This window comes from Peromyscus eremicus, chromosome 13, assembly GCF_949786415.1.
Source record: "Peromyscus eremicus chromosome 13, PerEre_H2_v1, whole genome shotgun sequence".
Lineage (NCBI taxonomy): Eukaryota > Metazoa > Chordata > Mammalia > Rodentia > Cricetidae > Peromyscus > Peromyscus eremicus.
In genome coordinates, this window is record NC_081429.1 from 20,186,497 (window position 1) to 20,309,490 (window position 122,994).

General features: G+C 39.8%; 1 pseudogene; it reads left to right on the top strand.

Annotated features, from left to right (window-relative positions):
* The first annotated feature begins 57,959 nt into the window (after positions 1-57,959).
* LOC131923630 (alpha-enolase-like) lies at positions 57,960-121,304 on the top strand (annotated as a pseudogene).
* Positions 121,305-122,994: the final 1,690 nt, after the last annotated feature.

Consider the following 122,994-nt stretch of genomic DNA (forward strand, 5'->3'; position numbering starts at 1 on the left):
CCTTGCTGCGGGAGTGTTTCTTCACCTCTAATATGGGCCTTTCCTCACTGGTTGATGCTATCTGGCCTGTCAGAGTTTTCCCTACCACTACCTGTTTTCTTCTAGGTTTTTCCTGCCTTTTAATTCTTTAACTGGTAGAGAAAACAACACCACCAGGAACCCATTCTGCCTCCTTGCATATGAATTTTTAGCCCCATTGAGCTTGTTTGTAATCATGTGACTGATCCAATACAATGAAAATGAAAGAGATATATTAGTTCTGAGCTCTATTCTTCAGCCCCTGTTCTGCACAAGAGAGGGTCGGTTGACTGCAGTTGGATAAAATAATGTGTCGCAATTGAGATGCCTAAGATCAAAGGAACCGGAAGTGTTGACCCAAGTCTAGAGGACAGGCTTTCACAGTTCAGCGTGAAGGGGTTGTGTGTGAGTTGGAGGCTGTTATCATAGCAAACCTAACCTGGTCACCCATACTACATCTTCAGTGGAGTAGGAGGGGCAGAACTACACATATTTACATGTTTATATTTTCCCATATCCATCTCCTTATTCAGTTGTCAAAACTTGACGTTGCTACTACCTTTATATTGTGATCTGTAGACAAAGATTGAATGTCTCTGAGAAATGAAATTGTACATGGGCACACAGTTCTTAACATGGCAGACTAGAGCATTGGCAGGGTTCAGAGTCTGAGTTCTTTGACTTTGTAGTCCATATTTCCCAGCAGTATTTCCTAGGAAAACGGTGGAAAGCCAGGTAATGGGTTCAGGCATTGAAATCTTTTGTTAACAGCACAATTGTCCTAATTTTCTCATAGACAATGAGAACCAATAGTGTTTGTTGTCTTGTCAGATAATTATATACTAAATTAAACATAGAAAGGACATTTTACTAATCTTTTGAAATTTAAAAATTTCTCCTATTGTAATAATGTGAGAAAATGCAACAAAAATCCAAATGATTGGCCAATGGTTAAGAATGCTGTGTTGTGCTCTTAAAAAAATATGTTGTTTTGCCATTTACACTATACTCTGGGATCATTCACAAGTAAAATACCCACATAGAAACCTTTAGCTCAGCCTTTCAGCAGAAATCAGGCAGGCTAAAACACATGGGTAGAATTCTTTAAAGCACAATGTTATATAAATAGAGTAAGAAATCAAAGAGTCAAACCTGTAGAACTATAATATCTGTTTAAATTTAAAGAATATACACTTCTTAAAAACACCTTTACATCTAGTATCCACTTATGAGTGAGTACATACCATGTTTGTCCTTCTGACTCTGGGTTAAAGCAACAGATAACCAGACTACAGCCCACAGCTCCAGAGAAGCTAGCTAACAAGGAGGACTCTAAGAGGGATGCATGGGTTGCCCTGGAAAGGGCAATAGAGGAGATCTCCATGAGTAAACTGGGGATGAGGAAGGAGCAACGGAGGGTGGGGGATGGGGGATGAGAACATGAGGGAACTGGATGGTCAAGCTGGAGCAGGGACGCAGTGGGGGGGGCAGTGAGGAAGATAACAGGATAGAAGGAGACATCATGAGGATGGGCAGAGGCCAGGTGCTGGGGAGGTTCCCAGGAATCCACAAGGATGACCCCAGCTTAGACTATTAGCAATAGTGGAGAGGGTGCCTGAAATGGCTTACCCCAGTAATCAGATCAGTGAATACCCTGTCATCATAGAGCCTTCATCCAGTAGCTGATGGAAGCAACCAAGCACCAGGCTGAGTTCTAGGAGACCAGTTGAAGAGAGAGAAGAAGGATTCTATGAGCAAGGGAAACCAAGATCATGATGTGGAAACCTACAGAGACAACCAAACCAAACTAGTGGGAACTCATGAACTTTAGATCAACAGCTATGGAGCCCACATGGGACTGGACTAGGCCCTTTGCATAAGGGAGACAGTTGTATAGCTTTATCTGCTTATGGAGCCCCTGGCAGTAGGATCAGAATCCATCCCTGGTGCATGAACTGGCTTTTTGGAGCCGTCTACCTATGATGGGACACCTCACACAGCCTTGATGCAGGGAAAGGGGCTTGGACCTCCCTCTACTGAATGTACCAGGCTCTGCTGACTCCCCATGGGAGGCCTTACCTTCTTGTAGGAGAGAATGGAGTGGGGGGGGTTGAGGGGGGAAGGAAGGAGAGGTGGGAAGAGGGAGGAGAGGGGGATCTGTGATTGGTATGTAAAATTAGTAAAAAAATTTCTTAATAAAAAAAAGAAAAAAACTCACCTTTAACAATGTTCTGAAAATCTCTCTCTCTCTCTCTCTCTCTCTCTCTCTCTCTCTCTCTCTCTCTCTCTCTCTCTCACACACACACACACACACACACACACACACACACACATGACTCGATACTCGATATCTTTATGGGGGATAAATTGAAGGAACTCGTAAGTGAACGGGAATCAAGTGATGATAACAAGTTGAGACCTGAAAAACTACTAAACTCAAAATAGAAAATAAGGTTAAGTATATAAGTCTTATGTTATAAATAAATGGTTTTTCTTCAAGAAAACAAAACAAAATTAAAATGAAAGCGATCGGCCTGTGGAGAAAATACTCATACACAAACATACACATGTTCTTAGCTCCACAGTAGATCTGTTCTGCCAAACATTGATGGTGGTTATTAAGCCTGTCTGTTGTGTATATTATGATTAGTTCCCAAATAGATTTTGAGGAGCCACACAACTTATGGTTTGAATACATCCTAATGGATACGTACAACTGATCTTGAAGGCAACATGAAATTGGTTCTTCCGGGAAAAAGCTCTCCTCAAATTCTGTTTCCCTCCCTCTGATCGATAAGGTGGACATTTTCAGGTTTCTTGGCCAAACTACTGCAATGATTCACTCTTCTCACCTCTTAGCTGCTTTTAGGAGTGATGAGTCTCCCTCCCCACTCCCCTGCCTTGTGGTACCCACACTTCACAAAGCTTTATGGAGCATCAGGTTCTCATCCCCGGAATGGAAGTCTCGCTACATTCATCCTGAGAGCCATCCACTTGCTCTGGGGAATTGAAACTTCCCATTTTCATCTATTCCACCAACTATCAGGTCACACAGAGGCCAAAGAAAAATCAACAGAAATAGTTGCAGCTCAACACTTCTGTGGCTGTCACTTTACCAAGTGAAAAGGAGGCACTTCCACACTATCAGGTATGTGTAATTTTCAATTTTACCTCTGCTTGCCATATTCACAGTGTTGTGATCCAAAAAAATAAACACAACTCACATGTTTATAATGAAAGCTGGCTCTAAACATTCTCACTGAACATTTTATCTTTTCTAAAGAGTACGAAATTCAGATGGAGATATGTCTGTGACCTCTGACCTCTTGATTTCCCTTTGATTAAAAAAATGGAAAAAAAATAGTGTAACTATTGGATATGATTGCAGTTCCTGATAAAGTCTAAGTCATTATCAGTTTGAATCAAGCTTTAAAAGACATCAGAAAAACCATCTAAAACTTACAAAAAATATTAATGTGCTGGATGTTCTTATAAAGATGTATTCACAGTGTATTGTTATTTTCCCTCTGAAGAGTCTCCTTCAGTTGTATATAAATTGTAATGGTTGCTGATAATTAAAACCTTCTAATTAGACACTTACTGGCTCTGAGACAGTGATTCTGAAATGACAAACAGTATGACTGGTACCAAAATCCAAGGCCAAGTGATTTGCATTATGCCCCCACATTGGCTTTTCTAACTGCTTTCCCATGGGATGTGGATTAATTCAGTACTTTGGTGTGTGTGTGTGTGTGTGTGTGTGTGTGTGTGTGTGTGTGTGTGTGTAGGGGTTGATTTCTAAATTTACCTAGTGCCACATCTTTGTTTGCCCATTCCACACATGAAAGGACTGAGAACTGTTCTAGAACACTGTGGTCATTATGAAAACTATATGTATTTTTTTTTCCAGCATAAGCCTTTCATTTACCCACTCTGCAGTTAATGCAATTTGTAGCATTTATATATTTCAATCTCAAAACACTACCAAAATTAATTGTGTTAAACCAAAGTAGATTTTTTCCTTGTTTGTTGCCGATCAAACCCAGGGCCTTGCATGTGCCAGGGAGCTGCTCTGCCACTGAGCAACATCCTTACCTAAATTTATTTATTTTAATTATGTTAGTAAGCTGTCACTACAAATCACTTTCTAGTTCTGCCTTTGACATAGATTGTGGTAGTCTTGGCCAGTGAAACTTGCTAAAGAACTTAGTTTTCAAAACTTAAAACTTTAAAACCTGTGTTTTAGTTTGCTTTCTATTCCTGGATAGAACACCATGACCAAAACCAACTCGGCAAAGAAAGGGTTTATTTTAGCTTGCTTACAGTCATAATCCATCATGAGGACAAGCCAGGACAGGAACTGATAGCAGGAACTTGGAGGCCAGGACTGAAGCAGAGACCATGGAGGAACTCTGCTTGTTGGCTTGCTTCCCATGGCATGCTCAGCCTGATTTCTTACACAATCCAGGACTATCTTCCTAGGAGTGGCCCCACCTCTGTGGACTGGCTCCTCCCACATTACTCGTTGATCAAGAAAATGCCCTGCAGACTGACCACAGACAATCTGATGGGGGAATTTTTTCAACTGAGGGGTCCTCTTCCCAGATAACTCTAGCTTGTATCAAGTTGACATTCCCAGAAATGCTTATAATGTACATTGTTCATATTCAACCCCTCCATCACTCTTATTTTTCCTCTTCTTCTTCCTTTTCTCCTACCTAGTGATTATCCAAACTATGGTGAAGATTGATTCCCATCACAGAAGTCTGAGAACAGAGAGAAACAACCAGCTTGAAACGGGATCATGTGGCTCCCCACTGACATCTTTTGATTTGATCGTGCTCAGCAATACCCCAATATCTGACAAGCCTTCTGGATCTTCACATTTATCAATATAACCAGGATTCACAGTAGGTGGCTTTGTTCTTGCTATGGATTGAAAAAGTATTTAGAAATAAACATGTGAAATAATAATACATGAAACACAAAATAACTGTTGGCTAGATTTTTGAACTCAGAATACAGAAATATTTACTTGCACAAAGTCCAAGTCTTTCAGAGACCTTTCATGGTTAGGCTGCAGGTCTCAATGTCAAACTCAATATTTTGAGCTTGGTGTACTATAACTAATGATGTTGGAGGATTGTGTCTGGGATTTTCAACCTCTGTGCTACTCACACTTTGGGCAGGATCATCCTTTGTTTTCCTGGGCTGCCTGTGCACCAGGATATGCTTAATAGCATCCCTGGTTTCTACCCAATAGCTACATGCAAATAGCTTGTATTGAAGTCACTGTTGCTGTGATGAAGCTACAGGAGCAAAAGCAAGTTGGGGAGGAGAGGTATTTGGCTTACACTTTCACTTTGTCATCCATCATTGAGGGAAGTCGGGACAGGAACTCAAACAGGGCAGGAATCTGGAGGCAGGAGCTGATGCCGAGACCATAGAGGGGTGCTGCTTACTGGCTTGCTCCCCATGGCTTGCTCAGCCTGCTTTCTTATAGAACCCAGATCCACCAGCCCAGGAATGGCACCACCCACAATGGGCCAAGCTCTTCCATGTCAATCACTAATTAAGAAAATGCCCTACAGGTTTCCCTGGAGCCTGATCTGATGGAGGCATTTTCTCAATTGAGTTTCACATCTCTCAAATGACTCTAGCGGGAGGGAGGATTGTAGGAACCATAGGGGTCAAGGACATCACAAGAAAACCCCACAGAAACAACTAACCTGGCTCCTAGGAACTCACAAAGTCTGAACCAACAACCAGGGAGTCTGCATGGGACCCACCTAGGCCCTCTAAATATATGTGACAGTTGTATAGCTTGGTCTACTTGTGGGTCTCCTAAGAATGGGAGCAGGGGCTGTCCCTAATGCTTTGGCTGGCTCTTGGGAACCTATTCCTCATATTTTTTGCCTTGCCCAGCCTAAATGGGCGGTGCTTAGTCTTACTGAAACTTGATATGCCATGTTTTCTTGGTATTCATGGGAAGCCTGCCCCTTTCTGAACAGAAACAGAGGAGGAGTAGATTGAGGGGAGTGCAGACAGGAAGTGAGGGGAGAGAATGGGAGGAGAGGAGGGAGGGGAAACTGCAGTCAGGATGTAAAATTTAAAAAGAAAAAAAATATCAAGTGCATCGTTCCCATTGGCTGTGAGAGCCCATAGTGTCTCCAGACATTTAATATGTATTCTGAAAGTAGTATTACTCCTGGTTGAAATTACTGGGGTTTAAGAAATTCACTCTTAGGAAAAGAATTTTTCCATGGGAGAAATTTCTCTATCTCAGAATTGACCTCTGTCTTCCCTCCCAATGTGGTTCTCAGGAATTATATTCGCCGTCTATTTAAGTGGGGAAAACAGTTTCTTTGAAATTGAACTTTGAATTCGTATCTTAGGAAATACAAATATATAAGTGGATATGTTAGTGTTTGTTGTTTTTAATAAAATATCTCACTATGTACCCCAGGTTGGCTTTAAACTCTTTTTAAAGTTGGGAGAAGAGGATGAATATGATGAAAACATGTCATAGATAAATTTAAAAGAACTAAAAACTAAACCAAAATTTTAAAATATTAAGAATTTATTTTTAATTATGTATATGTGTTTGTGTGTAGGGGGGTGTATACAGATCAGAAGAGGGTATAAGATCCCCTGGAGCTAGAGTTCAAGGTGGGTATGAGCTGCTCCGTATGGGTGCTGGGACACTAACTCTACAGGAGCAATGCACACTTTTAACCACTGAGCCATTTCTCCAGCCCCTTGACTTTGAACTCTTGATCCTCTTCTTTCTGTGTTCAGTCCTGTTTTTACCCAATTTTTAATGCATGTGCTTCTGTTTTATTTGTGTAGATGCCAAATAAGTGGCTTTTTATTGAAGAATTTAAAGAAAAAAACTTCATAAAATAGAAAATATAAAGCAAGACTTCACGGATAGAAGTATTCAAAACAAAACAAAAAAACCTTTGGTATCTTCTATCAGATGGGTATGTGTGACTGTAGTCTAGAGTAGATTCGGGTAACATGGAACCCAAATGCCCACTTACAAAGAGTCAAAGCTTAGAGATCATTGACGGGTTATATCTTTAGACTTAGATGTAGACAGAATGAAAATTAGAAACCAAAGTATCCCACTTGCCAGCTCAGCTCTTACCGTTCCACACTACTTTTTGAGGGTACCCTCTCTTATTATCTTCATGGTGCAGTATTTTCCCATAAACACATGCAGCAGTATTTTTAGACAGGACCCTATAGCATGTGGGTGTAACAGATTGCAAAGCTAGAGGAAGAGAAGAAGTAGGAAGAAATGATTATTTCAAGGAAATTTCACATCTGTGGGATCTAGCAGGAGTTATATGAACACATACATTATTTCCACTGTTTGGCTATATCTCTGTGTAAAACTACTCTGCTCCCCATCTCCCAATCCCAATACCCCTGACCGATAATTTGACACCACACTCGGGAATATGACTTACCAACTATTTAAGGAACAGGTAAATTTGGCCACAGAGGTATTCCTTGGGGAGATACTCTGCTCATAGTATGAATATATTTTTACTGTGTCCCCAGAGAAACTACGCCCAGGGCGTGAGACAAAAGGAGGTAACCCAAGATCCTGCATTTTAGTAATGGGGACAAAGGGGTCCCTTAAAGAAACGCCAGGCAAGCACCGTCTTCCCCAAGGCTATACTGACCCTGCCTTCTGTATTTCCCTCAAGCTGTTTTATCAACAATAGTAACCACACCATATATTGGATGCCAGAACTCACTCATTTTTTATCTGAAAGTGTTAGTATTTTAATGAATATTTCCATATTTATCCTGCACAATAGTACCTTCTAATTACCAAACTACCCTCTGTAAGTTGAATTCTCTGTATCCCATGTAGTAACAAAGACTTAGCATATTTGTCTGAATATCTGTGTCTAAGTTATTCCATTTTAGCAAAATGTCTTTTATGTGTATCTATGTTTTTAGAAATGAAGATTTTCTTTCTTGTCTTTTGACAAATAAAATAATATGTTTTTGTATGTGTGTGTGTGCTTCTGATTGGCTCTGATGAATAATGCTATAATAAGCATATGTGGGTAGATATTTTTTGAAATACTGACTTCATTTCCTTTGGATATAAATCTAGATGTGGTATTAGATAATATTGCAGTTTAAGCTTTGAATATCTATCAAAGACCTTCTATTCTATTTTCACAATGGCTGTAAATAATTTAGAATTTCACTACTTACATAAAAAATGTTTATAGATTTTTAACCAACATTATTCACCTTCTTTTTTAGAACACCAAGTGTATTTATTGGAGATGCACTCGAACAAAGATTATTTTAAAATGATAACCAGAGTTTTGCTTCATATCAATTAATCCTGTTTGCCCCCATACAAATACTAAATAGTTGATGTTTGGTTTTATACACTGGTAACTTTATTTTTTTATTTTTTTTTATTATTGAAGAGTTTCATACGTGTATAAAGGAGTTATCCCACCCATTCTCTCCCCTCTGGTTTTTTCTTTATCCTCCACTTATCACTTTTCTCTCCCAAATTTATATGCTGTTTTTCTACAACCCACTGAGATGATTTAGTGCAAGAAATATATGAGATAGCACTGGACACAGCTTTCTAGAGGCTATTTTGAAGAAAACAGACTCTCTCTCCCTGAGCAATCATAAGTTACTAATAGCTCTTCAGATAGGGGTGGTATCTCTGAGCTGTCATAAGTTGCTAATAGCTCTTCAGATAGGGGTGGTATCTCTGAGCTGTCATAAGTTGCTAATAGCTCTTCAGATAAGGGTGGTATCTCAGGAACCCCACCCCTGTCTGCAGTGATCTCTAAAGCCTTGGAGGATATGTATGATAGAGATGTCTCATTTAAATCTTAGCAACCCATGGTCCCTTATTCTTTGCATATTGCTCACTCGTGGGTATCTGTATTAACCATCATCCATTAAAAAGAGACACTTCTCTGGTGAGAGCTGAAGGGTGCACCAACCCGTGGGTGTGAAAATAGAATTTAGGGAAGGGAATGTTTATTACTAACTCCATTTATCAGTATAGTAGTATTAGGTCTCTCTTTATTCCCTATGACCTAGCTTTTGGGTCCATTAATGGTACCAACCATGAGTTCTGTTTTGTGGAGCAGGCTTTGAATCCAATCAGAAAGTTGTTGGTTGTTTCTGTAATACTTGTACCACTAATACACCAATGAGAATGTTAACTGTCTTTGTTGATAGGTGGGACTTACTTCATTTTGTTAATTATGTTCTGGTCACTTTGATTTTTTTTCCTGTTCTTTCTTTTTGTTGTCTTTCTTTTTTAAACGTTATGGCTTAATCCCTATCTCTTTATGTTAAATAGTGCTTGGAAGTGATAAGAAAATCAGTTTGAAAGAGTAATGTGTATAGACACTTAATATCATCTTATCTAAAGTAAGACATTGAGAAGGATGAATATTCCAAAAAAGTAAGAGCACAATCCATGCAGATCAGATACTCTGATTCATGTAAAGTAGCTATTCAACCAACAATTTAATTAACTGAGAAAATGTTTATTAAAATTTAAGGTACTGATTATTCTTAGGAATGAGGAAGGCATTACAAAGATTGTTCTCCCTCCTTGTTGAAAGAACAGAGTTTGGCCATTAATAGATGTTGGATAACGAGTTATGATCAAAGAAAAGCAGAATAATTCTGATATCTATGTGTATGGCAGACCAGCCACCACATTTATTTACCCCATTGACTCTTGAGGAATGAGGGATAAGAAACTTAGAAATAAAGAGGGGAGAGAAATAGAGAAACATAGGATAGACTCAAGTGGGCCTGAATCTGTAGCTGAAGTTTTCTTCGGTCCTGCCCAGCTCCATGGACCCTGCAGTCACTTATAAAATAATCACTCAGAAGCTTATATTAGTTAAACTGCTTGGCCATTAGCTCAAGCCTACCACTGACTAGCTCTTACATTTAAACTCAGCCCATTTCTGTTCATCTATATGTCGCCTTGTGTTCCGTGGCTTTACCTGTTGCCTTTACATGCTGCTCCCTGGACGGCAGGCTGGCATCTCCTCCTCAGCCTTCCTGTTCCCACAATTCTCTTCTCTGCTTGTTCTGCCTATACTTCCTGCTTGGCTACTGGCCAATCAGCATTTTATTTATACAGAGCGATATCCACAGCATGGATCCTTATTCACTGGCCCAGGACTTTATTCCGAAGGTCTATTTATAACAATACCAAGAGGTGGAGCAACCCCCCCCCCCCCTTACTAGTTACAGTCAAGTGTAGACCCTTACACCTGATAACTCAGGCCCATGGTCCAATCAACCTCGTATGCCCTCCTGCTGGGTACAGCCACTAGGAAACCTAGTGGGCTACAACATATGTAGAAGGCTTTTAGATTCCCATAAGCAAACAACGAGTCTATGGACTTAGAAGAAAGGGAAGGATAAGCACTCTTGGGCAGCCCTCGATGGGAAGGACTGATATAGTCTTTATCGCCTAACAGATATGGTCAAATTCACCAAAGAGTCTACCTACTAAGAGGCTTCATGATGAAGTCCCAGAGTAATAACAAGAGTGGATGCTGAGGTTTGGAGAAATTTATGATCCTTGCTGCCTCTCAATCCCATGCATGATGTATTTTTATGTAAAATGTTCAATCTACCAAACAGCATGTATGACACATACAAAATATATCAAAGCTGTGATGGGTATAATTTGAAACACTAGTGGTAGTAATCTCTGAATAGAGAAAATAAATAGCTTTTGTATTTTTTTCTTGAAGCTTTTCTTAATCTTCATTAGTATTTTTTTCAGTTATTAAAACAATCGTATACCCAATGGAACATATTTCAAATTCTGCAAGTTTATAGGTAAAAATCAAAATATTTAGCTCAAGTACATTAAGTACTTCTTGTCTATGAAAATAACACATTTTCCTTTTCTATTTGAATGCTTATTTAGATTAACATTCATCTGGGTATGATTTGAACAGATCTATATCCTTGGAACTGTTTTACCGTGCATGCCCCCTTGTTTAGAAAGAAGCTGCCCCACAGTGAACACTTGTTTACAGAGGTTGCTTGGTTCCTGCACAAGGACGAGATGAGCTGCTCACTGAGCAAAGATAAAGATCTATTTGCCTGGCTCAGCTCTCGGCGCCAATGATGCAGTAACTGGAAGCCAAGATGGCAGGAGAATCCATGCTTCTCCCAGTTTCTCACTCTGATAAAGCCAAACGAATCCTTTTCAGTCCGATTCAGAGGGCCTTGGCCACAGGAGGCAGTAGCCACATACAATGAGAGCAGATTAGGCTGGCCCATCAGGGTGACAGATAACAGTGCCTGCCTCACCTCCCTTAGAGCCTGGCAGCATTTGTAGCCAGATTCTTGGGGCGTATGGCTTTCCGTCTCTAAATTCCAGCCCAGTAATTCTCTACTTCTCTTCAGAAAGGGGTGTCAGTTTACTGGCCACTGTAATTCTGCACAAAATATTCTAACGCTCTAGTCCCCAAGTGAAAATCTCAAAGTGGAGAGCAAGAACAGAATGAAAAGAATTGAACCTCTTCAGATTTTATCCCTGAAAACTTCTGGTTTGTTCCCAGAAATGTCTGTCTAGTTCAGGCAGTGTCCTGCGTACTTTGAAACTGTCCTTTCTGATGCTGTAAAGTTCCCACATCCTAGTCTAGCCCCAGATCTGTGAGCATTTTGAGGTGTCTAGGGAAGATGAGGGTAATATGGGTATTGCTTTTAAACCAATGGTTCTCAAACTTCCTAGTGTTGTGACCCTTTAATACAGTTCCTCATGTTGTGGTGACCCCCAGCCATAATATTATTTTCATTGCCACTTCCTAACTGTAATTTTGCTACTGTTATGAATCATAATGTATCTGTTTTCCAATGGTCTTAGGCGACCCCTGTGGAATGGTCACTGTGCGTTGGATACCTTTATGGATCCAGTTCTCTCTTTCTCCCACTATGTGGGTTCTGGGGTTTGAAGTCACATTGTCGGGATTTCACTGCAAGCACCTTTCCCCTCTGAGCCACCTCTTTGGCCCTCAGACACTTTTAATGTGCCTAAATTACCATCAAAGTTATAGTCTTATAAGTACAGATCCTATGTTTTCATCACTTCTATTGTCTGAGTAAGTGACAATGATATGATTGATATGTTTTTTGTTTTGTTTTGTTTTGTTGTACTGGGAAACAGACCCTAACATAGGTTTTCTTGCAGAGCTCATGGGACAGTATTCCCAGGAATACCACCAGTGGTCCTTGGAACACTGCCAATAAGATATGGAAGGAAGTATAGTTGAGTAAAGAATGTGTGTATCATAACAAATAAATCAATAGTGTGTATCAAAGATGTCAGCCTGTTCCAGCGAGAGCTGTAGAGCTTGGCTGGTCCTTCCCAAATGACCCAGTTGGAGCAGGGAGACTGGGCCTTTGTACACTCGTATTAACCAGTGGTTGTTGAAGCCTGCTCCTGGGGAGGATAGATGAGCGTGCGGGATGCCAAGGCTGTCAGCTGAGGTCAATTTGCAATCTGTGAGCCCTTGGCTGACAACACTTCTGGCAGCCAGAGAAGGATTGTCTTGGGGGAACTGGGTGGCACCCAACAGCTCTCATTATAGTCTATGGAGAACCACTAGCTTCATGTAAAATTCTGTCTCATCCTATTGGGGAACAGCTCCAGTAGGACTGTGGCTGTTTTGACCTAGTGGGAAACAAAATGTTCAGCAGCACAGACTGCAGCCCTCTGGCATGGAAGTCCAACTCAGGTGCACTCTCGGGTCACGCTCTCTCTCCTCTATTACTCAGTTAAGATTTTCCATACCATCACTCAGAACCTCTGCTTGTCCCTGTGGAGTTTTTGATAAGGTGACTTTGTCGCCTCTAGCTACCAAGCCTTCTCCAGGCCATGTTTACCGTCCTAATCCACTGATTGACTCGGTTGGGGTTGTAGTCAGAGGTGCGCTGGGAACCACCCGGATTCCCTACCTCCACTGTGGAACAGCAGACCCTACCTCCTACTTGTGACATGGGCAGATTAGGCCTGGCAGGACATTATTTATTCATGCCTTGTTTGGGGGGGAAGGGGCACCAGAACATCAAGTGATACTAGGGTATCAGACGTCTTTGAAGTTTGACATTTAGTGGCTCTGTGTCCTCTGGGAAAACTATTTCTTCTTACCAACCCAGACTTAGCTGATGAAAGAAAAATAAAATAAAATCTCTAAGTGGATCTCTGGGAATGAAGGTAAGCAAGACCACTGCTTCTTTTTAAACTTTTTAATTAGCATATGTTTGTTGTACATGGTACTGCGTTCATTGGATGGCTCCCCCTAAGTATGTAACCTACTTTGAGCATATTCTCATGCCCCTGGACTCTCTCGTCTCCTCCTCCCCTCAGTCTTCTTTGATATCCAATGCCATGTTGCTTCTACTGTCATGTCATATCTTTGCATGATTTTATACATCTATGTAAAATCTAGGATCCACAAATGAGAGAAAACATAGTATTTGTTTTTCTGAGACTACTGTTATTAGCTAAGTATGAGCCCATCTCTTGGTTTCACATACTGTGGGTTTGGCACCTGGTAATAATTGTAGAATTATGGCAAGCACTGTTCTGGTGGATGGGTATCTCAAGTGTTATAACTACATTGATACCTCACATGTACAGTGTGCCTTCAATCGACTGCTTGATCTGTCTTAGAGCTATTACATTTGATAGAATTAAGGGCTATCATTTTTTTCTATTTTCTTTTCTTTTCCTCCTTCCTTTCTTCCTTTTTTTCCCTTCATTCCTTCTCTCGGTATCTCATCCTGGACAGCCTTGGACTTTATACGTATCCTAGGTGGACCTGAAATTGTTGATCCTCCCCGCTCAGCCTCTGAAGTACAGGACATACATTCTCACACCATCACACCCGTCTACACTTCTTTCTGATAGTTCTCCCTATAAAACAGTATGCTTAGATAGACACTGGATGATAGAAAGTCTCAATTCAACGAATCAGAAGTCTGAAACCTGTAAGCATGTATGTGGAGAATATGTATCGGTTTTTCTCCAGGTGGCATGCTGATCTCTCCAGTGAGTCCGCCATCATCGAAGCACTTGAGTTCAATGAACATACCAGTGTGGACCACTGACGCCCTCTGTGGGTTGGCACCAAGTCAAGGACTCGACATTCATTTTTCTTTCTGATAAGTTGGATGTTTGGCAGTGGGAGGAGAAATAGGAATTGTCCTTGTATCCCATTCAGATCCTCCACTCTTACCACCAAAATACCCATTAATGTGTGTTAATTTGGTGAAATCATTAAAGATACTGATGGTGGAGGAAACTAAAATGAACTGATTAAGACATTCTGTCGAGCTGAATGGTGGGTCTCCTCCACAGTTGATAAAGTCAGGGGCTTGTTAATAGGGTGGCGTGAAGATTATTGTCCTCTGTGCCTGTTTTCATAGGTACATTTGCATATCCCTTCAAAGCTTCCTTGTCATTAGCATTCAATCTTAATCTTTTTAATACTCAGATTAATTACTCAAGCCATTCACTAATATCAATGTATCAGTACAAACTTATCTTTCTTCAGAACGTGAATGACCAAACTCACTGTTTAAATTCTCATCAGGATGAATTCATTTAGCACCCTATAATGCAAACAATTCAATTTTAGATTGGACTACCATACTCAGCCAGATTTTCCACAGGCTTATGAGAACTGTTCATACATTGTACTGCCATGGATTTGAGGTGAGGAACTGAAATAGTGCATCCATGGTAGAACACTTAGAGATTAAAGATCCCTGCAGCTTCCTCTTACTGCCTTTTGACCATGGCATTACCAGGTTCCAAATGGACTTCTTCTACATTGTGACAAACTGGCATTGCATACAATCATTGGTGGGGCTGAGACAAACCAGCTCATATGAGTATTCTAGCATCAAGGTCATTTTTATATTATTATCAGGTGTTCTATCTTTCTCAGGGCCTAGTAGCATGCCAGGAGTCATTTTTAAAATGGCAAAACCACGACACAGCATTCTTCCTGCACAACTCCATGTTGAGATGTTATAATGCACAGCTCCATGTTGTAATTTTATAATGCACAGCTCCATGTTGTAATTTTATAATGCACAGCTCCATGTTGCAATGTTATAATGCACAGTTCCATGTTGTAATTTTATAATGCACAGTTCCATGTTGCAATGTTATAATGCACAGTTCCATGTTGCAATGTTATAATGCACAGTTCCATGTTGCAATGTTATAATGCTCTATTGAGCCCCATCACAGATGTCACACATCTCCCACTGTAGATATTTCTAATACCACTACAACAGGGTCTGTCTGCTCCTGTAAATCAAGCAATGGTTTTATATTAGCAAATTCTCTTAGTCTGGACCTGTCATTCATAAGTGGTCACAGGAATGTTTCAAAAGAAGCTAATTAAGCATTGTACTTCTTTATCAATTATTTGAAATGCAGTCATTTACCTTTTCCTTGAGGTGATATCCTGACACATCTCCCATCACTGAATCCTTAAAATGTTCACTGATATGAAATGACCCTGAGGCTTATTTCCCATCAACCAGCTCATGTGCGTCTCACTAAGGCTCCAACATTTTTGTCACTATTTCCTCATCCAGTTTGATTAATGTGACATTATAAGCAAATTGACCATTGTAATTTTCTCCAGGATGTCTTCTATAGCCCAAATGAGTCACCACAAATCCATGTGTTGGAACTTAATCTCCAGTGTGGCAGTGTTAGAGACAGGGCTGAAGACAGGCTTCAGGTCACCAGCGCCTCGCCTTGGGGAATGGATAAACAGCACTGCACAGGGATGGCAAGGATCGACCCTTTCTCTCCTAGTCTTCTGATGACTGGGGACAAAGTATTCACCACCTTCCCTGTGCTTCTGTTCTCTACCTGAGAACAGAAGAAAGGCGTCATTATAGACCAGCGTCTTGATCTTGGACTTCACAGCCTCTAGAACTGTGAGGGAATACATTTCTGTTCTTTATGAATGACTCAAACTGCGGTAGCCTATTATCCTTGCACAAAGTGAACTAAAGCAATGATCAGACAGAGTGGGTCCCTTAGAACCACATCATATGTAGAGAAAGTGAGTTAACGTGGACAAAGCTGAGACTGTCAGGGTCTAATGTAAATTTAAATGAATGCAAATTGCTTTTGGTCCTCCCTCCTGATTGAGACGAAAGCTATCCCATTTGCCATTTACGAGGTAACAAACCTAAAGCCATTGTAATCCACTTTGCTCAACATACCAGGGTCGGTAGAAGCAGCGGCATTTAAGAACATGAAGAACAAATTTGAGGTGATTCAATGTTATTTTCAAGCTTTCATTAAAAAAAAAAAAAAAAAGCCATCCTCGCATAGTAAGTGGATATACCATGAGGGACACCACTCAGGAAACTCTGGTTCCTTAATGTTGGCATTAAGCAGAGAAGGCACTTGGAACTGCCAGTTAGCTTTCCTCTGTCCTGACTCTCACCATCCAGGCTGAGAAATGAAAAGGAAGCTGTCCCCTGCCGGGTTTTTCATCATCTCATCAGCAACTTGGAAAATGAATACTGAGAAAGTCCATGGACGGGTCCGGTGTACTCAGTGCTAGCTATACCAGGCTCAATCTTCATTTCTTTTCCTTTGTCCTAGTTAGGGTTTCTATCACTGTGAAGAGACACCATGACCACAGCAACTCTTATAAAGGGAAACATTTAATTGGCTGGCTTACAGTTCAGAGGTTCAGTCCATTATCATCATGGTGTGACATGGTGGCCTGCAGGCAGACATGGTGCTGGAGAAGGAGCTGAGAGTCTTACATCTTGCAGGCAACAGGAAGTGGCCTGTCTCACTGGGCAAGTGGGAGGTCTCAAAGCTGGTGACACACTTCCTCCAACAAGGTCACACCTCCTAATAGTGTCATTCCCTTTAGGGGCCATTTTCTTTCTAACCACCACACCCAGTGTCATAAAACTCCACTGAAACATAGCTATGATGGTATTTGGTTTCCTAGATGAGAGGACTGAGCAGATGCCATAAAAGGCTGCTCAGTCTTTTCTCAGAGAACTAAGCCTCAGTCCCTGCTTTATGGAACCAAGCAGGCAGTTTCTGAGGAAGAGCCACAAACACAGGACAAAATCACTGGTGCCCCTGACAACAGGGACAAAGGAGATAGGACACACCAAGCCTGGGCCACTGAGCCAGCCCCCACAGTGAGTACGTGCTAGGCCAGCCAACCTCCACAGCAGCTCAAGGACAAAGCCAAGGACTTGTCCAGGCCTGCACAAAAATGAAAAACTGTACCCTGACCAGCCTCTAACAAGCCCTGGCCAATTAGAAAATACTGATATGATTGCCACTTGCTTGAGCCAATCACATCTAAAGTGACCTAACTGCCTTAGGACCTCCCCTTGGCTATGCTTAAAAAGAGCTCACAGGTCTCTCTCAGGGTCTTTGCCATCTTGCCTTTGTGTGGGATGGCAGGCCCCAGCATGCTGGAATAATAAATGCTCTTCTTGATTGCATATGTGGATGGTGGTCTTTTGTGGGACTTCTCCAGGACCCTAACAGTTATGTCCTAGCTCTCTACCTCCAAAAGGTTCATTTACAACCATTTGTAATACAAGAAAGACCCTTTGTTGGAAGACCTCCCAGGTTCCCTGTGCCTCTCCTCAGACAAATGTTGACCACTTCCTCAAATGAACTTCCAATTTCTATTCAAGATATTTTGATACAAAATTGTGTGAACTTAAATTTTGTTTATTTAATATTTCTGCAGGTGATGCTATGAGGTACAGGGCATGGATTATTTTGGATCATAGATGTGCCTGACACTTTCAATCTTTCATACTTAGTGATTTCCTGAGTTATTTGATGGTGATTTTCTTTTCACACAAAAGCATTCAAAATCGGAGGACTTCAGAGCAGTGATATTGGATGCTTCAGTTATCCGAAATGATTATTAAAAAGAAGCATTCCCAGCAGATAAAGAGTGGAACCAATGGACTCATTAAGGGGAACTAACGACAGGAGCTAAATGCAGAAAGTTAATAGCTAGGAGCAGAGAAAATCTTTGCCTATTTTAGGCAGTGTCAGTTAGTGTGAATGTATTTTACGAGTCATATATTAATAGTATAGAGCAGCTGAGAAGGAGTCGGTCAGGTCAAGAAATACTGTTAATTAAAGTTTATACTTTTAAAAGTGGAGCAGAGAGAACAGTGGTCTTCTAAAGATGCCCGTGTTTCAAGCTTCATCATCTCTAAATGTGTTGTCTTACCTGGAAAAGGGGATACTGCCCACGTCCTTAAGATAAATAGCCCTGAGAAAAGGAGGTTTTGGGCTATGGGTAGAAGCCCAATCTGATCACTCGACGAACTGAAAGCAGAGTCATTCAGAGGCTGTGACAGAGGAAGAAGGGTCAGAGACTGTGAAGCACTGGCATGCAAGAGAGATGCACCAACCTCCAGAGCTAATACACTGATGGTGTATAAACTTATATGTTTGCCATAAGGTGTTAAAATAGCAACTACAAACCGATGTACAGATTTGCAGTTTTCGCAAGTTTTATTCTAACTGAAATTGTTTGACATCCACAAGTGTTTCACTGTCATCAGTAGGTGAAGTACAAGAATTAGAGAAGAAAACTATGGAGAAGGTGTGTTCTCTTAGAAATAATTCATATACATATGTGATTAAAAAATAGAGGACATGAATCTGGGAGAACTCAAGGAGGGGTACATGGGAAGGATTAGGTAGAGGAAAGGAAAAAGAGGAAATTACTTAATTACATTTTAATTAAAAAATATAAAATATATTTTAAAAATAAACAAGTGTATATGTTTGGTCATATTTTTCAGACTCTGGTAATGATCTTTATTTAAGTTCTAAAATTCATATATAAATGTAAAATAAATATAGTTAAAACATTCATTTACTCAAAACCTCAGTGCTTTCAACCATTATTAACATGTTCTATAATTTCATCTTTCCTAAGTATGTGTACATGTATACACATGTGTTTATATGCACACAAACATATGCACACAAGGTAATTGGAATTTTATTGTGAGTACGGAACCACAGCCACAGAAAAAGAATTATTCAGAAGCTCTTCACTGTTCCAAGGACTCAAAATCCATTAATTACTGAACCTTCATTTTTTTGGCTGGCCCTTGATGTGTTTGTGATAGCATTTGCACAGAACTTGTGTGACTACCAATTCAGAACATTATCCATCAGGTATCTTCTTCTCCTTCATGTCTCAACTCCAGTTCGTAAATTTGATGACCTTAGGATGTTAATGTTGTCCCTTTTATACATCTCTATTAATGCCACGAGCCCCATCGGTGTCATTATCGAAGTCCACCTGGATTGCGTTGCTCTTCTCCTATGTTGTCTCACCTTGTGTCTCAAAGAAAAACTACACCAATATCCAGTGTTGGTCTTAATAAAAACCCAGAGCCAGATATCAAGGTGAAAGCTGAAAGATCAGAGAAAGCAGAGCAAGCCTCAGCCACCACCTTTTGCCTCACCAACTCCCCAGCCTGAAAGAGAGCGAGTTCCTGTCTCCTCCCGCCTTATATTCCTTTCTGTGCCCAACCATTTCACTTCCTGTCTCAACCTTCCTAGTGCTGGGATTAAAAGCGTGTGATCCCAAGTGCTGAAATTAAAGGTGTGTGCCACCACTGCCTTGCTCTGTTTCTCTTTTAGACTGGATTAATCTCATATAGCCCAGTGTGTGCTTGAACTCACAGAAATCCAGACGAATCCCTGCCTCTGCCTCCTGAGTGCTAGGATTAAAGGTGTGTGCCACCACTGCCTGGCCTCTATGGTTAACTCTGTGGCTATCTCTGTTCTCTGATCTTCAGGCAAGCTTTATTTCTTAGATTACAAACAATACATCACCACATTCCCAAAATAGATATCAGACACTGTTCTAGTAAAATAGTTCAATGACTTTCACTTCTTTAGAATAAGATCAAAATAACCTGAATTTCTCCCAACATTTTTTGTATTGTATAACCTCTTCCTACTTCTCCAGTATTTATTTCCTTGTAGGAACAATGATTTAGGGTAAATTTAAAGAGTTTGAGATCTTGCATTGAACAACATATATAGTCAGGGGATAATTTGAGAAATATTTGCTATGAGTTGATTTTAATGAGACTTTATCTAAAGATAGAAATACCATTGCTTTTTTTTCTTTTTACATAAATATTACTGGTATTTTTCTGATTTATTTTAAGTTTTTTGAGTACAGTAGAGCAAGGCATTACTTTAGAAGTTGGTATAGAATCCACACAGATAAATAGTCACGGAGGCTATAGATGTTTTCCAAACAAACCCCAGGATCCTGTAGATTCTGGAGTTCCTAGAAAGCATTTCATTTCCTGAATCTGTAGGGGTGCCTCCTCTAGTTGCTAAAACGAAGTGAAAGAAAATAAGGCATCGGGGACAATCATCTGAAGTACACAAGAAAACATGGCTGTAACCTGTGTTGTTTTGCATAACGGGAAGTTAGATGCGTGTTTCCCATTCCTAATAAGAGACAAAACCATAGAAATGTCAGGGAGTTCAGGAAGATCGCCAGAGCAAAGTTCCACAGCCCAAGAGAAGCCCCGTTTTTGTAGGAACAGGGAAAGCTAACAAGTGAGGAACTAGGAGCAAGTTGTTGAGGACACATTCATCACGGCATAAGGTCATTAGCATTTTATAGCTTTATCTGATTCATCTTAACTGGTTCCAGAGGAGCTTGAAGGTGTTTTACAAGGTATATGAAATGCAAGGAAAAAAATGTATTGGACGCAGATGAAAAGATAAAAGGAAAATACCAGCGATATAAATGGGAAGAGAATTAAAACAGGTAAAAATGAACTGTTCTAAACAGTTTTTGGATTCTAACCCCCAAGGTCCACCAGTGTAACACCTGTAGCCAGTGATGAGCTCAGCTCACACAGGGCTTGGTCCAGGAGACGAGGCCTTCATGTTGGAATGGCTCCCAGGTAGACAGATTCTTGTCCCCTTTGCTTCTCTGGCGTCTTGTAACAGTTCTTTTTAAAAGTTCATCAGATGGGCTGTCACTTCGATACTGCCTGTTTTGTTGTGTCTAACTTTACGCTCCTTAAAACCTTGGTCAGGAATGTTTATGATGTATTCTCTCACCAACTACAGACACATTTAGTGGTTATTCAATTTTTAAGTTGGTGAGTACTAGGTCAAGCCAGGTTGAAAAAAAACAAGGAAGAGACATAGAAGAGAGCTAAAATAGACTCAATAAAAGCTAGGAATGAAATTTCTCTCTCTGAAATAAAAATGCTGTTTTGTGGCCTCAGAAAATGCAACCGGAGGGTTGGTGCTGTGTTAAATTTAACAATTATTTGCTGTTGGCCTCCTCATTGATTTCCACTAGTACTGTGAGTAGTATATCCATTCACAAGTCTTTACCCCCATTATATCTAGACAGGATTTCTAAAATAAAATGTATTTTTAGTTATGTGCATGAGTGTTTTGCCTTCATGTGTGTCTGTGTGCCATTTGTGCGTGTGGTGCTCAAGGTGGCCAAAAGAGGGGAAATCCCCTGGAACTGGAATTACAGATGGTTGTCAGCCACCATGGGGGTACTGGGAATTGAACCTGAGTTTTCTGGAAGAGCAGCCAATGCTCTTCACCACTGAGCCATCGCCCCAGCCCCTTAAAATGAAATCCTTTTGTGGAAGGATATGAGCCACTGGATAAGAAGTATTGCTTCCTCTCCAAGGAGTAGCTGCCTTACCTCTCTGTTTACTCTCTCCCTTCTCCTGTATTATTCAGTCTCCATCTTCAGGGACAGTTTCAGTCTAGTGACTTTCCAGAAACAACCGTAAAATTTAAAAACTCTTGAGAGTCTGCGCAGACCCCCCCCCCCCCATGCTTGTATTTACCTGTGTGGAGATAGAGAACTCTCCTCCCAAACACTGCGTCCTAGCTCTCCGAATCCTCTGTTACACAGCCTGGTAAAATGAAATTAGGTTTCAGCTAGGATTAACCTTATCTCTCCAAGATCTACATCTCTAAAATACGTAGTTGACCCTCGATTACACAGGAGGAGCCACTGTAAGCACGACCATCTTTATAAGTGAAGGAGTTGGAAAAGTAAGAGTCACGGTGATGAACCGTGAGGGCTTCAATGCCCGTGGTTGCCGCCGGAAGTGGATGAGCGCCACAAGACAAGGAGGAGCAGGGGTCAAAAAGTAGGAAAACAAAGCAAAGCAAATCTCTTATCTCCCAGGGTTTCTAGAGTGAGCTAGACCTATCAAGACCTGGATTTTCAGTGGTACTCTGTTGAGTTTCTGACCTTCAGAACATAAAATAATAAACATGTTATTTTAAGCATCCAAGTTTGCTGTAGTTGGCTACAGAAGCCACCGGAACAGAGGGCGGTGCCTGTCCGCCTCCGAGGCCCCAGTTCTGCCGAGCTCACCCATGCCTTCCTTTTCTAGATGAAGAATGTTTTCACATTCTAACAGCAAGGGCTCAGCCAACTGTCCATGCCGCTTCACCTTCGGTTTTATAATTGTGTCTCTTAGGACAGGCGCTAAAAATAACCATAGAGGCAGGGCACCAGCAGGTCCAAGTTCAGAATTCCAATTTGGCATTTGCATTTGTTGACTCCTGATCAGAATTAACACTGATACTGACCAAGCCCGTCCTAGCTACAGTCTCGCTACTCTGCCTGGTGTCCAGAACTCTGCCCCCTTTGATAAATGTTAATTTGCACCTGCTATTGGAAGGAACGACACTAGAATAGCTTAGCCTGTAACCGGCGCATGCGCTTTCTCTCTCCCAGACTCTGAATGGAAAAATCCTCATATATATATTTGGTTTTTCGAGACAGGGAGGCAGAGCCAGGCGGATCTCTGTGAGTTCGAGGCCAGCCTGGACTACCAAGTGAGTCCCAGGAAAGGCGCAAAGCTACACAGAGAAACCCTGTCTCGAAAAACCTCATATATTTTTAAAAGCAAGCATCAGACTAGAGGAAGGCAGACGACCTTAATACAAGGTGATTGCTTAGCCAATGTTCATTACTACTGTCAATAAACCTCATGAGGAGATACATTTCTGTTTGCGTCTCCGTGGTCAATAGATTATTGCTTTATGGGACTCTCGTTGCAAATCCCTGTGAACCCTGGGTAGCCACGGAATGACAGGAAGTAAACAGAAAGTTTACTTCCTGCCGGTGGTGAGCACTCATAGTGTAATATCAAGCCACGCCCTTTCACATTATTTTGATCAATTCTTAACATTGTTCTCATTTTACAAGAAAGGAGCCATGTCTTATACAGGTCAAACACAATTCTTTGGAGCTCACATGAACTCGAAAGCGATGCTCGGAGCCACTGTTTGGCCTTGCAGTCTTTTAATGTGGATGCAGTGCTCTTTATACTGTACAGAGTCCCTACCTCACAGCACTCGGAGCAGAAGTGTGGGGAATATGAAAAATTGTATAGCCTATCCATACACTCTGGGAGAATTGGAGCTGGCAGCTACTGTGGACAGAGGTCAACCCTTGGCCCTGCGTTCCTTGAACCTTTAACAGCTGTCTCTACATGACGCTTTGTCCTACATTCCTTTCAGCTACAGGAGAGGGCAGCTGTGTCTAGATAGCCCTGGGCTTTCCCAAATACCTTGAACTAACACCAACTTGTAATCAAAAGTTGTAAATCTTGGAATGGGACATGACTCAAGGCCTGACCTCAAGACTGTGAAACCCCTTTGATCCACCACCTGGTGCTTGGTTTTCACTCTAAGAAGAGGCTGGAAACCTCCACTCATTGTCACGGCCCCAGAAGCCAGAACTCTGGCTGTGGCCCTGGCTAGCCAGAAGTTTTCTGCCTCGTGGTGTCTGGAATAAAGTTTGCTTCTGGTTAATAGACTTCGGTGGTCTGTTCCCCATTATTTGCACATCCCCAGGACCCAAAAAGGAACATAGGCATGAAGCCAGTTTCTCCCCACAACCCAGTCCAGTGGCCAGTCCCTTCATCTAAGTCCTCTTTCTGTTAACTGGACTCACTTTGGGGCTAACAGGTCAAGAGATCGTAGGTGCAAGCTAAGAAAAACACAGTAGCCTAGGAGCAGGGAGTATGTGAAGAAGGAGAAAGAATACAAAGTATTGCCAACTACAGTTTGAATCTTCAAATTCACCAATTTGTGGGAATTATACAAATATTTTAAAATTAATAACGGAGGCATTACTTAAATGAATGTGACCAGAATCACATTATGGCACTACAGAGGACTTTAGACATATCTGACATTTAAGACAGCAAAAGCAGAAGATGGGGAATATTAAGATTTGTGTCATGTCCATAATATTTACAGAAAGCAGTGGCAGAAGCTGAACTACAGCTGCCTACATTTGAGGGAAATATTTAGGTTTGTGTTGATGTCATTTTTTCCCCCAAGGAATCACAGTGTCTAATACACAGCCATATAATGTGGTTGAATACTTTTTTTCATTTTAATCAAAACTATAATTTATATACCACTATAAAAATCTTCACTAGAGCTCTTATGGATGTTATGGACGCTAATTTTAAAAACCAAGAGACTTTTTTAAAAAGACACAGCTCTGGTTTGTTTGCATGAATGGACTCTTGACAGTTTTTCTGTTTGTTTGTTTGTTTGTTTGTTTGTTTTCATTTCAATAGACTTTATTTTAGCTGTGACATTAACTGGAGCTGGGTGTCCACTCACTCTGTTTGAGAGCACCTGTCTCCACTTAACATTACGGATACCCTTATTGGCAGGTACGATGGCTTAACCAGCAGATAGTAAGGGTAGGAGACAATCCCAACCTTTTGCAGTTTGGTTCCACTGGCCTTGCCACCTTCCATGCCACTTTGCATCTTGTGTGCCAAGACATGTCAGCACCCAACCACAGCGTGTTATCATTGTCCCAACCAGAAACTGTCTTTAAAAAGGTTACTACTGAGCATGGCCTGCACCAGTGTCCTTCATGTAGGTGCTGACCTCCTTAGGAATTTCCTCACATGTCTTCTGGATGTAGGGTGCCTCGTGAGACACACTTTTGCTGACACTGATGTTGTGCCACATCCAGTGTGTAAGCCGGAGGGATGTGCTCATGGGTTCGCCCGTACTTGGAGATACCAGCTTCAATTCTGCAAACAGTGAAAGCCAGCATCAGTCAGCCTGAGATACACCTGTAATCATGCTGTTTTGTAAAGTCTGTATGTCCCGGTGCATTAATTATATTTTTAATTAAAAATATTATTTTTTAAGTATCTTTTCCTTTATTGAAAATAGTATTTCCTCACATAATATATCCTGATTATGGTTTCTTCATTTCTGCTCCTCCACATCCTCCACACCTCTCCTCCCATCTAGATCCACTCCCTTTCAGTCTCTCATTAGAAGAGAAACAGGATTCTAAGGGATAATACTAAATATCATAAGATAAAACAAAAACTAACACATCAGAATGGGACAAACAGAAAGAAAAGTGCCCAAGAGAAGGCACAAGAATCAGAGACTCACTCGTCCGCACACTCAGGAATTTCATAAAACCACTAAACTAGAAGCCATAATGTACACACAGAGGACCTGGTACAGACCCTTGCTTCAGTCTCTGTGAGTTCCTGTGTGTATTAGTGTTATTTATTTAGAAGGTCTTGTTTTCTTGGTGTCCTATATCCTCTCTGGCTCTAATACTTTTCTGCCTCCTCTTCTAGGGGTTCTCTGAGTCCCTAGGGGAGCGATTTGATGGAGACATCCCAGTTAGGGCTGAATGTTCCAAGGTCTCTCACTCTCTGCCTAGTATCTGGCTGTGAGTCTCTATGTTTGTTCCCATCTGCTCCAGGAGGAAGCTTCTCTGATGATGGCTGAGCAAGGCACTGATCTATGAGTACAGCAGAATGTCATTAGAAGTCAATTTATTGCTAATTTATTTTTTAGAGAACAGCAGTATTTGGTTTTACCCTAAGTGCCTGAGCTATCTACTCTCAGGTTCTTAATCACCCAGTGTTGAGTATGGGTTCCATCTCATGGTGTGGTTCTTGAGTCAAATCAGTTATTGGTGGTTGTTCCCACAAGCTTTGTACCACCATTGTCCTAGCATATCTTGCAGGCAGGACAACATTGTAGATAAAGGAGTTTGTGACGGGGTTGGGGTTTATATTTCTCTTTTGATAGTGTTCAAGAGTAACTGCTTGTGCCTAAAGCGCTAAAACAAAGGGGTGAAGGCTCTATAAAGGCGACTTCTCCATGTTCCATGAGCTGTGTGGTGTTGTCTTCAGCAATAAGGACTTGCTGTCACTTTGTGAAGAGCAACCTGTGGACTTGGCAACAACCTGGGCTGTTTAGGAATTTCCTTTGGTCCACAACTCAATTACTTGTTACCCAATCCCTGGACTGGAAGCTTCATTTGGTGACAAGAGATGTCCAGCTGGGGCTTTGTCTTCCCCATTACTTGGCCATTTCATTTAAGTCACCTTCATATGTGTATATATTTTAGGAAGTTTCTACAGTACTAGATTGCTATACTACCCCTCAGATGGCCCTTAATTTTACTGCCTCTCTCTATATTCCCTACCTCGTCCCCTCTCCCCATTTGCTCCTACCATTGCAGACTCCCCATCCATCTATAATATCTATTCTATTTCTTTTTCCTAACAAGATCTACCTATCCCCACTAGCCTATATCTTTCTTTCTTTCTATATACCTAGCCTTGTGGTTCTATGGATTGTAGCTTGATTATCATTTACTTAACAGCTAAAATCCATATATGAGTGAATACATACCATATTTGTCTTTCTGTGTCTGAGATATCTCACTCAGGATGATTTTTTTTCTAGTCTATCAATTTACCTGCAAATTTCATGATTTCATTTTTTTTAATGGCTGAGTAATTCTTCATTGTATGTAAATTTACCACATTTTCTTATCCATTCTTCTGTTGAGGAACATCTAGGTTGTTTCCAATTTCTGGTTATTATGAATAGAGCAACAATGAACATGGTTGAGCAAGTGTCTCTGTAGTAGGATGGAGCATCCTTTGGATATATGCCTAGGAGTGGTATAGCTAGGTCCTGAGGTAGATCGATTCCCATCTTCCTGAGGAACCGCCATATTCATTTCCATAGTGGCTGTACAAGTTTGTACTCCAACCAGCAGTGGAGGAGTGTTCCCCCTACTTTACATCCTCACCACTATGAACTATAACTTGTGTTTTTTATCTTAGCCATTCTGACAGGTGTTAATACGAAATCTCAAAGTTAATTCTAATTTGAATTTCAGTGATGGCCAAGGATGTTGAACATGTCTTTACATGTTTCTCAGCCATTTGAGTTTCCTCTATTGAGAATTCTTTGTTTAGATTTGTACCCTATTTTTTAGTTGGACTGTTTTCTTGAATTCTTTACATATTTTGGATAGCAGCCCTTTGTCCGGTGTGTAGTTGGTAAAACAAACAAACAAACAAAAAACTCTTTTCCCATTCTTTAGGTTGCTTCCTTGTCTGAATGATGGTGTCATTTGCCCTGCAGAAGCTTTTCAGTTTCATGAGGTCCCATTTATTAATTTGATCTTAGTGCCTGTGCTAATGGTTTTCTGTTCAGAAAGTCTTTTCTTGTGCTAATGAGTCCAAAGCTATTCCCCACTTTCTCTTCTATCAGGTTCAGTGTATCTGGTTTTATGTTGCAGTCTTTGGTCCATTTGGAGTTGGGTTTTATGCAGGGTGATAAATATGGATGTATTTGGAGTCCTCTATATATAGCCACTCAGTTTGGTCAACCCCATTTCTTGAAGATTCTACTTTTTTTTTTCCAGTGTGTATTTTAGTGAGGAAATTACACAGAGTCTATCTGATAATCAAAGGGTTTTATACTGGGTTAACTCAAAACAAGCATAAAGAAGTTGGTCACGGGATCCAGGAGAGGTGGGGTGCGGGTCAATGCAGTTCTCTGGAGAACTCTGCCTTGATCCGAAGCACCAGCATCCAAGACCATGAGGTTGCCAAGAGAGAGTGAACACATACTCATCCCAGGTCTTAAGGGGTCCTTGTCTTGGCCACACCTTGGGGGGGGGGCAAGTACCTAGCAGTTACCTACTGCCTACTAGGGGTGGTGCTTCAGAGTACAGACAACTACCCCTACAGTATTTTTAGCTTCCTTATCAAAAATCAGATGTCCATAGGTGTATGGGTTTATGCCTAGGTCTTCTGTCCAATTCTATTGATCAATATGTCTGTTTTTATATGAATACCATGCTGCTTTATTACTATAGCTCTGTAGTACAACTTGAAATTGGGGATGGTGATGCCTCCAGCAGTTCTTTTATTAGTCAGGATTGTTTTAGCTATCCTGGGTTTTTTCTGTTTCCATATGAATCTGAAAATTGTCCTTTTCAAATTTGTGAAGAATTGTGTTAGAATTTTGATGGGGATTGCATTGAATCTGTACATTACCTTGGGTAGGGTGCCCATTTTCACTATAATAGTCTTACAAATCCATGAGCACGGGAGATCTTCCCATCTTCTGGTATCTTCTTTAATTTCTTTCTTCAAAGACTTGAAGTTATTATCATATAAGTCTTTCATTGGCTTGGTTAGAGTTACTCCAAGATATTTTATATTATTGGATGGTATTGTGAAGGTGTTTTTTTCCCTGACATCTGACATCTCAATGAAGACTCTAAAGTCCTGGACAGATGTTCTACAGACTCTAAGAGACCATGGATGCCAGCTCAGAATAATACACCCAGCAAAAATTTCAATTGCCATAGATGAGGAAAAAACCCTTTCTATGATAAACCAAATTTAATCAATATTGATTTACAAATCCAGCACTACATAAAGTGCTAGAAGGAAAACTCCAACCTAAAGAGGTTAATCAGACCCAAGAAAACACAGGGAATAAATAATCCCAGACAAGCAAATCACAAGAGCAGAAAGATGCACATACACACACACACACACACACACACACACACACACACACACACCAAAATAATAGGGATCAACAAACACTGCCTATTGATATCTTGATATCTCTCAACATCAGTGGTCTCAGTTCCCCCCAAAAAAGGCTCAGACTAATACAGTGGATACAGAAACAGGATCCATTCTTCTGCTGCATCCAGGAAACACAACTTAACATCAATGGTAGACATTACCTTGGGGTAAAGGTTTAGAAAAAGATATTCCAAGCAAATACATTTAGGAAGCAAGCTGGTGTAGCTATTTTAATAGATGACAAAAGAGACTTAAACCAAAATATTTTTAAATTGATAGGGAAAAACAGTACATACTCATCAAAGTAAACATCTTCCAAGAGAACATTGCAATTCTTTACCATCTGTGCAGCAAACACAGGGACACCTATGTTCATGAAAGAAACACTACTACATCTTAAGTCCTTTGTTGATCCTCACACACTAAGAGTGGGAGACTTCAATATCCCACTCTCACCAATAGGCAGGTCATCCGGACAAAAACTAAACAGAGAAATATCAGAGCTAACTGATGTTATAAACCAAATGGACCTAACAGCTATTTATAGAATAACTCACCCAAACATAAAAGAATATATCTTCCTCTTTGTACCTCATGGAATTTTCTTCAGAATTAACCACATACTCAGACAAAAAGCAAGTCTCAACAGATGCAAAAAAAAAATTTAAATAACACCCTGCAACATACCTGACCACCAAGGATTAAAGATGGTATCAACAACAATAGAAAGCTTACAAACTCATGGAAATTGAACAACTCGCTATTGAAAGAAAAACGGGCCAAGACGGAAATTAAAAAAAAATAACTAAAGACTTTCTAGAATTGAATGAAAGTGAATAAACATCAAACTCAAACTTATGGGACACAATGGAGGTGGTTCTAAGAGGCAAGTTCATAGCAGTAAGTGCCAAAATTGTTCAGTGAAATCATGGTTGAATCATGTAGTCAAAGGCAGATTTCTCTTACCATTCATCCAAGTATAAACCAACAGTGTTAATAATGGTGAAATGACAATGAAGGAAACATAAAGATTTTGTCTTCAAAACAACAAATGACCGGTAATTTCATCCCCAATCTCAATGTTTTCTGTATATGAGTACAGAATTGACAAAAATAAGGAAAAATGAAAACATTCTAGGTAAAAACTTCAAACATCCCAAAGCGACTCTAGGTAACCATACATCTCTTGGGTTGACTACAGAATTCCTCCACTATCTATTCCTTTATTAATCTTGATGTCGGAAACTGATGATTTCTGATTAGATGTAGTAAAAATAAATTAAACATTATAAAGATTGAGGATAAAGAACTTAACATGATAACCTGCTCAGTGAAATTAAATTTGATGTGATTAGTCACTACTCACTGTCTAATTTCCTGGATTGTGATTTATATACACATTAAAAACTTCAACCTCATTATGTATAGTGTATAGTTTCCAAAATAAAGTGCCAGTGATAATTTCCATAAAGCTTTGTGGCAACCACTTGTTTAGAAATATTAACACTTACTGTGTGCCTTTATTTTAATGAATACATAGACTTCAACTCTTCATAATCCTAGTGTGTAATACTTTATTAAGTATATAATTTGATTTAAGTTTTATGAAAGTTCATACCAATGACATTTCTAAATTTCATTCCCCAGTTTATTAATAAGCAATCTATGCACACATCTAACATCATCTAGAAAGCCAAAGAATGTTTGTTCAGAATTTGCTTTAACCTAGGTAAACTTTGCAATCAGAATTTCCCTGGGATGGCAACTGCCTTCACCTGCTCTTTCTGTGGCTAACAAGAATGTCGGTTCCTACTCATAGGTATAATTATCTGCAGCATGAATAAGAAGAACCCACATATTAAACCTGCTTGCTGAATTGCTCAGTTTGGAAATATGCTGTCCTAAGATTGAGGTAGCTGTGAATAATTTTCTTTAAGTGCCTGCCTAAAATCTGTTTCGCTTTCTGTGTCTTGAGGTGATAAAAGAAAGCGGTTTTCACCCAAATAATGTTAATTCTCTCTAGATCAAAGAAGTAATGGTGTTTGTATTAATACATTAATACAGGTGCACATGGCTTGTTACTACCTAGAAATGAACAGACACCAATCATAGGCACACTGGCCCTATTCACGGCCCAAAGCAGCTACATGCAGAGCAATAGTGTTCTTTTTTTATTGCTAATGATTTAATGACAATATACAATCATAGTTCCTGTCAATTTGGAAGTTGCACTAAAGAGTATTGGCTGTGGCATACATGGATGCAAGCATGCATGTCTATACACAGGTGCACATATACGTATTTGAGTAGATGCATCTGTTTGGGTATCCATACGGTCTTAGATCCTGCGTAAACATTTATCCAAATTAAGACTTGAGCTAGAAAGCAAGGTAGGTTTTGCATTTAAAATGTACCTTGAAGATATGGATTTCACAATTCCAATCCTTGGAAGGGGAATAAGGATTGATGTTGGGGGCTTACACTTAATTAAAGGTCACGTGCTTGGAATTTCCAAACATTAAAAGTGTGTTGTCACCTTTCTGATACCTGGCCCAGTTCCTTCAGCCTCCTGGTAAGGTGGCTGCAATTGTTTTCTGTCTCACATGGGAAGTAAAGTCACTACGGGATGCCTGAAGAATGTAATTCTATTCAAGGAAAGGCAAGTGGGAAGTAAGGGTCCGCCCACTATGTGGGAAGCTGTGGTATCACCTTGCTGAGTTCTAATTCTGGGCAGAACAGAGACCTACCTGGCAGGGGCCTGGCCTCATGGTGTCTGCAAGGGGACAAAAGGCACAAGGGGAGTGAAGGGGAGTGAAGAGAAGTGCTCCTCCCGTGCTCCATTCACTTTTTCCATTCCATTTTTAGCTGGCTCTTTCTCTTGGCTCGAAATTCTACTTTCCCTTTGGTGCCAGTGATTCATGAACCAGAGAATTCTGGATGTAATTCTAAATTTAAGACTTCATTTCACCAAGTTTAGCACAGAAAACATTAGAAATGCCCATAAATAAACTATGGATGGGGCGTTCATGCCAGTCTCTGGAGAGAGAGCCCTGAGCTCTTCCGTGAGCATTTAGATTTACTTTGTGCTCATTTTCTGCTTCACTGGCCTCGGAGGTATAGGTTACAGGAGACAGCCACCCAAGCAGGAAGAGGATATAACGTCTTTATTGGGAGAGCGAGTTTTTAGAGTGAGAAAACTAGAAAGAAAGAACTTGGAAAACAATAAAAGGTAATCCAAGAAACCAGGTTGGAGGAAAAACTGACTTAAGAAAACAACAGCTTTCTGAATTGCCACATTGTAGGCTGAACATCTAGAATGGACTTCCCAGTCAAAGCATCTAAAATAGCTGGGTATAAGATAAAATGCAAATAAAAGACAGTGGGTGGTCAGTTACTTCAGACAACTGTAATGAAAAAACCATTAACCAAGGCAGAAAGGTACTTCGTAATAAAAGATGTAACTCACCAAGAAATTATAATAATTTAAATGTTGCATGTTTTTACTAATGCAGCTTCATATTTGAAACCCTAAAGTGACAGAAATACAAGAATTAGACAAGATCATAACTTAATTGAAAGATGTTTAACATACCTCTCACACAAACCAAAAAATGAAATAAGCAAATAAACCTGAGAAAACGGCAATTTTAACAGCACAACTATAAGTTGAAATAATAGACACATAAGAACATCTTTGCTTGTCAGGCTATGGTGGGCCACTTGGAAGGCAGAGCCAGGTGGATCTCTATGAGCTTGAGGCCAGCCTGGTCTACAGAGTGAGTTCCAAGACAGCAAAGGCTATACAGAGAAACCTTGTCTCAAAAAGAAAGAAAGAACGAAAGAAAGAGAGAAAGAAAGAAAGAAAGAAAGAAAGAAAGAAAGAAAGAAAGAAAGAAAGAAAGAAAGAAAGAAAGAGACCATCCTTGCTCAACAATGACAAGTATTTTCAAAACTGGGAAACTTTTACAAATTAGCCACTTGGAGGATTATAAAGCAAGCCTCAACAACTTTCAAGTGACTGATTAAGAAAGGATCGGGGACACTGGCCACCTTCCAGTTGCTGGCCCTAAACCTATGTATGTAAGTAAGGTCAGCACTGAGTGAACTCAGTGGATTCAGACAAAGAGTGAATGAAGTTTGGAGGGAAAAGTGATGGTAGAGCTAAGGGAGGAATTGGAGGGGAAAGAATGGAAGATCGATTTTATCCAAATATATTATATGCATATATGAAATTCTCAAACAATTTTTTTAAAAGAAAGGACAACAGGTTGGGGTGTAGCTCAGTATACAGCACTTATTTAGCATGTGCTAAGACCCAATTTCATTCTTGGCAACAGAGAGAGAGAGAGAGAGAGAGAGAGAGAGAGAGAGAGAGAAGATAAAGATAGCATAAACCTAAATAGATATAATATCCATGAAAATGTAAATTATCAAATTAAAATGGACATGCAACTAAATGGATCAGCAAAGCCAAAAGTTAGCTTTTAGGAAAACTACTAGCAAAACCAACTGGCTTCTAGGGTAAGATGGCAGATTAGAAGCTTCTCCTATGACAGTTTTTGAATGGAGAAGAGTCAGTGGATAACAGGCTAGTACTAAGTGGGGAAGGGGGTCAACATCACCATGGTATCACTCTCAGTCTTTTGATTATGACAGCCAGGCACTAACTAGAAAGAGGAGTTGGTTGAGACTTGGGAGAACCACCAGTCAGAGAGTGTGAATATACCCTGTCACAGTCTCTGGGTAAAGAGGGTCACAAGAACCAGCCACAGGAAGGGGGAGCTCGGATGTACACCTGCAGAGACAAAGCAGCAAGTTATGTGAGGATGTGGAGCATGTGGTGAGTGGTCTTCCTGTCCTATGTTGTGAGGATGAGCCCACTCACCTGTGAATTACAGTGGAGAATATGTGCTAGAGCTGGTGGCTTGTGGACTTGGTGGCCATCTGCTTACTGTGGGTGATCTGCTGCAGGATGGGTCTGGGAGACGGAGACAGAGTCCTGTGGATCATCTCTTTCCTTAGCTTCCAATCCTCTTCAGGTCCACTGGGTAGAGTGTGAAAACACTAAGAGCAGCAGTCGGAATACTTCAATTCCTGGGTCCTCTCTGTCTAGGGCACAACCCAGCTCTCTATTTGCTACCCCACACTTTGTAATATCTTCAGGCCACAACTCTCTGTTTGGTGACTTCAAGCAAGTGTGAGAATTAGACCAGCAGGTAGACTACAAAATGAATTAGGGTCAGTAGCAGAGGCTCTGGGTCTGCAGAGACAGGAAGCCTCTCAGGTGAAGACAACCCAGGTGCTGACATCACACTATTGACAGGGAGCCTACAGCTCACATTCAGCATCGGTTACTATGGTGAGAGCAGTGAGGAACTATAGTGGATTCACAACCCACCCTGCCCAGACAGGAACTCTATAACTCTTGTCTTTACTGCTTTTACTTTAATTACTTTTCTCCTTACTGTTGATTTTATTATTTGTCTTTAAATTTTGAATTCTATATGTTTTATTTCTATGCTTGTCTTATCTAATTTTGTTTATGCATTCTTAATTTTTTATTATAACTTTTACTTCTTTCTGCGTTCTTTTCCTTTTTCCTGTGTTTATTTTCTTTAATCTTATGTCTTAGTTAGGGCTACATTGCTGTGATAAAACACCATAACCACAAACTTGGGGAGCAAAGGGTTAATTTCGCTTATATAATTGAAGTCACAATCCAATTGAAAAAGCCAGGATAAGAACTCAAACAAGGCAGGATGTAGCTAAAAGATTTCCTGTGTCCTAGCCTGCTGGTGGTCAGGACAAATATCTCTCACCCGCCAGTCCTGCAGCCGTTCAGACCCAAGTAAACACACATAGGCTATATTAATTATGAACTTTATAGCCTAATGGCTCAGGCTTCTCGCTAGCTAGATCTTACATCTTAAATCAATCCATTCTATAAATATATGCCTTGCCACGTGGCTCGTGGCTTACCGGTATCTTTACATCTTGCTTCTCGTGGCGGTGGCTGGCAGCATCTCCTGACTCAGCCTTCCTGTTCCCCCAATTCTCCTCTCTCTTTGTCCCGCCTATACTTCCTGCCTGGCTACTGGCCAATCAACACATTATTTATTAACCAATCAAAGCAACACATTCATAACATACAGAGTGATATCCACAGCAGCAGGAACCTGGAGGCAGGAGCTCATGCTGAGGCCAAGGCAGGGTGCTGCTTATTGGCTTGCTCTCCAGGGCTTGCTCAGTGTGGTTTCCTATAGACTCCAGGACCACCAGCTCAAGAATGGCTCCACCTCTGATGGGTGCTCCCCAACTCCCCCATCAATCACTAATTAAGAAAGTATCTTACAGGTTTGACTGCTTACAACCCAATCTTCTGGAAGCATTTTCTCAGTTGAGGCTCCCTCCTCTCAGATGACCATAGCTTGTGTTAAGTTGACAAAAATCCAGCCAGAACATCTTGCTTATTATTTCTTTTTACCATTTTTCTTGCTATCTTCATCATTCCATTCTATTATTATTATTATTATTATTATTATTATTATTATTATTACCTTTACCTTTCTTACTTTGTTTTGTTTGTTTGTTTGTTTGTTTGTTTGTTTGTTTTTGACAGTATGGAGGACTGAACCTAGGGACTCACACATGCTTGATATCAATCTACAGTGAACTATAGACCAGCACTACCTCTTGCAATTTTCCACTTCCTATTTAACCCTAAGTCATTTTCCGTTGTACTGCTAACATATTCACTACCTTGAATGGGTTGTTTGTTGTACTTTTGATCATGCTTTGCTTTGGTACTATAATTATGACAGTTCGTTTCATCCTTTATGAGCAGTGCTAAGGACTAGAAGGCCTAGTGACTAAGAAGACCTGCTCTCAAGCCAGTACACTGACAGACATGCAAACCGTGACATACAAACACAAGAAATGTTAAAATCAAGGCACATGGCTCTTCTAGAATTTCTTTTGCTTTTACAAGTTTTCAAAAATTGAACTCACATAAGCAGAGTAAAGAATTTAAATTCTAATGTTAAAAATGATCAATGACCTCAGGATTCAAATAAATATATACGCATCAAAGAAGTGAATTCAAACTTTGAGTGACAAATTTGGCAGTTTGGACAAGAAATTCAACAAATAAAGATTCTAAGAAAAAAACAAACAAACAGTAAACAGCAGTCTTAGAAATAAAAGTCTCAGTAAGCCAAAGTAAAAACTCAACAAAACAAATAAGCAACAGAGTAGACTAAGTGGAAGAAAGACTTCAAGAGACTGAAGACAAGGCTGAGGAATGGATACATTTAGGTAGTAGTAAAGAGATAAAAAGCAACTCAGAACACAAGTTTCAAGACCAGTGGGACATAATTAAGGTTCTTAACATATGATGCTTTCTTGCGGAAACTGCAGCTCATACAAAGATTGAAGACATAGTAAAGATAGTAAGTGAAATTACAGATCCAAATTACCCAAATCTAGAGAATGATATGGGCATCCAAGTACAGGAAGTATCAAGTCCCTCAAAGAAACATCACTAGAAAAGAATAATGTTCTGTCATAATAAAGTTGAAATGCCAGGAATAAAGAAATAATACAAAAACTGGTGAGATAAAAGCAAATCAGGGGAAACTATAGAGACCAGAATAGCATAGAATCAAGTATTTCAGGCTATAAAAAGTAAGCAACTGCCAACCTGGATTATTATACCCAGCAAAGCTTTCTTTTGAAATTGAAGAATAAATAAAGGTTCTTCTGAGTAGCTAACACATGATCAATAAATCAGAATTTCAAAAGTACTAAAATGAATACTACGCATAGAGGAGGAAGGATTTTAGCCACAATCATGAAAGCTTATGAAAGAATAACTCTCACTAGAGTATGATGGATGGAAAAATTAGTACATGTATTTTAGTACACCTTAAATGTAAATTTAATTAGCTATCCAATTAAAATAATCAGCCTGGTTGACTGGATTAGAAACCAATATCAAACTGCTCTTTGTAAGAAAAAAAATACTTCACTAGCAAAGTAAAAGATTCAAAACACTACTTTAAGGAGACAAAAACCAAAAGAAAGCAGATATCTTTATTATACTTACACATACACAAGTAAATTTTAAGCCAAAATTAGTCAAAAGAGAGGAATAGAGTATGTCCATATTAATAAAGGGACAGTCTTCCAAGAAGCAATTATATGTGTACCAAATGTTGACAAGCTCCATCTCACAATACAGATGCTACTGGATTCAGAGTGACTAGTAGGTCCAGTTACAAAAATATTGGGTGACTTCAAGAACGTCTTTTTTATCAATAGGTAGATCACCTAGACCAAAACCCAAAAATCAACAGAAGAACATTAGTTGAAATGGACTGTCAAATGGACTTAACAGATACCTACAGAATATTCTAACAGTTGTGGAATAAACATTCTTTTCTGAAGCTCATGGAACTTTCTTCAATATAGATCACATTTCAGGTCATAAAACCAGTCTTGTAAAGCAAGCAAAAAGAACTAAAATAGTTTTCTTTATTATCAAGTAATAATGGACCATAGCAATAAATCATAAGCAATCATCAGCAAGGCAAAACATAGAAAACATGCAAATCCATGGAAATTGACCAGTATACTTTGAATGGTCTGTAGGTCACCGAAGATACTAAAAGAGAAATTTAAGAATTCCCAGCATCAAGTGAGAATGAGAACACAAATCATCAGAACTTATGGGATACAAAAAACATAGTTCAGAATGAAAATGTATAGTTATGATTGCCTGCATTAAGGAAATTTGTGTTCTTACATGAATCACTATACATTTTGAAGTCTTAGAAAAGCAAGTACATGCCACATACAGAGTAGGGAAAGAAAAGAAATAAATAGGTCAGTGTGAAATAATGAGTCAGAGTCTAAAAGAACACTACAAAGAATCAATGTTACAAAGACTTGGTTCTCTGAAAATACAGATCCTTAGTCAATGTAAAGGAGACCAAATGAGAATATGGCAGCAGACATCACCAAAAATCAATAGAACCACTTTAAAACTTGTATTATAATAAATAGAAATTTTTAGAAGAAATTGGCAAATTTTCTGGACACATACAACCTATCAGTAGTACAAGAATTTAAGTTTAAAACTTTACACGTATCAATAAGACTGCAGAATAAAATCCTCCAGAAAGGAAACCCTAGGGATGGGCTAAGTCACTGCTTAATTCTACCAAATCCTAAACTTACTTTAGTTCTTCATACTGAAGAACCTATGACTAATAAGAACACAGACACTAAGCGAGAACATAGTTCTATTTATTCTGTTAAACAGGCATAGTATTAGACCAGTTCCTAATGGTCTATCATTATACCATAGATAAAGGCATCTCTCAGCCCTCATCAGAGAAACTTATGTTTGCAGTATATGTGATCAACAGAGACCATAACTGATCAGACAATAAGAGATTGTAGAATACCCAGCCCTAAATAGAACATATATCCTACACCCTCTACTCTAAATGTTCAGAGATCATTGTGGAAGAGGGGACAGGAGGTGTGTAAGAGCCAAAGGCAGCAGACAACTAGAAGGAAACTGTTTTCTGAACACAGCTGGGCAGCTGCACATAGAAAGTCAGAGTTTGTGACACTATACACAAGATCCGTGCAACTTAAACCAGTGTAGAGAAGGGAGCTCGGCACAAGATTACATCCCCAGCCCAGGAACAACTGTAAATTCTTAGCTGCTGGGTAAGGAAGGATCCATTTCCTCTAAAAGTGTAGCCCCACCTAGATCAACCATGCTCCAATAGAAGGGCATACACCCGAGATATTTGAGAAGCACAAATTTGTCTTGACTGAGGGGATAAAAGAACACAACATTGGGTGGGAAGAGGAAAGGGAGGGTAGATATGGAAGTAGTTGAAGCAAGGAGAGTGAATATTATATTTATGAAGTTTTCTAAGAACTGATAAAAAAAGAACATATGAAAACAAACAAATTTTTAAAATAGGACAGAAAAGAATGTTTTTAAACTCATTTTTAAAAAGCCAGGATTGCTCTGAAAACCAAAAAAAGACATACACACAAATGTCATAAATGAATTGTTTTGATTAGCATAACTGCAAAAATCCTCAAAAAAGCCATTGCATACCGAATTCTACAAGACATTGAAAAGATTATACACTACAATTCAATTGGTTCCATTCCAGAGATACATGGATAGTGTGACACATACATCAATAAGCACAAATCAGCACATACATTAGATAAAAGACAAAATTCTGATATTTTCAGTAAAATGCCAGGAAACTTTAATAAATTGGCCTGTAAAACCCAGTAGCTTTTCCAAACTTCAATAATGAACATACTGAGAAAGAAATCAGGAAAATAACCCTATTCATAAAGCCTAAAAGCATGAATAAAATACCCAGGTACAAACCTAATCAAGAAGGTAAAAAACCAGCACAATAAAAACTGCAGAACACCAAAGAAGCAAAATAAAAACACAGTAGAAGCTGCAAATATCATGGGTCAGCAAAACTGATATTGTAAAGATATCCATATTACCCAAAGCAATTCCCAAATGCAATGTAAAGCCAACCAAAATTCCAATCAGATTCTTCATAGAAATAGAAAAAAGTCCTCAAGTGCTTGTGGAAGCATAAAAGATTCTAGAATACCTAAAAACAATCATAAGCAAGAGAAAGTATGCTGGAAATATTGTAGGCCTGATTTTAAATTATCTTATAGAGCCATAGAAAAAATTCAACTCACTTTTGCACTGACCCCCAAACACACACAGGGACTAATGGAAAAAATAGAGTGCCCAGAAATAAGCCCACACAGCTACAGCCATTGATTCTCGACAGAGGTGCCAAAAATATACAGTGTGAGAAGGCTCTTTAGCAAATGGTGCTGGGAAAACTAGATGTCCACATGTCAAGGTCTGCAAATAGATCTCGCTCTGTACAAAAGTCAGTTCAAATGATTCATTGCCTTAATGTAAGACATAAAATTTTAAAATTGCTAGAAGAGACCACCGATAAAACAAGTACAGGAAATAATCACAAAAACTGGCAATGGCTTTGCATGAAATCAAGAGGCATCTGCACAGCAAAAAAACTAACAGAGTGAAGAGACAAAATATAGAATGGGAAAAAAATCTCTCTACTAGCTATTTCTATGGCAGTAGATTAAAATCCAGAATATATAAAGAGCTACAAATATTAAACATGAGAAAGACAAATAATTCAACAAGAAGTTCCAATGACCAATACATGAAAAGTTGTCCAATATTCTTAGCCACAAGGGAATTTAAAATTAAAAATTCATTGATATTCTGTCACACTCCAGTCATAACAAAATGAAAACAAATGTTGGGTGATATAAGAGGGAAGAAGCCTCATATATTATTGAAGTAAATTAAGTTAATCTAGCAGCTATGGAAATCAGTGTGGGGATTCTTTAACCTGCTAAAAATTAAGCTTCCATGTGACACAGTGGTATTACTTTCAGGTGTGTGACCAAAGGACTCTAAGTCAGCATACCATAAAGAACCTACACATCATGCTTATTACGGCACTATTCACAATAATCAATTTATGGAATCTGCCTAAAAACTGTTCAATACATAAAGAAAATATGGCTGATATACATAATGTTTTATTTGAACGTGAAATGCTGTTTGCAGAAACAAAAGGTTATTGGAGATCACCATGTCAAGAGAAGAAGCCAGACTCAGAAAGAAAAGTATCACCTCTTTTCTCATTTGTAGAGTCCAGATTTTTGTAGAAAATATGAAAGTTGAAAGTGTTCTATTTGGAAGGGTTGGGGGCTACAGAGTGGGGTAAAGGGACAGAGAGGGTTCTGGGAATGAACATGGCTAACAAACATTATATGCATATTTGAAATATCACAATGAAATGATTATTTTGTATGATTAATGCATGCTGGAAATTGTAAACAGCACACATCTCTGTTGTCTGTGACTTTGATACTGTGATCTCATCTGAACCTTTGGACCCATGTCTACAATTCCCTTTTCATTGATCTCCTCCTTCCTCATAACCATTCTCATTACTTAGGCTCTCATCCACCTTAGGGATTGTTTGAACACATGTCTGTCTTTCACATTCATCATAGTGTTTTTGTGAAAGCAGTGATGTAGACGGTTGACCAAAACAACCTAAAACTTCAGCTAACAACACAAGGAACAGTTTCATAAACAAATTCTCTTAACTTCTCCGTTACAATCTTCCCTGTGTGTGGAGGAGTAGTAACTGCAAGAATATGTCAGAATTAAGTTGGTAAGAAGAAATAAAGATGAAATAATTCCAGAAAGGTGGCATCTCAAGTCCTTACTACACTGGGATCAGGGTGCAGGACACAGTCACTCAATGGCCAGAGCTCAAGAGAACATAGGTTACATTGTTGTGCCTGTGTCACAAGACCCCCAAGCAAGACCACCACAGAGCGATATCCGGTGCAAAACACACAAGGGTTAATTGATAACAAGTAAGCCTGGGCTTGGTTCATGTCCAACACTCGACACAGCGGGTGGAGGAGGACGGCCCTGAGCTCCCAGAATGAGGGGTTTTTAAAGGGAAAAACAGTTATCATTTTGGGGGCAGTCCCTGAGCTGCCATGAAGGCTGGCTGGCCTCACACGTTCACATTGACCCATGCACGTAGCTCTAAGTTGGTGAGGGGTCCCAGACAGTAAACAACTGGCTGAACCTTGAGCAGTCAGAGTACTTGCAGAAAGGGAGCAACTGCAAGGACTATGTCTTTTGTTCACAGCCCTCCCAGAAACTGCTTCCTCAAGTCTCAGGAAACTGAAATTGAGGTCTGATCCCTGAGAGAGGACTGAGCAGCCAGTTATGGCATCTGCCTTGTCCTTTCAATATGCTTCAAGCTGGAGCTTTGCTAAGGATAAGAAAGGAGGAAGGGGGTTGCATTAGGGATGGAATGGAGGGGGTAGCTTTTTCCTTGGATAAGCTGTTTTGACAAGTGCAGATCCACTGTCTCTTTTTGTAAACCAGATGTCTGGATTTAGGGTCAGATGCCTTTCCTCTGCAATCCCCAAATAGTGGGTTTCCTGGGACTTGCATCTCAGTTTAGAATCTTGGTTTTGGTGTCAGGGGTGTCTTTCAGTAATGATTTTTTTAATTTTATCCCCTGTAAGGTAATACAACACTTCACCTGGATGCAGCAGAGGTGGGTGGATCTCAGGACTTTGGAGCCTGAACTGCTTGAAGTCTGGCATCTACTGGTGTTTTAGCCATGAGGGTAACTAAGGTCTCTCCATTTTTAAGATGGCTGTCTGAGGGGTTACTTGGTAGGATGCTGAGAGGACTCTGTTGAGCGGTCAAAGCGAGGAATGTAAAAGCTACTCTAGAAACAGTATGGATTCTTCTCAAGGTCGGATCACCTGTTTGTTGCTCCCAAAAACTTAGTATTGCCTGGACTCAGACTCAGACATAGCCACTCTCAGAGAGGACGGCCTATGTCTCTTGGTGATCTGTTCCTAGCCTTTTTAATTTGGCTTCCTTCATTCTCTTGACCAAAAGTTTAGCATGTTCTGCAGCCTCTATGTTTTCCTTAGTGTGTTGTTTCTTCAGCACAATAGGTCACTGTCCATGTAACAGGACATGTGGGGTGGGGTAACAGGACACTGAATCTTGGGTCCTGGGCTTCTGACCTTCATATAAGGGCTTTCTGACAGCACACTGGTGGACATCAACTTCTTTGGAGAGATTGAAAAGTTTCAGATTCTGCTAGCTCTATTTATCCCCAACCCTGAGGCACAGTAGTATCTGTGAGTTCATGAACATCCTTTTTTTTTTAAACAATAACCAAGCTGAGAACACCCAGGTTGGTATACACAACACATCCACCAACAGGCTTGTAATTCTACGCTGCAGTCCTTGATCTACAACAGGAATGTCCCTTACTCAACAGCAGGAACACTCTGCTCTCTTTAAAAGTGTTTACTTCATCTAGGTTCCACTACAGTCTTTAGAATAAAAGCTGGCTTACTATGTGCAAAACATAATCTTGTATTCAGATGCCCTTGTGTTTGATGATTCTATATGATTTCATTTCTTTGCATATGCCTTATGCTTTGAAGTGTACATATTTAAAATATTTAATACTCCTTGTCATGGTCATTTATGCTTTTAATCACAGCACCCAGGAAGCAGGTACATGCAGATCTTTGTGACTTTGAGGCCAGCCTGGTCTAGATGATGAGTTATAGGCAAATAAGAATACACAGTGAGACCCTGCCTCAATAAAATTGTGTGTGTATTTGCATGTAATATAATTGCATATATAATATTTTATATATATATATAAAATAACTAAATAATTCTAGCCCCCCAAATTGCAATTTTTCCTTCCTGGTTTTCACTAGTTGGGTTCTATTTTCTGAGAATGGTAAGGATGCCAGTTGTATGAGATGAATTCAAGTAGGTTTCTGGCATAGAAGTGATGTGCAGGAAGGGCATTTTAGTCGCAAGTCACAAAATCTTCTCCATATATGTTCAAATTCAGAAACTTAGCCAAATGGTAATCCTCTGATGGAGTAAATGCCATCTTTTAAAAAAAATATTCATAAGAATAAGACTACTATGACTTTTGTATTAATTTTCTGTGTATATGTTTATCAGTTCATTAATTTTAAAGTGTTCCTATGACTTAATCCAGATTCTCACTCTTATAGAAGAGCCCATAGTTAATATTCTTCTAGTATTCACTCTAAATCTATAGTATCAATTATGTAGCGTTAGCAATCAATAAAAATGTATTGATTTAGGAATAATGAATCAGATACTTACTAAGGTACATAAAAGTAGGAAAGAAAATAATACTGGAAAGTAAGAGAAGAGACGGGAGGATGGGAATAGACCCCAAAGGCTGGATGGTCTTGAAAAAAATCCTACAATGCAGTAATTTTGAAAAGTATGATGGGGCATGATTGCTTGCAGGCCATTGCAGTGTGTGTGTGTGTGTGTGTGTGTGTGTGTGTGTGTGTGTGTGTGAATAACACAGGGTAGCCCAGAGCTGCAGCAGGCTGATTTAATTTGTTTCGTTAGCAATGGCACAGACTATAAAATATGCATGTTCACATTCTAAATATGTACGCCTGGAGTAAATAAATAATTTATTATATAGTCTATAAATTATTTACTAAGCCATTCTAAATATATACATATTTGCATTTTACTGAAAATAAAGGAGGTAGATGAATGATCTCTTAGGATTTCAAAACAAAACAACAACAAAAAAATCAAAGGGAAAAATGCTACAGTGTAGTGTTCTCTGTAAAAGAGAATGAACTAGCATGAGAAATCCTCAAATGAATTGAAGAAATAAGAAAATTAGTCTTCCTTGTAGAAAATAACAATTTCACCCAAATGTTCAAGTGTGAATTAATCTGGATTTTGTTTTTTAAGTCTGTGAGCTAAGCCTTTGGATTAGAAAACTAGGCAGCATAGACAAAGCCTTAAAAGAAAAATCCTTCAATTTTTTTTTCATACTTGCTGGCAGTTCAGAGAAATAGATAAGATAATGCCCTGTTGGGGCTGGATGCTCAGGAAGACATTGTTGTATAGCTGGTTCATTTTTTGGAATCACTCTGCCATTTCCAAATCTTCAGCAACGTCTGGGAAGAGGGTTTTTGCAGAATGCTCTCACCCCTTCTCAAGCGCATCATCTGCTGACTGGTGAAACGCTTCAGACTCATTCCTTGGCGAGCAGAACTCTGAGTCAGAGCCATGGTGTTACATCTGTTCCCAGAATCAAGCACAGAACCGTGGCTTCTGCTCTCCCACAGACAGGCCTGGCTGCCTCTGTGTGGACTGTGAGAGAGGTGTGACACTACTGCCCAGAGTTCTCATTTCATTCCTTGAAAATAGTATAACATTAATTTAGGAAATATTGTTTTTTTCTAATCTGCCCAAGAACCCTTTTCAATTGCATGCTAGCAGGGGCATTGGCTCTAGAGTGAGACATGCCAGGCTTCCTCCTTATTTTATCTGGAAAGTCATGACCAGATAGATTTACCTATGTGTGCCTCTGTTCCACTATGTCTAAGATGATGCCAACATCATCTAAGATGGTGCCCTCAGGAACAGGATCCCTGAGCTTCCATTGCTGACTGTCCTATACCTTATGAGTTTTTATGAGGATTAAAAAATATTCAATAAGCACTCAGAATAATGTCTTGTATATAGTAGTTCTATGAGCATCATGTCTGGTTGTTATCAATACATATTACTCTTGATTACACTTCGGACTTTCTCAAGAAAGAGATTTTCCTAGTTAATTTTGGAAACCGGCATAGCTTTTATCAGATGATAGGTGTTTATTGAACAAAAAGATGGACACATATGAGTAAGTATATTAGTAATAAATTAACAAATGGAGTCTCGCTAGTGAGGTATACAGTTCAGCTAGTTATAACCTTTCCTGGAAAGGTTCAGGCTAGCTGATGTGCAGCTTTCTCATACAGCAGAAACATCTGTCCTATAATTAATGTTCTTGTGGTTTGTACACATTAAATGCTGTTTTTCCAAATTTTTTATGTTGAAAGTGACCTGATGGTAGGGAAACATGGAGGCCTGTTGGGACCTGATTGCACAGAAAACACTGTTACCCCAGGAGTGGATCTCATGAGAAAGGAAGTTTGGCTTCATCTTGTTCTCATCTTGGTACCCAACAGCAAAGAAAGCCTTTGCCTCAGTGTAGTGGGTGGTTGTCTGTGCCATGCCCTGAAGCACCACCCCAAGTGAAGCAGCAGGTAGCAGTTAGGTACCTGCCCCCTGGGGGGCGTGGCCTCCAGGGACCCTTAAGACCTGGGATGCTCTTATGTGCTCTCTCTACCTAGTGGATTTTGGATGCTGAGACAGACCAGGGCAGAGCTCACCAGAGAACAGCTTGGACCTTGCCTCACCCTTCCAGGATCCTGCTACAATCCCTTATTTCTGTCTTGTGAGTTAACCCCCAAGTAAATTCCTTTGATCATTAAGCTGATTCCGTGGATTGATAGTGATTTAATCACATTACCTCAGTGTTGCACTTCATTAGCCTCCACAGCTGGAGAAGTGGTTTTCTTTTCTCTGTAAGTTTCTCAGTCAGTGGTACTCTCTTATAGCAGAAAGTAGATGGTCAATAATTTATTGCCAATTTACACATCTCTTTGCCAATCCCCCAAAGAAATTCTTTCTCCTCACTTTGTAATTTAAGAGATGTTTCTGGTCTCTCCATGCTATCAGGTATACATTTACCTGAGTAGCTAGAATAGTGGTGCCCTCAGGAACAGGATCCCTGAGCTTCCATTGCTGACTGTCCTTTGTGAGCTTTCTTCAGCGAACCTACATCACAAACTAAACTCCCTGCATGGTAAGATGGTTGATAGCAGGGTTCTTAAAAATAATAAAGCTTTCCTAGGGTCCCCACTCCCTCTCCTGGTGACACACACTGATAATAGACACCATCTTAGAACATGGAGTCTGGTTAACCCTTGGGGTGGCTACTGGGGAGAAATTGGTAGAAACATTTTCTCTGCACTACCCTAGGCCTGGGCTTGACCTCTGAGTGGGAACCAGAGGTTTTTGTGTGAACTACAGCCCCAGAATAAAATCAGTTTCTGGGAGAGGCTCATCCTTAGGAAGTTTGAAAGTGGCCTTATTACCAAGGGCTGCAGCATCCTCATTGTGAATGAAAAAGCAAAATCAGACATCAATGGCACAGGAAAGGGTCGCTGGGACCCCACAGAGACATCAAGCTAAGGCCAGGTATCTTGCATACATATATGGATGGGCTGCACAGGAGAAGCTTTGTGTAAGATTTTAATTTGTCCTACAATCATTCTTAGTTAGCACTTAATCTTATTTACTCCTTGTCATTCATTCTATCCCTGAACTTTAGCTAATAAGCTGTATCATTTTTATCATCACAGAAATCCCTGAAAGGAAAACACTAGGGGATCGAATAATGAGAGAAAGAGAGTCTCCTGGATGAACTGCATCAGGGACATCTATGCTATATGAAGTTCTAATAGTAAGTTAAACTTAATATTCTGATGTAATCACCATTATGTCAAAGCGATCTCTACCAATTATTTTTACTTTCAATGAAGGACAAAATGTCTGTCTTAGTTAGGGTTTCTGTTGCTGTGAAGAGACACCATGACCACAGTAACTCTTATAAAGGAAAAACATTTAGTTGGGGTGGCTTTTATTTTCAGAGGTTTAGTCCATTATCATCATGGTGTGACATGGTGGCATGCAGGCAGACATGGTGCTGAAAAAGGAGCTGAGAGTCCTATATCTTGATCAGCAGGCAACAGGAAGTGGTCTGAGTGTCACTCTGAGCAAACCTTGAGCAAAGGAGACCTCAAAGCCCACCCCTACAGTGACAAATTTCCTCCAACAAGGTCACACCTCCTCCAATAAAGCTATACCTCCTAATAATGCTACTCTTTGTGAGCTTATGGGGGCCAATTACATTCAAACCACCACAGTGTCTAACAAATTCAATTCAATATGTATTTATTAATAGAAACAATGCTATAAGTTACTAAATTATTTCCCACCTAATTCAGGTTCAGGGGTAAATGTCTTTGTAGCTTTCTTTTTCTTTTCTTTTCTTTTTTTTTTTTTTTTTTTTTTCCAGTCTCACTATGTAGCCTATTCTCTGGTTCTGGAACTCATCATGTAGACCCAGGCTGGTCTTGAACTCACAGAGCTCTACCTGCTTCTCTCTCTGTGGTACTGGGACTGAAGTTGTGCACCACTGTACGCAGTTCCTCATAGCTTTTGATACCTTCTTTTCCCTCTTAAAGACCACTGAGCAGTCAAGAGACAAAGTGTCAATGTTTATTTTAAATAGTGCCTTTCGTTTTCCTTCATGTTTTTATGTACCTTCTAAACACTGTACAGAGGACACCCATTCCTTTGGTAATCAGAAACATAATATTAAAATACAAAAGAACAGCTCAGATATCCCTTGGCTTTCTTCTGTGAAACGCTTTCTCCCTACAGGGAAGCCGTAAGAAATTGTTCTGTTTGTCGTTCTTATTTCCATCACATCCGTTGCCTTGTTTTTGTTTTAAAGATGAATCTCCTCTCCTCTCACAGCCTCTGATTCTACTGCTGTACTGAGATGGTTTGTGGAGGGGGAAATGAAGGGACTGTGTATCAACAGTGCCTTGGCATTTACTTGCTGTGGGATGTATGGCAAATGTGTTGCTAACTAATCAATAAAACACTGATTGGCCGTTGGCTAGGCAGGAAGTATAGGCGGGGCAAGGAGGAGAATAAAGCTGGGAAGTGGAAGGCTGAGTCAGAGAGACGCTGCCAGCCACCATGATGAGAAACAGCATGTGAAGATGCCGGTAAGCCACGAGCCATGTGGCAAGGTATAGATTAATGGAAATGGATTAATTTAAGCTGGAAGAACAGTTAGCAAGAAGCCTGCCACGGCCATACAGTTTGTAACCAATGTAAGTCTCTGTGTTTACTTGGTTGGGTCTGAGGCTGTGGGACTGGCAGGTGAGAGAGATTTATCCTGACTGTGGGCCAGGCAGGAAAACTCCAGCTACAAATGGCGTCCAACGTGGTGGCAAGAGTTTCCATCTAAAAACTGAGAAAAAAGATTCTAAAACGGAGCTAAAAACAGTTCCTAATTGTCTCTCTCAAATGAGCGGCAGCTGCTGGTTTGAGCTATTGGCGGGTTCCTAGTTCGTGTGCTTGATCTGCAGTAGGGCAGAAATGAGGCCTCTGCAAGTGGCACATTAAGCTGCATGGTGGATTTAGACTTTGCTAATACAAAACAAAAAAAGGTTTCTGGGCTACATGCTGCTTGGATAAAAGCATAGACCCACGATAGCTCCCAGAGCTGGTGGTAAACGTAGCCATGATGGGAAGCTGAGGTGGGCGGAGCCAGCAGCCACAGCTGCTGCAGTTTAAGGCAATAGATTCACAATAAGACAGATTCAGATGTAATAGTTTACAATGTGTGTAAAAGATACGTAGGCTTGAAAGAGACAAAAAAGGTGATATATAGAGTTATAGAAACAAATACATAGTTTTAAAAAATAAAGTCTTTAAAGAGACAGTAAAGATAGTATAAAAAAAAAAGCCACGTAAAAAATGGATATTACACAGAGAATCTGGATTGTGTTGTCTTTGGGACTTTTAACTGCAGAAAAACATTTGATTGTAAAAGCTGTTGAGTTATGCCAAAATGTATATTTTAAAGATACCTTGACTTCAAAATTTGAATGTAAGGATATGTTACTTTGGAAAAGAGACTCTACTTTTGTTTCCACAGAAAGCCAGAGGCTATGGATTTGTTCAAGATTAAGATACATCAGGTTTGACCAGCCAAGACCCCCTGAAAGGTCTCCGATGACACCATGGCCCAGATGATCCAACATCCAGAATGGTTTGAAGGCATCTGGCTCAGACGATACAGCCTCATGGACTATTCCATAATTCTAAAATTTTCTTTGTTTCCCCATAAGATACAGCGCCCCCTTCCAGCAGGAAGTAGTAAGAGAAGCTACGCCCAAATTCCCAAATTATATGTAATTTTACTTTGTTAAGGTTAAAACCTTCCTTTTTGAAAAAAAAAAGGGGGGAAGTGCTGTGGGATGTATGGCAAATGTGTTGCTAATTAATCAATAAAACACTGATTGGCCGTTGGCTAGGCAGGAAGTATAGGCGGGGCAAGGAGGAGAATAAAGCTGGGAAGTGGAAGGCTGAGTCAGAGAGACGCTGCCAGCCACCATGATGAGAAACAGCATGTGAAGATGCCGGTAAGCCACGAGCCATGTGGCAAGGTATAGATTAATGAAAATGGATTAATTTAAGCTGGAAGAACAGTTAGCAAGAAGCCTGCCACGGCCATACAGTTTGAAAGCAACATAAGTCTCTGTGTTTACTTGGTTGGGTCTGAGGCTGTGGGACTGGCAGGTGAGAGAGATTTATCCTGACTGTGGGCCAGGCAGGAAAACTACATCTACATTTACTTGTTCAAATTCAGTCTGACAACTATCCGGACATTCTGTAGCACTGGTTTCCCCCGACACACACCTCTGCTCAGTTCATGTTACTCACTGAGAAGAGGCTGAGGACAGAAGGCTGTGCCTGCTGCCTGTGTCTGCCACCTGGGTGACATTTCAAGTCTAGTAGAGACTAGATGGAGTGGTACCCGTCATGTTTGTACCCGTCATGTTTAGTACCCACTCCCTGCTGTGTGATTCAAGGGCAAACACGCTCACTGTTGCCTTTACTCGGGTCTAGCTATTATCTCTTGGTGGTGATTACCTCTGGTTTCTACCTTTTGCATTTACTTCTTAACAATTGCAAAGAAAACAAAAGATGCCTCTCCTGCGCGCCCTATAGCATCTGTAATCTCTATAATCCTCTGCTGAGCTCAGATGCCTCAGGGAAAGGCTTGGCCTTGCTAACCTTCTTCTCTGCTTTGTTCCCACAAATCTTTCCTTAGGGAGACCGTCCATGTCTTTCCTGATCCTGTTGCCTTACTCTATGAATCATGTGCATCTGGCTGAGGGTCCCCTGGGCCCCAGATTCTTCTCTTGTTCATCATTTCTTCTCGTTGATCACTTCGAAAGGCACGTGCTCATTCTCAACACTTCCATTGCAGTTTCCGTGACCGAGAACTGGCAAGCGATTTCACAATGAGGTCCTTAAGAAGTCAACGGAAATGAGCTGCATTCAGGAAAAGGGTGAAGTAGATGCTTCCGTGATCAAAGTTTCTCACATTGGAGTGACTGAAAATTCCTTTGAGTGAATGTCCTGAGTCTGACTGAGCAGCCTTTGTCTCATGAGGCATGGCATGGTAAGTGAAGAATTGCCTGTTTTTTGTTAGGACCCTGTCCTGTCACTCCACTCATCCCTCAATACTCAGGTCAAACATTCATCTTTGATTTCTTTTCCTTCCTTCCTTCCTTCCTTCCTTCCTCCCTCCCTTCCTCCCTCCCTCCCTTCCTTCCTTCATTCCTTCCTCCTACATTGAATACCTTTCTCCAGAGCCCATTCACGTTTAGCTATATGGCTACCCTACAAATACTCACAATACCTTTTTTTTTTTTTTTTTAACCATAGTCCTCAACATGTTGTACTATAACTGTTTATTTAGGCTGTGTGCACTTCAATGGTTTTCTTCAGCATGTTCCTTTCCTACCAGGACTGTCTAGCATAGTACTCAGAGTACTGCAGGTTCTGAGTTAGGTCTCTTTAATGGATGAATGTCTATGGCCACGGTCCTTCTGTTGAAGCATTGAAGACAAGAACCCATGATAGAGACCAAGGTCATTTATGTCTCTGATGCTCTGCCCTATGATTAAATGGCCAGTGACATTGCTTTCTTGTTGTAAATATAAGTTACTAATAGAGGTAAGCTTCCCTGCACACCGAGCCACATGAAGTCTCAGGGACTTCACAGGCAGGTGCCTGTCATGGGCAGGGCCAAGGGGTACCATGATACTCTTTATCTCCAATTGCCAGTGCTTAGCTACCTTGTGGGACTTTGTAATTCTTAATTTTGGTGGTCTTTGTAATTCTTAATCTCTAGTGTTGGCAAGAAGAGGGTGAACAAGGAAAAAAAAAAAGCCTGATGTTTTATGGCAGCTTGGCAGTCACTCATAGCTTTGGAAATCCTAGACCATCCCTGTGTTCACTGCATGGTGGCAAAACCCCAAATGTTTTAGCTCTGAAAAATGAGTTCGGTTGTTTCTGTCTGTGAGCTAACATATGTGTGCTCCACACTCTGGTGTTAACTATGTGGAGATAATGCCCTGAAATAAAAATTCTAGTGCTTGCTGGGTTCCTTCAAATCATTGTCACATTGAACAGAAGGACATGACAGAGAATACAAAATAAAAATGGATGTAAATGGACCCACATCCCATGTCTAGTCTAATGTTGGTTCTCAAGAGCACCATTGTCTTTTCTAGCCTTCGGAAGAGAATATGACTTAGAATGGTCAGAGTAAGGAGTGGATTTCTCATCACACAGTGGGGAGGCACAATTCCACAAGGACCAGTATGCAGCCTTAGGCAGCTGTGGACTCCTCGAAGTCTTAGTTTCCTTGTTTTTCTCGTGAGACTGACAGCAGCCACCTACCAACTGTTTTGATGATTGGATGAAATAACGTAGGTACTGTCCTTGGCACAGGGCCTGGCCTTAGAGGATGCTCGGTGATCAAGAGTGGTTATGAGGTACAAGCATGTTGCCCAGATCTGCTCCCATTTCAACTTCAGAGAGGGTCCCAGCAGGCAACTGATGCAGCAAGCCATGGGCTGTAGAGCATTCTAGTAAAGTTGAGAAAGATTGGAGAGCAAATCTATTATGTAAGAAAACAACCAAATTCCCATGAAGCCTAATTATTTGCACTGTTTATTAATAGCTCTGTTCCTGCCCCTCTCCCCCAGCAACAAATTAGGATCTGACTGGAGATAACGCTCTGGAGGAAGGGGGGTGCTCGGCATGTCTGCAGGGGATAGCTCGTGCATAATGCATCCTGGCATCCGAAGGGAACCCGGATGGCTGCCTGCTCTCAGCTTCCCTTTGTATATCCCATCATAGCCCATAACAGCCTTCATTATGGTTTGGGTCCCCTTTATTGCATGTATAAATAAAATCTGACAAAAGTGTGAGTAAATCCTTTCATGGTAAAGGCTGATAGAAGAGGGCAAAAATTAATTTTATGCATGAAGAATCTCATTAAGTAGCTTCATGGAAACAAAAGGAACTGACATCAGAGACTTGTGGATGTCGGTTTCTTCTGTCTGTGTGCCTCACTGTCTTGCTCCAGAAGAATTAGTCCACCAATGGCTCCTGCTGCAGCTGTTGCCTCTGATGCCTAAGCTGTACCTTTCTCCGGGTAACCAAAGCTCAGATCCACTGGGAATTCTTTTCTTTCAATCCAGGTCTCTGGAGAGCATGCTGGAAAGGGCTTCTAAACTCCCTGAGTGAGGTAACGGGCATCAGCCTGGGGGACTGCCTTGTTAGGTAAGTGGACAACCCTTTGGGACACTCTGCTCCTTCTCTGCAGGAACTTGAGCTGCTAATTTTAACCACCTAGGGTACTAGCCAGCAGGGAGGGAAAGATGGGTAAGGCAGAGAGAGGGAGATGAGGCAGAGTAAGGGAGGGAGAAGTGAAGTGAGAGGGAGGGAGACTCCAATAGAACTACAATCCATCTACCAAGAGCAAAGAATGTACAGTTGGCTCCGAAGTTCGGTCAGTGAGGCCCAGGTTTTCATGACTGATTCTATATTCATTCCTGATTGATTGATACCTTGTCAAATCACTATACCACCATCCCATGTGCTTTTGATTCATATTCTGAATTAATGATCCATTACATGTGGTGTGTTTCCTGTCCCAGAAGAGATGCAGTTGACATAAAGGTGAAGCTAAGCACTTGCTGCCTTTGGCCATCTTGGTCCCAGCCTACGCCATTCATCAATACATAATGGGTTTCTATAATGTGAAGTAATTCATCACTGCTTACCTACGGTTTGGGTATAGTCAAAGATCACTTTGGACAGAAATAACTTATTACAGATTATTGTAACTGGTCAACTGTATAAATACATCTTGAGCACCTTGCTGAAGTTCATAGAAAAAAAAAAGGTTCAAATGAATCACTATGTTCTTCTTTTCCACCACTTGAGAATGTCTCCTATGGATCAGATGATCCGATACCATGGGTGCTGCAGTGGGTACCAGAGAAAACAAGCAACAATGAAATCAGAAAGGGCAAGCGAGCAATAGGAAACTTCTCTTCAATAACAGTCCATTGTTATTTACAAAACCATTCCGTAGTGGTTTTGTATGAAGTCCTCTGATAAAAGGCAAGAAAATGCAGAGCCTACCAACATTTCCCTGTGTGCTTGGCCATCAACAGGACATAAATAATGTTAGAATAATGTCAGAAGGGAAGCCAGTGCAGAAGCAGGCGGCAGAGTGGCAGAATTGGGGTCCAAGGTTGATGCATCCCTTATAAACCCCTAGACTCTAAAATAGTCAATCACTCTAAGCAGGTGTCTCCTTAGAGCTCTTTTGAGGACATGGAAAGCCACCCCATGCTGTTCCTCCATGGACTTTGTGTGAATGACAGCTCTTAGAAGTCTTTAGGGAGCTGAGACTGGATGTATGAGGTGAGCCAGATTGTAATCTCTGGGCCTCTTCCAATTGTGCGCATCTGACTACTCTTCATCTCGCTGAATATTTTTGGTTCCATATGTCATGTCTTCACTTTGATAACAGTACCAAAGGGATTCGAATAAAGAGCAAATACAGCTTTGAAATGTCAGCCCCAGAGTATTGTTTGGATTTGGTTTCCAAGTTCCTTTCCAAATTGTTTTCAAAGAATTAATTTTCCTTTTGAACTGCGTGCTGATCAAGGCGACCTGTTCTATTGGCTGAGAACATCTTCATCTCTGTGACACTTCATCTTCCTTGTAGGGCCCAAACGTAATTGCCTTCCTTTCAGACCCTGTTTTTGCCTTTTGCTTTGGCTGAGACCAGAAAAGGTAATGTTCGGCTGTTATTACCTCATTGAAAGTTGAAATTATTAACTAGCTATTGCCCGACCAATTTATTAGAAATTTGCTCATTACTCATTTTGAAAGTAGTTTTGCTCGGTAGTAAGCTCATGGAGTCTGGGGGAGGTGCTGTGTTGCATTTTTAGAAACGTGATCTCCAACACAGCCTTTGAATTTTGAAAACTGATTTTTTTGTATATCTTCCTAGAATTTTTTGTCTTTTCTTGTGGTGTGTGTGTGTGTGTGTGTGTGTGTGTGTGTGTGTGTATGTGTGTGGTGTTGAGTGTGGTGTTGTGTGTGATGTGTGTAATGTATGTGGGATGTGTGTGTATGTGTGGTGTGTGGGATGTGTGTGTGATGTTTGTGTTTGTGTGGTGTGGTGTGTGTGTGTGTGTGTGTGTGTGTGTGGTGTGTGATGCATGTGTTTGAGTAATGTGGTATGTGTTTGTATGTGGTATGTACCGTGTGACCAGGAGAACTTAATATAACAGCTGCCCCTGAGTCTTGTCCTACTGTCCAAACACCAAATGATACTTCTGCCCTTTCTTCTCTTTAGACTTATTTACAAGATACAGCTGGGATGGCTGGACGTGTGGAAGGTCCTTCAGCAGCTGGGGCAGTGGCAGTACATGAGCAGACAGGGATGCTCTGCCCTGCCCTCGGGCTCCACGCATCCTGGATCGGCAATAGCAAACTACAGGGGTTTCAATTCATAGTTTGAATTAGCAAATAAATACTAGGTTTCCTTATAGCATTTTCAAACTAAAAATATTTCAGTTGATCTTCCCACACCTCGGCTCCCCCAGGCCCTGCCCAGGCTCATATTCTCTCTCCCTAGTCATCGTCCCGCCTTCACGTCACACATGTCTCTTTGCCCCACTCTGTTCAAGTTAATTCCATTTGTAGTTATACATATATACATACATATATATGTATGTATATATAATGATGTATATATAATCTAACTTAATATAATACTTTCCAGATCCATCCATTTTGTGTTATTTTAGTTTTTCTTTATAGTAAAATAGACTTCCATTGTGTAGGTGACCACAATTTTTTAGGGTAGCCAGGAGAAGAATCAGCCAAGACGTCCAGCAGCAGATACACAGATGCACCTGCCGCTTTTCCAGCGCTCCTCTACCACGAGTCTACTCTGCCATGGTGGTACCAAAACCAATCCCTTCGTATGTTTTCAAAGTTTGCATGGTTTGAGTTTCCCTGAAGAGATTCAATACAAAGCTAATTTTTACAATAAGATCTTATTAAATTCTGACCGCGATTTGCTCAGTGGCAAAAATGTGAGACTTCAACTATTTGCACAGTGATTGGATATCAATACAAAGCAATGAAGCAATAACTATTGAGGGTCCTCATTACCATGAACTATATTAGCAATTGGGGTGCAGAAGTGTTTTTATAATGAAAGATTCCAATTCGTTCTACCATATGCAGAAACAGATAGGCTCAGCCTGCGAAGCTGGAAGCTTTTCTCTCTATGTTCCCAGAGTCTTTTGTATTAAAAGAGCATATCTCAGCCAGGACGACACCCACAGTGATTTGCTTGAAGCTACATGTTTTAGGTCATTCTCCTTTGCCAGATTTTGAGCTCTTCAAGGGCAAACCCTTGGTGTAGTGCCTGGGATAGAGTGAGTGTTCATGAAATGCTTGTTAAGTGACTAAAGAGAGCATCTCATGTTCAGGAAGACCCTGGGGTGGGGTGCAGGGTAAGGCAGGCTGACAACAGAAGACTTCCACTCTGAGAATCACAGATTTGGAGTGCAGGTTTCCAAATTACAAAGGTTCCGTAATCAATTTTGTCTCCCTCCTGCTCCTCTTTGTGATTCCTACTGCTGTGTGTTAGACATGCTGGCCGAGAGAAGACCAAAAAAAGCCATTTGGTCAAACTTGACAACTTGCTATGAATTTGGAGATGGACATATCCTGTTTTTGTTTTGTTTGTGTGTGTGTGTGTGTGTGTGTGTGTGTGTGTGTGTGTGTGTGTGTATAAAGCCATTTGGTCATAAACATTTTCAAGTTTCACTTTCTTTCCTTTTATCATAGGGAGTAAGGAAACCAATGTGGGTTTGAATATTTTCTTGAGCTGGTCCTCTACGTCAGCTGTGTAGCTGTTTGCTACAAAAGGAATCATTTCAAAGAAAGCGTTTTTACAATTCAAGCTCTTCACACAGACACAGTACATTGGCTTCTTGGTTTAATAGCAATTCCTGGGAAGGTACAACTGACCTATGCATTTATTCAATAAATATTTGTTATGGTTCCAGTAAATTAGGCCACGATTTTCCTCCATGGTTACTTTTGGAGATAAAGCACTAGGTAAGCCAAGAGCTCCGGCCGGTCTCCAGAGCCTTTGCAGATAGTCAATTCTCCTTTGGCACTGTGGAATCAGCAAACGCTGCAGAGCAGCCTTCCAAAATCCATCAGGGGCTGCATGTGCAAGCCTTGGCAGGTGAGAGTGGGCTGCTCCAGGTGAGATGTGAGCGAGTGCGAGCGAGCATTTTGCACTCCCCCAGACGTTCTCCCTCCCAAATGCACTCACCATCGTCTTGCTGACTCTGCATGAGCTCAAACAGAGTCTGCCTACTTTGATTTGTTCTTTCCTCATAATGATTTCCAAAAGGCAGCAGGAGAATTGCAAATAGAGGAACAAATGAAGAGAAAAAGATACACCCTAAGTAGTTTTTAAACAATTCATCTGGAAAGCTTATACACAGCGGCCTACGTCTCTGAAGGCCATTACCAGTTCCTGGAAGGATAATACACCTACTTCCTGTTCACTGCATTTATCTTCTCTGTTGGCAGAAGGAAACTCTTCTGTTTTGCCTTGCAGGAGACCAGAGAGCAATCTCCATTTCACCTGGTCTCATCTGAGCTTATACGCCTAGGAGGGCTCTGGGCGTGGAATGTCCCATAAATATTTGTATACTTTACTCAGTGATTTCTACTCTCCTCTCTATAAGTCAAAACAAGACAAAACCATTTGAAAGTGGGTACTTATGGTAGGGTCTCTTTCAAACACTGGCTAGAAAGATCCCAAGCATTCTCAGCAGAACAATGTAGCGCACTGATTAGTCTCCTGATAGCATTAATATCCTCATGTCTCATATGTGGTCTAGTCACCCAGGCCTGCCTTTAGCATGAATCCTATTAGGCTGTTTACCCAGAATCTACCCCCATGTCTCCTTAAGAATTTTCACTGGTTTACACAGGATTTCTTGACTATGCATTCTCACGTGCCCATGCAGTCCTGAGCTATGTCCCAGCTCTCCTTCAAACCACTCTGGTTCCTGTACTTACCACGATGGTGCTGAGTAAAGACTTACGGTATTTTAATCTGTATCACCTGTAACTACTGTTCAACAGCAGCATGGCTTCTATGGTGAACTAAGTAATGTGCACAGAACTGGGGTTCATCTGCCTTTCTTCTTTTTTTTTTTTTTTTTTTTTTTTTTTTTTGGTTTTTCGAGACAGGGTTTCTCTGTGTAGCTTTGCTCCTCTCCTGGAACTCACTTGGTAGCCCAGGCTGGCCTCGAACTCACAGAAATCCACCTGGCTCTGCCTCCCGAGTGCTGGGATTAAAGGTGTGTGCCACCACCACCCGGCCCTTTCTTCTTTTTACACATTATGAATTCATAAAATACAGTTATGGATTATCTACCATAGGCCAGACAGTTTTATAGACACTGGCGTTGTACTAGTTATTATAATACATAACAACTTCAGTTTCAAATAGTGTAATTCCAGTGGGAACTGTAAGTAATAACCAGGAGAACAAATAACAAAAAGTAAGTGGCATGTGATAAACACTATGTTGTCAATAAACAGTCATGTGACAGTGGCATTTCACACTGGGTGATCAGGAACACTTCTCTGGGGACCAGTATTCAGACTGAATCCTGACACCTAAGCAGGAGCCAGCTTACTTAAGGTTATAATAATGACTGTTGCAGTCCAAGGAAATACACAAGTAAACCTAATAGACAGAAAGAGAAGAGACAGAAACTCAGTGTACCAGGAGTGGGGTTAGCACAGGGGAGTGAGCTGAGATGGGGAGTTAGATAATTTAAAATTCCATGCCTACAATGTGATTTTATTCCAAATACATTATGAAAATATTTGCATGCTATAAGTAGGGAAGCAGCAGGCTATAATTTACTTTTTCACTTGCTTGTTTTGCTTTCTTTGAGATCCCGTTTTACTCTGTAGCCCCATCTGATCTTGACCTTGCTTATGTAGACCGAACTGGCTTCAAACTTGTAATAATCCTCCTACCTCTGCCTCCTGAGTGCTGGGATTGCAGGCCTAACCCATCACATAGAGCTCAATATACATTTTTTTTTTTTTAAAGAACAACTTTAATTCCTTCGTGGCCAGTGGTTTCAGTGGACAAAGTAACACCAGGTTAACTAGTGGTCATCAGTCCAGGCAAGGGAAGAGGGGGCCCGGGCGGTGAGGAAAATGGGCCGCAGTACAGAACATTTTAGAGGTAGAGTGCAAAGGGCAGCTTGAAAAAAATGTCTCATATCTCACAGAATAAGTCATTTCCCCAGAGCTAGAAACCTCCTTAGGTGCTGAGCTCACCATTTCTTAACCTGCTTCCATGGTACGTAATGTCTACTTGGTGTTCCAGAAGCCAGACTGGAGAGATGCAGCTTTCATGAGTATTTATCTTAGAAACTTGCTTGCATGCAACTCACACACTGAGAAATTAAATCAATAGATACTGCCAAAATAAATGTCATTGCTTGGTCTCTTGGAGATGTCCCTGTGGATGTTATTTTCTTACACATGAAAAATAATTACATGAAGTTCACAGTAAGTAATTGAATGGCCACTAAAATCTTCACCTGTGCGTGGGTTCTCAACCCGTGAGTTGTGACCCCTATGGGGTCAAATGACCCTTTCACAGGGGTCGCATAAGACCGTCAGAAAACACTGATATTAATTATGATTTGTAACAGTAGCAAAATTACAGTTATGAAGTAACAATGAAAGTAATTTTATGGTTGGGGGTCACCACAACAGAGGAACTGTATTAAAGGGTTGCTGCATTGGGAAGGTTGAGAACCTTTGTGTTAGAGGAAACACAGAGGACTCAGATTTTTTTTTTTTTTGTGGGGGGGGGGGTTCGAGACAGGGTTTCTCTGTGTAGCTTTGCGCCTTTCCTGGGACTCACTTGGTAGCCCAGGCTGGCCTCGAACTCACAGAAATCCTCCCGAGTGCTGGGATTAAAGGCGTGCGCCACCACCGCCCGGCAGGACTCAGATTCTTAAGGAATCTCTAATTGGTTGTCCTCAGAAGTGTGGGCTGGCCTCTTGCCGTCCTTCAGACCAGACCACAAAACAGTGAACTAACTTCCCGTTTCCCTGAAGGAGACTTTAATTCCAGTGTGCCCCCAGTAGTGCCTTTCTCCCAGGCTGCATTGGCATCACGGTACAGTGTATGGAACTAAGAATGACCGTCCCTTTTCATTTACCTGTATCTATCGGCCTTTCATGTCTGGTCATTTTTATATCTATCTACAAGCATGTTTTCCCAGCGTTGTTTGATTGCCATTGTGAGAAAAAGTTGGCTATTCATTTTTAAAGTAGGCAAAATATAAAACACAGCTGATGGATGTGGTAGTTTGGCTGAGAATGGTTCCCATAGGCTCATATATTTGAATGCTTGGTCACCTAGGAGGGGCGCTATTGGAGAAGGATTAGGAGGCGTGGCCTTGTGGGAGGAAGTACGTCACTGGGGGTGGGCTTTGAGGTTGCAAAAGCCCGTGACAGGCCCAGTCTCTCCCTCCCCTTTCCTCTTGCTCTCTCAGTTCCTCACTCTCACTCTGGCTTTCTCTGCCTGTGAAAAGGGATGTAGCTCTCAGATACTGCTCTAGCGCCATGCTTCCTGCCATGATGATAATAGACTAAGCCTCTGAAAGTGTAAGCAAGCTCCCCTCCCCCGTTAAATGCTTTCTTTCTCAGGAGTTACTTTGGTCATGGTGTCTCTTCATGCAACACGACAATGACTAACATAACTGGTTAGTTAACCAGTGTGTTTACTACACAGATTCGTGTTTAACTCTCAGTGCAACCTTTCCTCTCTAGCACAGGCAGATGATATATTTATTGAAGGGAAAAATCATTCAAAGGAAAGACTATGGGACTTAAAAAATGCCATTGCAAAGGTCTGGCAGACCATGAAAACCACAGTTGAAAGTGCACGGTGGGAGAGCCAGGTAGGAGCTCTGGTGTCTGAACTGCTTCTGTTGCGAGTCTCCCTGAGTATTGTAGGTGTCCTGACTCTTCTAGCACTGATTCTCCTCAGACAGAGCTGCAGCTGTCTTCAGGATACTGCTATTACTGTCTCTGCCTTTGTTAAATTTAATTATAGGATGTCCCTAGCTCTTTGTGTCCATCTACTAAGATTCGGATTCAGGGTGCCACATACCGCGCCTCAGCTGGTAAGAAGCAGGAACTCTAGGCTACCACCTTGGGCTTCCTCAGTTGTAAACAGCTCTCTGTGTCTCAGCCCTTCGCTCTAAAATGTAAATGTACATTTTAGAAATGCCTTTGGTGAAAGGCTGTTGGGAAACTCTCTAGATGTATGATAACATTGAACATCTTTATTTATATTATTTCTCCCCAACAGTTTAATATACATACCAGTGACATAAGCTACATGCAGTTAAAATATAGTATTTTATATATGTACATATGTATCTTATACATACTGAGTAATATACATACTGATTAGCTGGCCAGGAACTGTATTTTGTACACTACAGACTTTAGAAATGAGCAGCCAAACTTTGTATGCAATGAAAATTAAGCAATGTTAAAAAAAAAAAAAAACAACCTTTCTTACTTTCTCTCTTTCTATGTATATACGCATTGTATGTGTGCTTGCCTGTATGTATGGGTATGTAAATAACCACACCCACACTGATCAGGATGTACAAACTTTTGATCTATGTTGAAGATCCTTTGTACTAATTAACATTCCTTCCTAATTGGCACCCTGGCTTTCCCTAATCAATTATAGATTGACTTAATTTTTTCTATAATCACATAAAAGTGTGATTATACCAAGTTTGTTTATATCTTTTTCTTTCTTTCTTTCTTTCTTTCTTTCTTCCTTTCTTTTCTTTCTTTCTTTCTTTCTTTCTTTCTTTCTTCTCAACATAATTATTTCAAATTCACCTAGGTTTTCACCATGTATTTGTGTCTGCATAAATGTTTGTATGACATATACATATGTGAAAGCTAACCAGTGTTGTGTGTGTGTGTGCGTGTGCGTGTGCATGTGTATGTGTGTGTGTGTAAGTGTGTGTGTGTGTGTGTGTGTGTGTGTGAATGTTGTGTAGGGGTCAAAGATTACTTTCCAGTGCCTTCCTCTACTGCTCTCCACCATGACTTTTTGGGACACTGTCACTGAACATGGTGCAGTCTCCACTAGCCTGGCACGGCTGCTCAGTGAGTCTCTGGATGTGCTCAGCTGTTCACTGCCTGCTTGGGAATCCACACTTGGCTCCTCACACTTGTGCAGTAAGCCAGTAAGCCCTTCGCTCACTGAGCTGTTTCCCCAGCCCTTTGTTTGTGTATCAATACTTTAACTTCGCAGGAGTATGCCATTGGGTAAACACCCTGGAGTTTGTCCATCTGCTACTTTACGGCTGCTGCTTGAGTTGTTTCCAGTTTGGGACCCTGACAGATAAATTTTCCTATTAATTTTATCTATAAAGATTTGTTTATAGATGTACTTTAGTGCTTTGGAGTAAATGTTCAGACTTTGTGTGTGGGGGGATATCATATGTAGGTTTATGTTTGTCATTTGAAAAAGCTGCTAAATCTTTTTCTACGCTCATTGTAACATGTTGCAACCAGTGGTGAATGAAGACTCCATCAGCTCTGTCTCCTCATCCACCCCTAATGTGGCAGAAAATATATATAGTCAGGCCATTGCAGCCCTGGAATTGTTACAGTTCAGGTCCAGCATAAATGACAGATCTTCGTACTAATGCGGCATATAAAGTGTAAGTAAACACTTCTAACACTATGGATAAAACTGGTCAATACTGCACAAAGAAGACAATAGGCTTCTTGGAATATCTGCAAAGAAGAAGAAGAAAAGTGGCTTAAGATTTAAAAAAAGAACTTACAATATATAATAAAGTATAGTGTCACCTAATACGGATCCTGTGTGCTGACCCGAGTTCAGTGGAAGACTAGACTTGAGTCCTAGAAGAACTATGGGGCATGCAAACTTAAAGCCCGCATTGTGAAACCATACCCCATCACCAGCTGATTACTCTCCATTATGATGAAAAGATTCTGTCAGTGTAACATGGAAAGTGAAAGGTTAAACAAGTTTACATATCTCCAAAATGAAGCAATCTAACTCTTGGCTTTCAGAAACACTCCCTGTCATATTGGTACATTATATATCTTCCTTTAAACCTAATGCTCCTTAATAATTTGCTTAGCTACTGGGTGTATATGATGTCTCCAGGGAAACTGATTATTTGAGTGGAACTCAAGTAGAAGTATAAACTACCCCCTTTAAGACATAAATCTGTCTTCTATTTCTATATCCCTATAATTCTGTATATGTTTAGTATTAGAGTGTAGATGTCAGCTCCACCATCGATATCAATTTATTATGTAATAACAGTTTGCTGATGCACTACAGAAATAAAGTGTATTGATTGATGGAAAAGAGACTGGTATGGAATTCTGGCCTTCCTAAAATGTTCCAAAACTTAAACTAAATAAGTTGTTCACATCTCTTAGGGTTGAGAAATTAGCCATGAATAGTACATGAAATTATTGCTATTACAAAGGAGCATTTCATTGAGAAGTCATGTGAGTGACTTCTAAATTGAAAGTGAAGAATATTGATGGGTCAAAAGCTTCAAGTGTACTGGAATCACATGGACATTTTTATTCTCTAGCTCTGTCTCAGACACTTGATATCTCTGTTATGTTAAATTGCTGTGGTCTTTCTTTACTAGTAAACATTGTATCTTTACATACAAGCACTAATACCTTGTCCCTTAATATATTAAAAGTCCATACAATCAGGTTTATTTGTCTTGGTTTTCCTTGTACATTCATTAATCCCAAATTGCAAATCCAGAGGTCTCTCAATTGAATGAAACGACCTTTAGTTCCAGGGGCTGAATAGTGTGGCTATAGCAAAACTGTAGTGACTAAAAGGCAAAAGTATCTTATTTTATGTGCTCTGCCACACCTGATTGACTCTCTCTTATTCATCACATATAGACAAGGTGCCTTCTCTCTAAAATTCTGATTTCACTAAGGCAGAAGAGAAAGATCAGATGTAGAAACATTCTATATCCAGGCTGTTCCTTCTTCTTCTTCTTCTTCTTCTTCTTCTTCTTCTTCTTCTTCTTCTTCTTCTTCTTCTTCTTCTCCTCCTCCTCCTCCTCCTCCTCCTCCTCCTCCTCCCCCTCCCCCTCCTCCTCCTCCTGCTCTCCACTTCCTCATCCTCTTCTTCTTCCTCTTCTTCTTTCATATGCCAGTCTTGAACTCATGATGTAGGTAAATGACCTTGAACTTTGACCCCTTTGCTCTTACCTTCTAGTGCTAGGATTACAGACATGTTCCACCATGCCTATTTTAGTGCAGTCCTGGGAGCCAGACCCAGGGCTGTGTGCATGCCAGGCAAATACTTTCCCAACTGAACTCGATCTTCAAATGGAACTGGGCTTCCAAATGAAAAGGCCCACATCTGACATTGAGAGGACACTCAAGCACCTCAGTAACACTCCTGGAATTATTGAAAACAGAAGCAATTATTATACATTAATCTATTCTAAAAACAAGTGAACACAGTCTTCTAAAGAGATGCCTCATGAATTGGATCTTCCCTTCTGAGGACAGAATAGTAACCAGGATTTTGGGGCACTGGTCTGAGGACAGTTTGAGTTTCTTATACTTCCTCTTTGATATTGCTGCTGTTTCAAAGACTTGTACCATGTTTAAAGCTGGGGCAGCCATCTTGTTTTAGTTTGAGCTACTGAACTTACCAGCAGCCGTCTGTATGCAGACTATAGCAGACTCCTATTTACAAAGGCAGAAAAACAAACAAACATCTCCCCTAATTCTACTCTGTAGTTTATTAGACTTTAGGTTGCTCCTATTTTAAACTATGTCCAATGGAGACAGTACATTGTGAAGTGATAGCCACATAATACCTCATTATCTGAGGATAATTGGTATTGGAAAAGGCCACTTAAGGTGAAACCACATTCAATGTTATAGGGAATGGTGAAAAACAAAATGTTTAATTTCAGATTTTATCTTGAAAAATTAAAATAAAATTGGTGAAATGATTTAATTAATGCTAACCACTTAGGATATAATTATATCTATGGGCATAGGACTATTGTGATTTTAAACAGGGTATAGAAATATAACAGACTGATTCTCCCTCTCTCAGCACCCATTAATTGCTTGTAGCTCTTCCTCTGGGGAAGTTTTGAGATTTCCCACATTCATATTGGCTTGTCACTTACTGTTGTCACTGTACAGGTTTCATTTAGGTGGCTATGGTTTTGAGATTCCTCGGGTGAAGTTTCCCTATCATCCATAGCTCCCAGCAAACATACCAGTGCTTTATCTCTTAAAGTCCTTCCACCCCTTCATCCGCAATGTTCCCTGAGTATTGTGTTTAGAGGTTTGCATCCGTTTGTGCTAGCACCCCATAGTCATGGTTCTCTGTAGCTGGAGTTTTCTCCAGTCCTGCCCAGCACCACGGACCCTGCAACCGCTTATAAAATAACCACTCAGAAACTTAAATTAATTAAACTACTGGGCCATTAGCTCAGGCCTACCACTGACTAGTTCTTACACTTAACTCAGCCCATTTCTGTTAATCTATATGTTGCCACATATTCTGTGGCTTTACCTGTTGACTTTACATGTGGCTCCTTGGACAGCAGGCTGGCGTCTCTCTGACTCCACCTTCCTGTTCCCCCAATTCTCCTCTCTGCTAGTCCCGCCTATACCTCCTGCCTGGCTACTGGCCAATCAGTGATTTATTTGTCAATAAATCATCCACAGTAGGTCTCCTTATATATATATATATATTTTCCCTTTTATTGGAAATAAATTCTTTTCTCATACAATGCATCCTGATTACAATTTCTCCTCCCTCTGCTCCTCCCAACTACTCCCCACCTTCCCTTCCATCTGACTCCAATTTTGATCAGTTATAAATTTCTGTTATAGTCTCTATACAAAAATGAGTTTCTCTGATAGGGGTGATGAAAGCTACCAACAGTTACAAATCATGCTGGCATAGGAAAGTGACAGTCATAGGTTCTCTCTGATGTCTATGACCTCACCAGCTACCATTAACTGACTGAGTTTACAGTATCAGCCATGACTTCCCACCAACTGAGTGTGACTTAAGTCCAACTAGGTGGTTGTTGATTAAATGCAAAATATAAATGTCACTATTGCACCCTTGGGGACATTCTGCCCTGGTTTCACAGCTGGGTAGGATCATTGATTGCTTTTCTCCTTGGCAGCTTACATAGCACTTTTAGGGCACTATGAGAGCTATCACAGTGGGGAGGATTCCAGGTCAATTCCTTCAAATACCAAGTCCAAAGTTTGTAATGTCTTCAGCAATAGAATTTTTTTTCCAAGGACAATGGAATAGCCTGTGAAGAAAATACAGTATTCATGTATGAAATTCTCAAAAAAATAAAGAGCTATAATTAACAAAACGCATCACAAATTTTTATTAAAATGCAATTTTTTAAATCAATGAGATAAATATCACAGAATTTATTTGGGCAATTATATAAATGTACCCACAGTCATGTTGTATAAGATTTCTCTCACCCTAAAATGCTTTCTTACAGTGCTTTTAGTAGGTCTCTATTGCCAGTACCCCAGAGACTTGCCAACCATTTCCTGACACTGTGGACTGCCCCTTTGTAGAAATTTGGTCTTGTCATAATGTTTTAGCTAACATTACTATTGCTGTGATAAAACACCACAACCAAAAGCAAGTTGGGGAGGAAAGGATTTACTCAGCTTATGCTTCCACATCACTGTTCAACATCCAAGGATGCCAGGACAGGAACTCAAACAGAGCAGGAGTCTGGAAGCAGGAGCTGATGCAGAGGCCATGGAGGGGTGCTGCTTACTGGCTTACTTCCCATGGCTTGCTCAGCCTGCTTTCTTATGGAACCCAGGACCAGCAGCCCAGGGGCAGCCCCACCCACAGTGGGCTGGGCTTTCCCACATCAATTATTAATTTAAAAAATGCCCTAAGGCTGGATCTTATGGAGGCATTTTCTCAGGTGGTTTTCCATCCTCTCCAGTGACTCTAGCTTGTATCAAGTTGACCTAAAATTAGCCAGCACCCTGTAGCTGGAGAGTTTTCTCTCCAGCTCCTGCCAAACTCCAGCAGTCCGACAGCCCACTTATAAAATAAACACACAGACACTTATATTATTTAAACTGTTTGGCCTAATGGCTCAGGCTTCTAGCTATCTAGTTCGTACATCTTAAATTAATCCATTTCTATAAATCTATACCTTGCCACGTGGCTCATGGCTTACTGGCGTCTTCACATGCTGCTTGTCATGGCAGAGGCTGGCAGTGTCTCCTCCCACCTTCCTGTTCTCTCAATTCTCCTCTCTGTTAGTCCCGCCTATACTTTCTGCCTGGCCACTGGCCAATCAGTGTTTTATTTATTGACAAATCAGAGCATTTGACATACAGACCATCCCACAGCAGCACCCAGAATAAAATGTTACTCAAACTTAGTATTTTTAATTTTGATTTGTTTCTACTTTGCTACATATATAACTAATTTGATCTTTAGCTGAGAAATAACTCATGGTGTGGTTATTATTGGTTTTGTTTGTTTGTTTGTCTTACCGGTTTGTGGATGTTTGGATTGCTTTACTGTTTGAAGCATGATGGGAAATAATGCATATGTAATGGTAAACAAATCTTCATACAGGTCTACACCTTCATTTCTCTTAAGTAAATACTGAGAAGTGAAACTGTGGAGTCACATGGTAAGAAGATGCTTAAAAACTTCAAAAACTGTGAAACTGTTTTCTGACATGCAATACTTATCAGCATTTCCACCAATAAAGCCTGAGTCTTCCAGTTTTCCCCATGCTTCAACATGCTTGAGATTGCCTCTCTCTGTCCGTGGCCCTCACAGTGAGGGAGTAGCTTTGTCTCAGCATGCCTGCAACTTTCACTTTTCTCATGTCTAATATTATCTATGCACTATTTGTGTTATTTTATTTATTTGTATATATAGTTCTTGCATTTTTAAAAGGGATTTTTAAATATTTTCTGACTTCTCAGATGTATTATTTGAAAATGGTTTTTCTCATTTAATGGCTTATATTTTCAGCTTAATGGTATTAAAATAATTGGCGTTTTTGTTGTTGTTTTGTTTTGTTTTAGTAGAAGTCTTTTCTAGGTAACCCAGGCTGGCTTTAGAGGCGGGTAGATCTTTTTGAGTTTGAGGCCAGCTTGGTCTACATAGCAGGTTTCTCTTTTTGTATGTTATTGAGAATTTTGAGTGTGGTTCAGTATATTTAGATCATGTCATCATATCCATCCCTCCTGACAATTTCTTCTGGACCTCTACCCTATATCCCTACCTCCAACTTCTTGTTTCTTTTTTTTTTTTTTTTACATTATTTTCTTATAACCCATTGAGTACAAATAGGTACTTAAATTTTTGTATGTTATTTTGAACTTTCAGAGTTTTCATTTCTAATAATGCAGTGTGCATCAATCTCACAACTATCCCCTTTCTTAAGTTTGGTTATGGTCGAGAGAGAGAGAAAGAGAGAGAGAGTGTGTGTATTTTCATGCCCATGTGTATACATGAAGGCCAGAGGAAGGTAGTAGCATTCTGTTTTATCACTCTACCCTACTTCCTTCAAACAGGGTCTTTTGCTGAGCCTGAAGCTAGGCTAGAAGCCAGCAAGCTCAAGAATCCAGATCCTACTACTTCCACCTTTGATAGTGCTGGGTTCCGGGCATACGGCCACGCCCAGCTCATGGCCATGCCCAGCTTTTTCTAGGGGTGCTGGGGGCTTCATGCTCCTGCAGCAAGTACTCTTACCCACTGAGCTATTTCTCATCTTCTTGTTTTCCCTTTTACAGGTTTATTTTTTCTCCAGCCCCTAAACTTGACTATAATTTATATGAAAGGACTGTATCATTTCCACAGAACTCCAGTGTTCACAACAGTGCCCATCTCAAAGTGCATGTACTTTTCTCTCTTTTCACATATGATTGACAGAAAAAAAGACAATGAGAAAATGTTTCAAGCATGCAAACCAAAGCATTTAAAGAGTGATTTTCATACTTTCGCTTAGTTTTTACTATAAAATGGGCTGCAATTTGTTACAGGGATTAACTGTTCTCAGAAGAGGAAGGGACATTAAATAAAGGTAATGGGAACATTCTGGTGATGGGTTGAGCTCCAAAATATGACAGGATCTGAATCCTGGGGACTGTCTGTCACACAGGAATATTCTGTTGCCTCTCGATGTCTATGCAGGTTCCTTCCAGCAGTTACTTTGGGAATTATGCATCTAAATTCCAGATTTGGAACTCTGTAAATTGTAAACCGACTCTTATCATGGACGTACGTCCTGCCTGCTGCTCTTCTGTCCTGTGCTTACCATCGCCTGAGTCCTTAGCCTGCAGCTCCAAGTGCTGGCATACCGGGATGCAAAGATGTGAGGCAAATGGTGCTGAGGCAGAGCCTTGGGGAGTGTTCCAGCGCACACTAGTATCTACTCTCAGGCCCACTAGTATCTACTCTTGGGCCCACCAGATTATTTACTAGTTTCCTTGTTGACATTGTCTTGACAAGTAACTCTGGGAATTCAATGCATTTTTCCCCTTCAGCTAGACGCTGCCAGAATATTTGACTTTCTGGATGTGTCAGGCAGGCTTGGTAATTAAATGGCTCAGCATTTTTGTTTGTCAGGGTGATATAACATAAGGGAAAAATGTTTGCTTTGTGAAGCCTTGCCATAAAACCTTCAGGAAGGATTATACATCATCAGGCCTTTGGCTCCCAAAGGGAAGTGTTCTGAAAGACAAAACATCTTTAGTGTCAATTTTCAACCAAAAGAAAATTGCACAGAATGAAGTTTGACATGTAGAATGGCTTTTGTAAGTTGTTTCACAAGTGAATCACAAGAAGGGTCATTTTGAGGGTGTTAACAAAAGGCCAGCTGACATGCTTCTGGGAATTTGAATAGTGCCTGGGAATCACCTTACATGTGTGTGTGTGTGTACATAGGCCATGTCCCGAGCCACATCCAAACTTACAAGAATGGGATCCAGTCATCATTTGTGGTGGCAGAGTTTGTATTGGAATATTGTGATTGCGTCTACGCGAAGTGTGGGTGAAACACCTGGACCTTCATTACCTATGCTTGTGCCCGGAAAATCCCTCTTCCGCCAAAAACTCCTGTATCTGCACGATTTTAAAGACTGTCCAACAGTAGGAACTTTTCTGTATACAGTTAATACAATAAAATAAAATAGGGCCACCGCAGCTGCCTCTTTAAATCATAGGAATTTAATCTGGGAAATGACTGCTGATACCCTATGATGAAACTCAGTTCCAAAAAAAAGAAAGAAAGAAAGAGGAAACAAGGATTGTTAAGGGGAGTATACCTCTCCAATACCATGATCATGTGTTCATTTTGGAGTAACAAACTAGTACCATTAAGAAGCTCTATCACTCGGGCACTGTAATTGACAGCAGTCACCATGCTAGAGCAAACATATGGCACAGAATATCTGCTTGGGTTGTTCCCAAGCATGTATTTTTGCACATAAATTATGAATCAAACTAATCCACTCATTTCATTGCTTGCTCTTCCCTTCCTAATTCCCAGAGGTTTTTGGAGCGCATTATAGTTTTAAGCTTTGTTTCTATTGTCTTTCTGTTTGTGGGGGAAAATCAACTCACTATGACCACAAACGCAACATAGTAACTCCCAGCCCTAACTCATGACGTCAGCCGCAGGAAGAAGAGGCATGGCTACACTTAGAAAGGAAATTTCTTCCATTTTATTGAAAAATAGAAAATAAAGTGGAGTTTTAATTTAATGTTTGTGAATATATTTCATTGTCCCCTCCCCTGGTGTCTGAACAATTATCGTAGTAAGTACAAAAGGAAATCTGTTTTGGATCGATAGTGAATGGCTGGGTTTAATTGGTCCTACAGATGAGAGTCACTGCCACAGGTAACAACAGAGACATGCCAAGATGCAGGAGTGGATTCACATCTTAACAGAGCTCCGCATCCTCATCCTACGCTTGGGCTTTTCCTGGGAACCTGGAGTGGCTGGGAACAAGAACCTCCATGGTTGTGTTGTGGCATCCCACACAGGCCAAATGCTAATCCGGAGAAGCTTTAAAGCAGGGGGCCTTTTAGTATTAGTCATGCTGATCAATTTTAATTGAAAAAGAAAAAGCGTTCATTGTGCACAGTACGGCACCGGGTACATCCACTAATGGAGCTGCTAGCGGGGAAGCCAGAGTTCCCTACCTGTTTATCTCCTAAGAAGTCTGTCCCCATTTGAGGAAATCCTCATCCTGAGAGGAACGCACACAGAGTCCAGAGGCAGAAAAGCATCACCACCATGCTGGCCAGAGTAATCAGGTCATCCCTGGCTGTCACCATGGAGATGCACGCCGCAGTTCGCAGCTCCATCACATTCCTTGCTGCAGTCCTTAAGACAAACCAAGCTGTTGGACAGTGGTGACTTGCGCGTTACTATTATTACTTACTGACAACTTAGTAATCATGAAAATGAAGCATTTTCCATAAAGCATCCAGTTCTCACTTAATCGTGGCTCTGTACAGTCTGTGCCAGTGTCAGTCTGGTGACTTGACTGCCCTGTCCAGGCTGACTGACCTTCTTGAGTATGCCTCTCTGCCCTCTTTGACGGCTCTGTCCTGCATTTTCTTCTGCAGTCTTGGTACTGACCAAACAACAAAAAAAAAAAGCTAAAACTTTTCTGGGTATCTGCAGAACTGACTCTCTTTTGGTTTATCCTTTGTCTAGATATCGTCTTTTAAGAAAGACCTTTCATCCCATGGTGACTACTGGGTATATGACCTTTAGACTGTCCAGTCTGTGACCCTCCCTGACCTCATGATCAGCTCTCTCTGCTATCTTGTTCTTTATGATACTTTGTGCGTTCTAAAGCTGTCTTGTCCACTTATTTACTTTCTGTCTTGCTCCCCCAAATGAAAGCTCTAGAGGGATAAAGCACCTCTCCACACCCCTGTGGCATGAGGGCTAGGAACTAGTCTGGCATCTACAGCTGCTCCTCCAACACCTGTGGCAGAACGAATCTGCCGTCATCAAATGGAACAGTCAATTATACTCTAGAGACACAAAGGCAAGTGTGTTGGTTACTTTCCCATTGCTGTAATAACAGACCTGGGGAAAGCAGCTTAAGGAAGACGGTTTATTCTGGCTCACGGTACTTCATGGTGAGTTAGTCACAGCAGCAGGAGTGTGGAAAAGCTGCTCACATGGCATCTGTAGGCAGGAAGAACCAAGAAATGAATTCTGGAGGTCAACTTGCTTTCTTCTTTTTATTCAGTCCAGGGTCCCAACCCATGGGATGGTGTGGTCTACACTTGGAGTTCTGTTCCTACCTCAGTTTACCAACTCCAGAACTTCTGTCTCAGAAATGCCCAGGGTTTGTTGCATCTGTGGTGCTTCTAGGTCCTGTCAAGTGATGATCATTATTAACCCTCATCACTGATGATGCGCTGAGTAACTTATCTGTAGGCAGCAAATGACAGTGAAAGGCTGTGAAGTAGAGCATACCTAGTCTAGAGTCTAGAAGTGCAGGGTGAGTCAGGGCAAGAGAGCCTTTTCTCCAAGAATTACCTCACTTTTTCAGGAAATCTGCTCCATTCAAATAACATCTCATAAATGTAACTTCTCTGCTTTGGGGGAAGAAGGGTTTCATCACGAGATGGAGAGGAATGGAACCATTCCACAGTTCTATCATTCCCAGAGCTCCATCTGAACAGTGTTTTCCTTTCTATAACATGGCATTTTAAAAATAAGCAAATGAATGTTTAAATTAAAAACAGAAAATATCCAACCCTCTTGAATTTTGCTGTTGGGATTTGTAAAACCCAAACTATTTCTGTTCTTCATGTTACTTGGCTTTTAATAATATTTTATCTTACATATAACAAAATTTATAATTTTACAATGTATAGCTGGGCCCCAGGAGATGCACCCACATAAAAGCCAGTGTGAGGCAGCGTATGCCTGTAACCCTACCACTGGGGAGGCAGATACAGGTGAATCCCTGAAGCTCACTGGTCAGCCAGCCTACCTGAATCATGAACTCTAGCTTCAGTGAGAGAATTGGTAAGTGACCAAAGGAGATATATTCAATTTTGACATCTATCTTCCACAAGCATGTGTGCACTTGCACTTACATGTGCACACACCCATATAAATACACATATACACACTGTGAACACACATACGTACATACAAAGTACTGGCATAGCCTTATCTGAATGGAATGGCAGAAGTCATAAAGCCAGCACAGCTGCTTGACAAAGATCCAGCAAAGCTGGATGGCTGCCATGCCACCTTTGGTTTTCATCTCCACCTGTTACATACTTGGGGCACTTTTAATGTTGGGTTGATGGAAAATTCCTTATGAATCATTTATGCCTTCTCCCAGGAATGCTGCTTCTAAGCTTATCCAGGAAAGTCCTGAACATACTATCCCTCCCGCTACACACACTTTGAGGGAGATATCCTTATCTACTTGAAGGTCTTCCTTACGCCTTAGAGGTTGTGACACATAAAGAAGAAGCCAGAGGTCTCTTCATGAGGCTATGAAACATTCTTGAAATATCTGTCCCTGTACTTACACTGGAACAAGATATTCAAAACAAAGTAAAATTAAAAAGGTCAACAAGATTCAGTGGGCTAGAGGAATTATCCGCAGTTAAGATTACAAGACTCTTCCCACTGTACACTCAGACAATTACGTCGCATACAACTCTGCCCTACATAGAGACATATTGATGAGCAAAGTATGGAGTGGAAAGATAATGAAAGTATGAGGTGTCAGGACCTCCCTCTCTTAGAAGTTAGTTCATGTAGAGCCACTACAATGTCATATGGCCAAGGAACAACAGAATGCCAAGATTAGACATATAGACAAATTCTATAAGGATATAAATGTGAACATTGATTGTATTATGTCAGAATTTGAATAATAACTGCAGTAGCTTTAGCCTGAGGATTTTTCCTGGGCACTCTGACCACTTAGAGTTAATAATACATTGCTTGAGACATGGCGAAATGCCCAGGATGTTTGAAGATTTTGTTTTGGTCTAATGTCCTTGAAGCAACCAAAACAATCAGCCTCAGCACAGGCTGTCATATGCCTCTAGATTCTCAAAAATTGGGTTATGGGGTTAATGAGTAAGAATGATAACTCTGTTTATTAATGATGTCAAAACTTGAGGGAAAATGATTGGAAATGATAACTCTGTTCTGTCATAGTTTATTAATGATGACTAAAAGATGAGCAAAAGGAAGTGAAACACATGTCCAAAAACAAAAATGATATGATCTATGTTTTGGAACATCATGAATATATCCCTGCTAACTAAATTCTGTATAAATAAAGAAACACTCTGGCTGATAGTCAGTCAGACTGCAAGATTCTCCCGACCACCATGGCCTGGCTCACTTCCTTCTCCCACGGATTCCTTACACCCTCTGCAGGACCCATCCACCACTGGGGAATGGCTCCCGGCAAAGTACAATTGAACAGTTTAGAGTATTCAAAGAGTTAGGCAGTTGCAAACACTATCAAACCTCTTCATCATCCCACCAATAAAACTCAGAATCCATCAGGAATATCTTCCCATAAGTTTCCCTAGCCTTCAGAACCCACAAATGTACTCTCCAACTAAATTCTAGACATTCAATATTTAAATAGAAACATACAAGAGGGGAATTTTACATCTAGATCCTTTTACACTTCATCTGGATTGTAGGTAGTGTCCATATTTCACTTCTTCTTGTAGCATTCCATATGCCTCTTTATGTTTAGCCATTCATCAATCATTAGACGTTTGAACCGCTTCTACTTTTTGACTTTTACAGTTGACACTGTGATATTCATTTTTAAACCAGTCTATAGATGGGCAAATGGCTACGGTTCTCTTGGAAGTATGTCCAGAAGTGAACTTACTGGATCATATGTCAACTCTTTGTTTTAACCTTTAAGGAAATGCCAAAACATTCTCTGGAACAGCCATACCATTTCACATTCTCATTTTTAGCTTTCAAGGCACCATTTGTCAAAAGGATTCACTTCTCTGGTGTGTTCCCTTTTCTTCTTTGTCAGAGACTTTATGATTAGATATGTGTGGATGTATTCCAAGTGTTCTGTGTTACTCCAATGACACTTTGGTTTTGGAAAACCCCACGCTATTTTGACCACATAACTAAGATCATCTTGAAGCCTTGTCTAAGTATTCCAACTTCACTACTCTTTCTCCTCTGTCTTCTCCTTCTCCTCCTCTCTCTTCTTTAAATTTGTGCTTTGATTCTTTAAGGTTATTATCAGTTTGTAGATATGCACCAAATACCTTGCTGAGATTTTGACGGAGATTGAGTTAACTTTATAGCTCAAGATGGAAGAACAGATAGCTTGAAACTATCAAGTCCTCCTGTCAACAAACGTGATGGTCTTGTTTATTTCGTTCCTTGATGCTTTGCGATTTTCCTTCCATAGATCTTGTCATTTTTATATATTTATATCAGATACATTGTCCATTAGCATAACAATAGTATCTGAGAGTTCATGCCCTTTTATGTCACATGAGTTCTGGAACATTACTAAAAACTTCCAGGAACCTCGGCTTACCACAGTATGGTAGTTCAAAGGCTATTGGGGAGGCTGCTACTTGCAAAATTCATCTTTATTTGGACATATTTGATCAGATTACAGCTCCAGAGAGGTTATGTGGTGTTGTTCCAGAACTTTGAGAAATACATCTGTCATTTGTAAGCTATATGGTATATGGAATTTTGCTGTAGCAACACAACTGATAGCATTCTCTTAGAAGGGGCAATTTTATATGGTGAAATTTTGGACCTGTTCTAGTTTTCTTTCCATTGGTATGATAAAATACTTTCACCAAAAACAACTTAGGTAAGAAAAGTATATATTTTAGTATAAGTTACAGTCCACTTGTGCTAATTGGCATTATTTTATTTGAAACATTTTTTCCAGATAATATATTCTAATCAGGGTTTCCCCTCCCTGAACTCCTCAGATCCTTCCCACCTCCCACTCAACCAACTCAAACTCATCTCTCTCTCTCTCTCTCTCTCTCTCTCTCTCTCTCTCTCTCTCTCTCTCTCAAGCAAACAAACAAGCAAACAAAAAATACAACCAAACACCAAAGAAAAATGCAAGAATACATACACACCCCAAACCCATAGATTGGAAACCATATACAGACAAAAGACCAATAAGGCAAAAAAAAAATGACCAAAGAAAGTGGACATGGGCTTTTACCCTTAACAGAGAAGTTATCTGCAATTGACACTTGCTTGCTAAGGAAAAATTAGTTTTCTATAATGGAGTATCATTGGGTATATTAACTACACTCAAGGGCAGGCCCCACACCCCCAATAGCAGATGGCCAATACAAAATGAACTCTACAAAAATACCACTTTCCCCTCTCAATTATGAAACCTTGTCTATCTTGAACCTATGCATGTCCTGTGCAGGCTACCACAGTCTCTGTGATTTCATGTGCATATCAATTCGATTGCATCTAGAAGACACTGCTTACTTGGAAGGTTTTGATGAAGACATTCATTTAGGACTAGTGTCCCAAAATTTCTCAGCCTCTGCACATTGTTCAACCAGCATCATTTATTCAAGATGCAGTCTTTTCTCCAGTGTGTGTTTTGGCTTCTTTATGAAAAAGCAAGTATCCATGGGACTTATGTCTGGGACTTTAATTTGATTTATCAGTTGATTAATGTGTCTGTTTTTATGCCATACCATGCTGTTTTTATTACTATATCTCTGTAGTACAACTTGAAATCTGGGATGGTAAAACCTCCCCCAGGTGTATCATTATTCAACATTATTTTAGGTATCCTGTTTTTTTGGTTTTTGTCTTGTTTTGGTGTGTGTGTGTGTGTGTGTGTGTGTGTGTGTGTGTGTGTGTGTGTGTGTTTTCATAGAAAGCTGAAATTTGTTTTTTCAACTTCCATGAAGAATTGTGTTGGAATATTGATGGGTATTACATTTAATCTGTAGATTACTTTCAGTACAATGGAAATTTTCACTATATTAATCCTATCAATCCATAAGCTTAGGAGATATTTCTACTGATTTGATGAAGACCAAGACCAAAAGCAACTTAGAGTGGAAAGTATTTATTTCAGCCTATAGTTGCACTCTACGATGGAGGGGAGTCACAGCAGGAACCTGAAGGTAGGAACTGAAGCAGGAGCCACAAAGAGCCCCTGCTTATTGGTTTGCTCCTTGTGGGTTATTCAGCCTGATTTCTTATGTAACCCCAAAACCACCTACCCTAGAATGCCTCATCCCACAGTGCACTGGGCCCTTCCACATCAATAATTAATCAAGAAAAACTCTACATACTTTCCTACAGGCAACCTGAGGATGACATTTTCTCAATTGAGATTTCCTCTTCCCAGGTAACTATAACTTCTATCAAGTTGACAAAGACAAAAAACAAAAAAAACTTCAGACAACTTGACACACAAATCATCACGATTCAACTGTAATCTTTTCTTTTCCTTTTTGTTCATCTCTAAGATTTAATAGTCACAATAATTTTACAATATAAAACATAAATAACTTTAAAAGTTCTGTGGTCTAAAAATTCAGTCTCTTTGAAATATACAAAGTCTCTTTAAAAGTTCAAAATCTCTCTAAAAGATCCAAAGTCTCTTAACTGTGAGTTCCTATAAAATAGAAAACATGTAGTGATATTTTGTTTGTGATCTAACAAATAAAGCTTGCATGAAGATCAGAGTGAGGAACTAAGCCACCAGCTAGCCAAAGAGGCCAGGCAGTAGTGGTACACACCTTTGATCCTAACACTTGGGATCTTATGCCTTTAATTCCATCACTAGGGAGGTGGAGACAGGACGTGATATGGCTGGGTGGGGAGAGGAATATAAAACAGGAAGAGACAGGAGCTCAGTCCCTTTCAGGCTGAGGATTCTGTAGAGGTAAGAAGTCTCTCTAATGGCTGGCTGCTTTGCTTCTCTGATCTTCCAGTATTTACCCTGATATCTGGCTCTGCGTTTTTATTATTAATACCAAATAGGATTCATGCTACATCTGGCATCCAATTTTAAGGCATGAATTCACAAAAAAAAAAAAAAAAGTGGCTTGCCTGTGGCTTTGCAGCCACCAGAACAGGCTGGAGCTGTACAAGGTTGGAGTCACTACCCTGCTGGCTATCCACAAATTTCTGTTGCAGCCTATCCGCAAAAAACTCCATAGGCCTTTGGGCTCCAAAAAATGCAGGAGTTAAATGCTTTTACATGTTCCCCTGTGCAAACAGCTGGCTCTTTGGCTTCTCTCCTGGTGGGTTGTAGGCTCTCCATGGAACCCTTCCTTGGGCTGCTACCATACTAGGTAGTTGCCTTGAAACCTGCTTGGGCTTCTACTGTTCTTCACAGAAGTAGTCAGCCTCACATCTGAATTGTCAGCAGCAGCAGATTTGGTGAGACAATTGGGAATTCTTAGAGGGAGGAAGTAGTTAAATGAGATAGTTTTTTCCCACATTAAAAAATGGTAAACACTATTATGATGGAGAGAGTTAGGTCTCTGTATGATTACACAATACATGGTTTGAAAATGGAACAATTAGATGAGAGGATAATTAATTTAGAGGGGATTTACATAATGTAAATTATAAGTATTATCTGCTTTATCATTTTTGTTTTATCATTTTAAAAAGTTGGTTAATATGAGTGCCAAGATAAAAGTTTTAGAAAAACTTATTAAAACAGATCATAGAGATATCCAGACCCAGACAGAGGAATTTGAAGAAGAACCAATCTCAGCATTGTGTTATAAGGTTAGAGAGGAACCACCTAAGGTTTTCAAACAGCCAACCTTAATTTATCCAGTAACCTTACAGGAATTGCCAAATGATAGATATCCCTGAGGCTGTGTAAGAGCTAAATGGACTCCTGTGGAAAAACAGATTTGAGGAGATTCAAGGAAGCCATAGTCTTATATGGCATGCATTCACCTTTTGTGAATCAGGTGCTAAAATTGTGATCAATTTGTAATAGAATTGTAGCTAGAGTTTTCCTGCCTGGCCCACAGTCAGGACAAATCTTTGTCACCTGCCAGTCCCACAGCCGCTCAGACCCAACCAAGTAAACACAAAGACTTATATTGCTTACAAACTGTATGGCCGTGGCAGGCTTCTTCCTAACTGTTCTTATATCTTAAATTAACCCATTTCCATAAATCTATACCTTGCCACGTGGCTTGTGGCTTACCGGCATCTTCACATGCTGTTTGTCATCATGGCGGCTGGCAGTGTCTCCGACTCAGCCTTCCACTTCCCAGCTTTATTCTCCTCCTTGTCCCGCCTATACTTCCTCCTGCCTGACTACTAGCCAATCAGTGTTTTATTTACTAACCAATCAGAGCAACACATTTGTCATACAGAACATCCCACAGCATAGAATTATCTCTCAAAACTGGATAGACTTGGTTTTAGCAGTCTTGGAGCCTGATCCTCAGTTACAGTGGAGGACCTGGTGGAAAGATGAGGCTAAGACCATTGAACAATAAAGTAGGGCTACAGGTACGGAAATCTCCCAAGACCAACTTCTTGGAGAGGGAGATTATGCTAATGTAGAAAGGCAATCTCTATATGATGACCACACCCTGGCTTTATGCTGCACAGCAGCCTTGAATGCTTGGGACAGAATTGAAGAAGTAGGAAAGAAAACTGAGTCATTTACTAAAGTTTTACAGGGCCCCAAAGAAATCTTCACTGATTTCTTACAAAGATGGACCTCAGCAGTAAAGAGAATGGTACCAAATATTCAGAAGCTAGACAAATAATAAGTGTATCTTTGGCTTTTTAAAATGCTAATTCACAATGCAAAAGGGTAATTAGGCCTTAAAAGGCAAGAACAGTACCCATAGAAGAATGGATCCAAGATAGTCAATATTGAATCTCATAACCATGATAATACTTGGATAGGAGAGGTGATTTCCAGAGATTTAGAGAAAAATCGAAATGTCACATGTTTCAATTGTGGTAAACAAGTTCACCTAAAAAGGGGTTGTAAATAGGGTGTTCCTAGAAACAATGTTTTTTTTCTAGGAATAATCCCAATAGAATTCTTCTCCCTTCTGGATTATGTGGAAGATGTGGAAAAGACGGGCATTGGACTAATGAATGTAGATCAACAAGAGACAGACAAGGTAACCCTTTCCTGTCAGGAAATGCCTTGGAGGGCCTTTTACAACTGCACATGTCAAATACAGTTCAGTCATTTCCTATCATCATAAACGCCTTCCCAGAGCAATTAAAGAATCTAATGCCTATTTTAAAAAAATCATACTGCTCTGGATGATAAAACAGCTTTAGAAAATAAAACAAAAATTTTAGGAGAAGTCATAAATCAAAATTAATAAAGATTAGATTTGAACACGAGAGAGCTCTTAATTAGAAGAGATGATAGTTCATCGAACAGATGGTCCTTCAATCTAAACTAACTTTAAGACTAACAAATGCTTTTCATTTGATCAGATATAACTTACCAAAAAGGAACCTCCCCAAAATTAGGGTTGGGGAAGAGTTTTGTTTTGTTTTGTTTTTTTTCAGGAAAATGAAGGCATTCAGCTAAGGAATCTGAAGACCACTGGACAAATGAGACATGTGAAAAAAAAGGACAAATCATCTAGAAAAAAAATGTTCCAAGAAAAAGAGTAAATTAGCCTACTAGTATATCACATCTTCAACAGGATAAAATTTCATAAATCATCCCAAATGTTTGTTTCTGCTGTTCTCTACAGAAACATAATGCAAGTGGTCTTTTTGTAGTCCCAGTCCAACTAAAAATTAAAGCTGGCTTTGGAGTTAGAGTGTGGCTCTTTCCCTCTCTAAACCCAAGCATGCTTGTTAAAGTAACATCTAAAATCTTTGTCTCATGTCAGAAGAGCCACCTGATATGAGACAGAAGAAAAACAAAAATTAAGGGACTATTTTATTGCCACAAATTTCATAATCCTTTGGTTTTATTTTAACTCTTTAGAGCTTTTCTTAAAGTATAAATATTATCCCAAAACTTATAAGATTAATATATGCATATATTTTAAACTTTTTGTCATGATATTAATGGTCATATAGAGTACTAATTCTAGGAAAAGGCTTTATCTAGCTTCTTGTACATGATTTCAGGTTTGAGTCTCTATCAGGTAACCAGGAATTAAGTTTTTGTACTCTGGATGTACATAAAAATATTGATCCTTTAACCCATTTGAGATCTGTTGCATATGACATTTAAAATGTTTAAGTTTTCTGCAATGAACCATGACTACATCTAACAATGACCTTTGAAGTCTCCAAAAGGATGATGGGGCCCCACAATGATGCTTCTCCATGGACTATCATAATGTCACTAAGCTGACAAATACAACCTAAAGATCAGCTTTGGACTACAAACTGCTCAGGACAATATTGAGGTGGCTAGCTGAGATGATTCAGCCTCACAGACTGTTCTAGCCAGGACTTGAGACAAGCCCTCCACTTTCCCATTGCACAGAGACTAGACAACAAATGACACAGCTTGATACAAATGGTCCCAGGACTTGAAAACTAACCCAAATTTTTTTCTTTTCAGGACCCCCTAAAGATGCCATCACCCCCAGACAGCAGGAAGTGAATTTAAGAACAGGATGCCCACATTCCCAAGAGGTAGAGTGGGTTTTTGGTCTTTCATTGGGTTTTGGATATTTGTCATTCTTTAGGGGGTTGGTTGCAAGTTGTTATTGGTAATGGTCAGGAAAAAATCTGAATAAAGGAGATTATATTCAGGGTTCTTGTTTTGGAAAGAAAAAGGGAAGATAAAGAAATGATAGGATAAAGGGTAGATTATTGAACCTACTCTGAAAAGAAAAAAGAGGGATATAGATATAGCATAAAAGGGTAGATTATTGAATCTACTTTTAAAAAGCAACTACTTGTTTTAAATGTTTTATATTGATATGGATTTTTATATGTTGATTAAAAGTTGAGATTATTTTTGTAACAAAGTATTATCACAAGAGACCTGATCGTGTTTTTTTCTTTTTATCTTTATTTTTGCAAGATTGTGGGAAGTATTTGGAACTTAGGGCTGGGAAATTCATTGAGTGTTCAGAGCTTAATGAGTTGTTGTAGGAACATGGAAAATCATGCTGAGAACAGTGCAGAGGATAGAGGTCTGGCTTGTGAAGTTTCAGAGGGAATCAAAGACTCTGTCAGGGCTATTCATGTGATAGTGTAAGTTAAAAATCTGCCATTCTGGGCATCTGGGGCAAGTACTACCCACAGTGGGCTGGGTCCTTTTATATCACTTATCATTCAAGACAGTTCTTCATAGATATGCCCACAGGCTCATAAAATCTAAGCAATCCCTCCATTGAGTTCCTTCTCAGATGATTGTAGGCTATGTCATTTTGACAGTTAAAAATAATAGGACAGTACACCCATTCTGTAGCATGAATCTTAAAAGTTCTTATTAACAAAATCAAACCTGAGGCCAGTTATTGGGGTGAACACTGGAAAATCAGAGAGCCAGAATAAGCCACAGCTACCTTACCTCGCCGGATCCTCAGCTGGTCTTGTTTCCTCAGACTGGAGGCTTCTGAGTCCTCAGCTAGAATGGGTCCCAGCTGAATTGCTGCTCAAAAGCCTAAATGCTTAACCAGCCAAATGCTTAACCAGCCAAATGCTTAACCAGCCAAATGCTTAACCAGGCCAAATGTTTCTAGTTTCTGGTTCTCACGCCTTATATAACTTTCTGCTTTCTACCATCACTCCCTGGGCTTAAAGGCTCGCTTTCTGGGATTAAAGGTGTGAGTCACCATGCTTGGCTGTATCCTTTAACACATGAATTTCTGCCTCTGGAATACTAGGATTAAAGGCATGTGCTACCACTGCCTATCCTTTATGTTTAATATTGTGGCTGCTCTCTGACCCCAGATAAGTTTATTAGCATGCACAATATTTGGGGGAATATAATACCACACCATTCATATGTAGAAAGTGTGAAAACCTGTGATTCCCTAATCCAAAAGGTAGGCCTTTCCCAGTCATCTAGCTCCTCAATCTTGGGCTCCTCAGCTCCCACAATAAATTTCTGTTGTTAATAAGTCACCTGGTTTATGATATTTTGTTACAGATATCCATGTGGTGAAAGAGAGTTTAACCTTTTGTTTACCAAGAAGAAATTTCCTTGACTCCAAGAAAAAAGAAGAGAGTGTCGGAAACATTTTCACGGAACTATGAGGACCAAAGTCAGTCTTTACATACTAATATAGACTATCATCTTTAATTACGACTTGAGGAGGCTGAATTCTGCTGTCTTCATTCTTTTAAAATGTGCACTTATGATCAAAGAGCTACCTTCCTTAAATAATTTAAATTGATATCCATTTTAAATAATGCAGATATTCAATATTAGGCATGAAAATGGCTTTTGGCTTTCATCTTTAGGTTTGCTGATTGCTACTTAAATAAAAGGGTTTCTAAACAGAAATAACATCTGGCATGGTCCTTCTTTGGGAATGCGGATCAAGCATACACTCAACTGGGAGCCTCCTGTGATCTCCATACTTCCCTGGAATGGAGCAGGTGGGAGGCACAGGGCTCTGCAGCTGCCTGGAGGGTCACTCTGCAAATCCTTCCAGCTGCTGGAGGACAAACCAATCTGTTTCTGCTCTCCTGGAAAAGGGCAAGTGCCCTCCCTGACCCACCACAAGAATGGTCTGTAATGCAGCAAAACATTTAATGAATCATTAGACAAATACTCAAGAGTTCCTTTTAAAATATCTGCAGAAAAGATAAAGCATTCAATCTCTTTGAAGAGATGGGTGGGTCCACATGTCCTATTATAAGTAGCAAGCTTGCCTGCCTTGACTTTTAAAATTGGGTAAAAGGCTCAGAATACAAGCTTGACGAAGAAGTGTTAGGCTGCAAGGGTTCAGTTAACTACCCAAATTCTAGTTGTTTTCCCTTTCTGTCTATATCTTTGTAGCACTCCTCTCTCTTCCAGCTATCCAATACTTCCTCATCTTCTTCTAGCTCTCCAGGGGAACAGAATACAGCAGCTGTCATCAGAAAATCAACACACAATCACATGCAAAGGAAAAAGAAAATAAAGAATTGTAAACAGGAGTCTAGATAGTCTAGATAAAATTTCATTTGGGGGATGCTTTTTCATTGTCGTATGCCTATAGGCTTCATCTTAGAATTCTGGGGGGAAAAGACATCTTTTTTTCGTACTTATTTGCTTTCAAAATATGCTTATAGATTATGCTTAAACCTGCCAGTCCATGTTTATTTTAGTCCTCTGACATTCCATTTGAGTGCAAAGAACAGACTACTACTGCCACTCAATTTAGAGATGGATTTCATTAATTGATTAAAAATATCCATAGATAATTTGCACTCCTACCAACAGTGCTTGGGGGTTCCATTCCTACATCCCTGTCAGCATTTGTTGGCTGAATCTTAGTCATTCGAACTGAGCTAAGATAAACTATCAAAGTAATTTTAATTTGCATTTCTCTGATGATTAAGTATTGTGAACAGTTTTTAAAACAAAAATAGACTCTTTTGTGGCTCCCTACTGACCTACATAACCTCTCTCCACCAGGAATCCATAGCCATCATGCTTGGCTGGGTCCAGGTAACCTCTTTCCTTCCTCCAGTCTGGTCTCTCCAGACAGCTCTTAGAACTTCAGTTGCCTGCCTACCCCAGCCCCTTCTCTAAGTCCACCTCCATCCCCTTGAGACTTGGCCTTGGAGTGTAGACCCAGGGTACCCCTAGCTCTTCCCTGCTGCCCCTTTCAACCATTCTCTCTAGCTCACCCCAATTCCTTTGTGATTCCCCCTGTGAGCGCCACTTATTGCCCTTTCGTGGGTATCTTGTTATTCTGGTCATTGTTGTGACTCATAGACATTTCAGCTGGGTAGAAATGTTTAATTGCTTCCCTATCTTTGCAACTTGCATAATATTTTCTGCTGCCATGGGGACTAGACCACAGGAAAGTGGCTTTCAGGTCAGATCCAGCTCAAGTCCTCTGAGTCTTATGTCCTACATATGCAGTATCTCCATAGCAGGGGCAGACCCTCATCCCCTAAGAGGCAACCAAGATCTCCACTGGTAGTCTCTATTATCTTAGCGATCACTTGGACTACCTTGATCAACCATTGGAAAGAAGGTTTCCTATGCCTAGTACTAAGGATTTTGTTAGTCTATGGCTTTGTGGGGAGCATTTCAGCCTAAGTGGCCTAAAGTGTTTGTTCAGTAGATGGTAGAGGCAGATCTGGGTGAAATTGAAAGGAGGAGTTGGGGGTGAATATTATGAAAATACATTGTGCAAAATTAATTCTAACAGAATTAATAAAATTGCTTTTAAAATATCTACTGATAAGCATAACATGAATCCATAAAAATCCCCTTCTTGATATCTGTAAAACCTCAGCTGCACATTGTGCCTGTCCCCCATCTTGTGTAAATGCTCAGTGAGTTACAATAGCTGAATTAGATTTTCTCCCTAAACCTTGTATGACCACTGGCTGCCCAATATCTTGGGTTTAGATATCTAGTTCTTTTTCTATGATTAATATTTAAGTGTCCATCACCAACTTAACTCTTAGAAACTTCTCTGAGGAAGTCTTTATTAGTTATTCCCTCATTTCATATACTATAGGGAGAGATGAGCCAATGTATCCTTCAATCAGTTTCCAAATCCAGGCAATATTCTTTGCTCCCTATGTGGCCTTTTCTTCACTAATGGAGGTTCCCATACCAAGATGGTTGAGGCTGTGCAAGTGACAGTTTTGTGCAAAGAAAATGTATAAGTACTAAGGCTCTGAGTTGAGGCAGTGCATAGAGAGAATGGATGGAAACAGCAGAGATCTTGATTTGGTACAGATCAATACTCTTATCTTGACATCAACAATGATTTATGGTGTTAGTGTCACATTAAGTGAGTCAGATAGGTGTGAGTCTAATCATCATGGAGCAGAGGAGAAAGATGATAGGAGCTACCACAAGTAGAAGACAGTGCTCACTGTTAGAAAGATTCAGAAGTTTGTCTCAAGGTGTGGGTGTAGTTCTAGACAGATAGATTTGTACTTATATGTACTTTTTCCTGACACTGGCAAAAACTAAATCTGTGTGTGGCTATCAATTGCCAACCGCTCTTGAGCTACAGATGGGACTCTGTGATCATATCTCCTCCCCATGCTGGTGTTTTGTCTGGCTTGAGACTACACAGGTCTTGTGCATGTTGTCTCAATTGCCATGAATTCACATGTGAAACTGAGAAAGAAATCAAAGTATCCCTATTTTCAGGTAGTGTGACTCTATGTCTAGAAGACCTAAATCTTCCCCTAGGCATCTCCTACATTGAAAAAGACTCTCAGCAGAGTAGCAGGATATAAATTAACATGAACTTCAGTAGACTCCCTGTACACAAATGACAAGAATACTGAGAATGAAATCAGTGAAAATTCAATTCACAATAACCTCAAAAAAAAATCTTAGGGTAAATCTAACCAAGGAAGTAGAAGATGTGCACAATGAAAACGTTAACAACCAAAAAAGGAAATCTGAGAAGATACTAAAAGATGGAAAGACCTTAATTCTGATCACAGATTGTCAGTATTAACACTGTGAAAATGCCCATCCTACAAAAGCAAGTCACAGATTCAACACATCCCTCATCAAAATCCCAGCACAATTTCTCACATAAATTGAAAAAAAACCTTAAATTTCATGTTGAAACACAGAAGACCCAGGATACAAAAGGACACAGAGGTATCACCATCCCTAATTTTAAGTTATACCTCAGAGATATAATAATAAAAACAGCATAGCACTGGAATTCAAAAAGCAGGCACATTGATCAATGCATTAGAATTGAGGACTATATGTAAATCCACACTCGATTTTTGGCAAAAAGGCCAACAATACACATTAGAGAAAAGATGGCATCTTCAACAACCGATGCTGGTCAAGTGGATAACCGCACATAGAAGAATGAAACTAGATCCATATCTCTCATCCTGCACAAACTTCAACTGCAAATGAATACAAGACCTTAATATAAGACTTGAAACTTTGAATTGGATCAAAGAGAAAACAGGGAATATGCTTGAGTTCATTTGCATAGAAAATAACTTTTTGAATAGGACTCTGATAGGGTAAGCTTTAAGACCAACAATTCATCAATGGGACCTATTCATCAACGGAAGCTAAAAAGCTTCTGTACAGCAAAGGATACCACCACTCAAGTGAAGAGGTAGCCTGCACAATGGCAAAAATTATTTACAAGCCATATGTCTGACAGAAGGTTATTATCTATAACATACAAAGAACTCAAAAAACCTACACACCAATAAAACAATCAAATTTAAAAGTGAGGCATGTGACTAAATAGTAAGTTCTCAAAGAATGAAGTACAAATGGCTGAGAAACATTTAAAAAACATCCCAGGCCTAGGCATGAGAAACTTTCTTCAGCATCATTGGTCAGGGAAATTCAGAGACTCCCAAATCAATATCAGCTATGGCTACAGCCCTTGGTTGCCTCTTAGAAGATGAAGGTAGTCCCTATTTCTAAATACATCATGTGCTTTGGACATAAGACTCAGAAGGATTAAGATGGACCTGTCATCAAAGCTACCTCCCTGAGGAGAGATTTCATACCAAGCAATAAAAAGAGAAATACAATGAATACTTCTACCCAGCTGTAGAATACTTCTACTACAGCAATGACCAGTATAGCAAGATATTCCTAAAGGTACAATAGTGGCTCTAAAATCTTTTCAACCTGTGGGTTGTAACCCCTTTAGGAGTGTAGTGACCCTTTCACAGGGGTCACCTAAGACCATCATAAAATACTGATATTTACATTACAATTCCTAACAAATTACATTACAATTCCTAGCAAAATTGCATTTATGAAGTAGCAACAAAAAATAATTTTATGGTTGGGGGTCACCACAACATGAAGAACTGTATTAAAGGGTCAAAGCATTAGAAAGAGTTAAAATCACTGTACTGGTTGGACTTAAAGTCTGCTCAACAGGAGAGAAATCAATCATGCCTAGTACTGGAAAACTAGCTAACTACCAGGGGCTAGTAAAGCCATGTAACTTACAGTAGGGAAAATTACTACTGCCTCTTTATTAGACCAACATAATTCCTAACTGTATCCTTAATACTTATCCTATACCCACAGGTAAGTGTGGCTCCCAACCCTCACCAAAGAAATTTCTTTTTGCAGCCTACTGAGACCATTACAGAAAACTGCAACGGGCCAAAATATAGAGAACAACAGTCATGGAGTTCTGGGAAACAGTGGATACACACACAACTTCTACTCAACTTCTGCACTTTTCAGGGAACTTTGAAGGAAAGATGGAAAGACTGTAAGAGCCAGAAGACCAGGAATCCTGTTATGAGGTGTGTCTCAGAAATCACAAGGAAGCATCACCCATGAAACCACAACAACATGGCTGCCTACCCACGACTTTAAAAAATGACACCAATACACATGCTGGTATGGAATGGGGAAATATCAAGAGGCCTCACCCCTAGACAAAGAACAAGGCAAGTAATGGCTGCTGAGAGAGGAAGAATTAGTCTTCTCAGGGGACGAGAACCCTAATTGGTTACCCAATACCAAGCAATCAGCTCTTAAATCATATACATACAAACAAGCACTAGACAGACTCAGGAGGTCTTTTGTGAGTGTGTGTGTGTGTGTGTGTGTGTGTGTGCATGTGTGTGTGTAAATGTTACATGTACTGTTCATATGTACCAACAATAGTCAAATAAAAAAAGGCCATAAATTTCAAAAGTAGTGGGAGACATAAGGGTTGGAAAGAGGAAAGGGGGAAATGATGCAATTATGTTTTAATTTTTAAAATATCAGTGAAATGCAAATTAAAACTATTTTGAGGTTTCATCTTACCCTAATTAGAATGGCTAAGAAAACATATGACAAAAAAAATGTTGGCAAGAATGTGGGAAAAGAGGAACACGTATATGCTACTGGTTGGGAGTTCAAAAAAACACGTTTCTTTTAAAATAATATTTTTATTTATTCTTCAAAAGTCTCATATATACAATACAATGCATTATGATCACATATATCCCTGCTCCATCATTCCAATTTGTTTCAGCCCTGCTCCAAACACCCAACACATCTCCTTCCCAATTCCACATCTTATTTGTTTGTTTATTATGTATTGCTATAACCCACTGAGTTCAGTCAATGCTGCCCATGGGACCATAGATGTGGGACTATCCACAGTCAAAAGTAAAGCTGTATAAAGAAGCCTTATGAAAAGTCACTCATTTATAAGATTTTATATATATATATATATATATATGAACATAAATATCTGCATGTTTGAGCAAAGTTGTTCCCAGAATACATGGGTTATTAAATGAAAATTTCCATGATAGTCAAGGGGGACTCAGAGAAGCACCCAAACAACACAGGCTATTGCCAACACTCTTTGTTATCCACTGTAACTAGATCCTATAGCTAAAAATATCACACACTTTTGCTATGAGACACAAAGAAATTAATCTTGAACGGACTAGAAATCTCTCTCTCTCTCTCTCTCTCTCTCTCTCTCTCTCTCTCTCTCTCTCTCTCTGTGTGTGTGTGTGTGTGTGTGTGTGTGTGTGTGTGTCTCTGTCTCTCTCTGTCTCTCTGTCTCTCTCTCTCCTGGCTATCTTTCCTGTGTGGAAGATGCTACACAAGCTGTGGGGGCTGGGGGTGGGGTGATACATATATCAATGGTCTTCAGTTCCAGACCTTTCCTGCTAAAAGCACATTATTTTGAACATTATATTTTAGTAATAATTGCTCTGTGATGATACTAGCATGGATAGAGGAAAAAGCCATGTCCACAATTAAAACAGATCATTTCTATACTGGAAATGTACATCTTCAATAGATTCATCTACTATTTTCATGTTGAAAATTCCAAATCCTAGTGATTATTTCTTCCCAATTACATCACAACACACAACCTCCAGACACCGATTGCCTCTGACAGGAGTGAGGACCAGTAGTTTCTTCAAGGGACTACTGTCATGATGATGTCATAGTAGTTCAGATCTTTGATTTGTGCATTGCCCTGTGTACGTGCAGCACAAGATATTCACTTTCCTTTATTCTCCCTGTCTTGAAACTGTCACAGCAGGGATGGCCTTTTGCTGTATTGCTTATAAGTTTACCCTGCAGCTAGTAAGCATGGCGTATCTGATGAGCACAATGAGATAATTGTGTCAAATCTCATCTTGCTTGAGAAATGCTGGTACAGATCAATTAGTTATGAATTCTAAAGGTCTCCTAAGAATAAGTGTGCATGTGTGTGTGAGCACATGAGTGTGTGTGTGAGCACATGAGTGTTATGTGAGCAGGAGTGTGCATGAGCACATGAGTGTATATGTGTGCAAATGAGCACATGACCGTGTGTGAGCACATGAGTGTATTTATGAGCATGAGTGTGTGTGTAAGAACAAGAATGTGTGTATGTGTAAGAACAAGAAGTGTGTGTGTGTGTGTGTGTGTGTGTGTGTGTGTGTGTGTGTGTAAGAGAGGGGACTAACCATTGGTTTATTCATTCACTCAGTCAATAAATACTTAAGCTAATAGCACAGGTGCTGAGGATAAAATGAACAAAATAAATATTCAGAAGAAAGGTGTTTTTTCAAATAATCAGAAAACAAGAAACCATGCAGTGTTGATTGGACAGGAAAATAGAAACAGTGTTCTGGAATATGCTCAGGTTTTAGGCTAAATAATAAGAATTAAATGAACTTAGTCAAAGGTTGGGGAGAGAAATGTTATAATTACGTGCTCTAGAGTACTTAGGAACATTGCACCTATTATATGTTCTTGCTAAAATTATGTCTATTGATCCAATAAAATTTAATTTAATTGTTCTTGTCAGAGGAATAACATGTCTTGATCATCCAGATATTTAGAGACTAAATCAAGATAAAAGTGTACAAACAGCACTGCACTTGTATCCACACGAGAAGGAAAATTACTGAGGTGAGCTATACAGACGTTTGGGCAGGACAGGGGTAATAAATCAAACGCTGAAAGGGTTGGTTTGTGGAGGAAAAGAACACGCAGAGCTTGCTTGCCTAATGATCTATTGAGCTTGGTGCCCGCCATTGTGTCTCCTGCCGATGCATCATATGCGTCATTAGTGGACCCAGGGAAGTAGAAACAAGCTCATATTGCCCTTGCTAGTCCACCAGTTATTTCTATTTTTCTAGAATCGTGTGTGTGTGTGTGTGTGTGTGTGTGTGTGTGTGTGTGTGTGTGTGGTACATCTGTGTGTGCAGGTGAGTGTGAAGGTCAGTGGACAATCCGTAGGTGCCATTTAACGTTCTCTTATTTATTTACTTACCTATTTGTTTGTTTATTTTCCACTCACAGCCTTTCAGTGGACTAGAAGTGGCCAAGCAGGTTACGCTGGCTGGCCAGTGAGCTCTGGGGATATGCCTGTCTTTCTTCCCCAGTGTTGGGATTACAAGTGCACACCATCACATCTGGCTTTATTTTCCTAGAGTTCTGGGGTTTGAACTTGGTCTTCATGCTTGCGAGGCAAATGTTTTACCCACTGAGCATATAGATTAGGAAGGGAAAATCTTGATAAAGGGAAATGTTAAGCAGAATGAGAGAACAGCTTTAGCAAGTCCTCTAACAGGATAAACAAATATATGTGGTTTAATGTACTGAAAGTGGGGGGGGGGTAGAAGTTGTAGCTCCATCCAATTTAGTAATCAATTTAGTAATATGCATGGTTTTGTTGGTATGAGGCTTCCTCATACCATATCATCATATTGGAGAGGTAAGGTTTCCACATGTGAATTGGAGAGACCACAAACATTCTACCAATACAGACTGAATTAAGTATTCATTCCAATGGTCTAACATGGGGTCACTCTCTTAGCCATTAAATTTTAAAACTAATATTTAATTTTATTTATTTGTGTATGCATGTGTGTGTGTGTGTGTGTGTGTCTTCATGCCATAGTGTGCATGTGTGAGGATCAAAGAATAACTTGTGGGATTTTGTTCTCTCCTTTCGCCATGTAGGTTTGGGGCTTCAAACACCAAACTTAGGTTGGCAGTCTTGCCAAGTATCTTAACTCATGGAGACATCTTGCTGGCCCCTGTTAGCCATTGTTGGGGGATGACTGAATTTAGAAGTGACTGCTTTTGTGTAATATTTCAATTTTTGCTTTATTAGAAATAATACATTACCTTGTATTTAAAAGAGGCTGTTTACTTTTCACACTTAGTGATTTTAATTTTTTTCCTTTTTTTTTTTTTTGACTGAGCAAAAGCATTCTAGTTTCATGAAATCCCATGATGCCAGTTGGTCTCTCTAACAGATTCTATTTTAATTGTAATTGTCTATGGACATACTTGAAATAATTTCAATTACTTAAATGTGTTAGTGTTTGGTTTATTGTACATTTTGTTGTTTATGTGGGGTGATGTTTCTTACACACTTGGAATGTATGTAAGCTCTGTTACATTTGGTGGAATGTACAAGAAATACCAGTTAAGTTTATAGGATACAACTTTATGAAAATACTTCTAACATTCAAAGAGACTAGACTGGACCTCACAGTCATGTTAATAATATAGCTTCAGATCTTTTAAGACTATATAATCATTCCGCTATTCTACCCTGTACTTAACTTGTTTAAGTTTAACCTGCCTTAAAAAACAGTTTAATGCCTTAATTCCTCATGTAATCAACTTTTACATCTTAATCTAAGTGTATAGCTTTAATCTTGTTATATAACATGGTCCCTGACCAGGGAAATGTATGTATGCTTGTGTGTATGCTGTAGTAATCATTGCGGATAAAAACCCGACAGGTCAAAATCAATATTAAAACAAATACCTACCATAAATGTTGGAAGCAATGTGGATATAGCTTGATAACATGTTGGCAGTTGCTTTTCCAAGAGCTATGAGGTCAGTAACAGTTCTTCCCTTGTAAAACTTGGCTAATAATTTCAATGAAGAGTCTTGCGTTCCTTTCCCATGCTGTGCTGTCTGTTCAGTCCAATAAATGGAAAGCACAGCCCATTGTTAGAGATGGAAGACAAAGAGTGGTAAGTGAAGAGTTTGAGCTTGGGTTCACTCTTGGTCAATCAATCTGAGAGAATTAGCCTGCGGTTCCATTACTTAATGCTATACCAACACATTTTTGTGCCTTCTGAGATATCATTGATGTGTTTAACTGACACAAAGTTAAAATCATTTGAGAAAATTGTTCAAGTCTTTTGTATCTTTATTGATATTTCTTTCTACTGGTTCTATTATATACTAAAAAAGAAATGTTAAAGTACATAAATATTCCAGAATCATTTTATTCCTTTCATATTTTATCAGATTTGCTCACATATTTTGTAGCTTTGTTACTTAGGTGCATTGATGTTCAAGTCTACTCGAAGAATTTGTCACTTTATCATCCTATAAAATACTTAGGTATCCTAGTTGATGTTTTTCCCTGGTGTTATAAACATAGCTGCTTTAACTATCTTTCAGTTAACATTTACGTGATGTGCTGGTTGATTTTATGTCAACTTCACACAAATTAGAGTCACTGGAGAAAAGAGAGCCTCAATTAAGATAATGCCTCCAGGGGAAAGAGTGTAAGAGCCAAAAGGAATGAAGGACACCAAGAAAACAAGGCCCTCTAAATCAACAAGATCAGACCAGGGATGAACTCACAGAGACTGAGGCAGCATGCACAGGTCTGCAAGGGTCTGCACCAGATGGGTCCAAGAGCTGAAAAGAGAGGTGGACACAAGCCCCCATCCCTAACCTAAAAGCAATCTCCAACTGATGACCACTTCCAAATGAAAATTTGATTTCTTCCAAGGGAGTCTCACTGGGGAAACAAACTACCCTTAAGGGTAGGCTGCATGTCCAGCAGTAGATGACAAACAGAAAATAAACTTAATAGCATCTTTGGAGATTCCTGGGCTCGGTCTCTGTTTCTTGGGCCTTCTCTTAGGCTCTTTCTTTTCCTTTGTCCTATTCTGATGTGTTAATTATTGTTTTATCATATTATAAATTATATGAATTATATTTACTATGTTATATTAATATCCCTTAGAAGTCTGTTTTTTAATGAGAGGCAGAAAGGGAGTGGATCTAGATGAGAGGGGAGGTGGAGAGGAATTGGGAGGAGTTGAGGGAGGGGAAACCATTATATATCCCACAGGATATATAATGTGAGAAAAAATATTTTTAATAAAGGGACCAAAAATTAAAAAAAAAAAAGAAAGAAAGAAAGAAAGAAAGAAAAGAAAAGAAAATGACTCCATAAGATTAGGCAAGCCTATAGGGCATTTTCTTAATTAATGATTGATGGGGGAGGGCTCAGCCCAGTGTGGGTGGGGCCACCCCTGGGTGGTGGTCCTGGGTTCTATAAGAAAGCAGGCTAAGCAAGCCATGGAGAGCAAGTCAGTAAGCAGCATCCCTCCATGGCCTCTGCACCAGCTCCTGCCTCCAGGATCTGGCCTGGTTTGAGTTCCTGCCTTGACTTCCCTCATTGAACTGTGACTTGGAATATGCAAGCCAACTCAACCCTTTCCTCCTCAAGTTGTTTTGGTCATGGTGTTTCATCACAGCAATAGTCACCCTGACTAGGACACATTGTATAGTTTTTAGCAGTCCTTCAGTTTTAGTTTATCTAGATTTTTAAAACTCAAATTTATCCTATATAAATAGCATAATACTGAAACTCATTTTAAAATTAAATTTAATCCTCTGTCTTATAAAAAATATTTTGGATTATTTATATGTAATATAATTATCAATATGTTTAGATTTACATTTTTTTTCTTCAGCTATTTTCTATTTACTGTCATCTATTTCTACCTTCACATTACTATTTTCATTATTCCATTAAACTTATTGCTTATAACACTTAAATATTTTAGTCATAGCTTCAGAATTTAAAATAGGTATCAAATAAGTTACCACTTCACAGTAGTCTAAGGACCTTACAATAATATATTCCTAATTTCTCCCTCTCATTTTCTATTCTAATATTATCATACACATCATATATATTATTTCACATATCTAAAAATGCAGAGCATATTTCTATAGTTTTGCTCAGTCATTTGCATATCAAAACCAATTTTGAAAATAATAAATGTGAATTTTAGACTTAGCTGTATTTAATATGCTTCCCATGCTTTCTTTTATTTGTGTGTATTCAAGCTCTTCTGGCTACAGTATTGTTTTGTCTGAAGACCTTCTTTAACATATCTTTTATAGTTTATCTTGCCATGAATTTACTTATGTATTTTGGTTTGTGCCAGAGATCCTTTATTTCTCCTGTGCTTTGGAAAGATATTTAAACTAATTATAAAACATTGAGTTGAAAGATTTTTTTCCCTTTTACTGCTTTATATAACTTCTTGTCTTATAGTTTTTGTTTTAGTCTATAATACTTAATAATTTTCCTAAGCTCTTAATAATGATCATTCCCAAGGTGTTTTTTCTGTACCTTGGTTTGTAGATGAAATTCTAAAAGGTCTTATTAAATAAGGAACGCAGAGCCAAATACAGAGTTAAAAGCCCAAGAGATTCGAGCACTAGTGAAGAGCCAAGACCACCTTGTCTTACCACTCGCTGTCATCCTTCCCTTGAGAGAGAGACCTTCTTCCTGTGTGTCTTGAGTTTTATTGCTTTCCTCTTCTGCCTTCTCATTGGCTCTAAGCCCAGCCACATGACTTCCTTGTCACTGCCTGTCTATACAGACCTCCTAGTCTCTATGGCTGATACTGGGATTAAAGACTCAAGGGTCACCATGCTTGGCTGTGTCCTTGACCACACAGAGACTCTGCCTGCCATGTGATTGATTGGATTAAGGGCGTGGGCTATCACTGCCTGATTTCTATTCCTGGCTCTCCGCTAATGACCTCTGATTTCCAGACAAACTTTATTTATTAATATACAAATAAAATCACATTTCAGCACAATTAAAATATCACCACATTGGTTTCTATCCATTTGAATACACCATGATTGTGTGTTTGCTTTCTTTGTTTTCTTGCTCCTCTTGGATCTTCTACTGGTTGTGCATCCAAAGGTTCTACCCAGCATTCTTGCTCCTCTTCAGGAAGCAGACCACTGTCAAGTGTTGACTTTTGCTCATCACTTTTTGGTTTGGTTTGGAGACAGAGTCACTTGTGTAGCCTAGGCTGCTTCTGAAATCATTATGTAGCTGAGGATGACTTTGAATTTCTCGTCTTCCTGCCTGTATTTCCCAAATTGCAGGGCTTCATGCATCTCAGGCAGGTACTCTGACAACTAAGTTACATTCCACAGCAAATGTTACTCAATGCTTAGTGTGTTGGGAAAAGAACAGGGAGTTGGGGTACCCTCTGTTGTTTCCAGTCTAAGTCACCAGTGAGCATTGATTTCTTGAGTCCCGGCAAACCTTTCTCATTGGTCATGTCTCAATTCCAGTTTAGGATGAGTCCATCAGGATACTTCATTCCTTTGTCAGTAATCAAAGACTTTGCTGTTGGTGTTTTCTTGTTATTTATTGTTTTGCCCAGTATCAATGAGTTTTAATCAATGTCCTAATAACACCATGTCTTGTTGCTCTTTCTCCAATATAGCGCTTTTCAGTCACAGAAAAGAAGGGGAAAGATGATTCAGGCTTTCCGCAGATGCCTGTATTCCAGGCCTGCCTCACCAGGAACATTTTGCAAGGGCTCTTGCTGATATTTCCTGTGATCATTTGATTCTTAGCAAAAAAAAAAAAAAACTGAAATTCTCCCTCCAGAGGTTGCCATATAACCTATACTGGGACTTTATCAATGGATTTAAGTATTAAGCCAATAATTATTTCTTCCCTCTAACAGAATCTATTTCAGGTGATTAGATGTTCACGTATCAGTTCTGTCTTCTATGGTGTCTGTCCATGTCTTTCCTTACATTTCAGATCCATTAGTAGTCATAAGCTTTGTGCTAAGTTCAAGAACAGCCACAGAATTTCAGAGGGTTTGGGGTTGCTGCTGTGGTAGTTGTTGCTATAACAACAGGAATGATGATGCTCTTTATAGCATTCTGCATTCTGAGCAAAAACTGGAAGTCCTAGCATATACAATATTTAACTGGGAATATAGCCAGCTGGAATTAAGACTCCATTTCCTGGTCCCTCGTGACTAGATCTTCCCAATTTTATGTACACGGAAGTTGTGCCACTTCCAACAAATGTCCTTAAAAGGAACATGGGTGCTTTTCCTTTCCATTTCTTTTTTCCTTGCCCTGCTGACTCAGCAGCCGATGAGCGATTTGAAGTTCATGTCAGCACTTTACAATGTGAAGTGGATCTAAGAACAGAGCGCATGCGCGGAAATAGGGACCTAGAAGAAATGCCACCAACTGCTGTGCTGAGAGTGAAACAATTCACTTGGCTATTTTGTGTCATTTGGGATATTCTCTTTTCCTGTCAATTAAATCTTCATTGATAGACTTATAACATGTTGTGTTGAGCCTTTGGCATCGAGATGAGAATACTTTGAGTCACCAGGCTGCTAGTTAGCCTTTCCAATATAGTAAGCTTTCTAAATCTCCCGCACCTAGCTTCAGCACCCAGCCCCTGGCGCAGAGCTCGCAATCAGTGGCATTCTACAAATATTCAATATTCTAATGTCTACACTTAGCACACAACTAAGACTTTTTCAGACTATAAACTTAAACTGCTACTTTATTTTATTATATTATTTTATATACTGTTTTCTATATCAGGACCTCGTGATATAGAAAAAGGTAACTTTAAGCTGCCCTTTTGTCGGAAACAATTAAGATGAATTATTTTTCTCTTGTTGATACTTTCCACTCTTTTGAGATGTAAAGAGAGTTGAAAAAAGAAAAGCATACCTCCAGAACAGAGACAGACAGACAGACAGAGACACAGAGAGTAGAAAAGTCAAGGTCTGAAAACTGGTAACTAAAAATGGTACCCTCTCCCAATTGAGCGCCAGCTCCAGGCCATCACTGCAGACAACTCTTTCCCCTCTTTGGTTTCTGACTGAAAGTCGGGTCATGGTAGTATTCTTGGAAGAACTATTTCATTTTCTTTCCCAGAAAGACAGCATCTTCCAGTTATTTATGTCACATGCTGGAGAGGATAACACTGCAAGTGGGTCTCCAATCTGTCACTGGGCCACAGAGAAAATGTTAACACTGAAGCCAAGAACGCCTGGGCCACCTCAGTTAAACTGTCTGTTCTTCACGATTAAAATCTCTGCCATCCATTTCAGTCCAAATGTCATGCTGCGAAAAATATAATATGTAAGATGTTTTTTACACCTACAACAGCTGTTACTACAAAAACATCAAAAGCCAGTAACTTGAAGGATTTAATTGGAGATAAAGGAGGCTTTATAAAAAAATATCCTTTCCCCATGTAAAAGGCTAAACAAATGCATGCATCTATTCTCTCCATGTTCTAAGGCTTATCTGCCTCCCTTAGCACATCAGCCCTTGAAGGATAATTGCCTTGTGTCATATGCTAGCCACAGAGAAGGTAAGATTAATAAAGAACATTTGTTATAACTTTGCAACCAATTTATGTAATGGATTCATAATAAATAACTACACTTAACACGAGCATTCATCAAAACCAATTTGCACATCAATTTCTTCCCCGTGTGTTAAACCAGCCATTTGTACGAATAAGTTGGTTTCTTTCTGTGTCTTCTAGTCTCGCTGTTAAAGTAGAAATTATTGTTAGATATGGTAATTTTTTGGCTTTCATAGTGGCAGTATTGATAGTGATGTATGTTGACTTCTCAGCTGCTGCTACATGATGTATAATTTTGCACAGCATGTTGCTTCAATCTGAAGTAAAAGGAAATTATTGTTTCAAAAATATGAAACTGTTATTGATAGTCTGTTCTTCGCTCAGTAACTTGTCACCCCAGGTATACACAGTTCACCCCAGGGGAGGCTGTGGGTTTCTATAGACACTCTACTCTTAATTATTCATAGGGAAATGGACATGTGTAGCACAGTAACTGAAAGTCACACATCACAAGTATTTTATTTAAGCCATTTCTGTTTGGGTGTGGTGGTGCGTGTCCACAACCCCAGTACTCTGGAGACTGACACAGGATTGAGAGTTCAAAGGCAAAGTGAGCAACAGAGTGAGAACCTATTTCCAAGGCAAAACAAGGCAAACAAACCCAAATATACACAGAAATTATTTATTACCATATTCCAAAGATTTCACCAGTATTATCCTTCAACTATTACAGGAGTAAGACAGATTTTCTTGGTATGTTCTAGGATAGCCTGATAAATGTTCATGTAGAAATATATGTATAAGTAAAATGGATTCACATTATTCTGCTGACACGGAAAAAAATCTGAAGTCAGCATTATTGTTTATGCTTGCTGAGAATAAACTCTTCTGCAGAGGACCTGCATTTCTGATGTTTGGGGGGGTCATGTAGCATCTACATTATGCTCATCCTTTAAAAGATCCATACCTAATTTCAGAAACCTATGAATATGTTACCCAACATGGCAAATGTTCTAGACTATTGTCTTATAATTGTTGGTCCTGACATATGAAGAATGTTCTCATTTACCCAGAAGGTACTAAGGCAGTCCTATTATCCTCATAAGGAGACAGGCAGGTCGGTGTTAGAAAGATGAGTATAGCCAGAGAGGTGAGTTGCTGGCCTAGGAACATGGGCAGCCTCCAGGAGGCAGAACATACCTAGTGTTGCTGTAACATAATGCTATAGCTTGGTTAATTTGTGAATGATAGAAATTTAGTTTTTACTGTTCTTGACACTGAGGAATCCAAGATCAAGATGTCCGGACTTATATCTCATGCTGACTCTCTGCAACAGACACAGTGTAGAATTGTGTCATTGTGTCCCCACAGAGTAGAAAGTAGAAAAAGCAAGGTAACACTCCCTTCAATGCCAGCCCTTTCATGTGGGAGCTACTCCAACTCATTAGGGGACCACCTTTGCCTTCATCAGCCCCTAAAGGCCACAGCTCTTCATAATGTTCTGTTGGAATTAGTGTCCATGTGAATGTTTGGGTGGAAACCATCATTCTAACCAGGAAGAGGGCTTCCCTAAGGCATACATCCTGCCAGCCATTTGATTAAAGAATTCTAGCATCTCTCTTCTGATACTCTCGATGATCTATGAACTCCCTTCCTTGCGCGCTTTGATTCTTAGTTTTAGAAAGTATTTATTCCGTAGTGCCCATGCCTAAATGTTCAGTCATTCATTTCTCAATGAATCTGCTTTGGCAAATGCTTTCCTACGTGACTGTGTTACACATTTTAAAAGTGAATACAGCTCATTTTATTCTAACTTGCCATCTGAATCTCACATATTATTTCATTTTTTGCTTGGCTGACATCACTCTAGCTCTGATAGAATGATCTTCGGTTTATTCCATGTATCCTTTGCCAATTGTCTTATGCATGTTATTTTTATTTCCCTGAGGAAGAAAAAGATCCTTAATTTTATGAACCATGCTTATTTGAGACCTTCAAAAACTACAAGTAGTTAATGATAGACAATATGTATTTGTATGTATAGTGTCTCTGTGTGTACATATTCATGTACGTGGGTGCACATGTGTATGAAGGTACCCAGGCATGTAATGCACATGTCTGTGGAGTTCAGAGCTTAAATATCATAGACCTTCCTTAGTCATTCTCCAACTTTATTTCCAGGACAGGGTCTCTCTTTGAATCTAGAGCTCACCAATTACACTTCACTCGCTGGCCAGGGAGCCCCAGGGAGCTGCTAGTCTTTCCCTCCCCTGGACTGGGATTAGAGGCATGTGCAGCTCTGCCCAGCACTTCTCATGGGTATTGAGGATCCAAATTCAAGTCCTTCTGCTTATCCAACCCGCATTCTCCTGACTGAGCCATCCTCCAGCCCCAGGGCTTAGACACCAGACTTCTCAATCAACCTTCATCCTGATATTTATATTAAGTATCTGGCATGAATGACTTCTTTGGGATTGTATTTCACATAGGTTCTTTTTATTTTGGATTTATGCTAAATACTTTTTTTTTTCCTTTTATACCTCAAGATAATGACTCCATTCTATTGAATGATTCCTAATTCTCTCATTACCTCCTACGCGCTTTTGAAATGAATGGGCATGCACTGTTATTATGCTCAAGCCTCTCACTGCTGCTGTGCACAGAAATGGTGTGTTGATTTCTAGGCCCCTCTTCTAGACAAGGGATCCTGAGTCAGATTCCAAGTCCATGAATGGGTGCCTTCAGATTGTGAAGATTGCAAAAGAGACTGAGAAGGAGATGTGGCTGTGGGCACAGCCATAGCGTTCCCAGCTTCTCCTCCAAGCAGAAGGCACAGGCCTCATAATCCATGAGCCTTGGTACTGCACACTATTTACTCTGATTTAGTGTGGTCATTGGCTGTGTGTTCATGAAGGTTATATAGGAGATGAGAGGGTCCTGAAACACACAGATGGTGCTGAAAAGATCCAAGCTGTCCAGACCACAGCTGCTTAATCAAAGTAATGGAGAATGATTCCTCAGTCTTCCTCCGCTCTCAGACATCTTTCACATCGCAGACATTCTTCATGGAACAGTAGCAATGATTACTAGTCATGATGTGAGGTAACAGCAAAAACTGTCACTACCTAGTTTGCTAACTAAAAGTAAATAAGTAGATGATGAAAATAACAGCAAAGGAATTCCTTTGGACAGCTCTGGAGCTGACGTCCTATGTGTCACAAGCGGCAGGACCCCGGTGACCTGTTACCCATGGGGAGCGTTGCTGAAGTTCAGACTAGAACCTCTTCCCACACCATCGGAGATGGATATCACCCACCCTTTAATCCCTTTACGCTTTTGCTTTCGGGTGGGCCGCCACAAAGAACTGCAAAAGAATATTCTTCCCATCTAACCTAGGCGAGGGAACAGCTTACATGGCACAAAAAAAAAAGGGGGAGGGGGGGCAGACGGCTCAGGAAGAAAACTGTTTTGACATTCGGCTTTCTTCTGAGCACAGCCATTAATCCTGCTGTCAGGAGGACTAAAGACACTTCCAGAAGAAGGTGTGAAGAACCGAGCTGGGTACCCGGCCACAACTGCATATAAATGCCAGTAAGCCTTCAGAGCCTCCCGCCCCTGCTTCCTCCCCCTGCTTGCTCGCTCCGCAACAGACCCGTGTCAAATCTTTGGTAAAATAAACCCTTTTTCTTTAGACCCAGAAATAAGACGCTTAATCTCTTTGGGAGACAACGAGTCTGCAGGAAAGCTGAGATATTTTTATTTATTGATTTCTGTTTTCATGTTTGAAGGGAATGAGGATTATATAAAGATGAGGGGGGAAGAAGAAGGAAGAGAGAGGGGGAGGGGGACCTGAATCGAATTAATCTTTAAATACCTAACCTATCTAACCGTTATGACAAAGAAAAGCAGTACCGCAGGGTCATTTCTGTGGTTGTGTCTTACCCGTTTCTGACGGGCTCACACATTGCTGAACACTCTGGTTTTCTCTGCTCAGGGTATCCAGGCACTGGTAACCGCGATGACCCTTGTGGGATGGGCCACTCAGGGCAGTCCCCAAGTGGCTTCTTTACCATTGCTCAGCAGCATGGTCTACTGCTGTTGCTCTCGACTCCAGCCCAGAAACGAGTCCAGCTGTGTGTTTGGGCCTTGTTAAGCCCTGTCTTTTTCCCTCGCATGATTTCCTTATTCATTGACAGTCTGCAGTCTTTCCTCATCCTCAGAAAGCCCCTCCCAGCTTCCATTCCTCTCTGAGACATGCTGACTCCTCTCTATTGATGTCTGAGGCCACATTAAAACAAGGTGGTCCCTCTAGGTAGCAAAAAATGCAGAGGTTGTGATAAAGTTTAAAGTTCTGACTGTTCCACCTGCAAAATACAGGACATTACGCCAATTTAAAATACTATTTGCATCTCAGTTTTCTGTACAACAAAAAAATAACCAGTATCCACAATTTAGCTAGTACTTGATGTGATTAAAATGAAGTGATATAAGGGACATAATAATTTCATTATCATTATGTACTCAAATAAATAACTTATATAAGCTCAACATTGATAAAAAGCCAGATTTATTTTAATAGAAACAGTATATTTTGCCCCAACAGTAGAAGCCTGAACACACAAGAACAACCTAGATTAACACACACATCAGACTTCATATGCATATTATACCACTCAAGTTTGTCTATGGAAGGTAAAATCAAATAATCATATTCTTTCACTTCTAGCTTGTGTATTTCCAGAATCCAAATTAACTGTGCTTATTTTGTTTGTGTTTAAAGTTTATTTTTAACTGACAACACAAAACCATAATGTTTGCCTCTGTTTGTGGGGTACTAGGTATCATTTTAATACACAAATCCATTATATACCATTTGAACTGGGTTAAACACATCTAGACCCTCAAATACTTTTCATTGACTTACAGTAAAGACACTGAAGTCCTTTCCTCTAGTGTGAGACACAGAGAGGGTTATTGTCATCCACAGTCTCTCTACTGCCAGATCACACCACAACTTACTCCTATCCAGTTCTAACGGTGCTCATGGGTCAGCCTCTTCCCACCCTTTCCTTCCTCCTGCCTATGTTCATTAGAGAATTCATGAATAGCATGCTCATGTTTATTGAAACAGTGATTTTCGTGAACAAGCAGACGTTTCTGCTTTCACAGACACACTTGGACCTCCTACATCCTGTGTTTTGAGACTGTCATTGTTGTAACCCTTGGTGATTTTGTGCTGTAGTCTCTCGTTTCCATGATTATTTTAATCTTGTTCATAAGACGATTGAGTTCTTTCTTCTGTATAAGCCTTAGGAAATAGAGGTTCACTCTGGTTTCCCTATCTATTTCTAGTCCTTACTAAAAGCAATGTGTGTCAGAAATCACCTGCTGCCTGTATTTGGGACTCTTGTGTCACAGAGAAAAACAATGCCACTTTCTAATATAGATAGATAGATAGATAGATAGATAGATAGATAGATAGATAGATAGATAGATGGATAGATAGATACATAGATAGATAGATAGATAGATAGATAGATAGATAGATAGATAGATAGATTTACCATATATTTGCTATATTTCTACAGTTTGTGTGTGTGTGTGTGTGTGTGTGTGTGTGTGTGTGTGTGGTGTGGTGTAAATGAGGCTGACGTATTTTGGAGACTGCCTGTCTGAAACCACTGTAGTTTGCCTAATGCATCCAGACAGTGGTGCCAATCTTATTCTCCTCTAAGCTTGAAGCCCCTCCATGACAAGACAGTGGGCTGCTTTCCTCAGGAATTCAGCAGTGAACCATAGTAGCCCCCAAAGTAATGTGACATGGGCACAACATTCATTGCTACGCTCTGAGGATTCGAGACCTGAAAAGAGCAAGCTTCATAAACTTGTATCAACAACGAGTGTCCCTTAATCTGTCCCTACACATCACAGAGTGACTGAATACACAATACCACAGAGTGATTCACCTTTCCAACCTAGTAAAGTACACCCGGCTCCTAAGATACCAGCAACAGAAGAGTTTTCACACTGTCCCCATGTGTCCTCCAGCACAGGTAGGCCCTCAAGGACCTTGTGTGGTATCTGGTGGTATGCATTCACAACTGAGATATCCTTTTAGGGTTTATGAGTTTGATGTGTTAAAAAACAAGTCGAAATACTATGCTCCTAAGAGTTTTAAATGCTTCAAATTTATATCAAATATCATTGCTTTGTTTCTCTGTAGCCTAAGAGCAAAAGGTGTTTTGGTTTCCTTAGAATGATGACTGGATTTATTTTTTAAATCAATTTTAATATATAATAAAGATATTATACATTTAATAAAAACATCATTTTTTTCTAATGATGTTTGGTGATATCAGAAGATAGAGCAATATTGAATAAATCTTCCTGCCAGAAGTAGCTGGTTAGAACTGAGGGGTGCTGCCTCATTTAAAGGGGGTTGTTCAGTTTAAATACCTGTGACTCCCATGCCTTCCCTGAGAATAGGGCTGAGTTTCTGCCACCTTAGTCCTTACATGGGCATTGTTGTTTGCCTTGGAGTGAACAATCTTTTTCTAAACATTTCTTTCCTCCAGCAGAGGAAGCCAAGAGGAGAGGCGGAAGAGGAAAGCCAGGCCAGAGTATAACTCCTCCCGGAAGTAGAAAGCACTGGCTATGACTCACCCCGGCTACATCACTTGCTCCCCACAGAGGCTTCACTGTGCAGTTCCAGTTCTAAACCTTGTTGGCTCCGGGGGCAGCTGAACCACTGTCCTGTTGCTCTGCTAAAGAAAGATGAGGGATCTTGCCGTTGAGACTGTGTTCTGACTAAAACTGTTACATCTTCCCTCAGAGCGCCGACTTACGCTTCAATAGCTCCTTCAGAATTCTACTCTAAATATTAAAATAAATATTTGTGTGGTAAGAAATCAAAATTAGAGGTAGATTATAGAGTAAGTTATTACTGTTAGGATCGCCTATAATCTAACTGGAGACATTTTAATGAGTCATATTTCTATATAAAAAAATACAAGAAAGCCCTGGGCAATTTAACAAAAAAATCATTAGGATTTAGGAAGGTTCCACAACCGGTGCTGGCCCTGGAGAGGGTGCTGCTCAGTGAGGTGGGAACAGCTCAGCTCAGGGAAGCTGAGTGACAGTTTTCTTAACATGCTTCTGATGACAGGCAATTGCCAAAGAGGCTTAGTTTGGTTTTTTGTTTTGTTTTTGTTTGCTTGTTTTTGTTTGTTGTTTTCTTTCTTAGTCTTCCATCTATTAACTTCAGACTCAAAGCCTACACACCTAGAATCCCCAGAAGAAATGACATTTTCCCAAAAAGAAGTCAGTGTACCTTGACTGACAACCTCACCAAGAGAAAAAGAAATAATTTTCTAAAGAAAAAACAATCAGATATTTAGGACCAGGATCAGAAGTGGAAGGATGCTAAACCAGAGCCAACGCCACTTTCTTTTGTTGGTTGGAGTCTAGCAGGAGATTTCGAATGTCTTTACATTCTGTAAAGATGTGATGGAATGAACATGGGATGACTTACTCTGCACTCCGCTACAGTTTGCCTCCCATGGATGGAGGGTGATGTGTTGACAGCCTGAATCCCCTGTAAAATAAATACCCAAGGTCCCCACATAACTGGAAGTGTCTCAATCTCAGCATTTCAACTCTAGAGGAAAATTTAAGTCATAAAACCCTCAGAGAGCAGAACTAGAAAAAAAAAAGTATAACTGTATTTAAGCTGCTATAAGACAGAAGAGTAGATCTAAGTGCTAAACATGATTTGAGTTTTCTCTAGCAAGAATAGTGCTCATTAACCACCATTCTCAGCTAGATAGAGTTAATCCATGGTGCCCCAGGGTAGAGCTCAACTCTCCCTTCAGGATTTGTTAGAAAAACAAAGGATGCCCCATTCTTATTTTGGTCTCTTCGGCTTCATTTATCCATAGATTTTTCAGGGTGAGACAACAGCATGTCTGAGAGTTACCAAGGACCAGGCAGAGCTCAGGAGATTTAGCCAGAATATCACAAAATATGTAGAGCTTGTGACACTGTAGACATGCTGCAAAGATTCATGGGAAGAAGAGGGATTATTTATGCCAGAGGGAAGAATCGCAATAGGAACATGTGGGGATCTGAGTTGATGAATTCAGAACTGAGGTGAATTTAGTCTTTGTTTGTTAATCTAATCCAACAGCCTTTGAAATCCAGCGGGCTGAAAATGGTCAGTAGGCGGTGTGGACCTGTCAGCAAGCTCTCTGAAGCTACTTCAGTTGATGGGGAAAGACATGGAGTGTGGACAGGGAAGTGTGGAAGGAAGGCATCATTTTGAGCAAGAGCTGGCTGTGATGTTTGCAAGTCCTCTAAGTGGGGGAACAGAACATGCAAAGAAGAATTAGTTAAAAGGTTCAACAGCAAATTGTGTTAAGAGTTAGGTCTATTTTGTAGCTTATTTATATATTTTTTTCGAATTTTTTTTCTTTATTAAGAAATTTTTTACTCACTTCACATACCATCCACAGATCCCCCCTCCTCTCTCCCCCATTCCCCCAGCCCTCTTTCCCGAGCCACCCCACATCCCCACATCCCCCAAATAGAGGTCTCCCATGGAGAGTCAGCAGAGCCCAGCACACTGAGCATAGGCAGGTCCAAGCTCCTTCCCACTGCACAAGATTAACTTTAAAAAGTCAGTAGCCCTCCTATATACAAATGATAAATCAGCTGAGAAAGAAATCAGAGAAACATCATCCTTTATAACAGCCACAAATAATATAAAATACCTTGGTGTAACTCTAACTAAGCAATTGAAAGACCTGTATGATAAGAACTTTATTTATATTTTTAACCATTAGGAAAAAGCAAATTAAAACTACTTGGAAGCTTTAGCTTAACCCAGTCAAAATGGTTAAGATCAAAAAGAAAAAAATTACAGTAAATGCTGGCACAGAAGTGGCAGAACAGAAACACTTATTCACTGCTGGTGGGAGTACAAAGTGGTGTAGTCACTATGGAAACCAAGTGGAGGCTGTCTCCTGGAAGTCGATCTACCACATGATCCAGCTATACCACCCAAATGTCTCTATAGTCTAATATATAAATACTCCATCATCTCTACTCTATTTATGATAGCCAGGAAGTGGAAACAGCCCAGATGTCCATCAGCTGATAAATGGGTGATGAAAATGTGTATATCTATCTACACAATGAAGATAGAATGCAGTAGCATAAAAGCTAAACAGGGAATAATGGAACAAAAAGGGTTAAACTGAGGTAGGGAATGGAGGGAGGGTAGAGGAGGTAATATGAGGAGAGATTACTAATGCCAGAGGGTAAGACTGTAGAAGTTTCTTTCTCATTACATTACATTACATTAATACTATCCAACTCATTGAGATGGGGTACCTATACCCTTCTCCAATAGTCCTACTTTGGTGTATTAAAAATAATACAGAAAAGCCATATAAGAACATAATTTTACCATCTACCCTCTCTCATCTCAAATATAGGCAATCTGGAGAGTCCACGGTGATTCAGGCAATTAGAGTAGGGCTGATCACATGGTGCTCAGTGCTGTGACAGCAAACGCTGAACTTCATTATGAGCACTCTAAACCATGGTATGATCATCATAGAGCCAAGGAGGGGTCTAGAATTCTGTTCCTGGACAAAAGAGCAAAATTCATGAAAAATTTTATATCATAATTTATACACAATATCTAAAATATGACAGGACATCTGAAGAAGTGAAAAAAACAGAAAAATATTTTCCATTACCAAGAGGAAAATGGGCCAATGTAAGTAGAAGGACAAATGACCAGATATTGTATTTAACAGATCCAAAGTTAAATATGTCTGTATAGGTGTTATTTATAGTAAAAGATAGTTTAAAACAAATACAGGATGAAATATGTGGATAGTAACAATAGTCATAAGATGAAAAATCATCAGTCATAATTCTAATGACACTAAAACTTGACAAATAGGATTGCATAACATTTGAAAGCTGTAGTACAGTACAGAATAATGAAACATATTTGCCTGCTGTTCTTGTGACAGTAGATTAATATCTAGAATATAGAATAAACTAGAAAAGTAAAACACACACACACACACACACACACACACACACACACACGATCCAAATCATCTAATAAACAAATTGAGAGGTTAATTGAATTGACAGACAGCAAAAGAAGAAACACAAATGCCAATAACTATGTGGGGGAGGTATGAATAGCCTTAGTCATCAGGGAAGTGCAAATCAAGTCTGCCATTAGATTCTCACTCACCCAGGCATATGGGCTATCATCAAGACAAGAAAGAACAAAAGCTGGTCATGACGCAGGGAACAAGGATCTCTCATACATTGCTGGGAGGCATGTCACTAGTGCAGTCACTATACACATTAGTATAGAGGTGTCTCATAAAATGAAAGATAGAACTACTGTATGCTTGGGCTGGGCACTTCTGGGTCTATATACCTGAATGAATCTATGTCAGTATACTACAAAGACAACTGTACATGCATGTTTATTTACCTAAGTTTCTTTTCCTTTTCACATTTTTTTGGGGGATGGGGCACAAGGACATGACATGTGGAAGCCAGAGGCCAATTCAAAGGGGTCAATTCTCTCCTTCAACTTTGTATATTCTGGTGTTGTTGAACTCAGGTCATCAAGCATGGCAGCAAGTGCCTTTCCTCACTGAGTCATCTCACTTACCCTACAGTACATTTATTATGACACTACTCACAACAGCCAAACCGTAAAATCAGCCTATATGTCTATCAACACAGGAATGGATAAAGAAACTATGGTGTGTGTACACAGCAAAGTTTTATGCAAGCATAAAGAAGAACAAAATCCTATTATTTGTGAAAAAAATGGATGGAACTAGAGATCATCATGTTAAGTGAAATTAGTCGGACCAAGAAAACAAATGTTGCATCTTTTCTCTCAGACGCAGAATAAAATTTTAAGTATATATTTAATTAAATATAAATATATAATTTGTGTATTTATAATGAAAGTATAAGGGAGAGCACTTAGAAGAAGAAAAATGCATGAGGTGGCTGAAGGGGATGAGAAGACAATGAGGGTGTCAGGATGAACAAAATACATGCCATAATGTGTGGAAATGCTACAATAGCACCCACTATTCTATACACTAAAAACAATTAAAACCCTAATAAGAAGGAGACATAGGAACATGTCTGTAGCCCCAGTTACTTTGGGGGCTGAGGCCAAAAAAAAAAAACAAAATCACTTATGGCTAGAGAACAGCCTAGGCAATGTAGCAATGCCTGCTTTTCAACCAAAAAAATCCTACTGCTGAAAATTATAGGCCAGAGAAACAGTTCAATGCATAAAGGTCCTTGCTGCCACCAAGCCTGACAACTTAAATTCAACCCTCAAAACTCAACTCACATGGAAGAAAGAGAGTGACTTCCATAAGCTTTCCCCGAACCTCCACATGGGCACCTCTGTGCAAGTCAGAGCAAGCCCTGATTAAATGTCGATAAAAATGGGAAACCAGTTGGTGATATTGTAGAGTGAGTAGAACCCTCATACATTTTTGGGGTACTGTAACATAATACACAAATTACGGGAAATATTTTAATTTTTCTTATATAGTTTGGCTTTCATACACCTACAACTTAGATGCTGTATTTTCCTTATCTATCTGGAAAAATGAAAATATTTTTCACAAAACCTATCACATCAGAATTTTTATTGCCAAAACTGGAAGCAGCAACCAACAGGAGAATGCACAAAGTCTTCAGTGAGCTCATGCCACAGAATAAACTTTAAGAAATCAAAGAATAAAGCTGCCCAAACACTGTGAAAGAACCTTAAAAGCTACACAGGGCAGAAGTTCCAGATACAGAAGAACATGTACAACATGAATCCATTTACATGAATTTCTGTAGGTCAGGTGTGCTGGCATGCACATGTCTGTCTGTGTCCAGCAGTCAGCAGGCTGAAGTAGGAGGGTCAAGAGTTCAAGGCCAGCCTGGACTACATAACAATACTATGTATCAACATGCACAAACACACACATGAAGCGGGGAGGAAGGAGAGAATAAAATGAAGAACATAAGAAAAAGAAAAGTTGTACAATAGGCAAAAGCAATCAATGATTATAGAAATGACAATTATCTTTTCCTCTTTGGAAGGGGATTGATTGTCAGCTCAGAAATGGAGACAGCAGAGCTTTAAGAGTGCTGCAAATGTTCTATACAATCTGTACCTTGATTTCACTCTGTATACTTTAATACACATCTAACAGTACCCACCAAAATAAAACTTCGCCGGGCGGTGGTGGCGCACACCTTTAATCCCAGCACTCGGGAGGCAGAGCCAGGCGGATCTCTGTGAGTTCGAGGCCAGCCTGGGCTACCAAGTGAGTTCCAGGAAAGGCGCAAAACTACACAGAGAAACCCTGCCTCGAAAAACCGGAAAAAAAAATAAAAAATAAAAAATAAATAAAATAAATAAATAAATAAATAAAACTTCTATTCAGTACAGAAATTATTCTTCATTTAAATCAAGACCTACAAGGTAAAAGAACACAATGGGGAATTTTATGACAAATTTTTAAAAATTAGACAAAATATGAAATTTTTAATCAAATACAAACTTCCAAATGAATGTAAGAACCTGAATGCTGTGGCAACTATAAATATCACTTGACTTAAAGTTCAGAGAACCTTGTAAAAGAGGGAACAGAAAGATGTCAGAGCCAGAGGATCAGGGAGTTTGCTGTGAGACTGTGTCTCCTAGGAATGTCAGAAGCTGCAACTACAAAGTCTCACCAACATGACTGCCTTAAACATGAGCTGAACAAGGGCATCAACAGACATGCAAAATGGATGGGGAAAGACCATGTGGCCTCAACCCTATACAATGAACTACAGGCAGTTGAGGAATGCTGAGAGGAGCCAAATAGTCTTCCCAGGGAAGAGCACATCAACTAATTATTAGATTTCAAATGGTCATCCCTGAAAATATACATACAAGTAACATTATACAGACTCAGCACGTTGTATTTAGGAATATTTATGTATGCAACATGCATGCATGAAACAATGATTAATTAAAAAAGAAGCCATGAACTGAAAAAAGAGTAATGAGGAGTATGAGAGAGGGTTTGGAGGGAGAAAAGAAAAGGGGGAAGTGATATAATTATAATCTCAAAAATAAGGAAGTAGTAAAAGAAAAACATTTGAAACTATGACAAAAGAGAATCTCCAATATTTGTCTGCCTATCTCCTCTCAACCTCTTCCTGTTTGCAAATTACTTATCCTGTGTCAGAATCCTAAGTTTTGCTCTTGGACCTGAATCCACTAATGATGGTCCTCAAAAGAATAGCAGAAAAGAGACACAGCAATGAGAAAAGAAGAACATGTAAAGATGGAGACAGAGATGGGACATTTGTAGTCACAGAAGCTGCCTAGAAGAAGACCCAGGTGAGGTACAGCCCTCTGCTGGAGCCTTTGCATGGAGAGCAGCCTTCCCACACCTTCATTTCTTACTTTTGATGCAAGAACTGGGAGAATACACTTCTCTTATTTGGGGCTACAAATCTATGATCATGCTTGTGACTGCTTCAAGATATGAATCCAGAGCTTTCCAGGAAGGGATAAAATAGTTATTTACAGAATATATAGTTTCCATGGGTATCTGGAAAAGGGTGATATGTATCCACACTCACAGAGAGGGAACTTTACTCATATGGTGCTCATATATACAAAATGAAGATAGACCTATAGCACTTTATATCTTTATTCAGTAACAACCATGTTACTCAGTAAATGAAAGAACAAATTAATGATCAGCATTTGGAAGTTGAGAAAAGAGGATTAAAAGCTCAATGCTAGGACACCTACTGAGATCCTATGTCACAAGATAAAAAGAAAACCTCTTACAGTCAACAATTTGTAGCATTGCTGTTCCTTTATAGCCTGTTTCTTTTGAGTGGCTTCACATAAATATTCAGCTCTTCAGCTTTCTAATTCCTCTGTTAATAATCAACACTATGGCTAAATAGATAAAGACTTGTGGTAGAAATAAAAAGATGAGTCCGAATTGTCAGGATGTTCTTCATCTTTAAGAAATGTCTGTATTTAGACAGCTTGTTTGAGCTGCACTGGATATAATAGGTTGTAGCCACTGTCCTTACCACTTCACTTGCTCAAATAAAAAGAAATACCCCTTCTACACTTTCCATAAACCATGATGAACTTCTGGACTCTTTCTACTGTTTCTGGGCATGGTGAGTCAGGGTATTTGTCTCAGAATTCTCTTGCCTAGGTATACCCCTTTACTTACACCAAGTGTCTGAGAATTTCATACATGTACACAGTATATTAAGATCGTATCAAGTACCATCTCCTCCCTTTAATTGCTTCCAGATCTCCCAATATGTGCGCCTGAGTGCATGCCTTCTATTTTTCATTCATTCTTTTTGTATTCAATCATTAAAAAAAGAGAAAAACGTGCTCCTCTAGCCTGCTAGACCTAGGAGGTGTCTAGGAACCATGTTAATAGAGACCTGAGAAGTCAAGCCACCTAGGTACTGTTTGCCTTAACTAGATGCTTTCATGATTGTAGACCAATTGCTTTAAACCTAGGAATTTGTGGGTGGGGTTATGCAATGTTATTGTATCAATAGATAATCAATAAACTAAGCAAGAAAGTATCCATGACTTCACCTCTTTATGGGCACCCATATTTTAAATTTCATCGGTTGCTACTTTGAAGGCAAATATAAAGTTGCAATATTCTAACAATAAGCATTTATTTCTCTAACATTCAATTTCTGCCTACTGTTTCTGTCTTCTTGCACACCACTAACTTGCTTCACTGCCAATTCACAACATAATCCTTTTGGAGACATTTTAAGTAGACATTTGACTCAATTCAGGAAGAGCCAACAAAGCACACAGCCCTTGTGACATCAGGTTAGCTGTAAACAGCTGTGATCAAATTCATGCATGCGCAGGCACTAACAGCCTTGTCACAGCTGCCACTTGTGTGACAGCCGTTGTAAAGTATCATCAATTAGAAAGCCATCCCCTCTCAAAATGTTGAAATGTAAGAAAAATGTGCTCCTTGGAATCAGTCAAAAAAAAAAAAAAGTAATTCCTTGGGCACTGCGTTAACAGCTTGAATTGTTATTGTTGAAATTTGGATTCTTTCTATGGAGGAATTTTAGGTTAAACTCCATGACTTTTCAACCCATGGTGGGAATATCAGAAAGGTTGGTGCCCATTGCCAATGCCAGCATCCTTTGACCTGATATTACAAGGAATCTGTTCACAAACTTGACACTTGGGCTTCGTTGCAAAGTTACATGCCCGTGGTAGGAGAGGAAGAATAGAGCCACAGGCTTACCTTCTAAGGTCATTAGGTTCCAACATGGAACATCATGTTAACTCTAAAATCTAGTCTAGCCTTCATGAAAGCACAGTTTTCAAAGGAAAAGGAAAAAATTGATTCAACAGTCTATTAGCTTGACGTCTATCTTTTAAATATCTATGCATTTAGTAACTGAGTTCTGCTAATCTCTAGACCCAGATGTCACTCATGTTAGGTACAAGCAAATAGCTTAGGAATTCAGGAGGATCCTAGAAAATGGGATGAGAAATTTGCTTCCATGCATTTCTACAGAAAAATAAAAAATGGTTATAGAATAATTGCTCTGTTTTTCCTGTTCTATATTCAATGTAGTGGGAGAAGGTGGAAGACTTAGGCTTCTCACTTGAAGTTGACTGCTATTTTCTACAAGCAATATTGGGAAATTCATATTTGCTAATTCTCATAGTTCTTTTCAATGATAATAAAAAAATAATGGCACATTTTGAGGATTGAGCGCCAAGTACTGGAGTAGGATTTTTCACGTGCAAAATAAAGTCATTTAATCCACGAGCTACAAAATGAGATTTTTCTATTTCATATTAGTATCTCTTTACTTTCTTTCATCAGATTGAGATGGGAATTGTGCTAAGTACAGACTCTTAGACTGAGCTACCCCGAACCCCATCCTAGACAAGTTTTATTATGGGCACATTTAAACAGTAAACTTCAGGAATGGGCAATGAGTCAACTTGCTCAGTGTTAGAAGGCTTGAAGTTGAAAGAGTCAGGAATGAATCTCAGACAGATGAGCCTTGGAGATCACAATGTTTTCAATGCTGGTGTCCTGCTTCTCCCAGATGGTGACTCCTCTTTCCCCTAGACCCTGGCAACTGCCACTCTGCTTTCTGTTTCTATGCGTTCGACCACTTTAGATATCTCATGTAAGTAGATTCATGCAATATTTGCCCTCTTGTCTTACTTTCCACAGATCCTTGGGCTTTGCCCATGCTACACCATGCATTTAAATGTATTTAATTTTTAAAGCTGAACACATGGTATATGTATGTTCCATTCTGTCTACCCATTCACCTGTCAATGGACACACGTGTTGCTTCCCCTTTCAGTTACTGTGAATAATGCTACTGTGTGCTCCCCATCTTCTTTGAGAAATACAGTTATTTTATTTTTGAGGCAGAGACTCATTCTGTAGCCCTTTCAGGCTTTGAATTCACTGTGTAGATGAGATTGGCCTCAAACTGGTAACAATCCTCCTGCCTCAGCCTCTCATATCTGGAATTATAGGCATGAGCCATTGTATCTGGCTGGATAAGGTGACATTTAATGATGTTGGGAGATTATAATTTATGGGAAGAGGAATAAACTGTGTAATATATTAATTAAATATTTTCACAATATAATTTCTGCTATATCCTACATTATGTTTCTTTAGACTTTTGATCTCAGAGACACAGAAACAAGCAGCCAAACAAATACACTCATTCACTTCTCTAGAACAGCACCTGCTCTTTCTTCCTCCAAAGGGAATATGATTTTCACATTAGAAATAAGTCAATATAAAAGCTAATTGCATTGGATACTGAAGACTTTGTTTTATCTTGCTTCTTACAGCAGGAAATAATTGGGAATTCAACCTTGAACAAGCCCGTCTTTCACAAATTCTGTTAGTGGAAAGCAACTGCCAAATGCAATCAAATCTATTTTCCTTTCCATTGATATGACAGGTACACAGTGAATGAGAACACAGGAACACCTGCATATCCTCACTGAAAGCATCAACCTGTCTTCCCTTCAATCGCTACCTCTCTGGCTCAGGTTGAAACAATCATGACCATTGATTTATCAAATACGTGGTGTTTCTGAGGGAAAAAATTAAATAGATCGCATCAAAGTAGCTCCATCTCCTTTTCCAACAACAACACCAGGAAGAATAAACCCACACAGCACAATGGTGTTTATATATTTACTTGTGATGCACCTTTTCCCAACAAAACTCAAGACATCTGACAAAAATTTAGTGTTCAAACTTATGTGTTTTTATCTTTAGCAAGTTAGTATTTAGTGTTTCATAAATTTCAAGATGTTTACAGAAGAAAGATATTTAGATTCTCCCTTGTTTTGCCTGATAACTTATACCAAAAAAAAATGGAAGTTGAAACTTTAAGTTGGAAATTTAAGTTGAAATCTGTCATTTAAAACTTTTAAAGTTAATTTGTTCAGTTTTTAGAAAAATATATGAAGAGTTAGGCATGTTAGATACTCATTTCAGGGCATAAGGATGTGGCTCAGTGGTAGTGTGTTTATCTGGAATGCCCAGGGTCCTGGATTTGGATCCCAGCACGTCAAAAGAAAAAAAAATACAAATTTCAAATTAAAAAAAAAAATCATCACACTTTTCAACATAAAATTCAAAGCATTGCAGATTAGGCTAACATTATTTACCTGGTGGACTAGCTTCATGGTTCCCAAATAGAAGAATTTCCCAGCACTCAGAAAACAATCCCTATGAGAAACCCCAGCCTTTATGGTTATGTGATATGCACCAAATGCACTTCTTGGGTTTGACATCATTCCCATTGTTTGGGGCCAGCTCTACAATATTCTTTGCTTTTCTTTAAGCATACTACACTCAAAGAAACATCATCATGCTAGGCGGGGCTGCTCTATAGTAATATAACTCCTGAAAAAAAAAAAAAGAAAGAAAGAAAGAAAAATTCTCAGGCTCTTAGAGTAGAAGACTTTGTCTTTTCAGGTCTGCCATTTTTACTAAGGGAGCTAAGAGAGAGGATCATTATTTTGAAAATTATTAGTCTGGACAGGGGTGAAAAGCTTGTAAATTCTCAATCCAACATGTAAGTGCTTTAGCTCAGAGTGACACTTATCGCTTCCATTCACAAACATCAGAATGAGTCACATGACCCACTACAACACAATAGAGACACAAAAATAAAATACTATTATGTTTATCAAAGTAAGAAGAATGACAATATTTCATAAGAAGCAGAGGTCGTAATCCTACAGCCTCCCCTTTTTGTGTGTAGTCTCTATGTGTGTTCATGTGGAGGGTTATATGAAAGTTGGGGGTCATCAAGTGTCTTTCTCAACCACTCTCCTTGTTTTCTGAGACAGAGCCTCTCACTGAATCTACAGCACAAATGATTCATTGAGGCTGGCTAAGCCCCGAACTCTTCAATGCCTTTTGCTTCTGTCTCCACAGTGCTGGAATTATAGGCTTGTACTGTCCTGCCTGGTTTATTATGTAACTTCTGGGGTCCTGAACTCAGTTGCTCCACCTTGCCTGACAAGTACTCTACACAAACTGAGCCATCTTCCCAGCCCTATTTTAGGGTGTTTTAATTCTTTATCTTCCTTTTTCAAATGCTGGACTTTAGACAAACTCACATTGCCACAATGTTCTGAGCTTTGTCCAAATCCTTAATAGGGGTCAGTCCCGCTGGTCCTATCCAAAACAAACCTGCCTGTCCTTTTCACTCATCACCCTGCTTGATCTGTTCCTCACCCATGTTGATGTGAAATACTATTTTACTTGTTACTTGTTTGACACACACATTAAATTTAAATACATAGAATGCTGTGCTTTCTGCAATATACATTAATCACTGGTATATCTCCAGTGAATAACAGAGTATCTAGAATTCAGCAATTAACGTTTTTTTAACTAGAATTAATACTTTTTGAATGAACAAATACATGCAACAAATCAATGTTAAGATGTTTAGAGACAGACCTCTATCTATTCATGTATATATGTGTCAAAATGTCAATTTAATTGCAAGTAAACAAATTTAATTTCATATTGCATTTTAAGTATCAAAAGAAAACCTGTAGTCTTTGAAGTGTTATGAGAACACTCTGATTTTCCTCCTGAGGTTCCCTCTGCTGGTGGTACTCCTGGAACAGGGCAAAAATTAGGCTCAGGAGCTCAGATTAACCAAATCTAGGAAATGAAGAGAACTCTTTAAATAGTAATTTGTTTTCTTTGGAAAATTGATTTACCCCTTCATCCCTTTCCCGTTATTATCTTTTCCAAGATCATGTTTAAATGCATAGGGTGGGACAGAGTCTGGGTCCCGAAATGTTCCCTGTGTCCTCTGGGTCCTCCCTGGTCTTCACCGTGCAGTGAATGAACTGAGAGCTTTCTTTACTGACGTGCCCTGAGGTGAACTAATTCTCTCCGGCTATTTGTATTTCATGTGCCAAAAGACAAAGCACTGTTTGCTGTCATTTGCTACTCACATCCCCTTAAAATTTGTATCCTAGGAAGTGGCTGTGTTCAATATCTGTCCTGGTGACTCTCCCGGTCGTCAGCAGTGCAGGGGTTGATGGTTCCAACCAGCTAGTCCTTGGCTGTCTGGATGCTTCTAAACCGTATCTCCCTCACATCCTGCCTGCTTCCCTTAGGTAAAGGAAGTGGTAGCCAGGACCCTTAAATCTATCTTTATTTGACAGTCTACAAGTTCTCATCTCATAATGAGTCAGAAGAAACTCTACTTTCTTTTTCTTATTCATTATTTTGAGGACGAAACTTTTTATTGGGAAGGCAAGAGAAAGTAAGTTCTAGAGACAAACAGATTATCTTCTCCAAATTTTCTTTATATATTTTTTTCGTTATTTGAAACACTGTTGAAAACATTACTGTGTCACAGGCATCTGGATATTTATTAAAATTAAAATATTATTAAAATTAAAATCCCAAGATGCATGACCTTTACCTTAGTTCATAAAAGAGGATCTCTTTTCCCCAGTGGACTCAGTTTGGGACATTAGGTTGAAAACTCGGTTGCCAAAATGTCCACCACCAAGGAACCACCTTAGGATACATTTCTTTGTGTTCATTTCAGGCTTCCCAATGAAGCAGTTTAAAGAAACAAGGCATTAAGTAGCATGTAAATACGTCCCTTAGCTAAAATGACTGTAGGAAAGAATGAGCTTGGATAACATTAGAGCCCAATTAGCCTTGAAATCTGCATCACCATGAAAAATTCATGTAGCCCAGAAGCAACCAAATTATCAACAGAACTTTCAAAACCGCACAAACCTATGAATTTTATTTTATACAAGATAATAATTTAAAATGCATTTTGCCCTAGTTGCATACACATTCTGTGCCAGAGGAAATAGATAGATTTAGTACAAGGAAACACAAAAGCCCAGGCCTCCAGAAGTCAACCTGAAGGCTAAGCAGGTCAGTTTGCTTACTGCTGGGCAGTGGCACCACACTGCTATGATTCCTGTCTTCCTTTGCATTTAGCTCACAGAAGTGTGATAAAGGGCATTTATTAATTAAATATAAAACAACAACAAATCGGTGGAGTGTTTAAAATATAGAATCAGACTCTACCAGAAAACCCCGGAGCTAACAATGAATACTTTCAGCAAAGTAGCAGGAAACTTAATTAACATTCAAAAAGCGATGCCCTTCCTATATACCATTGACAGACTCAGAAAGAAATAAAGAAACAGCCCCATTCACAACAGCCTTAAGAAAAATAAAAACCTTACAATAAATCAAAACAAGGAAATGAAAGAGCTCTACAATTAAGATAGTTAAAACCCTAAAGAAGAAAATTGAGTAGGACACTGGTAAAAAGACATCCTATACTCATGGATAGGAAGAATATGAAAATGTCCATCCGACCAAAAGCAATTTACAGACTCAATCCAATCTCAATCAAAACGACAACTCAATTCTTCACAAAATTAGATTCATATGGGAACGCAAAGGACCTTGGATACCCAGAGCAATCCTGAACAACAACAACAATGTTGGAGATATTGGTATATCTGATGGCAAATTATATGATGGGGTCACAGTAATACACAGCACAATGGAGGAGCTGCGGAAGTTGGACAACTGCATCTCTCTCCTGAATGTTCTTCTCACATCTGCAACACTCTCTGCTGCCTGCTCAGCAAAACAGCCACCAGAAACAGCTCATGTCTGATCTCAAAATCCACACTAGAGAGATCTTTGACAGTTGCAGAAATCCTACTATAGTGATTGACCTCTGAAACTCAAAAGGAGGTCTATTCTGAGCTGCCATACCCAGTCATACATCATCTGGAATCTATGAGGCCCTGGATCTTTGAGACAGTGGTAAAATCTGCTACATAGGAAAGGTTGCCCCAGTGGCTGTCAAGTTGGCCATACAAGAGTGCATGATACTTCCTATGGGTGCATCAGACGTTCAGCTTCTGGAAAGCCATGAACATTGGAGAGGAAGTCTACCACAACCTGAAGAATGTCATCAAGGAGAGATCCATGGAAGAGGCCACCAACAGTTCGGGGAGTAGGTTTGCACTTAACCATGGGAATGAAAAAGCCCTGAGACTGCTGAAAAACGCAATTGGGAAGACCTGCTATACTGACCAGGTCATCACTGGCATGGATATGGCTGCCTCTGAGTTCTTCAGGTATAGAAAATACCACCTTGGCTTCAATTCTTCTGATGGTACCAGGAGGTACATCATACCTGACCAGCTGGATGACCTACATATTGTTTAGGTGGAAGCCCTACCAGTGCCATATACCCAATGAGTCTGGGATTAGGTAGAAGCCTCACCTTGGCTCCACCTCTCTCTCCCCAGATCCCACCCCAGAGAAAGCTCACCAAGCAGCAGCTCCACCCCCAAGGGTATTTAAAGTCCAGCTCACAGACTTCCCCCTCATGGTTCCCCTCATGGCTTCTCCTCTCTCCTGGGACCACCCAGGAATGTTTTGTTCAGATTAAACCTGAACTTACTAATTTGGCCTGATCTGATTCACTGCATCAGCAGAGAGGCTCAATACTGAGGTACAAAAACTTTTCACATATGACCTTTATCCTAGATTATCCAGTGATGTCCATTGGAGACTCCTTTGACCAGGATGACTGGGAAGCATGTCAGCCATTCACAGCTAGTTGTAGGCATCCAGGTGGATAGGGGTGATCCCACATTGACCAACCCTAAGAGGATAGCCGAGGATGTTGGGGATAAGTCCTGCAACTGCCTCCCGCTCAAAGTGAAGCACACTGACTCTGACAAAGTCTTTGTAAGTATGCAAGTTTCCCAGATCAATGGCATGTTGTGTTGATCTGAGTGACTAGCCAAGTACAATTAGATCCTCAGAATCAAGGAGGAACTGGACCCAAGGCTTAGTCTGCTGGTAGGTCCTTCAAAAACCCTTGGCCATGGCCAAGTAAACTGGGGGTTGACAATCTTTGGAGTCAGCAGTCACCACAGCTACTTAGACGCCTATCCCTGGTGTCATCCAGCAGCCCTAGGCTGGCCCAGTGCTTGATTGGCCTCTGTAGTTAACACCCTCTCCTGTCATTGGCCCAGAGCTTTGCCTGACCACCCAGAGCTAGACATCCCAGCTCTATAATCATATGATTAGTTCAAATTATTGTTTCTGTCACTTCACTTCCCACCTAGCATCTGGAGCCTTCTTCGTACCTCCAGTGTTACCTCCAGTGTGGCCACAGGCCTGATTCCTTGTAATTCTGTTAGCAAAATAAGAACCACAGAACCTTACCCTCAAAAAAGCCAGTATGGTTCTGACACAAAACCAGACATGTACAACAATACGATGGAGCAGAGGACACTGAGATCAGCCCATGCAATGACAGCCACCTGATTGTTTTTTCTCAAGAAGGACAAAAATACAGTGGAGGAAAAACATAACGTTTTAAACAAATGGTGTATAAATAACCTATAGATAGATAGATAGATAGATAGATAGATAGATAGATAGATAGATAGATAGATGAATAAAACTTGATCCTTGTCTCTCATCCTGCATATAAATCAAATTACAAATGGATTAAAGACCTCAACATAAGATCTGAAACTCTGAGATTGCTAGAGGAATAATTATGGAGTACTCTACACAATATACTCTACACAATATAGGCACAGATAAAAATATTCTCAATGGGCCTTTGGTTGCTTAGAAACTAAAGCCAATAATTTGTCAAATGGGACCTCATGGGATTCAAAGGTCTCTGTACAGTAAAGGAAACTATAAAGTTAGTGAAGACACACAAAGTCTGTGTTAGTTATACACATCTGACATAAGATTAGTGGACAGATTACACAAAGAACTAAGCATAAAAAACTAAAATCCACTCAACCAAAACCAAGAAAATATCTATGGAACTGAATGGAGAATTGTGAAATAAATACAAATGACTAATAAATACTTTTAAAGGTGTTCAAAGTTATTATCCATAAAGGGAATGCAAGTTAAAGCTACTTTGAGATTCCATCTCACTCCAGTCAGAACAGCCATCATCAATAATATAAATGTCAACAAATGCTGGCAAAGATGTGACCAAAGGGAATTTAATTGGTGGGAATACAAACTGGTGGCTGCTTCTATAGAAATTAGTCTGGATATGTCTCAAAAACATAAGAATAGAACTTCCATATGATTCACTCCTGGGAATACACCCAATGTACTCTATATCCCACAACAGAGATACCTGCTCATCCATATTCATTGCTGCTCTCTCTAATGACTAGATTTAGGAAATGGAATCAGACTATATATCCGTCAGCTGAAGAATGGATAATGAAAATGTGGTATGTATATACAATGGGATTTTATTCGGCACTTAAGAAAAATGAAACTATGAAATTTGCAAGAAAATGGATTGGACTGGAAAATATCAACTCAGGAAAGTAGCCCAGGCCCAGAAAGAAAAACGCCATCTGCTCTCTCTTTTTATGAAGAGCCTAGCTTTGAATTTTTATATTTTTATTGTCAAGCTTGTGTGAATGTCTATAGTGGCCAGGAAGCAAAAAGTGATTTGGGGGTGAGCTTCAGCTGGGGGAGGGGGGCAGTAAAGCGCATATGACATGAAAGAAGGGAAGATATTAGATCTGAAAAGGTTTGTGTGAGAACAGGATAGGGAAAGGCGTGCGGGGAGAGGGCTAGCCAGAACTAAAGGTGCACAGCAAAGCCATATAGAAACCTACTACTAAATAATACAATTAAATAATAATG